Raw genomic sequence first — 144179 nt, forward strand, 5'->3', positions numbered from 1 at the left:
CACACAGATCTTTTGAAATGTCTTCAATTTGAGTTAAGTGGCAGTTTTTTGTATGTTCTGTGTCATACAAGTTGTTTTACTAAACAGTGGATGAAGATTCTGACAAATGTGGTTTGTTAGGGTGCTTTAGTTTCTAGAGACATGGGAAAATCAGAATAGATTATAAGAACATGTTTAGTGGATCAACTTAATCCATACAACCGAAACATTGAAGATGCGTGAAATGTTCCCGTTAAACACACATTCCAGTGTCTGCACAGAAAAGCCAGCTGGAGTGACAAAGTGGCTGCAGAGCACAATTTTAGGGGCGTTAGCAGAGGTGGGTGGGTAAATTTGCACAGTAGATCATCTTGTAGCTGGTTTTTGCTAGCTTCCAGTCTTCAGGAAAACAGTCTTTTCAAAGGTTTCAGAGTAACAGCCGTGTTAGTCTGTATTCGCAAAAAGAAAAGGAGTACTTGTGGCACCTTAGAGACTAACCAATTTATTTGAGCATAAGCTTTCGTGAGCTACAGCTCACTTCCTCAGATGCATATCGTGGAAACTGCAGCAGGCTTTATATATACACAGAGAATATGAAACAATACCTCCTCCCACCCCACTGTCCTGCTGGTTCAAAATAGTTTGGAGTCATAATTTATTTTCAGTAGATTGCAAATGAAACAGTAGAATATCAGTTTCTTCTTTTGTTTCCCATCATCTATTCTCAGAGTTAGACATTGGCCCAGATTAATGTTTAGCCCTTCATGAGTATTTGCTGCATACTCTATCCTCCTTGCCATGTTTGAGAATTTAAACTCTCCAAGAGCTACATGATCAGGCAGTGTGTTAAGTGGAACAGATAATAGAATCACAGAAGTGGATATGCCTTATGTAATGCCCAGCCTCCAGTAGCTAAGGCATTGGATTCCTGGTTCTTGAGATTACGTAGTAAACTGTGGTAAGTACTGTACTGACTAATAAGTCAGCTACGATAAACTATTTTGCATTCAATTTTTAACATTGTATGAGAATAAGATTATTGTGTCATTATGGTAAGGCTATTGTAAAAATGGGATTACTAAGCGTTTGTCTACACTAGAAAATTTTACTGGCAAAAGTTTTGTTGGCATACAGCTACCAGTATAGCTATTTTGGCAGTGTGTTGAATCTTGGCTGCCTTTGTTGGTGCATTGTGTCCTCATACAGTCTCAGGTTGTATAGGCAAAAGACATGCAGCACTGTGGGTAGTGTTGCCAGTGTCCCCTGCACTGCCATCCAGCACATTATCTTGTGGAAAAATGTGGAAGGATACTGTGGGACATCAGCACTCTTCTCAGGAATTGTGGAGTTTGGGATCAAATTTCCACACTTCCTTCTGTCCCATGCTATGATCTATCTCTTTTGGTGCTCCCCCATCCTCTTTTAATTCCGATAGTATCCTCTGGTCCATCCCATAATTTTACTTTTTTGTGCTGGTTTTCAATCTCTCTGCTAATTCAGCATCAGAAATATGGATGCTGAACAGATCGGCAGACTTCTGTTGCCTGTTTCAGAGACAGGGTAATTGATTGTTTCCTTTTTATGGAACCATAGCAATGCCACAGCAGCCAACCATGCATTAGGGAAACTGAATAGTGAGGAGTACGTAGACATAACGAATGAATGAATGACAGTGGAGATAACAGCTGCAAATCAAACAAATATTGTTGGCTGATGGGCAGTTTGGTGTGGGGGGAAATCTGTATTGAGGTGGCTATCCTCCAGGTGTGCCAGGGCATTCAGCATGTCCTGCTGCACAGGATTGTGACTCTGGCAACTTGAGGGAAATAGATGTATTCAATTAAATGGATGATCCTTCCCCTCCCCACCTTGTCTCCAATACGTAAAGAGAAAAGGGATATTTTCCCATAGTTATGCAAGCATTGGAGGATCACCCTGGATACCTTACTGACATTAACATTGGATGGTCAAGAAAGGTGTATGATGCTCACATCTTTAGGAATACAGACTTTTGGAAAAGCTGCAAGCAGGGACACATTTCCCAGAACAGCATATTCAGTTTGGTGGGGTTGATATTATCAGGGACCCAACCTACCCCTCCATGGCTCATGAAGCCATACATCAGGAACCTGGACTGCAACAATGAAAGATTTAACTATCTCCTGAAAAGGTGCAGGATGACCATGGAGTATGCCAGTGGTATACCAAAGGGCTGGTGGATACCAATCTCAGCAAGCCAAATATTCTTACTGTCATTGCTGCATGTTGCGTTTCGCATAACATTTGCAAGGCCAGAAGAGAAATGTCTCCACTAGGATGGAGGTGGACAGGCTGTTTTCTGATTTCATGCAGTATGACACAAAGCCAGTTACTAGAGCCCACCACGGTGCTGTGCAGTTGAGCAAAGCCTAAAAAGCACATTCTGAGAGTTTGCTATAGCCAGACAGTGTTAATTTATTGCACATGCAGTAGTTAGCTGGTTTATGAATTGTTCATGGATGAAGGGGGCTGCTGATTTGGGGGGCTAAATCTCTGTATTGTAAGACAAAGGAAATCATGGTTTTCACAAAATTGAACTTTATTATACAATAATAACTTCTCAGTAATAACTACTGATCTCTCTGGGCTGCATCACAGGTCAGTGTAGGTGTATTCAGAACAGTTTTCCTCATTGCTCACTGGGGTATAGTGGAAGGGATGCTGCTGCTGAGAATGCTGGTGCCCTAAAGAAGCTGATGGGGGAGCGGGTGTGTGTGTGTGTGCATGGCCCTGGAAGAAGCTACTCCTACTCCCTGGAAGAAGGAATAGTTGTCCATGCTGTGGAGTGGCTGCTGGCATGTAGTCCTTCTGATGTTCCGCTCCATAATGTTTTGGAGCATCTTTCTTGTGGGAGGAGGTGCATGATGTCTTGGTATACCTCTTGGTCCTTCTGTGTTTCCTCCAGCCTATGGTCGCTCCATTCTCAAGTGTCTCAGACTCCAGAATTGGAAGTCTTGAGCAGTTCTGCAAACATGTCTTCTGCTGTCCACTTTTTTTTCTTCCTTACCATGGTGAGTCTTGCAGGTGTAGAAGGGATGGCGCTCATGGATACCCCAGCTGAAGTCGCTGATAAATAATGATAAACTCATAAACATTGTTTTATATTTAAGGGATTAGCAGACATCAAAAGATAAATACAACTCTATGAAACTTTGCCCTTTATAGATTCCCCATAGCAATTGTGAGTCTGTCCATATTTTTTCTCACTTCATACCATATATGGGATGGTTTGGGAAGCCTGGGTAACTAGGGATCATGCAGTAGACTGCTAAATTTATTACAGGCAGTGATGAATCTTGGCAGATAAATTGCTCATGAAGGCACTGAAGGCTTAGAGAAGGCAGCTGTTGAAAGGACTCATTGTCACCCAGGGCCATATGCTGTCAGCCACTTCAAAGCAGTGCTCCCCCAAAGCTCTTTGCAGAGTGGAATGGGAAGGTGTCCTGACATGGAGAGAGAAACATGGCTGATCTGCTTAGAAATGTCCAGGCAAAGATCAAACACTGTTTCCTTGAAGAGTGCAGAGAAATGATCCCAGAAAGCTGTTCAGGCCAAGATAGACCAGCCCCTCCATAAGCAGTGGAAGGTTGTGATTGCCAGATAGTGTCATGAGCCTATCCAAGCCAAGCTCCCACTTAGTTAACGGTTTCTCTCTTCTGAATCTAACTGCAGCATGCAAGTAATGTGTTTTGGACTTGAAAACCAAAGTACTGTGTGTGTAGCTTGAAAACATGAAGCCAACATGTTTGCAATGCATTTTCTACAAAATTATGTAGTCTGAATGCCCAATCACTGGTTTGCTTGCATGTACTCTTTTCTGTTTTCAATGTCACTTTGTTAGGGAGACAGTGCCCACCTGCTATGTACTTTGAATGCTCAGAGAGACAAGGTGGGTGAGGTAATATCTTTGGACTGACTTCTGTTGGTGAGAGAAACAAGCTTTCAAGCTATGCAGAGCTTTGGTCTCAGTACCTTTCCCAGACTTGAAGAATGTTCCAGGTGAGCCTAGAGTAGGCCTGACTGTATAAAAAGCCAGTCAGCTGCGAACCAGCTGAGCAGCGAACAACGGAGCGGCTAACAGAGGGAGTTTGCCTGGGAGTTCGCCTGGGGAGAGCCACTCAGGCTTACATCTTGCCAGCTTCTCTGAGTACTTACTACAACTCCTGAGGAAGCTCGTAGAAGGAAGGTAATATGGATGGGGGGTGTTCATCTGTTGTGACCTGCACTGGATGTGCCATGTTTGTCTTTCTTCCACAGCACAGAAGCGACTTTGTCTGTACAAAGTGCAAGCTGGTCTCCATATTGGAAGAGAAGGTTCAAGGTCTGGAGCAACAGGTATCGACCCTGCGTTGCATAAGAGGAAACTGAAGATTTCCTGGACAAACGTTAGGATATGCTTCTACGGACACAACATTCTAAAGATTCAGAGCAGGCTGCGCAGCGGGGACAGGAGGATGCTGAAGAAATTTGGCATCATGTGACCTCCAGAAGAAGAAAGGGGAGTGTCCATATACCAGCAACACAGATACAGGTAAGTAACCGTTTTCATGTTCTCTCCACAGGTACTAATGCGAAGAGTGGACTAGATGATACATCTGAGGGAAAGGAACAGAAGGAGACTCCGCCGACTGGAAGGCATGAGATGCACTGTCCTAGAGTTGGGGGTTCCACGACCACCGCTCCCAAGAGAAGGGGGGGGTGGTGGTCAGGGACTCTCTCCTCAGGGGGACTGAGTCATCTATCTGCCACCCCGACTGGGAAAACCGAGAAGTCTGCTGCTCGCCAGGAGCTAGGATTCACGATGTGACAGAGAGACTGCTGAGACTCATCAAGCCCTCTGATCGCTACCCCTTCCTGCTTCTCCACGTGGGCACCCATGATACTGCCAAGAATGACCTTGAGCGGATCACTGCAGACTACGTGGCTCTGGGAAGAAGGATAAAGGAGTTTGAGGTGCAAGTGGTCTTCTCGTCCATCCTCCCTGTGCAAGGAAAAGACCTGGGTGGAGACCGTCGAATCATGGAAGTCAAAGAATGGCTACGCAGGTGGTGTCGGAGAGAAGGCTTTGGATTCTTTGACCATGGGATGATGCTCCAAGAAGGAGGAGTGCTAGGCAGAGACGGGCTCCACCTAACAAAGAGGGGGAAGAGCATCTTCGCAAGCAGGCTGGCTAACCTAGTGAGGAGGGCTTTAAACTAGGTTCACTGGGGGAAGGAGACCAAAGCCCTGAGGTAAGTGGGGAAGTGGGATACCGGGAGGATGCAGGAGTGCGCGAGAGGGCAGGGCTCCTGTCTCATAGAAAGAGGGGCGATCAGTGAGTTATCTCAAGTGCCTGTACACAAATGCAAGAAACCTGGGAAACAAGCAGGGAAAACTGGAAGTCCTGGCACAGTCAAGGAATTATGATGTGATTGGAATAACAGAGACTTGGTGGGATAACTCACATGACTGGAGTACTCTCATGGATGGGTATAAACTGTTCAGGAAGGACAGGCAGGGCAGAAAAGGTGGGGGAGTAGCACTGCATGTAAGGGAGCAGTATGATTGCTCAGAGCTCCAGTACGAAACTGCAGAAAAAACTGAGTGTCTCTGGATTAAGTTTAGAAGTGTGAGCAACAAAAGTGATGTCATGGTGGGAGTCTGCTATAGACCACCGGACCAGGGGGATGAGGTGGACAAGGCTTTTTTCCGGCAACTCACGGAAGTTACTAGATCGCGGGCTCTGGTTCTCATGGGAGATTTCCATCACCCTGATATCTGCTGGGAGAGCAATACAGCGGTGCACAGACAATCCAGGAACTTTCTGGAACGTGTAGGGGACAATTTCCTGGTGCAAGTGCTGGAGGAACCAACTAGGGGCAGAGCTCTTCTTGACCTGCTGCTCACAAACCGGGAAGAATTAGTAGGGGAAGCTAAAGTGGATGGAAACCTGGGAGGCCATGGATGGAAACCATGAGATGGTCAAGTTCAGGATCCTGACACAGGGAAGAAAGGAGAGCAGCAGAATACGGACCCTGGACTTCAGAAAAGCAGATTTTGACTCCCTCAGGGAACTGATGGGCAGGATCCCCTGGGAGAATAACATGAGGGGGAAAGGAGTCCAGGAGAGCTGGCTGTATTTTAAAGAATCCTTATTGAGGTTACAGGGACAAACCATCCCGATGTGTAGAAAGAATAGTAAATATGGCAGGCGACCAGCTTGGCTTCACAGTGAAATCCTTGCTGACCTTAAACATAAAAAAGAATCCTACAAGAAGTGGAAGATTGGACAAATGACCAGGGAGGAGTATAAAAATATTGCTCGGGCATGCGGGAGTGACATCAGGAAGGCCAAATCACACCTGGAGTTGCAGCTAGCAAGAGATGTTAAGAGTAACAAGAAGGGTTTCTTCAGGTATGTTAGCAACAAGAAGAAAGTCAAGGAAAGTGTGGGCCCCTTACTGAATGAGGCAGGCAACCTAGTGACGGAGGATGTGGAAAAAGCTAATGTACTCAATGCTTTTTTTGCCTCTGTCTTCACGAACAAGGTCAGCTCCAGACTACTGCCCTGGGCAGCACAGCATGGGGAGGAGGTGACCAGCCCTCTGTGGAGAAAGAAGTGGTTCGGGACTGTTTAGAAAAGCTGGATGTGCACAAGTCCATGGGGCTAGATGCGTTGCATCCGAGAGTGCTAAAGGAGTTGGCGGATATGATTGCAGAGCCATTGGCCATTATCTCTGAAAACTCATGGCGATCGGGGGAGTGGAAAAAGGCTAATGGAGTGCCCATCTTTAAAAAAGGGAAGAAAGAGGATCCTGGGAACTACAGGCCAGTCAGCCTCACCTCAGACCCTGGAAAAATCATGGAGCAGGTCCTCAAGGAATCAATTCTGAAGCACTTAGAGGAGCGGGAAGTGATCAGGAACAGTCAGCATGGATTCACCAAGGGCAAGTCATGGCTGACTAATCTAATTGCCTTCTATGAGGAGATAACTGGCTCTCTGGATGAGGGGAAAGCGGTGGATGTGTTCTTCCTTGACTTTAGCAAAGCTTTTGACACGGTCTCCCACAGTATTCTTGACAGCAAGTTAAAGAAGTGTGAGCTGGATGAATGGACTATAAGGTGGATAGAAAGTTGGCTAGATTGTCGGGCTCAATGGGTAGTGATCAATGGCTCCATGTCTAGTTGGCAGCCGGTATCAAGTGGAGTGCCCCAAGGGTCAGTCCTCAGGCCGGTTTTGTTCAATATCTTCATAAATGATCTGAAGGATGGTGTGGATTGCACCCTCAGCAAGTTTGCAGATGACACTAAACTGGGAGGAAAGGTAGATACGCTGGAGGGTAGGGATAGGATACAGAGGGCCCTAGTCAAATTTGAGGATTGGGCCAAAAGAAATCTGAAGAGGTTCAACAAGGACAAGTGCAGAGTTCTGCACTTAGGACAGAAGAATCCCATGCACCGCTACAGACTAAGGACCGAATGGCTAGGCAGCAGTTCTGCAGAAAAGGACCTAAGGGTTACAGTGGATGAGAAGCTGGATATGAGTCAACAGTGTGCCCTTGTCGCCAAGAAGGCTAGTGACATTTTGGGATGTATACGTAGGGGCATTGCCAGCAGATCGTTCTCCTCTATTCGACATTGGTGAGGCCTCATCTGGAGTACTGTGTTTAGTTTTGGGCCCCACACTACAAGAAGGATGTGGAAAAATTGGAAAGAGTGCAGCGGAGGGCAACAAAAATGATTAAGGGACTCGAACACATGACTTATGAGGAGAGGCTGAGGGAGCTGGTATTGTTTGGTCTGCGGAAGAGAAGAATGAGAGGGGATTTGATAGCTGCTTTCAACTACCTGAAAGGGGGTTCCAAAGAGGATGGATCTAGACTGTTCTCAGTGGTAGCTGATGACAGAACGAGGAGTAATGGTCTCAAGTTGCAGTGGGGGAGGTTTAGGTTGGATATTAGGAAAAACTTTTTCACTAGGAGGGTTGTGAAACACTGGAATGCATTACCTAGGGAGGTGGTGGAATCTCCTTCCTTGGATATTTTTAAGGTACGGCTTGACAAAGCCCTGGCTGGGATGATTTAGTTGGGGGATTGGTCCTGCTTTGAGCAGGGGGTTGGACTAGATGACCTCCTGAGGTCCCTTCCAATACTATGGTTGTATGAGCTCTGTGTAGCTCAAAAGCTTGTTTCTCACCAACAGAAGTCAGTCCAAAGATATGACCTCACCCACCTTGTCTCTCTAATATCCTGGGATCGACATGGCTACAGAAACACTGCATACACTGTTTGGTTTGTGTGTCGCTTACAATCACTGGAAGCATTTTTTCCCCCCTGTTTGTAATGCATTGGACTTTATTTGGTTACATTGCCTACAAAAGTATGTACTTTGGAGGCATCCCGACAAGTTACAAAAATAAGTATTTAGAAATGTTTTTTGGCTTTTGTATCCGTTTAGCCTACTAGTGCTAGTGGAGGCTCTATAAATAAACTGGCTACTTTAATTGTTTGCAGTGATGGTGTAAGTGTGTTGGTCCCAGGATATGAGAAACACAAGCTGGCTGGAGTAATATATTTTATTGGACCAACTTCTGTTGGTGAGAGAGACCAGCATTCCAGCTCTACAGAGCTCTTCTTCAGGTCTGGTAATCCGTGTGTCCTAGCTAAATGCAAGGTTGAACAGATTAAGTATGAGGAGTTAACATGTAAGAAACTATTCAAAATGAAGTGGGCAAAGGTCAGAGGAGAGTTGGGGGGGTTACATAAAACCAGTGCCTCTGGTGAGGCCATGATTTTTGGTGTCTTGCAGAGTTACAAATACACATTCCTAAGCTTGTCTTTTTATGGTGTTGTGCAGGTTTCATTTGAGAGTGAGGAGTGATCATTTTATGGTAAGTGTTGGCCTACAGGTGAAGAGGCTAAAGTGACATTTTTCAGCTTTGGCAGCAAGGAGATTTTATGACTGAGTTTAGTTAGCAGATACATATTTGCATATCCCTAACTGACCTTTCCACAGAAAACTTCTAGCTTTGTTAGATGGAAACTGTACTAGTACTGGACCCTGACCTTCAGCTTATTCTCCATCTTCAGGCTTTTTACAAAAGTATTTTTGAAGTAACAGAAGCAACCCTGAAGGGGAAAGACAACTATAGCTTTTTTCTCCTTGGATGACAACCTGCTAAAGGCCAGTTGGAGTATTTCCAGCAATGGTAAGGTAGCTGAAATTAGATGGATTAGTAATAAATTGAATGTTGGCTCATTGCAACCCAGGCTAGCTCTCACCTACTGGAGACCATAGCGAGCACAATGAGGAAAGCTATAGTCTTTGAGGTGTGACTTAAGGTATAGACCAGGGGTCTCAAACTCCCGGCCCGTGGGCCATCTGCGACCCAATAAGCTTCCCACTGCGGCCCGCGGAGGAGAGATGGGAGGAGAGTCACAGGCAGACACTGCTGGCAATGTCTGCTGTAGGCTCTGCCCCTGTAGCTCCCATTGGCTGGGGGAGAGGGACAGAGGTATCATCATTAGTTGCCGGGCAGAGTCAGCCAGGGAGGCAGCATCACTTTTTTCCACAATGAATATGAACAAGTCAAAATACCGAACACAACTATCCGACGCCCACCTTGCTGCAATCCTGAAGGTTTCAACTGCTCAGTCATGGAGGCCAAACAGCAACAAACTGACAGAACTGAAGCGTTGCCAGCTGTCTGGCAAACACTAAAAACCCCTGGTATATACAGACCGGTGACCCCTCAAGTTGTTTAGTTTATGCTGGCCTGTGTATACTTCTGCACCGTTTGGGAAAGGAATTGCAATCTCGTTTAGCTTACTGTTTTACCACACCATTATCACACTCCTGCTTCTGCCTCCCTTAAGGTTAGAAGTCAGTTTCCTTCTACCATGTGCCAAACAGTGATTTCCCTGCCTCCCCACTCCCAATTTAATATTCACGTATGGCCAGTTCCATTTACCTTAAATAAAGCAGTTGAATTGGCATAAATGGTTTATTGAGTAACCAGTTTCTAAACCATTTTAGTCTCTATAGGTTAAAACCAGTACCTTTAATTCCATCTGGTGCTAACAGCTAGTTAGTGCAGATCACAGAGAACAACAAGCAAACAACAAACATGCTCTGTTTGAGCCAGTTAGTGACAGTGGGGAGAAAAAAATCACTCTAGGTAAATTTTAAGTCTTTTGTTCTCTCCAATAATGCTGACTTTTTCCTTTCTTTATTCAACCAAACTTAGCTATGTGTACCCATTAAAAAGAGTATAATTTTGCTAATGTTGGGAATTAAATTACTAACGGAATCAGTTACATATATATCTGAAGAATATTTTCATTGTGCACGACTTCCTCTAACAGATCTCAATGCAAAAATAGACTCTATGGAAATGTTATGTTCTTGTGGAACTTACAACCTCCACAGGCGGGAGCATCTCTCTGCAGTGCTTATCAACATTGCAGAAACAAATGATGCATATCCAAATGAAGCCAGTAAACCCAGCAGAGCTTGAAAACTGTGCAAGCCCAATAGCTTTTGGTTCAAGGAGTGAACAAGCTCCAGTCTTGTAAGTTTGTCAGGCCAAATAGTTCTGGATTTTTCCTTATGGGAGCCAAACCTTTAAACTACAAACGTTACTTTACTGTAACTATGTTTTAAATTTAAATGCTTGAGATTTAATAGTGATAATTAATTAAAAATGTACAATAGTCAATAGACATGACTGCACTCATGGAGCAGATAATGCTAGTCACTCCTGTGTAATGGTTAACCACTTGGCCTATTTCTCCTGCTCTTACAGTTACAAGCTATGGTGTCTTATCCTCTCTTTTGAGAACTCTCCTGGGAGTCATTTGTCTTTGTAAATATCCAGTCTGCATCTAGTCCGGACAGTAAACATAGGCTGTCTCTACAAATGTCCATTGTTCTCATGTTGGTTGGTCAGCTCTGACTTCCTCTTGTCAGGTGATAAGTTTCACTCCAACAGATTTGGAACATAATATCCTACCTCCGATAAAGTGAGCTGTAGCTCATGAAAGCTTATGCTCAAATAAATGTTAGTCTCTAAGATGCCACAAGTCCTCCTTTTTCTTTTTGCTGATACAGACTAACACGGCTGCTACTCTGAAACCTGTCAATATCCTACATGTTGCATAACTCCAAATCAGCTGCTACTTAGCTATCGGCAGAGCGTATATGACGTCCTTCAGTAAAACATTGGAAAAGATGGTTGAACGTGGGATAATTACCTGTGTCTGGGCATGTCTGTGTTAGTCAGGACTTTCTTAGAACCTGGAACTGAAAACCCCGAAGATGTATTTTCCCACAGCATGGACTGACCAAAGCAATTTCCTGAGAAGTGCAAATGTGATTCACTTGGTCAACATCTTGATAACTGCAGTGGCTACAAATGACAAAAATAAAGAACACCCATTCATTCTGAACTTAAAACAATGAAAAAGTAATAATTGTTAGCAAATGAAATAGAACAATTAAAGACACAAGAACTGGGATCTCAAAAATCACTATGCCATTCTAGTTTGGAATGAGGGACTTCTATGTAATATATCAGTCATTTCATTTTATAGGAAAAAAGTAAATGTTTGAAAAATTATTTCTTCTGAGGAAGGATAGTGAAATAAGATTTTGTTTTAAAGCCTCTTTAAATATTTTATATTCCGATAATGAAGAAGCCATTGTATACCTTAGGAACAATGGTTACTGAGGTGCACCTGCATTTGCAGGGCCTGTGGTGGAAGGAGAGATGTTGTAAAGGTGTGCTGGTGCTGCTTAGGGGTTGAGTGAGTTTGCAACAACTCCCAGCTACCCCAGGGAAAACTTTGGTGGGTTTATTATTACAGAGGATAAAATAAAAATGATTCCACTGCCCCCAAGACACCCCTCAACGTTGTGGTAAAAATATTTCAGGGCAAAGGGTTGCCTCCCTGAACACTCTAGAATGGTACAGTGTCAACAGATTGTGATGGTGGCAGGAGTTTATTTCAAAGAATACTGATAAGATCCTGGTGCTCTGGGCTTTCCTACCTCCAGAGCTTACTGTACAGGCTTCTCGTTTTCCCTGATCCCTGGCTATAGGAAAAGACGGGGGGGGGGGGGGGACCGCAGGGCCCTGGTGCTTTGGTCTAAATTTTCTTTCTTGTTTTAGCCCAAGAGCAGTAAAATAAGCTTTCTGTCTACTGGGAGGCAGAGCCAGGTTGACCGTACCTGCAGCTAGTCCTGACTGGCCTTGTCATCCCCTACGACTGAGAACCACCCTCTCCATCAAGCTTGGAAACAGCAGACAAAAGTGTTGCTGGCACCCAGTGCCGAGAGGCAAAACAACAGCAGGGGTTCGCTACCCGGTGTGCGTCACCCAATAATCACAACGGGGTGGAGAAACAGAAAAGTTTATTTGCAGCTGCAAACAAGGTACAGGGAGAATAGAATCTCAAATCCTGCACACAGAGCAGGAAGTTACACAGGCTTTTATAAAACCTTTCTTCAGCATACTTATCCAATAGCAAGCTGCCCTAAGTATCCATATAGCCAGCCAATCCAGTTACTAGCTAGTTCCCTTGTTTTTTGTATCATTTATTAAACTATACATAAAGCTGATTTATTCAGCATTGTTTTTCCATATCTGCCCTGTTTGGCCTTGTTTAGCTTCAGGCAGTCTGACTCTGCAACATATTGTTGCAGATCCTCAGCATAACTGCCGCGAGTGCCTCCAGGTGGGGGCCAAGGACACTTGGGCCTAGTGCGAGGGAGCTTCATCGACACTCGTGGTCTTCCATCCCCTTGAGTTACCTAGTGGCCATGCCCCAGTGTCCCCAACAACTCCCTCCTTTGAGAACACTCAACAGCCTTGGCTCTGAGTTTTCTCACTTGGGCTACTTATTTCTTTACAATAGGACTTTGTATAAGCACTTTGTGATAGCCCTGAAGAGAATGACTTTTTAACTTTTGCAAAAGGGCTCTGATGCATGATACTGCACAGCATAATACCATTAATACAAGCAATACAGGAAAGAGAAGTTTCAATAACAGGCTAAATAAACCACCAAGCTGTCACCTTCAGCCCCCAACTAAAACCCCTCCAATGCATTATTAAGGATCTACAACCTATCCTGAAGGATGACCCAACACTCTCACAAATCTTGGGAGACAGGCCAGTCCTTGCCTACAGACAGCCCCCCAACCTGAAGCAAATACTCACCAGCAACCACATACCACACAACAGAACCACTAACCCAGAAACCTATCCTTGCAACAAAGCCCGTTGCCAACTGTGCCCACATATCTATTCAGGGGACACCATCACAGGGCCTAATAACATCAGCCACATTATCAGATGCTCGTTCACCTGCACATCCACCAATGTGATATATGCCATTGTGTGCCAGCAATGCCCCTCTGCCATGTACATTGGTCAAACTGGACAGTCTTTACGTAAAAGAATAAATGGACACAAATCAGATGTCAAGAATTATAACATTCATAAACCAGTCCGAGAACACTTCAATCTCTCTGGTCACGCGATTACAGACATGAAAGCTGCGATATTACAACAGAAAAACTTCAAAACTAGACTCCAGCGAGAAACTGTTGAATTGGAATTCATTTGCAAATTGGATACTATTAACTTAGGTTACCTTGTATAATGACTTAGCCACTCCCAGTCTCTATTCAAGCCTATTTCCCCTTGTTTTTTCCTACCCCCCTCCCCCAACGTTCTTGTTAAACCCTGGATTTGTGCTGGAGATGGCCCACCTTGATTATCATACACATTGTAAGGAGAGTGATCACTTTAGATAAGCTATTACCAGCAGGAGAGTGGGGTGGAGGGAGAGAAAACCTTTTGTAGTGGTAAACACCCATTTTTTCATGGTTTGTGTGTATACAAAGATCTTCTGTACTTTCCACAGTATGCATCCGATGAAGTGAGCTGTAGCTCACAAAAGCTTATGCTCAAATAAATTGGTTAGTCTCTAAGGTGCCACAAGTCCTCCTTTTCTTTTTGCGAATACAGACTAACATGGCTGTTACTCTGAAACCTTTTAAATCCTGCATTACTTCATAGGCCTTTGCCCAATTATTATGTCGGACAGCCGAGTGACGGAGTCCATGCAAAAGCAACTCCTTATAGGAGGTAAGGCAGGTCATATCCCCATGAACATTTGGATCCCACCTGGGGTCTGCTCGGGGGATTTGTGCGTCTGGGTCAGGGACATTAATACGATCCCGGTCGTACTGTTTCTGCACCTCCTCCCTTGCTTTGGACACAACCTGTTGTCTTTCAGCCTCAGACAATAGGGTTCGCAGGAGGACGTTACAATCATTCCAGTCCGGCTTGTGACTACTGAGGCACCCCTCAAAGATTGATATAAACCTGCTTGGGTTGGTAGAAAACTCTCCTGCCTGTGCTTTGAAAGCAGCCAAATCCACAGGATTAAAGGGCACATGAGTATAAACCTGCATAGTTGTGGCCGGACGCCTGTCCGATCCAGACCGGGCGACTTTAGTTTTGGTGATTTAAGGGGTATAGGCCAACCATTGGGGACTTACAAGGTGTGGGTGTAGGGGCCGAAGGGGACACCGGCTCTGCCATTACAGTGGGGGTGGGGGTCTGGGGACTAACATTAGCTGCTACCGAACCAGTCGGAGTCAGATTACAGCGCTGTAAAATATCTGGTCGAGTATCTAAAGTCAGAAACAAATGCGCATACATATGTTCATTCCATTTCCTTGTTCTCTGACAGAACAGGAGTAACTGAAGGATTGTGTTGTAATTAATTGACCCTCCTGGTGGCCACCACTCCTGGTCCTCTAGTTGATATTGAGGCCAGTCAACTGTACAGTATCGTTTTAATTGGCTCTTCGTCATCGGATCCGCACCAAATACCTTCCAGTTTGCTAGAATGCACTCTAGGGGCGTACACCGTGCCCTAATCCCCGAGCTCTGTCCCTGTCCCATACCTACAGGGTAACTCTGGGCATCCCCAGTTTCCAACAGAGCATACAATCCGGATTTCAAAAGGTTCCTACCTTATCCAAGGGACCGGTTCCTCACCGTCGCCCGCAGCTGCTCCTCCCCTGTGTCCAAGGGACCGGTTCCTCACCGTCGCCCACAGCTGCTTCTCCACTATATGAGTGCGTTGCACCTTTGTGCCCTCTGGGGTCGATCAAATCGCGTCTCCTCCGAGGCCCCCGATGAACTCACCGGTGCACGCTGGGCGTCGGTTCTCGCCGCAATCCTCGACCTCCAGGAGGGGTCCGGGCAAAGCTAAATAGCAGCCTCGTCGCCCACCCAGGGACGCCAAAAGCTGTTGCCGGCACCCAGTGCCGAGAGGCAAAACAACAGCAGGGGTTCGCTACCCGGTGTGCGTCACCCAATAATCACAACAGGGTGGAGAAACAGAAAAGTTTATTTGCAGCTGCAAACAAGGTACAGGGAGATTAGAATCTCAAATCCTGCACACAGAGCAGGAAGTTACACAGGCTTTTATACATCCTTTCTTCAGCATACTTATCCAATAGCAAGCTGCTCTAAGTATCCATATAGCCAGCCAATCCAGTTACCAGCTAGTTCCCTTGTTTTTTGTATCATTTATTAAACTATACATAAAGCTGATTTATTCAGCATTGTTTTTCCATATCTGCCCTGTTTGGCCTTGTTTAGCTTCAGGCAGTCTGACTCTGCAACATATTGTTGCAGATCCTCAGCATAACTGCTGCGAGTGCCTCCAGGCAGGGGGGCCAAGGACACTTGGGCCTAGTACGCATAGCTGCTGCGAGTGCCTCCAGGCCGGTGGGGGGGGGAGGAAGGAAGGACACTTGGGCCTAGTGCGAGGGGGCTTCATCGACTCTAGTGGTCTTCCATCCCCTCGAGTTACCTAGTGGCCATGCCCCAGTGTCCCCAACAACTGCAGATGCTGATCTGGAGAATTTCTTATCTAGAACCCAGAGGGAAGGTAGGCAGGGATCATGAGACCCCTTCAGACCTTCTGAAGTGGGTGTACTTTAGAAAGGAGAGGGAGAAAGAAAGGTAGGGAGAGTATGAGCTTTTTTGATGGGGCTGAGGGAGGAGATGGGGCAGGGGAAAGATTTGTCTTAAGACATATCTATATGTCCTCGTTGACCTAAGAGTCCACTTGGACCATCAACAGAGGTCTTGAATGCTGGCTCAAACTACCCACTCTACTGCCCTCAATGCACTATGTGTTACTGCCTTGTCTAACTGAAATCCTGCTGTAGTCCGATATTACAGTAGTTATACCGGGGGTAAATGTAGCTGTTGCTAGAGCGAATCAAAATGGATCTCACCCTACACCAGGAACAGTGAATATTGAGGGAGCTGGGGGAGAGGATTTTGTGGTTTAGAATGAGTGGACGTGCAGTGCCACCAGTTACTTCTGAAATTCTGGATACAAGCTTGGAGTTTGCCCATGTGAACACAGATATTACAATATCGCTCAACAGAGGCCCCTTTCCAAGTTCATCAGCCATTCCCAGCATGCCACGTTTATACATCAAGTTGTCACTAAATCCTGCTTATCTTTGTAAGGGTCACCTAGAGAAATTGTATCCACAGAACATGCCAGCTTGTAAGTACCCTGGTCTAAACAGCGACAATGGGAAATGTCAACAGCTTTGGGATATTCGAGATGTACTGATTTAACAACACTTCTAAGGTATTAAATCATAAAATGTACAGAAATTTTAGTGATTGCTAAGTCTGAGGCATACAGACATAATTGCTCTCTCATAAAGAGCTTGTTCTTCCTTTTGAGCTGAAATGTGTTTTGGTTTTAAAAGATTATGGTTCTGGAAATCCAAAACAATAGATCTGTAGACCAAAAAATTCCTTCCATTAGAATACACAGTAAATCAAGCGCTGTTCTTTATTGAAATAAAAATTCTCTTTAATCCATTCAAGTAAAAAGAGGATTTTAATACCACGTTTATTCCTTTTGATTACCTGAATTCTGGCCTAACACTACAGCATCCTTTAATAGGGTCAGATGACCTGCATTTATATTACCTAGGGCAGTGATCCTGTCAGATTTTATAAGCAAAGTCAGGTCAGTCTTGTTTCCATAGTTGGATGGGAACCTGTGGAACTCCTTGCCAGAGGATGTTGTGAAGGCCAAGACTATAACAAGGTTAAAAAAAGAACTAAATAAATACATGGAGGATAGGTCCATCAATGGCTATTAGCCAGGATGGGTATTCATGGTGTCTCTAGCCTCTGTTTGCCAGAAGCTGGGAATGGGTGACAAGGAATGGATGACTTGATGATTACCTGTTTTGTTCATTCCCTCTGGGGCACCTGGCATTGGCCACTGTCGGAAGACAGGATACTGGGCTAGATGGCCCTTTCGTCTGACCCAGTATGGTCGTTTTTATGGGAGACCTCCAAGAAATACTTGGGTGCTGCAAAAAGTAGCAATGCTGATGACTGTAGGTGCATTTATTCTCTCTGATCAATCCTGAATCCATGCCCCAGCTTTGTGTTAGCACTTTCAGCAGCACGGTCCCCTCTCTCTTTTGGATTCGATTTAACCAAAGTCCTGACTACTTGGGATCATTAAAGATCTTGTGATATCTTTTGCAAAAATAGGGGTATTATCTGGTGTGACAGGGTTAGGCCAGCTGGCTAAAAGAGCATGGTCGAAGGTAGATACATTAGTTCCAGGTTAAGCAGGTCCCTTTTCCCTGCGTAAGATAACAGGGACTATTTCAGAACACTCAGTAACTTTCTAGAACTAATTAAGGCAGGCAGGCTAATTAGGAACCTGTATCCAATTGGGAAGCTGCTAGAATTAATTAAGGCTAATCAAGACACCTGGTTTAAAAAGGCTGTCACTCCAGTTAGTGAGGTGTGCGCATAAGGAGCTGGGAGTGAGAGGATATGCTGCTGGAGGACTGAGGAGTACAAGCATTAACAGACATCAGAAGGAAGGTCCTGTGGTGAGGACAAAGATGGTGTTGGGAGGAGGCCATGGGGAAGTAGCCCAGGGAGTTGTAGCTGTTGCACAGCTGTTCCAGGAGGCACTCTAGACAGCTGCAGTCCACAGGGCCCTAGGCTGGAACCCGGGGTAGAGGTGGGCCTAGGTTCCCCCCAAACCTCCCAACTCCAGACCCAACACAGGAGGTTCCCCCACAGGGGAAGGTCTCTGAGCTGTTCCCTGACCCACATGATGGATCAGCAGAAACTGCGGGGATTGTTCTTACTCTTTTTTTCCCATGTTGGCCAGTGATGAGGTTATCTGAGTGAACAGCAGATTTGAGCCATGAAAGTGGCCAAAATGAGGGCTACTGTGAATCTCTGAGGTGAGCAAAATCCGCCAATAAGTGCAGGACCCACCAAGGTAGAGGAGGAACTTTATCACACTGGTCAAATTTCAACTCTGGTAATTACTGCCACACTGTCTGGAGTGGCTCACAACCATCAGTGCCTATCTCAGGGCAGACTGTCAAAAGCAGGGCAGACACCCTATACTGGTAGTATGATCTATAATTAGATTTCATCAAGCCAGTAACAAATGTGAATTCCTAAAGTACTGCAATAGTCTTATACTGGTGTCACAGACCGTCCCCTTTGCATGACAGTGTATCTTGCCACCCAGGCAACATAGACTATGTTATAAATGGTCACTTACCACCAAAAATCACAAATATTCCAGGTTACTCCCAGTCTCAGGAGACCAGTCACTCAACTCAGGCTGAACTGCATCCTCGATCGCACACCAAAGAAAATGCAGTGCTATAGTAAACTAAGTAAAGGTTTATTAGTGAAGAAAAAGAAATGAGTTATTGAGAAGCGGTAAAATATAGGTATAAACGAGTCAGAATCTAGAATTCCAAATGGTAGCAGAGTTGTAGGAATCTGCCAGTTTCCCAAAAGTTTCTCAGGGCTACCCAGAATAACTCTGGGGATCTCTGTCTTTTTGTTCAGTTATTCCACCATCTTAGAATCCAAACAGTGCAGAGATTAATGATTTTTCTTTCTAGCCATATTTATATTCATTCTCTTAGAACAATCTGACAGGGTCACCACTCACGTGGGCTCGCTCTTTGATTGGTGGAGAGAGGAATGCATTTAGAGTCTTTGATCTCTGATCATCACACACAGTGACCACTTGCCTTCAAATTTGCAAGAATTAGCACTTTCCTGCTAAAGTTCTTCATTTGCATTACACGAGGCTTCTTTAAAAAGTATAAGTTAAATCCTATTGAGGAAACTAGAAAGGAGCATAAACTCTGGCAAGTGAAGTGTAGAAGTATAGTTAGGAAGGCCAAAAGAGAATCTGAAGAACAGCTAGCCAAAGACTCAAAAAGTAACAGCAAAAAAAATGTGTAAGTACATCAGAAGCAGGAAGCCTGCTAAACAACCAGTGGGGCCATTGGACAATTGAGATGCTAAAGGAGCATAACAGGAATAAAAAGCCATTGCGGAGAAACTAAATGAATTCTTTGCAGCGGTCTTCACGGCTGAGGATGTGAGGGAGATTCCCAAACCTGAGATATTCTTTTTAGGTGACAAATCTGAGGAACTGTCCCAGATTGAAGTGTCATTAGAGGAGGTTTGGGAGCAAATTGATAAATTAAACAGTAATAAGCCACCAGGACCAGATGGTACTTTCACCCAAGAGTTCTGAAGGAACTCAAATGTGAAATTGCAGAACTACAAACTGTGGCATGTAACCTATCATTTAAATCAGTTTCTGTACCAGATGAGTGGAGGATAGCTAATGTGATGCCAATTTAAAAAAAAAAAAGGCTTCAGAGGCAATTACAGGCCAGTTAGCCTAACTTCAATACCAGGCAACTTGGTTGAAACTATAGTAAAGAACAGAACTATCAGACACATAGATGAACAGCATTTGTTGGGGAAGAGTACACATGGTTTTTGTAAAGGTAAATCATGCCTCACTAATCTACTAGAATTCTCTGATGGGGTGAACAAGCATGCGGACGCGGGTGATCCAGTGGATATAGTGCACTTAGATTTTCAGAAAGTCTTTGACAAGGTCCCTCACCAAAGGCTCTTAAACAAAGTAAGCAGTCATGGGGTAAGAGGGAAGGTCCTCTCATCGATTGGTAACTGGTTAAAAAATAGGAAACAAAGGGTAGGAATAAATGGTCATTTTTCAGAATGGAGAGAGGTTAATAGTGGTGCCTCCTAGGAGTCTGTACTGGGACCAGTCCTGTTCAACATATTCATAAATGATCTGGAAAAAGGGATAAACAGTGAGGTGGCAAAATTTGCAGATGATACAAAACTATTCAAGATAGTGAAGTTCAAAGTATTTCTTCTCTCAACGCACAGTCAATGTGTGGAACTCTTTGCCAGAGGATGTTTTGAAGGCCAAGATTATAACAGGGTTCAAAAAAGAACTAGATAAGTTCATGAGGAAGGTCCATCAATGGCTATTAGACAGGATGGGCAGGGATGCAAAACCATGCTCTGAAGTGTCCCTGGCCTCTGTTTGCCAGAAGCTGGGAATGGGCGAGAGGGAATGGATCGCTTGATGATTCCCTATTCTGTTCATTCCCTCTGAAGCACCTGGCCACTGTTGGAAGACAGGATACTGAGCTAGATGGACCATTGGTCTGACCTAATATGGCCGTTCTTATGTTCAATGTGGTGACATCATGAAACAGATAGAATTTAATATAAAAATCAGTAACACAGGAGCTGCTGGGCTGACTGTGTGATTTGTTTGCATTCAATAAAAACCTCTATTTTAAAAAAGAAATTAAATGAAGCTGCTGCCAATTTTCTGGCCTGCCACAATGGCATTACGCAGAATCGCAGGGGCCTTTGGCACAGAAGTTAAGTACAGACAAGTGGAGGATATGCAAGGTCTTTAACATTTAGAACAAACCCATCCCAACAAATGACCAAATAAGCAGCCATCTGGGCCATCAACTACAGACTAACTCACCCACTCTAAAAACTAACCGCTCCCCCCCTCTCAGTATTGCTCAGTCATCCTCCCCAGTGCTTGATAAATGAATCACAAAGTTGGGCTTTTTGGACCAGGAAGAGTAAGTTCCAGAGTAAATGGCCCTCACAAACAGCCTTGTCCTTGCCTTGTAAACCAAGGGGTTCCCCCTTCAGCACCTCTGCTCACCACAGCTGCAGTAATATCATAGGTGGGGAGAAGCAAGTTCTTGGGTTAGCTAGGTCTCAGACCACTAACTGCTTCATAGGTCAATGCCCACACCTTAAACTCTATCCTGAATTTAATCAACAGCCAGTGCGGGTTACAGCACACTGGTATGGTATATGCCCATCTAGATATTTCGGCTTCACAAGCGAGCACCAGTGTTGTGCCCTAGAAAGTTTGCTCACATAGCTATATGAGCAAATCCTCCTTGTGGAGACGCAGCTTAACTTTTACTGGCAAAAAAAAGTTCTTTTGTCAGCCTGGGGTATACCGGTTCGCCTAACAAAATAAGCTGTATCAGTAAAAGCACTTTTTAATGATATAAGCTGTTTGTCAGTAGGGCTTTTGCTGGCATAGTTCTGTCAGTTAGGGGTGTGGTTTCTTTCTTCCGCACTCTTCATGGATATAGCTATGTTGGCAAAATGTTCAAGTGTAGACCAGGCCTAAGTTACTGACTGGTTCTAAGGGGTAGCCTCAAGTAAAGCATGTTGCAGCAATCCAGTCTCTAATGACAAGGGTATGGACAATAGTAGAGAGGGCTGCATCTCAAAGAAAGAGCCTCACCTTGCCCAAACACTGCCAGAAAAAGCAGTTCTGGCCACTGGTGCTCTCTGAGCCTCCAAAAGCAGCTGAGGAGCTAACCAGGCCCCAAACTGAGGGCTTGTCTACATTACCCGCTGGATCGAAGGGCAGCGATCAATCCAGCAGGGGTCGATTTATCGCATCTAGTCTAGATGCGATAAATCGACTGCCGAACACTCTCCTGTCGACTCCGGTACTCCACCAGGGCTAGAGGCGCAGGCAGAGTCAAAAGAGAGTGTCCACCATCAACTTACTGCAGTGAAGACACCGCGGTAAGTAGATCTAAGTACGTCGACTTCAGCTACGTTATTCACGTAGCTGAAGTTGCGTAATTTAGATCGATTTCTCCCCCCCCCCCCCGGCGTGTAGACCAGGCCTGAGACACATGACAGACAAATGGCACAAATTCAATCCTCAGTGCTGTCTGGATTGCTCTCTGGCATGCATCACTTTGAGCTGATCGGACTCGTGTCTAGAGGCAGGCATGTGTGATGTCATCTGGCCAGCACTTCTAGTTTACTGGGCTTACGTCAAACAAAGCCATGGCCTTCGTGAGCTCATTGGCTCAGTGGCTCCTAGCATGAAATGCTAGGACTGACTGATTCAGGACATGTACCTTCATGTACTGATGAGAGAGAGAGAAAACATTTTGTGACATTGTTACTGACCTCTCCGGCTTGCTGAGCTTATTTCCAGGCATGGGCCTCTGAGCTCACATCAGTTAGGGCCTCTAGCTTACTGGTTTGAAACCAAAGGCACCAGTCTTTGAAGTTACTTGTCCAGGGTGTAGAACACGCTTACCCTCCTCCAGGGCTGACCTCCAGTTTGAGGTCCAGGCTCTGTATGTGCATTCATGCTACAGGGCCTTGGCCACTGAAGGCTGGTGTTAGCAGAAGTTAGGGAGGGCTGATAAGAACTTGTATGCTCCTGGTTCGTAGGTATGTACAGTAACTCCTCACTTACCATCGTCCCAGTTAACATTGTTTCATTGCTTCGTCGCTGATCTGTTAGAGAACATGCTCATTTAAAGTTGCAAAATGTTCCCTTCTAATGTTGTTTGGCAGCCGCCTGCTTTGTCCACCGTTTGCAGGAAGAGCAGCCTGTTGGAGCTAGCTGGTGGGGGATTGGAACCAGGGTGGGCCAGCAGCCCCCTATCAGCTCCCCTAAGTTCCCTGTGCAGCAGCCACCCAGCAGACTATCCGTTGCTGGGCAGTTCAGGTGTCTCTCCCCCTACTGCCATGTGCTGCTCTTGCCCTCTGCCTTGGAGCTGCTCCCAGGAGCCTCCTGCTTGCTGTGCAGGGGGTGGAGGGGAAGAGGGGGGCTGATGTCAGGGTGTCCCCCTCCCCCCGCTCCCTGTACCCCATCTCCACAGAGCAGGGGGATGGACAGACACGACAGGGCTCAGGACTGAGAGAGTTTTCTGGCAGCAGCTGTTGTTTCAACTTACTGATCTACTTTAAAAGACAGTGTACTTAGAGTGCCATCAGCACACTTAAAGGGGCAATGCGCAACACACACTCTCTCTCTCTCTCTCTCTCTGTGTCTTTGTGTCTGACACACACATGCACCCCCCAGTACTTTGGAAAGTGGAGGGAGTGGTGCGCTCCAGTAGGACAGTGTGGGTTCATCATCACGTTCAGTTTCCACAGGGAATGTTTGCAGCCACTGCTATGCATCTATTGTGTCTCCTCCCTCCATTCATGCTGCCTTAGTAAGAGCCTTTCCAGAAGAAGGGCAAGGGCTACAAACGTCATCAGAGCCAGCAGCCCTCTACCTCGGCACAGGCAGGCTCTTCCCGCTCCCAGCAGGGGTTGAAGCAGGCATTTTGAGGGTCCACCCAAGGGTGACATTCCAGCCACTGTCCTGGATCCTGCCCTCCTCTGGTTCTCTAACCGCCTTTCTTTATTCCTCCCAGCCTGGGCATCTATAACTTTGCTGACATCAGATGCCTCAGACCTTGGCTGGGGAGCACACCTTGGCACGATGCGGACGCAAGGTATGTATATAAATGTCAGAACTCAGGGCGGTTTGCCTAGCCTGCACGGTTTTCCTCCCATAGTTATCCAACCGAGTGGTTTGAGTGCTGAAGGACAACATGGCCTCGATGTTTTACATCAACCTGTTCTGTAACTGCTGTTCTTCGAGATTTGTTGCTCATGTCCATTCCAGCAAGAAGGAACTGACGGTGGAGGGAGCCAGTGGCACCCCTTATATCACGCCATGCGGGCGCCACACTAGAGGGCGCCAGAGCCAGTCCCCTACGGATACCACTGAGGGAAAAACTTCCAGCACCGGTACATGTGGCGAGCACACACTCCTAGCATGGAATGGACATGAGCAACATCCCGAAGAACACCAGTTAGGAAACAGATAACTGTCTTTCTTTTGTCTTTCATCATCTGCTAAGATGTAGGCTTTTTGGGACAGGAACTGTTTTTTTTTAAATTTTTCTAATTACATGAGGGTACAGCACCTACCACAATTAAGGGCTAATGCCTAATTGGAACTTCTAAGTGCAACTAAACTAAATAATAATAAACCAACTGGCCAAAAAAACCCAACACTTTTCTGAGGAAAATTTGAAAAAGCTCAAGAAAAGCAAATAGTTTCCATCAAAAATATTGTTTCGTGAAAACCCAATTTTCTGTCCAAAAAAATTTTTTGATGGAAATTTTTCTACTAGCCCAACATGTGCAGGTGTACAAGCCAACCAGTACAATGTTTGGAGGAAGGAAAAGGAGTCATCTTGCAGCAGCTGCAGCCCTTTGACCGCTCTGTGCAAGGTAGAATGGGGCTGGGTGGAAAAAACAAACCTGCAAATGTGACAGTACGGCTCAGCAAGAGGAGCCCAGCTGATCTGAAGCCTCCGCTTTACCCAGTGTTCCCTGCAGCTATCTGTCCTCCAAACTCTCAGCATCGGGCAGGACAAGAAACCAGAACCCCCCGTCATGCTCCTGTATTAGATACAGACAGACTACAGAGCTTACTTCTGAGCAAGATACACATCAGATTTGTACATCAAAAGATCCTTTCATGCACTGCCAAGGATGGATGAGGGTAGCTTAAATAAGTTATTTTACACCTAGTGCCATCTAGTGGATGAACGGTATAATACAGGTTTCAGAGAAACAGCCGTGTTAGTCTGTATTCGCAAAAAGAAAAGGATGCATCCGATGAAGTGAGCTGTAGCTCACGAAAGCTTATGCTCAAATAAATTGGTTAGTCTCTAAGGTGCCACAAGTACTCCTTTTCTTTTTGCGAGTATAATACAGGTTAACATTTTATTACACCCATCAAGTCACAAAAATTGGAACTAGCAGGAGGAGAGGAGAGCCAACCTGGACAGAGGAGAGGAGGAGCTCTCAGATGCCACTATCCAGGGGGAAAAGCTAGACTGTCTAGCTCACCCATTGGGTCTCCCAAGCACCAGAAGTCCAGGGTTTGAGTAACACAGGGCCTGCTCTGCTCCAGAAAGCACTCTTCCTGGCTTTTCAGGGAACATTGTACGGTGAGTTACTGTCCATGCTACACTTCATGTTGGGAAAGGGCTGAGGGGTGAGGCTAAGACCTGGTGGGTGGGTGTGAGCGTACATATCTGGGGTGAGGCTCACCTGGAGCTGGCGAGGTGGGTCAGCACCACCCCCTACTCAAACAATGGTCCAGTCTGCAACACTTAAACTATTCACTGTAAAGGTACCTCTCATCCACCAGTCCTGTGGGGCTCCAATTTGGGGGAAAGAGTATATATGCCTGACCACCAGATAATTTCCCTGATCCAGTTAAGTCCTGGATATAAGTTCAGCGTCACTGCATATATGGGCAGACTGTTTCCTGAAGCTGTGATTTATTTATCCTGGATAGGAAGGACTTCGAGGTTTTTCTTTCATGACCGTGCTTATGTCGTTTGGACTCATGGCTGGGTTTTGAACCCCTTGTTTCCAGATGCATGCATTATTAATGAATGGGCAGGAGATGCTACACTAGCTGACCCAGTGAGCTAAAGATATTCCTGCCTTGAAACCCTGGTGCATTTGGCCTCCAGTGGGTGTGGATCTTTCCTTTTTGGGAGAGCAACCACTGCAGGTCTTACTCTTCTCCTGGCTATGTGGTCCTCTCCCATCCTTGTTTTCAGCTCATTCTCTGGTGCCTGCAGGTTTATATCATTCATCTTCCACTTTCTCCCGGCTTTAAGTAGATAGACATCATTGATGAGCCTTTTTCCACCTACTGCAGATGGGGCTCTGCTGTGGAAGAGGATGGTGTAGAAAAGTGGGTAGCAACATTTGGTAAAATAGGACTCAGCAGGACATCTCCTTACAAACAGTAACTCCTGGGCCTTAGATCTACACTGGGGACATGCCTCAATTCCTGCCACTGGAGTGGATGCATCAGTGCAGACCCTTAATTTAGTCCGGGTAAACCATTAAACTGTGATTTGCACTAGTGCAGCTAATCTTAGTTCCAAGTAGCGGTTAGTTTCTTCACTGCCTTTACTTGTGTGCAATAAGGGTTTGCACTGGTGGCTGGACTCAGGACAAATGCCAAATCCCTAGTTCTCCTCACTCATTTCCTTACTTTCTAGCACTCCCTCTTAGATGAAGCCCATCTGTTTCCCAAAGAGCAGGACCCAGTCCTGAGACAGAGGCCGTATTTGATATTAAATTGAGCCAGCTCAGAAGGAGAAACTCTCTCTCCTTTCTAAATAAATGAGGTGGTCTGAACCAAAAACCCAGATCTGTCCAGGCCTGAAGTTTGGATCCAAATCTGAAATGTGCAGCTGGGACTAACAGCAAATGGACAAGGAGAAGTTAATGTAGCCATCTAAGTTTGCTGGACTTTACCTTTCAGGTACATTAGGTGGCGTTCCCCTTCCAAGAGAGAGACCACTTATTTCTCAGCCCTGCTGATGCTTCCTCAGTGACCCTTGAAAAGCTGGGGTCTGTTTTTTACAAGCAGTTTGTCCATTTATTGCTTTTTGCTCCGTACTGACCATAGAGTGTGTGAACGTTTTCTCCCCATGTATCAATCAGACTGGCAGGAAGCTAGAGGGAATGATTCCAACGAGCAGAATGACTTCCAGAGGAAAGAGGGGAATATTCTGACTCTTGACACAGGAGCACTTGTTGACTCAAATTCTACACCACCTACCACTTTGAAGGGATATTTTTCCCATCTGCATGTTCCAGTTCTGTCCACACCTGCCACTGAATTCTGCTGTTTCTATTAGTCAAATCATTTCCACCAACTGCACCCAGGGTTCCTTGGCTTTTATTACAAAGATTCTTGTCATAGAAGCTTCTTTAGTGTCAAACAGGATCCAATAGACAGAGGAGGAGAGGTGCAGGGAATGGAGGAAACGGGAAGAGGCAGAGAACTTCTCTGAATGGAACAAAGCCTACAAATAGAACAGGCCCTCACTTTCAAGCCTTGCTAATCAGTTAAAGAACAGCATGTTTAGACTAAAGGATCTGAGCAAGTCCATACCTGTACACTGCTTCTCCAGCACAGACTATGTGCAGGCCTTCATTGAATCACAAGATCAGACCAGAGACTATCTTTAGAATAATATTTGTTCTAGCAAATATTTGTTCTAGCAGTTATTGACAGAAGAGTAATGCTCTGCTCTTCCAAAAAAAGTGTAACAAAGGTACGTGGGATGTATTCATTCTAGAAACACATACTTCTGGGTAAGAAACATATTAGTCAGGACTGCTCCTTTGAGGGTAGGAATTACAGCAGCCAAGCTGGCATCTCTGCACCCTTTGGAGCTATGGTTAACAGTTAAAAGGTACTCAATAATAATCCCTAGCTCTCTTATCACTTTTCATCCAGAGCTTTCAAAACACCTTACAAAAGAGATCAAGTGTCAGGCAAGTGACAGAGTTAGGAATAGGATACAGGTCAATCAAATCCTAGTCATAATGTCTTCTCCTCTGGTCACAATAAAGTAATCAGTAGTAGTATTTTATTATTTGTATTGCCAGAGTACCTAAGAGCCCTAGGTATGGACCAGCGCCCATTGTGCTAGGCACTGTACAAACACAGGACAAAAAGATGGTCCCTGCCCTTAAAGAGCTTACCGTCTAAGTAGACTATCATTTCCACCGCACATCCTGGACTGGCATGAAGAACTTTCCAAGCCTGGGCTGCTGTTGGAATGGACATAGCTGGAGTGGCTTTCCCCTTGAGACTCCTTAGGGAGAAATTATAAATCAGTCGAAGATCCCCACTCCTATGGTACGTGTCTCCCTTCATTCTTTTTACTCGATGGCAAAACCCCAACCCAGTGCTTTTTAAAAGATTACTAGATGTTCAAAAAGCCAAATGTTTTTATAGAGGTAGCATGCAGCAGGGATGTGGTGACTGTGTAGCAGCCTCTTAACACTGGACTCTGTCCTGCTCGTCGCTTTTCACCTTGAAATCATAGGGCAAAACTCCTCCCCTGTTCTGTGCAGAATCAAGTCCTAAGCTAGAGCAGAAGGATGGTCTAGTGGTTACGACACTGGGGCAGGGAACACAGGAGATTTGCATTTAATTCCTTGTTCTGCCACAGAAACTCCCCGTGTGACCTTGGACAAGTCATTTGGGGCTGGATTTTCAAGAGTTCAGCTGTCATTTAGGCACCCAAATAAGTGGCCCAAGAGAACAGCACTGTTTCAGTCCTGAGCTGTTTTGAATATTTGGCTCTAAGTGTCAACATGGGATCTGCTTGATGTTGACCGCTTGAAAATCTGCCCTTAATTTCTGTGTTTCATCTGTAAAATGGGGACAACGCTTCCTGTCTCTCACGATTTGTCTCTTGTCTGTTTAGACTGTAAGCACTGGGAAGGGTGCCCTCTCCTTGTGCCATGTGCAATATGTTCTTATAATGAGGCCTAGGTCATGGCTGGGGCCAGTCAACTCTACTTGAATATTTATGTAAGCAGTGTCAGGATGAGCTCCACCCTGACATCTGGTGGTGAGGTGTGGCAAGTTGTGGAAAAGAACTTCAGGGGCCGATCTCATTTGCATAGGCACACCCATCACGCCTAGAATGAGACCATAGCTGCCCAAATGGTCACTTTGGCTGCTGTGGGATCCCCAGTGTCTCTGTTATTGGGGCAGGAAGAATAAATTGTTATTACTCTGATTATGGGAACTGTGCTTGGAACTGTACGTGGCCTTTTGTTATGATGGAGGGATTCACCATCAACTAAGTAGCACTCGCTAGGCAAGGGTCATGGGTTCCAAAACTGTGTGAATGGAGAGAGGCTGGAACAAGTATTAATACTTGGTGGTATGGGCCCCTTGGTGAGGGCCTTACATGCTAATTGCACTTCCTCCTCTCTCCACTGTGGAATATCAGAGCTAATTTTGATTTCATTAGAAGTCTAGTTATAGGCTGCTGAGCTCATTTTGGGCTGACAGTGCACCAGCACTGGGGCTCCCCCTACTACAAGCTGAATTCACCTAAGAGCTGAAATCACCGAGTGTTGTGTTAAGTAGTGGGGGAGCCTGAAGCTATATTGTGGAGCAGTTGGTGGGCCGGCTGGAGTGCCTTGCGGACCGGCTGGTGGAGCAGTTTGTGGATGGCAGGAGCTGCTTGTGGGCCGTGGAGCTGAGCGAAGGAGTTCGTGGGGCGGCTGGCGGAGCAGAGCGCAGCTGAGCGAAGGAGTTCGTGGGGCGGCTGGCGGAGCGGAGCGCTGCTATGGAGCTATGGGGCGGTCAGCTTCAGATCATGTAAGGTGCCTCTTACCCCCGTCCCATTTCCACCCAGGTTGGGAGGTAAAGCTCCGCAGATAAACTTTCGAACTCTGGGGCTGCCCTGACCAGGGACAGAGACTTTTGGGGTATTGGACTTTTGGGACTTTGGGTGATTTGAGGTTGCTGGACTCAAGAACCAAAGGGAAAAGGGCATGCCCCAATTTGCTTGGGGTGGGGTTTTTTTTTGCTCATGAGTTGTGTTATGAATCCTGTTGGTGGTGTTTCCCAAACATAATGCCACATTGTTTCTCTCTGTTATTAAAAGACTTTTGCTACACTCAGACTATGTGCTTGCGAGAGGGGAAGTATTGCCTCTTGGAGGCGCCCAGCGGGGGTGGTATATATTTGTCCCACATCACTGGGTGGGGGCTCGAGCCGGTTTGCATTGTGTTATTGGAATGGATCCCCTAGATATTGAACTCGGCCCTTGTTGCTGCCAACTCTGACGGGCAGAAGGGTTACATTTTTGGGGGCTCGTCCGGGATCGCCTGGGTCAGTACCCCTCGCAAGCACCTGTTGAGTGATCCACTACATTGGGAAACAATTTATATTTTTTTTGTTTGTGCTTATATTTTGAGGAAATTACTGTTTGTATAATGGCTAATATGTCAGGTTTGTTGGGCCCTGGCTCAGCAGCTTCTAGCTCAGAGGCTGCAGCCTCGGCTGATGATTGGACAAAAGCTCTGGGGCAAACACTGGAAAAGGTTGTGCTGCCCCATGCTGAGTCAGACTCTTGTCGTAAGTTAAGATTATTTGCTGGGGAGGAGGAGTTTGAACCCTGGTTAGAGCATACCACTGAAATGCTGCAAGAGTGGGCCGTACCAGATGCAGAAAAGCGAAGATGCCTTATAGAGAGCCTTGGCGGCCCAGCATTAGATGTGATTCGCACCCTGAAGCTCATTGACCCTGGGGTCAGTGTGAAGGACTGCCTAGAGGCCCTTGAACACAACTTTGGGAGCGTAGAGGGCCCTGAAGACAGCTACTGTAAGTTCCTTAATTCCCGACAACAAAAGGGCGAGAAGGCTTCAGCCTACATACAGAGACTGGAGAGACTGCTTCAGAGAGCTGTCATGAGGGGAGCAGTGACTGCTGAGCAGATGGATCAGACCAGACTGGCTCAAATTGTAAGAGGAACTCAGTATCAGAACCCGATTCTACTTCATCTCCAGCTAAGAGAACGATGGGAACATCCCCCAAGTTACTCCCAGCTGATAAAAGAGGTCAGAGAGGAGGAAGAAAGGCAGGCTGCCAGTGAGTTTTGGGAAGCCCAAACATCGGAGCCAGCCAGCACAACACCACTGCGAACGGCCAGTGTACTGATGGTGAGCACCAGAGAGGAACTTGCCCAACAAATGCAGGTCCTGACGGAACGGATAGCTGAGCTGAAAAGTACCGTTGACCGAGTTAAGACTTCCAGGAATAAGAAGCCTCAAACTGTGGTGATTGAGAAGCCCGCACTTAGAGCCACCATCCCCCCCAGGCGAAGGGGGAAAGGTCAATTCTTCTGCTACCGATGTGGTCAGGATGGACACAGTGCTGCCAAGTGCCGTAATGAAGAAAACCCCTCCTTAGTGTATGGAAAGCTGAGGATCAGTTGGGAGAGATCCGGTAGCTGCCAGAGGGTCTGGGGACGGGGACCCCCCAGGTCTGCAGGATTTGAAGATTCCCCCAGAAAAGACTGTCCAGCTGGGATCCCTGCAGGACTGATAGGGCCTCGAGCAGAGGTCACGGTGAGGATCGAAGGGGTGGAGTGTAAAGCAGTGCTTGACACTGGATCTCAAGTGACTATTATATTTCAGTCATTCTACCAACAGATGCTTAGGCACCTGCCTATACAGCCACTGACTGGCCTTGGCCTGTGTGGCCTCAGCATGGATGAATACCCCTACCAAGGGTATGTCATAGTGCACCTGGAATTCCCAGAGGAGGTTGCTGGGGTAAGAGAAGAGGTAGACACAGCTGCCTTAATATGCCCTGACCCTAAAGGGACTTCTGATGTGTCTGTGCTGATAGGGACCAACTCCAGTCTCTTCAAGGTACTCGCGGATTACTGCAGAAGGCGGGCTGGGGACCAATACCTGAATACCCTGATGATCCATACGCTTTGTGCTGAAGCCTATAGGAAAATTGAGAGCGCTAAAAGGGACACATCTGAGCTACCGCTTGGGGCACTGAAGTACGCGGGCACAACCCCCTTAGTAGTGCCTGCAAGGACGGAGCAAGAAGTGCTTGTCATGAGTACCTGTCTGAAAGGCAGTAAAGGGACGTTAGCAATGATAGAGCAGCCGATGGGAGGAGAGCTCCCTGAAGGAGTGCTGGTCCCCAGTGGAGTCATAACCCTACCTGCTGAAGCCCAGGAAAGGGTGACTATACTGATTGCTAATGAAACGAGTCGTGATGTTGTTGTGAAGCAAGGACAAAAGATAGCAGACCTCTTTGAGCCTGAGTCGATTGTAAAACCCCAGTGTGAAACTCAAGTTCCGACAATAGACCCAGCAAAGTTTGACTTTGGAGATTCACCAGTGTCCGAGGACTGGAAAGATCGCCTGAGGAAGAAACTTTGTGAAAGATCCAAGGTGTTCTCACTGCATGAATGGGATGTGCAAAAGGAGTAGAGCACAATATCAGACTACATGACTCTCGTCCTTTCAGGGAGAGATCTAGGAAGATTGCTCTCTCTGAGATGGAAGATGTGCGACATCATCTTCAGGAGCTGGCTGCGAATGGCATCATTACAGAGTCCCGCAGCCCATACGCCTCACCCATTGTGGTAGTCCGCAAAAAGAATGGGAAAATCCGGATGTGTATTGACTACCGCACCCTAAACAGCCGTACTGTGGTCGACCAGTACACTATGCCTCGAGTGCAAGATGCCTTAGACTGTTTGCTGGGAAGCCAGTGGTTCTCTGTGTTGGATCTTCGAAGTGGATACTACCAGATCCCTCTGGGAGAAGAAGATAAGGAGAAGACAGCCTTCATCTGCCCATTAGGGTTTTATCAGTTCGAACGCATGCCCCAAGGGATTTCTGGAGCACCTGCCACCTTTCAACGTTTCATGGAGAAAGTTGTGGGAGACATGAATTTACTGCAAGTGTTAGTTTATTTGGATGACCTGATTGTGTTTGGAAGAACCTTAGAGGAGCATGAAGAAAGACTTCTTAAAGTGCTTGATAGGTTGGAGGATTATGGTCTGAAGCTTTCAATTGACAAATGCCAGTTCTGCAGAACCTCAGTGAAGTATGTGGGTCACATTGTGTCCCAAGAAGGTGTGAGTACTGATCCTGATAAAATAGAAGCACTCACTACATGGCCACGTCCAAGTAACTACAGAGAACTCAAGACCTTTCTTGGATTTAGTGGCTACTACCGCAGATTTGTGAAAAACTATGCTACGATTGTAAAGCCTCTGAATGATCTTACCAGGGGACATCAGTCCAGCAAGAATAAATCTAAGTCCAAGAATAAGGGGAGGTCCCCAAAGCCTCCTGTGCAGGGACACAATGGCCCCTTTGCACCATTTGGGCCACGGTGGGATGAGAGATGTGAAAGGGCTTTTCGAGAAATCATTACTTGCCTAACTCATGCTCCAGTCCTAGTTTTTGCTGACCCAAGCAAACCATTTATCCTGCATACTGATGCCAGTTTGGAGGGTCTGGGAGCAGTCCTGTACCAGGAAGTGGAAGGCAAATGTAAACCTGTAGCCTTTGCCAGCCGAGGATTGTCTGATAGTGAAACTCGCTATCCCACTCACAAGCTGGAATTTTTGGCCTTGAAATGGGCCATCACTGAGAAATTTCGAGACTACTTGTATGGTGCTCAGTTCCAGGTGTGGACAGACAACAATCCACTGACTTATGTGTTAACAAGTGCTAAGCTGGATGCTACAGGGCAGAGATGGGTGGCTGCCTTGGCTAGCTATGAGTTCAGCATTCAGTACCGATCAGGGAGAAGCAATGTAGATGCAGATGCATTGTCCAGGCATCCGCAGGCTCCAGAAGTTGCTGTGATACCCACAGATGGAGTGAGAGCTATTTGCAGTGTGAGTCGCCGAGAGCCAGAGGCCCGTGAGGGCCTTCAGGGATGTGTTGCAGAAGCTTTGGGCCTGCCCCCTGAATGCATGCCTTCTGCTTCAGTGAACTATATTGCATTAGACCAATCTCCTTTGCCCATGCTCAATGCGGCTGACTGACCAGAAGCCCAGCGGCAAGATATTGACATTCGTGATACACTACTTGCCAAAAGGGAGGGGCGAAGCCCAGCTGCAGTTGTCCCACCTACCCCGGAGGGTAAACTACTATTGAGAGAATGGACCAAACTAAAACTGATTCAGGGAGTGCTACACCGAATGACCACTGACCCTTTACAAAAACAACGAGCACAACTAGTACTGCCAAAAAAAGTACAGAGCCCTTGCCATGAGGGCCCTGCATGATGACTTTGGGCATTTAGGGATGGAGAGGACCCTGGAACTTATTCGTAGTAGGTTCTATTGGCCCTGAATGGCTGAAGATGTTCGCAGGAAATGTGAGACTTGCGCTCGATGTGTTCAAAGGAAAACTCTGCCCACGAGGGCTGCATATCTCAAGAACATCACCAGCAACAAACCTTTGGAGTTGGTATGCATTGATTTCTTGTCTGTAGAGGTAGACAAGAGGAATGTTGGAAACATTCTAGTAGTGACTGACCATTTTACACGGTATGCACAAGCATATCCCACACGTGATCAGAGGGCCACCACCGTTGCTCGAGTATTGTGGGACAAATATTTCTCAGTCTATGGATTCCCTGCTCGGATACACTCTGATCAGGGGCGGGATTTTGAGAGTCACCTTCTGAAGGAGGTGCTGAAGATAGCAGGAATTAAAAAGTCTAGGACAACGCCTTATCACCCCCAAGGTGATCCTCAGCCAGAGAGGTTCAATCGAACCCTATTAGATATGTTGGGAACTTTGCGACCAGAGCAGAAGGCAACCTGGAGCCAGCATGTCGCATTTCTGGTGCATGCCTACAATGCCACAAAGAATGATGCTACGGGAGTCACCCCATATCTCTTGATGTTTGGGCGAGAACCAAGATTACCCATAGACTTGTGCTTTGGTGTATCAGAGGATGGAGATAGCTATGAAACTCATCAGCAATATGTATCCCGACTAAGAGAAAAGCTGCGGGATGCTTATCACTTAGCTACCGCTGCGGCTCGGAAGAACGCAGACCGCAACAAACATCGATATGATGCTAGAGTGCGTTCGCAGGAGCTCCAGCTGGGGGACAGAGTCCTGCTGCGAAATTTGGGTATTGCTGGCAAACACAAGATAGCTGACAGATGGAAGGCAATACCTTACCTAGTGATGGAAAAGCTGGGAGATCTGCTGGTCTACAAGATCAAACCTGAAGACGGTCCAGGGCAAATAAAGACGGTGCATAGAAACCTTTTGCTCCCTGTGGGGGAATTGGTAAGCACCCCTTATGAGATGGGCCACGGCAGGGCCGCCGGGCAGAACAGAGGTGCTAGACCAAAGCCACCATCCAACACAGACAGTGGGCCCCCTGCAGCTAACTTACCCCTATTCTGCACATCTGAGAGTGAGTCTGAGGAGGAAGACACAACCCTGGTGTATCCTGGGATAGAGACAAGATTTCAGTCTCGATCAGCTGAACCAAACGAGAGTTTTCCCTCTTCCGCCCTAAACCCAATGGCGGAACTATTTAGGCCCCTTTCTGATACCCCGGTGCTGCTGATGAGACCCCCCTGTGATGACACACACAGGTTATTGGACAATGGGGACAGACAGGTAGAGGATGTCCTGGGCACCTTGGACCCTCCAGCGTTAGAACTAGGAGTGCAGGGGCCTACGCCAGTAGCCGAGGGACCCTCCAGGGAAGCCTCTCCATCCGTCACTTAAGAGGATGTTCCCCCTACCTCGGCAACAGAGATTCTCAATAGACGAGACAGGGTGATAAGACCAGTGAAACGGTTAACTTATGATGCACCTGGGGTGACTAGTGAGGAGCCAATACATTTAGCACACAGGCTTGTGGAAGCTAAAGTGGGCTTCCTGAGGCCCTTTGGAGGAAACCAATGAGTTGGTATAAAGGGAGTGTGATTTGTCGGGACGACAAAGTCTCGGCTGGGGGGAGGATGTAAGCAGTGTCAGGATGAGCTCCACCCTGACATCTGGTGGTGAGGTGTGGCAAGTTGTGGAAAAGAACTTCAGGGGCCGATCTCATTTGCATAGGCACACCCATCACGCCTAGAATGAGACCATAGCTGCCCAAATTGTCACTTTGGCTGCTGTGGGATCCCCAGTGTCTCTGTTATTGGGGCAGGAAGAATAAATTGTTATTACCCTGATTATGGGAACTGTGCTTGGAACTGTACGTGGCCTTTTGTTATGATGGAGGGATTCACCATCAACTAAGTAGCACTCGCTAGGCAAGGGTCATGGGTTCCAAAACTGTGTGAATGGAGAGAGGCTGGGGACAAGTATTAATACTTGGTGGTATGGGCCCCTTGGTGAGGGCCTTACATGCTAATTGCACTTCCTCCTCTCTCCACTGTGGAATATCAGAGCTAATTTTGATTTCATTAGAAGTCTAGTTATAGGCTGCTGAGCTCATTTTGGGCTGACAGTGCACTAGCACTGGGGCTCCCCCTACTACAAGCTGAATTCACCTAAGAACTGAAATCACTGAGTGTTGTGTTAAGTAGTGGGGGAGCCTGAAGCTATATTGTGGAGCGGTTGGCGGGCCGGCTGGAGTGCCTTGTGGACCGGCTGGTGGAGCAGTTTGTGGATGGCAGGAGCTGCTTGTGGGCCGTGGAGCTGAGCGAAGGAGTTCGTGGGGCGGCTGGCGGAGCGGAGCGCAGCTGGGCGGAGCGGAGCGCAGCTGAGCGAAGTAGTTCGTGGGGCGGCTGGCGGAGCGGAGCGCAGCTGAGCGAAGGAGTTCGTGGGGTGGCTGGCGGAGCACTGCTATGGAGCTATGGGGCGGTCAGCTTCAGATCATGTAAGGTGCCTCTTACCCCCATCCCATTTCCACCCAGGTTGGGAGGTAAAGCTCCGCAGATAAACTTTCGAACTCTGGGGCTGCCCTGACCAGGGACAGAGACTTTTGGGGTATTGGACTTTTGGGACTTTGGGTGATTTGAGGTTGCTGGACTCAAGAACCAAAGGGAAAAGGGCATGCCCCAATTTGCTTGGGGTGGGGTTTTTTTTTGCTCATGGGTTGTGTTATGAATCCTGTTGGTGGTGTTTCCCAAACATAATGCCACATTGTTTCTCTCTGTTATTAAAAGGCTTTTGCTACACTCAGACTATGTGCTTGCGAGAGGGGAAGTATTGCCTCTTGGAGGCGCCCAGCGGGGGTGGTATATATTTGTCCAAGGTCACTGGGTGGGGGCTCAAGCCGGTTTGCATTGTGTTATTGGAATGGATCCCCTAGATATTGAACCCGGCCCTTGTTGCTGGCAACTCTGACGGGCAGAAGGGTTACATTTATAATAAGCTAGCTAGAAGAAAACCCCTTTCTCTTCTTAGCCACTGGACAGAAGTGATCTTCTCCCATTGTTAATCATCTTTGGAATCTCTTCTTTAGAATCCTAGAATATCAGGGTTGGAAGGGACCTCAGGAGGTCATCTAGTCCAACCCCCTACTCAAAGCAGGACCAATCCCCAACTAAATCATCCCAGCCAGGGCTTTGTCAAGCCTGACCTTGAAAACCTCTAAGGAAGGAGATTCCACCACCTCCCTATGTAACCCATTCCAGTGCTTCACCACCCTCCTAGTGAAAAAGTTTTTCCTAATATCCAACCTAAACCTCCCCCACTGTAACTTGAGACCATTACTCTTTGTTCTGTCATCTGGTACCACTGAGAACAGTCTAGATCCATCCTCTTCAGAACCCCCTTATTGATTATAATTCTCCTTAGTGGTTAGTCACTATATAAACTAGCTTTGCAGAGCAAGTTAAAACTTTAACTTTTTCCATTTTTCTACAGAGTAGAAGTCCATGAAATGCCCCTCAGCTGATCTTGGCTCTGGAAATCTATTGTGTCTCTAGATGAGCATATGTGACTGCACTCTCGCACTGCTTTATAAAATCTAGAGAGGAGATGTGAGGGCTTGCAGGGGAGAAGAAATTCAAAGTGCAGAAATGCGCTCAGTTAATGGATGGCGGTGGAACTCACTTCACTGAGTGCATTTCACACTGCCTAGCTATTGCAGCAGGGTTCTGCCAGCCATTGGTGAGTTAGTTCACTGCCACTCTGAGATGCAAGAGGGCAAGTCAAGGAAGGAGTTGCAGCTTTGAAAAGGGACTGTAAAATAGGCAACATGGGTTTCCATGTCTATTGAGTCTCCGTGATTTCCATTTGCTCAATTTACAAAGTGTGTATTCTAACTGCCACCCTGGGTTCTTTTCCACCATGCACATTGCCACCAGTATTAAAGGTTCTGCAAGATTAGTTAGGCCCTTGTGACACTTGCGCAATCAAAGAGGAATGACTGTCTCATGGTTAAAGAACTGGCCTGGCACTTCTTAATATTCAAGGTCAGTTCCTGGCTCTGTCACAGCTTTCTGCGTGGCTTTGCACAATTCTGTGTCTCTCAATTCCCCCCTTTGTAAAATGCAGACGATTTCTTTCTCTTACCCTGTGTCTAGCTTGTCTATTTCCAGGGACAGTCTCACTGCATGTGTACAGGACCGAGCACAACGGGGCCTTGATATCAAATGGGTGCTATTTCTGAGTGCTGCTGTAATACAAATAATCACTAAAAACACTCACAGTGAATTGTCCCCCTTCCATCGTTTGTGCTCCCTTGCTGTTTGTTGCATTTCTCAGCGGACCTGGGCGGCTGATACTCGTTTCATTTAATAGATGTCTTTTTAAATAAATTTGTCATAGATTTTTTTTTAATAGAGTTAGCAACCATGAGGGGAAAATTGTAGGTGAAATGTTAATCTTCTCCGCCTTGAGAGTGTTTAAGATCCTATTTCATACCTCTAGATGACTGATTTGAATCCAGGCAGATGGCTGTGACCAAAAATCTGGACGTTCAGTGACGTGTGTCAGATGAGGTAAGGGCCTGTCCCCCATTCCTGCTGGACAACAGTCCACACCCCAGAAGCCACTGTCATAAGTGACACTAATGCCTGAGCCCTGGCTAGGCTCCTGAACCTACGCTCGGGGTACAGGGCTGAGACAGGCAGGTGGGACAGTGTACAGATGCCTTGCACCGCTGCTGCCTGACCTGGCAGTGAAGCGGGAGAGGCTGTCACGCTACAGTGCTGTGTCAGTGCAGCAACTTTCACCAGCAGCCTGGCTTGCTTAAGCCAAACCAAAACCCCCAAACCAAACCAAACCAAACCAAACCCCACTGTGGTTGTGGTTTTACCAACGTTCCCCACCAGAGGGAGCAGTTATAAGTTTAATGCCTGTACGTGAACTGGTGAGTGAATGAGCTTGGAGCAAACCCAGCAAACTACATCCGCCCCCTCATTTGTCACTCCTCAGTAGCTCTCTAGCCATTCATGTCTCTGTTAACTCTGTGAGAGCTGAGCTGAGACTCCTCTCCTGCTGCCCCACAATCCAAAACTCAGCTTCTCTCCCATCCAACCTCCCCAAGGCCAGTTTACTTCTGTTTCCTGCCGCTGCTGCCCACTTCAGTTCTGCTGCTGTTCTGCATTCAACCCACTTCCTTCCCAGCCCCTTCGACCCTGTGTTCCTGGCAGATTCACTGCCCCCGCTGGTTTCTACTGTGACACGTCAGACCACTGTAATGCAGAGGCAGGTGGTATATGATGCTCAGGATCCGTGAGTGTTTCTGGGGGTGGAAAGGTGACATCTGATTAAAATATGACTGTATAGATCATTGTTGCAACCACTGTTATACATTTGCAACAAATCTTGTACAAAACATGGCATGTAAGATGTTGATTTGAAGGTTATGATTTGCTGGTTATGATTATGCTATCTGTATGCATGTATCATTGAAGTTATGAATATTGGCTCTATATCTGGATTTCAAATGTTTGCTCCTGGGGGTTATGCCCACAAGGCAGCTAGCCAGCACATCTTGGAGGGACTATTCAAATTGAGTGGCCCGTCGAAAGAACATTTAGCTGACAATGGACCATGGGAGATGCCCATCTACACTTAATGGAACTTCCTGCTGTGCCTAGGAAAAATGCATGGACATGTGACTTGCCCATGTGACTCCAAACTCCATCTTATTGCTGTAACTTTCCACAGTAGGGACAATGGGATTCCGTCCACATGGCAGATGCTAAAAAGGGCCCTGGAATCTCCTCCATTTTGCCCGTCTCCTGCTCCAGCCTCTGGACTATGAACTTATACTAATGGGAGCATTCTAACCAAGGGACTGAGGTCCTTCCAATGATTTGGAAGCAACCAGAGACTTGACTTAAGCCAGCAGTTTATTCCATTAGTGCTACAAGACTGAACCAAGAATTTTGTAATTACTGTATGTATATGATTCCTTTAACCAATTTTAACTCTCACCTTTCTTTCTTTCTATGAATAAACGTTTAGATTTTAGATACTAAAGGATTGGCATCAGTGTGATTTTTTTGGGGAAGATTTAAGTTATATATTGACCTGGGTGTGTAGCTGGTCCTTTGGGATCAGCAGAACCTTTTATTTACTTGAATGGTTTTAAAGAACCATTCACCTTTAAATCCAGTGTTTTCGGTGGTAATACAAGGACTGGGATACCTAAGGGAATTGCTTTTATGACTTCTTGTTAGCCAGTGTGGTGAAACAGAAGTTTACTTTTGTTGCTGGTTTGGTATGTCCTATGCGGGGATTAGCCACCAGTCTTGGGGTGTATCTGCCCTATTTCTCAGCAGTTCGTCCTGAATTTGGCATCCTCAGTTGTCACCAACTGAGGCATGGTTACAGGGAAATTCAATCAAAGCAAGAGTTTTGACCTAGTCCATTAGGACACTGTTGAAACCTTCCTTGGCCTCCCATACTTGGCCTCCCACAAAGCCTCCCCAGTCCCGAAGTGGTCTTATCCACCTGGGAACTAGCCAGTTTCCTCGGAGATAATATATTTCCAATAATGCAAACACTAGTGCTTAGAACCTACAGGGAGTTACCTGTTTTGGAGCTCATCAAACCAAAATCCCTGCTGCCAAAGCTCCTGCCTTCACAGTGTTTGCTATTGGATTGAAAGGAGCACATAGGAAACAGCGGCCTGGCTTCCTGCATGGGAAAGCCCTTGTACTGAGGATTCACGCTGCTCTCTGAAATAACCAGCACAGGAATATAACCAGGCCAAAGATGATGTGCTTCATTTTCATGCTGTCATGTGACTAAAATATTGGTTACTTGTAACTGAGTAGTTCCTTGAAGTCTCACCTGACATCTAGACCCCGCTGTACAGACCCATAGTAATGGACAGTCCCTGCCTCAGAGAGTTTACACACCACATAGACAAGATACAGGATGGGAGGGGGAACTGAAGCACACAGAGGGGAAGTGACTTGCCCAAGGACACAGCGAGTCAGTGGCAGAGACAGGGACAGAATCTAGGTCTCCTGAGTTAGCCCCATGTCCTAGCCACTGGGCCACACTGCCTCCTCTCCAGAAATGACAGTCCTGGAGTCACTTGATTTTTTAAAGAGGGAAAAGCATAATGCACAACAATTGAAAGCAGATGTCTTGCGGGATGCCCTGCACCTTGTTCAGTTCATGTCTGAAAACCCTTGGAAAATGAGAAGTGCTAGATCAGAGCTCAGTATTACTGTGGATGGGTCTTGTGGATTTGGAGAGCCCTTGTGGGATAATTTCTAAGGGCTTTCTGCATACAGCCTTTCTACCAGGTGTAGGGAGTTGGTGCGTGACCCCACCTTACCCTGTGAGGCCTGGGGTGGGGCCCAAACGGAGCTCTAGGCTGCCAAACTCTGGAGTTCTGATACCACTGCATTTATAATGTGCTGTGCATGGCAAAGGAGAGGAGTTAATATTTCTGTTTTACTGATGTAGCATGCAAGGAAAAGAGTGCACTACCTTCTGGTAAGCTGGTGCTCCGGGAATGAGCCTGGCTGTAGGTTAGGTGCATGGCTGGTTATATACAGTAGTTTCCCTAAGGCTTTCAGTTGCTTTGAACATGTAGCATTGGAAACAACCATCTTCCTCAGCCCAGCACAGAACAAACCTTTGGGTCCTGCAAAGATTTCAGGCCCAGATTCCTGATGTTCTTGGTCCCACTGAGGCTAACCTTGGTCCTTTTCAGTGGAAAAGATGGATTTTTCTAGCTCTTTCCACTGCACATTTAAGGATCGGTTCAAATCTCTGAAATAGAATCTTCCCATTGATTTCAGTGGGAGTTGGCTCAAACTTTTGTCCTTCAAAAATTTAAATGGATTGCTAGAGGCTGAGAGGAAAAAATCACCCTGATACACGAATGCTCGCAGATTATTCACAGCCTCACACTGGGCAAGAGGTGTCCTAGCTTTGTTATATAAGGGACCAAAGAATAATTTAGCTGGCTTTCCTCTGACTCCTAAGTCTGGCTGTGGCCCCAGCACCGTGAAAGTGGGCGTGGTGGGAAATGCTGGACTCCATGTATACAGTGTGGCTTTGTTTTTTAAGGTGAACTGCTAAGGGTTTTTCAAGTGCCTTTTATGCTATTTTTCAGTGGCCTCAAAAAAGCTTCCCCTCCTGCTCCCTGGTGGAGAATATTTTTTCTGAATGTTTTTTACCTTAGGAATATCAAACCCAAACTTGAGTCCTGTCCACACAGAAGAACCCTTAACTCAAGTGCAGTAGTGCTTTTCACTTGAGTTGGCTGGCTGAACCGGGGGGAATGGGCTAAAGCTTAAGTTAGGACAATTTGTCGTCTACTAACACAACTATTCTGCTGTGTGGAGGCAGGCTAGCTCCACTTGAGTGCTGCTAGTCCTTCAGTGCCTTCCCACAGTTTCCCCCCAACCCTGTGCCCAGAAAGAACAGATACGCTCTCTCCCAATTCACTGGGAAAGACTTCCCAAAGCAACTCCGCTTACTGCAGCGCTGACGGGATGTCTACATTACAAGCACGACAGTGGCACTGCTGGAACTGCACTGTAGTGTAGACACTTGCGACAGTGACAAAGGGCTTTTTTCTGTTGCTGTAGTGAATCAACCCTTTCAAGAGGCAGCAGCGAGGTCAGCGAAAAGAAATTGGTCGATCTAGCTGCGTCTATAGCGGGGGTTAGGTCGACCTAACTGTGTCACACAAGGCCCGATACTGTTCACAGCCCTGAACAACATAGCTGGGTCCACCTAAGTTTTAGGTGTAGACCAGGCCTAAGAACCATGGGACACACCCTTAGAAGTCTTAGCACCACATGAGAGAGTACAGCACCTCAGTGTAAGGCTCTGTTTACACTTAAAAACACTACAGTGGCACAGCGACAATGCTGCAGAGCGTACTACAGCGACAGGAAGGGCTCTCCCATCGCCTGAGAGGCAGGAGCTAGGTTGCCGAAAAAATCCGTTGACCTAGAGCTGCCTACACCAGCGGTTCGGTCAACTTAACTAAGGGCATGGCTACACTGGAAACTTCAAAGCGCTCCCACGGCAGCACTTTGAAGTGTGAGTGTGATCGCGCGTGAGTGCTGGGCGAGAGCTCTCCCAGAGCTCCTGGTAATCCACCTCCACGAGGGGATTAGCTCAGAGCCCGTTTACACGCACGCTTTAAAGCGCTCTGACTTGCTGCGCTCAGGGGGGTGATTTTTCACCCCCCTGAGCCAGCAAGTTAGAGCACTATAAAATGTAAGTGTAGCCAAGCCCGAAGTCTCTCAGGGGTGTGCAGTGATGTAGCTATGCCAATGTAACTTTTCCTTGTAGACCAGCCCTGAATGACAACAGCTCAAGTGTTATTTCTCAGTGTGGCTGCTCTCAGGCAAGCTAGGTTAACTTGAGAGGAGTAACTTGGGCATAGATAACACAAGTTAACTGCAGTGAAGACGTACCCAGGCCTTCTATGCGTTGTTTGCTTTTAGGTTCAGTAACGTAACTGTGCTTTGGAACTCCTTGTGTTTTCCAAGGGGCTGATTATTTAGCCCCAAATCAACAAAACATTTTAAATCCCATTGAAGTTAGTGCGATTTAGGCACACATGTTTAAGTGCTTTGCTGAATCGGGGCCTCAACCCTTTTTCTGTCTGTGAGCAAAGGGGCATTTCGGTAGCTCAACTGCTCAAGTATTTTCCTTGGGTGAGGAAATGTATCACCCCTAGAAAACATCAGACACCACCAGTATGGGGTAGGTATCTTCAGTGTGACATTTATTTTAGCTATAGGGTCATTCAGTTTAAACAGGCAAGTCGTTGATTTTGGAGATTAGATAATACTTCCTGATTGGCCAGAGTAAACATTTCATGCTGCAGCCAAAGTTCATGGTAGCAGCTCTGAGTTGTCTCTGTTTCCAGTTTGCAGTGACAAAAAAACCCAAAGGGGAAATGGGAGAGGGAGCAGAGCCCATACTGTTGATGTGTCTGTCCAAAGGGCAACGCAGAGTCAGCTGAGTATGTATAAATTCCCTTTTTATGAGAGGCGGACCTTACACTCTGACCCACCACAGGAATGTTGTAGAAATCACCCAGGGGCTGCTGAACTATGTGTCCTTTGAAACAAGTGCGAATTGAACTTTGTGATGAGTTCTCACTATGACACACAAACCCCTGTTCAAACAGCCTCAGCTGCAGCTTTGTAACTGCCTTGAGATAACTACTTGCTACTTCAGCTCAGTAGAATGTGGCCTATTTTCTCACAGGGAACCTGCTGGCAGCTGCCACCCTAAGCCCCAGTGCTTGAGCTTAGCCATCTACTTTTAATGCTTTCTGCTCACCAGAACGTCTGAGCTAATATAGGGAACCACCCACAATCTATGTTAGAGAGGATGGGGGATCTGTCACACTGGACATTTGTCAAGTTTCTCCCATTAGTGATGAATGGCCCTTAGCAGAAAGGGTTGGAGGGAGCATGGCCTTGTGGGTATGGGTCAGTATTTAGGGGCTGGGATTATCAAAGTGCCTAAGGAATTAGGCACCCAACTCCAACTCCCTTAGGCACCTTTGACAATCCCTGCTCTGCCAGACTTCCTGTGTCAATGTAGGAAGGTCACTTATGCCTCTGTTTTCAAAAAGCCTCTAATTTTTAGGACACCCAAATGAGTGGTGATTTCTGAGAAGCTGGGCTGCAACTCTGTGCCTCTGTTTCCTTATCAGTGAAAGTGTTTCAGGTTCCTTTCAGATCATTTTCCCAGCCCTGCTGTCTGATTGAGACTCTAGCTCAAAGATGAGAGTTCCAGTATTTTGTTTGGATGTGGCATTCGTGTATCTCAAGCCTGGCCTTTCTCCCAGCATTTCAACACTTCTGTTTTGATTTAAATCTGGAAGAGACCAAGGCCACATAAATAAATAAAAGCCAGGTTCAGTTCAAACAGGTTCAGTTCTCCGCAAGAGATCAGGATCAGTTCAAGCTTTTGGCTGAGGAGTTTGGTTTTGTTGCTAAAACTGATGGTTCCATGCCTCCCTGCTCAGAGAAAAAAGGAAACTCGGACGTTATGCTTATTGTTCCATCTGGGGCACATGCGCTACTCCACTGTGGAAGATGCCTGGGGTTTCACCCTATAACTAGCAAATCTGAGTGTCTGCAGGAAGAAATTGACATCTCTGTAAGTGCCTCTGCTCTGCTGGCTGGTCCCACTGCAGTTCCTTCCACAAAATAACTGCTGAAGGTGCCCCACTTCCAGAACATATCCCACCCAAGCAGAGGAACCCAGCTGTGCATTCAAAATGTTAGGAACCCACATTGTTTGGCTTAGGTCTATGGTGTATTGAAAACTGTGCTTAAAATCAGAAGTTTCATTTTAAATGTCAGGGGTTTTCCTGATCCTGCTTGCAGACAGAAGGCTCTATAGGGAAGTGTGTGATCTGGGCCGAGCAGCAGTCAATCTGCAGTTGGCTCCCTAGAGTAAGGTGAGGTGAGCTGTGCGTCTCTGCATAGGGAGCAGCCTGCTCTCTCTCTCTCTCTGTGGTTTTTGGGTTCTTGTGTGTTATCCCTCTGAATTATATGAATTGATGTAGTATTACGTTGCAATCTTCCAGCAAGAGAGTTTATATGTTTACTAACTTTGTGGTGTGTATGCAGTGAACACAACCATAGTAGGTGACCTAACTTGCAAAATTCAGCAAGAAGTGGAGCTAAATATGCAGGGAGAACAGCATTAAAAGCAAGAGCACCATAAATGAGTGAAAAGAAAAGGAGTACTTGTGGCATCTTAGAGACTAACAAATTTATTTGAGCATAAGCTTTCGTGAGCTACAGCTCACTTCAGCATCCAAATAATAAATCAAATCAAATAAATTTGTTAGTCTCTAAGGTGCCACAAGTACTCCCTTTTCTTTTTGCGGATACAGACTAACACGGCTGTTACTATTAAACCTGTCATAAATGATTGAGAGTCTCACATTCAGCTCAGTCTTTCCAGAATGGCTCCCCTCCTCACCATGGCCACCTCTACCCCACCTGCAGAAAAGGGGACTGCAAAATACATGCTAACCCTGTTGCATGAGACTGAGGGCTGGGAATGGGGTTGCCAACCCTCCAGGATTGTCCTGGAGTCTCCAGGAATGAAAGCTTGATCTGCAATTAAAGAGTGTCCTGTGACGAAACCTCCAGGAACACACCCAACCAAAATTGGCAACGCTGGCTGGGAAGCATGGATGTTTTCTGGCATCCTTAGCAAGGTAAAATCTCTGGAGCCCCCTGGACTGCCTGCTTTTATTCTTGGTAGCTTAGCACCAGGTGCCATGCTTCTGTCCTCTGCCACCACCTCCCACTGCACCCTCTTCCACCCAAGATTCCAGTGTTAGCCTATTGTCTTCAGGATGCACCAATCCTTTTGCAGTGAGCCTCTCCCTGGCCCTGTGCCACAGCTGGACTCTCCTCTCCTGCAGCGTATGGACAATGGGTTTAAGTCCCTGGGGCAACGTACATTGGTGGCTTTGCTCCTTCACAAGAGACTTAGGGCACATCTACGTGACTTGCACTGTAGTGGCGCAGCTGCAACGCTGCAGCGCGTTTGGTGATGATGTTCTCTGCCAACGGGAGAGAGCTCCCCTGCCAACATGGCGCTGTGCACACGAGCACTTATGTTGGTGTAACTTATGTGGCTCAAAGGGGTGGTTTATTCATACCCCTGATCAATAGAAGTTATGCCAATATAGCCTGTCATGTAGACATAGCCTAAGTTTTAGCTTTTTCTCCCTGTGGCTATACAGCTTGTGAATGCTCATTTGTGCTAGAACCAGGTCTGAGAAGGGAAAGAAACAGGAAAACTATACCAGGGACATAGGAGAGGCTAAGTGGCACCTGCAGCAGAGAGACCAGGGGGACAGGACAAAGAGTGGGATGGCAACAAAGACAAGGGTGAGAGGCTGATGGGCACTGGAGCCCAAGGAAGGGAGTGAAATGAAGCCCTGGCAGCAGAGAGGGGAGACCTTGGAAAGAATAACAAAGACTAAACAGCACTGAGGATGAGGACCCCTCCCCCCACTCCGCTGAAAGAGCGAGACAGCTGTGCAGGCATTGTCTCTCACTGGAAGGGGATAAATACCCACTTTGATGAATAAAAAGCAATAAATTATGGATTTTTTGCCTTCCCTGATTTGTGAAACGTTTGCACTTTTGCTAGAGTCTCCAGTGTTTCTTTTTATAGCTGTTCAGTGCAATTGCTCATTCTTCCTAAATAATCACCAGGGTTGCAGTATTGATAATTAAACAGCAACTTAGCACATTTTGTTCGGGGAGACAGAGTGCAACAAGAGACACTTTGAGCTTTCCCAGCTGGCAGAGCAATCCCAAGCTACAGGAAATGCTTCTCTACACAAGGCAGGACATATTGGTCCTATTTACCATTGCCTGCACCTTGCATAATTTGCACTGGTGTAAAATGCATTCTGATTAGCTGGCATATGACACCCACTTTGCACTAGTATAAATGGCTACAAAAGGTGCTGGTCAGGCCCACTGTATGAGGAATTTCTTAAACTAAAAATCTTGCCCCCCCCTTCTGTCCTATTTGGGCTCCTTGGGCTCTATACCACCCCTTCTTCCCCCATAGAGGGGGAGTTCTAGGCCTCCAAAGGCTTCAAGGGAAGGAGCAGGGCTTTACTGTACCAACAAGTTAGAATAACCTTGAGGCTGCTCTAAGTTACACAAGCAGCTGAATTAGCCCTGCCTCAAGCTCTGCAAGTAGCATGTAAAAAAGTCAGGCAGCCATCTATGCTTTATCTTCCTCTTAAGATCACTTTGTGTATTTCTACTGCAGTTGAGAGTCTGGCTCCTATATTTATTATTAATCTTTCATTATTGTAATTTTGTTCACTGGGGAGCTAGGGCCAGATTCTCTTGCCTTTAGAAGCACAAAGGGAACTAAAATCAGCAGGATCTCATGCTGGAAATTGTTCTGGGTGGGGGCATATTCAGCTCTTATTTTACTCCCTCTTCAGCATCGAACATAACAGGTGTGTTGAGGCACTGTGGAGGTGTGGCCAGAACATGTTGAGCTTTGACAATCCCTGGCTGGTGATAGGCCCTGGGGGACATTTCCAGGGAGTGTAAATCAGAGCTGCCCCCAGGTGGCTCTAATCTACACCAGGGCTGGCACAGAACTGACCTAGGATCAGGGAACTGCAACTTTTTCAGATGCCTTCTGCTGGGTGCAGCGCAGAATGTAGGTCCCAGCATTTGATTGGATGAGAGCAATTCCAGTCCACTTGCACTTTAAGCTGTGGCTTGATAACATCTAAGATTTGGAACAGATAGTTCAGCTGGCCTAATGACTTAAATAGATGCTTCTGCTCACAACTCTTCGTATTCTGTGTCAATTCTAGCACTATGCTCTCTATCCCAGTTAGAGTTCTAGCTATGGCAATTATAGGAAGATTTTGAAATAAGGTATATTCAAGCCAAGTTGTTTGTTTTGGCAGTGGCTGTTCTCCCCAACCAACTTGTTGCACATTTCCCCCAGCGTGCCAGACTTTTCTGATTTGCTGAAGTAATGGTTTGACATCAGACTCATTCAGCTTTTTCAGGTGATTTGAATTCTGAACTGCCGAACAGAATGTCTTTTCACATTCTGAACTTTTCTGGAGGGATGATTTCCAAGTCTAGCAAACTTCAAGCCTGTATTTCAGAATTAGCATCACTTATTTTAAAGCCAGATCATAGAGTCATAGAATATCAGGGTTGGAAGGGACCTCAGGAGGTCATCTAGTCCAACCCCCTGCTCAAAGCAGGACCAATCCCCAACTAAATCATCCCAGCCAGGGCTTTCTCAAGCCTGACCTTAAAAACTTCTAAGGAAGGAGATTCCACCACCTCCCTAGGTAAACCATTCCAGTGCTTCAGCACCCTCCTAATGAAAAAGTTTTTCCTAATATCCAACCTAAACCTCCCACACTGCAACCTGAGACCATTACTCCTCGTTCCATCATCTGCTACCACTGAGAATAGTCTAGATCCATCCTCTTTGGAACCCCCTTTCAGGTAGTTGAAAGCAGCTATCAAATCCCCCCTCATTCTTCTCTTCCACAGACTAAACAATCACAGTTCCCTCAGCCTCTCCTTATAAGTTATGTGTTCCAGTCCCCTAATCATTTTTGTTTCCCTCTGCTGGACACTTTCCAGTTTTTTCACATCCTTCTTTTAGTGTGGGGCCCAAAACTGGTCACAGTACTCCAGAGGAAGCCTCACCAATGTCGAATAGAGGGGAATCACGTCCCTCGATCTGCTAGTAATGCCCCTACCTATACAGCCCAAAATGCCATTGGCCTTCTTGGCAACAAGGGCACACTGTTGACTCATATCCAGCTTCTCATCCACTGTAACCCCTAGGTCCTTTTCTGCAGAATAGCTGCCAAGCCGTTCGGTCCCTAGTCTGTAGCGGTGCATGGGATTTTTCCATCCTAAGTGCAGGACTCTGCACTTGTCCTTGTTGAACCTCATCAGATTTCTTTTGGGCCAATCCTCTAATTTGTCTAGGGCCCTCTCTATCCTATCCCTACCCTCCAGCGTATCTACTTCTCCTCCCAGTTTAGTGTCATCTGCAAACTTGCTGAGGGTGCAATCCACGCCATCCTCCAGATCATTAATGAAGATATTGAACAAAACTGGCCCGAGGACCGACCCTTGGGGCACTCCGCTTGATACCGGCTGCCAACTAGACATGGAGCCATTGATCACCACCCGCTGAGCCCGATGATCTAGCCAACTTTCTATCCACCTTGTAGTCCATTCATCCAGCCCATACTTCTTTAATTTGCTGGCAAGAATACTGTGGGATACTGTGTCAAAAGCTTTGCTAAGGTCAAGGAATAACACGTCCACTGCTTTCCACTCATCCACAGAGCCAGTTATGTCATCATAGAAGGCAATTAGATTAGTCAGGCATGACCTGCCCTTGGTGAATCCATGCTGACTATTCCTGATTACTTTCCTCTCCTCTAAGTGCTTCAGAATTGATAGCGTGAGGACCTGCTCCATGATTTTTCCAGGGACTGAGGTGAGGCTGACTGGCCTGTAGTTCCCAGGATCCTCCTTCTTCCCTTTTTTAAAGATGGGCTCTACATTAGCCTTTTTCCAATCATCCGGGACCTCCCCCGATCGCCATGAGTTTTCAGAGCCAATGGCTCTGCAATCACACCCGCCAACTCCTTTAGCACTCTTGGATGCAGTGCATCCAGCCCCATGGACTTGTGCTCATCCAGCTTTTCTAAATAGTCCCGAACCACTTCTTTCTCCACAGAGGGCTGGTCACCTCCTCCCCATGCTGTGCTGCCCAGTGCAGTAGTCTGGGAGCTGACCTTGTTCGTGAAGACAGAGGCAAAAAAAGCATTGAGTACATTAGCTTTTTCCACATCCTCTGTCACTAAGTTGCCTCCCTCATTCAATAAGGGGCCCACACTTACCTTGACTTTTTTCTTGTTTCTCTTAACATCTCTTGCTAGTTGCAACTCCAAGTGTGATTTGGCCTTCCTGATTTCACTCCTGCATGCCTGAGCAATATTTTTATACTCCTCCCTGGTCATTTGTCCAATCTTCCACTTCTTGTAAGCTTCTTTTTTTGTGTTTAAGATCAGCAAGGATTTCACTGTTAAGCCAAGCTGGTTGCCTGCCACATTTACTATTCTTTCTACACTTCGGGATGGTTTGTCCCTGTAACCTCAATAAAGATTCTTTAAAATACAGCCAGTTCTCCTGGACTCCCTTCCCCCTCATGTTATTCTTCCAGGGGATCCTGCCCATCAGTTCCCTGAGGGAGTCAAAGTCTGCTTTTCTGAAGTCCAGGGTCCGTATTCTGCTGCTCTCCTTTCTTCCCTGTGTCAGGATCCTGAACTCGACCATCTCATGGTCACTGCCTCCCAGGTTCCCATCCACTTTTGCTTCCCCTACTAATTCTTTCCGGTTTGTGAGCAGCTGGTCAAGAAGAGCACTGCCTAGTGATGAGCTGCCAAAATCTTAACAACCGATTCCCTATAAAAAGTTCTGATTTAAGGGATGTGCCCCAGTATGTATTTTTTGTACCAACAGAGTTATCATACGTCCGTATTTTCCCGGGATGAATTTTTAAAATTTAAAAATTCCTCCCAGACGGCGATTTAAGAACCAAAGAGCCTGACCCGTCCAGTAAAATACGGGTGTATGTTAACCCTGCCTAAAGTTCATTTTTAAAAAGATGGGCCTGAACTAGAAATCAGCTCCATTTGACATGTGTGGGTCCCCACCACTCCCTGGGGGTGTGCTAGGGTGACCAGATGTCCCGATTTTATAGGGACAGTCCCGGTTTTGGGGTCTTTTTCTAATACAGGCTCCTATTACCCCCCACCCCCTGTCCTGATTTTTCACACTTGCTGTCTGGTCACCCTAGGGTGTGCACATGTGTGGGTCCCAGCTGCTCCCTGCCCCCCTCATTGAAGCAGGTGTGCAGGGTTACTGCCCTGGGAACTGCAGGGCACCAGTGGATGTGGGGCCAGCTGCAGACAGGGGCGTGGGGCAGGGCTAGCTGGAGGCAGGGGGTGCAGGGCTGGCTGCGGGCGCGGCAGGGGGTGCGGAGCTCGCTGGAGACAGGGGCTGGCTGCAGGCAGGGCAGGGGGTACGGAGGTGGCTGGAGACAGGGGCTGGCTGCGGGCAGGGCAGGGGATGCGGCAGGGGCTGGTGTGGGCAGGGCAGAGGGTGCAGGGGTGGCTGGAGACAGGGGCTGGCTGCGGGCAGGGCAGGGGGTGCGTGCGGCAGCGGTTGGCTGGATACAGGGCAGGGGGTGTGGCAGGAGCTGAAACGGAGCCCTTGGAGAAAGAGATTCAGTTGCCCATCTGTCTGGCATCCTGTTTGAGAAGAATAGAGACAGTGTAATGCTGTTCCATCTACTCCACCTATATCATGTAGACAGAGCAGGAGCATCTTCAACTGTCTAAAACTGGTCAAGTAGTTAAACTTAACAGGCTGTCCTACCTTGTATTTAATTTGGACATTCTAGTTTCCTTCTCCAGAGCTGAAGAAGAGCACTGTGAAGCTTGAAAGCTTGTCTCTTCCACCAACAGAAGTTGGTCTAATAAAAGAGATTACCTCACCCACCTTGACTCTCTTGCTATTTGGAGGCATTTCTCTCAGATTAGAGCTATTTCTCTCAACACTCTTTCCTGTCAGATGAAATCATGTGTCCTACAAACAATCCTGTCTTTAATTAGACAGTCTTTTATGTCTCCGAAGTTACATGTGGATGCCGGAGTTCTCAGCTCAGTAATATAAGTATCTATTCCTCCTCCTGCTTCTTGGTTTTGGGTTTTAAAACGTCAGTGCTCTACAGACTCATTCTGTCTGGGATCCAGTGCTCGAATGCTTTTGCTGTTTGTATCTTGGGCATTATTACTGGCAACTGTGTCTCACTCACTTCTTGTCACCCATTCCCCCACCCCCCAGTAAGACAGTAAAAAAGCTTTACCTACATGTTCTTATCTTTATCCCCCATGATCAACTCTGTTTAGACTCAATTCTTGCTTCCATGCTTGTGCAAGACTTTTTGTCTGGAAATCCAATAGTCTGAGTCACTCCATGCTGCCTATTTGTTCTGTTTCTAGGAGCTGCTGTGGGTGTCACTAGCTTGTCCGCTGCCACCGTGTACTGCAAGCTAGGTAATAACATGAGGACTTCATGTTTCTAAAACTAAATTCTCTTACACATATGCTGCAACTCCAGCTATCTGTCAAGTCGTGTGCACACTGTCAGATTTCCTGGTGCTTCTTCCAATTCTTTCCTCCGTCAACTTGCACTTCCCCCTCCAAGTTCCATGCAGGTTGCTACTCCACCCCCAGCTCTCATTTTCCACATCTTTAGCTCTCTAGCTAGCCCTACCTGTATTAATCCACTGACCGCTGAAGACTTGGGTGCTGCAATCCCCGAAGCAATTTAGGTGCCCAAATTCCAGAGTCAGGTGCTTAAGTCCCCATGTGCGGCACCAGTACAATTCATGAAACTGTCACGGGGCTACCACCTAACCATACAGGTGCCTAAACTAGCTTGATACCTTTCTGCTGTGAACGTTCCCTAGGTGCCCAAGTTTTAAACCTTCGGGTATGCACACTGCTTCCTCCTTCTAGACATCTGGCCACCTATGTCCCACCTAAGCCCCAGACTAATTCATGCACTGGAGGAAAGAGTGTTCAGCTGCCTAAGTCATGTGCAGGGCCCAATCTAGTAGGTGGCCTCTGAGCATACCTCCTGGATTGCATTCCATTCAAAATCCAGGAGGAGGAGGTGCTTGCTTTATAACTTAACCCAGTGGTGAAGACACTTACCTGGGAGGTGGGAGTTCAATTCCTCCCCCCTCTGCCCGAGGGGGAGAAAGGATTTGAAGAGGGGGTCTCCCACCTCTCAGGAGGGTGCTTTAACCACTGAGCTATGGGATATTCTCAGTCTCTCCTGCTGAAGTTGTTCCACTGTGGATAAATAATGAAAGAGTGATTGGAGCAGGGGCGCTGGACCCAGAGTCTCCCACCTCCCAGGTAGGTGCCCTAACCACCAGGCTTCAGAGTCATTCTGTCTCTCTGTCCCAATGATTCTTTAAGTATTTGTCTACAGTGGAACTAGGCAAATTCTGAGCCGTTAATATATTTCCACTGAGGCAAACAGATGCTTAGAAACCTCTGGAAATAAAGTATTTTGGAACTCATCAAACCAAAACCATTGCTGGCAATACTCCTGGTGTCACATCTGCCACCGTACTGCAAGCACATATCAAGAAACATGCAAAAGACTTGGGGCTGAGGTTTCACACTGCTCTCTGCAGAAACCAGGACAAGGCTATAACAGGGCCAATGATGTGACACTTCAGGCTCATGAGGTCAATATTCGTGCTGTGACTGACATTGTAACTGTGATGACAGCAGAAGATGGTTCTAGTTCACTGCAGGGCACAGCCCTGTAAAAATCTTTGTGTGGTTGATGGAGGGATTCGGAGTGGGTTGTGCCACCTTCATTCTCCCCCAAGCGTCAGAGCCAGGGCTCCCAGGAGTTCAATGCACAGTGCTAGAACTTCCGGAGCTCCTGCTGGGCAGCTCCCAGAAGCTTTTGTATCCTCTGAGTGCTATAATTAAAACCTGAGCCACCTATCTTCAGAGGAGCAGAGATGCACACGGAGAAACACCATCAGCGCAACAAGCTTGTAAATCATTGACTATACCATAGTGCTTAAGGCTACATAGTAAATACTAGGCATTGAGGGATTTCCCCAGCCCAACATCCGACTCTGTCCAAAGCTGCACAAATAGAAATCCAAGACCTTGAGTAAGAATTACTAAAACAAAGAGTGTGTGAAGTGGTGTGTTAGGGGACTGGCCTTCGCAAGGCCAGGGAGTGGGTGTGGAACAACCTTACACAAAGTGGCGCTGAGTAAATAAAAAGGCCATGGGGCACAAAAACACACGGGCCAGAGCATTGTGAATTGACATATTTTCATGAATTACTTTGGAGGGGGTGGGGGAGAGAAATATACACAATTAGTGTGTAGTCCATGCTAGATTTAGGAGCCCTCTTCTATACCTAGGGATGTAGGTCTCTTGCTGTGCCTGCTGCAATGCCATAGAGTTAGAAAGAGTTCTGTAGGCACAGCAGGAAGACCGTGTGCGTGATTAGTGGTCCAAACTAGAGCTGGGGGTGAGGGGGACTGTTTCCATCATGTGAATATTTTCAGGAGTTCTGAAATTTCCCATTCTGCACTGGAACAAAAGCGAGACCTTTCAACGCTTTTCATCAATAAAGGATAGCAGGCACACATGCCCCAGGGTAGCCAACAGCTTACTGGTTTGGGTACTCATGCAGGTTTGTAGTCCCATGGTGCCTGATCTGGAATAGGGACTTGAACCCTTCCCTTCTACAACCCAGGTGAATATCCTGGCTATTGTGGGGGGGAAGGGGCAATTTCTCTCACTCTCTCTCATGCTACTTTGTATAAATTTAAATAATCATGGAGCCAGAAGCAGCGAGGAAGAGACTGACTCCACAGCCCATGGGTTAAGGCACTCACCTGTGTTGTGTGTGTCAGGGGCACCGGAACCTCTGTAGAAGTGGGGGGGCCACCAGTGCCAGAACCGAGGGGACCAAGGGGCCATGGCCCTCCACTTTTTAACATGGGCACAGTTTGGGGGGCCAGGGCCAGCATTGCCCCCCAAACTGCAAGCCTCGGGCAGGTATAGTGCTGGGGGGGCCTTGCAGGGGCTATTGCCATCCCAAAATTTTCCTTAGCACCCCCACATAGCTGCTGCCACTTTCCAGCCTCTGCTCTCTTACCACTGCCTAGCTGCTGCTCTCTGGCCGACCTGGGCCGTGCCCCTGGCCAGGCTGGAAGCAGGAGCCAGGCAGTGGTAAGAGCCGCCCAGAGAGCCCAGGCCACATTTGGACCCTCCACCTGCCCTGGGTGGGAGCGGGGTGCCTGAGAGCAGCCCCTGGCCCATGCCACCCAGAGCAGGTGGAGGTTCCAGGGCTCTCCACAGTGACCTGGGCTTCCTAGGTAACTCTTATCACTGCCCAGCTCCAGCTTCTGGCCTGGACAGGGGCTGGGCCTCAGAGGGAAGAGGCTCATCTGCTGCGAAGTGCAGCCTCTGCCGACACCACTCCGTGCCAGCTCGTGGGGCAATGCCACCCCCTTGCCCTCCAAACTGTGCCCATGTTAAAAAGGGGGGGCATGGCTCTCCTATTTTTAAAAATGGGAGGGCAGGACCCCCCTGCACACACACACAGACACACACACCGGTTCCAGTGCCCCTGGCATTAGTCAGGTTGGAGTCCCTGCTCCAGTGAATATTTAGCATATACAAAGTGGAACAGTTCCAACAGGAGAGATTGGGAGAAAACCCTAAGCTGTAGAATAACTACTAGACTGGTAGTCAACTGGGATGTGGAAGAACTGGGTTCAAGTCACTGATCAACTACATTTTTGTGAAATCCAGTACGTTCCCACTTTTGACAAACTGATATTTCCCAGAGATGAACCATTTTGTCAAAAAATTCATAGATTTCAAGGCCAGAAGGTACCACTGTGATCATCTGGTCTGGCCTTCTGAAGAACACAGGCCACCATACTCATTTTGCATGGATCAAATATATGTTTACAACATTTTGGTCCCTATTGACCCGGACCACGTTCTAATTTGTGACTTAGGGTATGTCTATACTACCCGCTGGATCGGCGGGCAGCGATTGATCCAGCGGGGGTCAATTTATTGTGTCTAGTCTAGACGCGATAAATCAACCCCCAAGCACTCTCCCGTCAACTCCTATACTCCACCAGAGCGAGAGGTGCAGGCAGAGTCGATGCGGGAGCATCAGCAGTCGACTCACTGCAGTGAAGACACCGCGGTGAGTAGATCTAAGTACGTCGACTTCAGCTATATTATTCATGTAGCTGAAGTTGCGTAACTTAGATCAATCCAACCCCCCATCCCCCAGCTCTGTGTCCGTTTACACCAGTCCACAGCCAGGACTTGTTCATATAGCTGTATCATGACCTACCAGATGGCTCTGGTTTTGCGATAGCCATCCCTCAAAATCTGGAAGTAAGATGGGTGTTAGTATTCTCTCTCCTAGAAGATAAAATTAGAAGATAAAGTTAGAAGGGAACTCCTGAGTCTTCTAGTCTGGGGTTCCCAAAACCAGATACATGTACCACTGGTGGTACGTGAATTTGGTGTTCCATCAATTCACTTCACAACCATTTTTTGCAAGGTGGTAGGTGAACCGATAGTTTGGGAATCTGTCTAGTGCTTTATTCTCTCCCTGCATGACGGCAGGATTGTCCTCCACACTAATCTCCCAAGTGCAGTAATAATAGCAGTAAAGTTTTATTGTACTAGTTATCAGCCACCAGCATCAACTGAACCAAAGTAGAAAACATTAACCTTGTTGCTGCTGCATTCTGCTGCAGCTTGTGTGCTGGGTCACAATGCTGAAGCTGGGAAATCCCTAAACCTCAGGTATTGAGAAGTAACAAAGGTCAAATGTTTTTGCTTCAGAACATAGCTGGGACATTTTAAGACAGGCAACCAGCAAGCCATGGGCCTCTTGCCCTCCCCTTCTTCCAAGCAGGAGGATTTTACTGCCCTCTCATTGCAGATAAGCAGCTCTTTCTCTTCCCCCCATTGCTAGAAGTGAGCTGCCCCTACCCTCTTGTCCTTGCTAAAAAGGCACCTCTAATATCACAGTAGCCAATTGATTTCCAGCACACATCTCATCCCTACCAGCCAGCTATTCATAGGGAGATAATGCAGGTCTCTTTCCCTCCTCACCCCCACTGGCCAATACTTTACAGAATTTTCCACATCTCCAAGGGATGTTTTTCAGTCCTTGTGCCACTGCCAGTCATGCACAAGTCACTACTCTGAAATTTGATACAAAAGGGGGAAACTGAGTTTACACGCACACACTATTATAAAATGAAAAACAAATAATAGTAACAGCTTCACTTAAGGGCATTTCCTGGGGGTTCATGACAACATGGAATTAATGGCTTGTTGTGGGCAATCAGCACTGCCAAGGTGTCTAGTTAGCCAGAGGAAACACCGTGCGCTTTGATGGTGGTTACTTATTTCCAAGTTCTTATGATATATCTGGCATCTGGATTTCAGGTGTCACAATGCCACCAATTTTGGTTCCAACTATTCCTTCAATTAAGAATATTGCTAAGGAAAGGACTTTGTTTTGAGACCCAAGACAGTGCTTGGGTTAGGTTTCTGTATCATATTAAAAACAGGAAGAGAGGCCAATCTGTTCTGGGAGATAAAGATACGTGTATCTCACCGGAATTGTAAGACCATACATTGTGGACTGATTGTGTTGCTAGTCTATCTTCATTATTTGAAAACTAGTCCTTGGAAATAGTTTGTTTCTTCATGTTTACCAAAAATAGCAATTGTAGAGTCACTACCAAAAGTGAGTTTTAACAAGAGATGGAAATTTAGGGTAGACACTTGTGATTAATAAATGTCACACATAGGACTGGTTGGCAAGGGGATTTGCTGCCTCTTTCCACTGGGTCACGGGTTTAGATCTTTCCCAGTTCCAAAGTGACCAGTAGTTGTTAACTCTGTTGTTTCTTTGGAGGCATACGTGAAATGTGATGATAATTCCAATCCAGCTCCCAGAAGAGTAAAAATCCCACCACAATTATATCCCAAAAGCAGCTGCATGTAGCTGGAAATCAGACTATTTTCACCCACCCCTTCAATGGTGCCTCCTGGTCAGTGTTAAGGTGTCTTTGCACAGCAGTTTGGAGAAGCCTATACTGCCACTGCTTTTGTTGAACCTCTTCTGTGGATAAATAAATGCAGAACCTCAGTCTGCAGGTGAGTGCAATATCTTTCATTAGCACTAAAGGCACATTTTAAAAAGAGATTAAGCACCCCAACTACATTGGGAAGCTAGTCCTTGCTTATGATCAGCAAAAATAAAATGTATCCAGAAGGATTTGTATTGCTCCCACTCAGCAGAGCAATTGGAATTCAAGGCTAAGCAAAGGAGATATCTGTATTGCAACAAATAGCAGATTACTAGTGTGGATGTAGCAGACAATTCCTCGAATCATTCTATAAACAAACCGAATAGGGGCACTCCCTTCTCCAAGCTCCTTGAAATCAATGACAGACCCATCCAGTTTACCAAAACTGGGGGAGGTATCATTATATCTTACAGTCAAATTCCATATGCATGCACCTGACTTATTTGGAGCCTGTTACTACAGCATCTGGGCATTGTATAACAAACTATGCTATGCACTGTCCTCAGTGTCCAGTGTAGAACAATTTATCCTACACCATCCCTTCCCTCTACTGCCAGAAAACCTGCCTGACTGCAGGATCAATAATCAGGCAAGTTATGGCCTAGTAAGTTGTATGTGGTATGGAGCCATGAAAAGCATCAAACCTAGGCTCTGATGGAGAAGAAGCCAGTTCCAAAAATGAAGGCCAGCTGCTGGGAATGCCGAGTCCCCAAGAGTTCAGATCGACATAGTAGATCTCAGTTGAGAACAGAGGGAGAGATTATTGCTAAGGTAACTCAGTCTGAGACTATAGCCTCTTAAACTGCAGTCATATCTATCTCTTGTTTGAACCAATATTTACTTAAGCCTAAATAATGATTTTTATATGGAGTCTTGATGTTGAAACAACTTCTACCTTACTCAGTTGGATTCCCCATGTCTGGTTAATATATAACAAGCCATATTTGTAAATTCATTTGTTTCAAAATAGAGTAGAACTGAGAACTCCTTGATACTTTATTTAATGTCATTAGTCTATAAGTATGTATTAAATATCTTTAAAGGAAAAAGGCTGGTGCTTAGTGGGAGCACACTTATTTTGAGAGCAGGTTTTTTGTTGGAGTAAAGCTACGTCAGATTTATTTCCTAGTGATGTGTCTTCTAGTAGTAATATTAATAATTGTATTACTCCTGCACTCAAGGTAAAATGCAAAGATAACAGAATTAAACCATTACATTGCAAAGTACAACAAACAAATGCCAGATAAAAAGAGAGGCCAATCCTAGAGTTAATCCATCAGTCCCACAGCCTACAAACTGGATGTGTCCCAAAATAACTTGCGGGGCTTTTGAAATATCATCACAGATGGACATTGCCAGTGATATTTGACACTGATATAATGCCTTTTGTCCTGAAGGATCCCTGAGTACTTCACAAGGTATGGGCCCAAGTCTCCACTCCTTCGCACAGGTTTTATGTCAGCATAACTCCACAGAAGTTCATGAAAAGTCAAGCCTCAGATATGTCCAATCATAATATCCAGCCACTTCTGAAGTGGGGGAAAGGGAGAAAATGTTGGCTAAGGATACCAGAGCAAGCAACTCTTACAAATGGCTTGGGATATTTAGGATGATATATTAAAAGCTGCTTAAGGGATTTAGAGACAACTCTTTGACATCAGTCGGGGAGTTGTGTGTCCCAGATTCTCTAGGAAGAGTTAAAAACCTCAGCATTAGTGCCTATGCAGACCTGACTAGACCTTAGTTTTTAAGGTCTCAGCCAAGACCAGTTGGAACTTAATGTATGTGTCTCAGCAGGATGAAAAGCAGAGCTATCCCTTCTCAGTCTGTGACAATCTCTTGGATTTGGTGATCTTCTGGCCTTTATCTAGTCTGCTCTAGAACATCTCTAAGTGATGTTTTTAACCCAGTGACTTCCTCCTTGACAAGTTGTTCTCTAAATGATCTCCCTGTTAGAAAGGGTTTCTAAATGTGTAACTTTAATGGGCCCTCTAGCTACAGGTTGTTGGTTGTTAGTTAGTTGTTAGTTTATCATTAAAGATGATAAACCTCGTCCGGGTAACATATGAACTGCCTAAGCTTTTGTCCAGAATGAAAGCTGTACCCACCTCACCCTTCACTCAATATGACATTCTGGGGTGCAATCCAGACCAGTAAGGGGGTATGTCCAGGGCCAGTGCAAAGATGTTTCGCACCCTAGGCAAAACTTCCACCTTGCACCCGCCCCCCTCCCCCGGTGGCAGCTTCCCGCACCCACTCCACCCTGAGGCGCCCCCCCTGTGGCAGCTCCCCGCCCCCCCCCCCCACTCCCCTTGGCCTGGGGAGCCATGCAGCAGCTCCCCCCCCTCGGCCCGGGGAGTCGTGCAGCAGCTCCCTGCCCCCCCCCATTGGCCTGGGCAGCCGTGCGGCAGCCCCCCCCCCTCCCCCGGCCCAGGGAGCCGTGCGGCAGCTCCCCACCTCAGCTCACCTCTGCTCCGCCTCCTCCCCGAGCACACTGCTGCTGTTCTGCTTCTTCTGCCTCCCAGGCTTGCGGCGCCAATCAGCACCCCCCGCCCCCATTACTTGCTGCAGGCGGCCCTTCCCGCGCCCCCCTACCCCAGCTCACCTCCACTCCACCGCCTCCCTGGAGCACGCTTTTGGCCACCTACAACCACTTGGCACCCTAGGCGGCCGCCTAGTTTGCCTAGTGGTTGTACCGGCCCTGCATGTGTCACCATCTGTCCTGCAACCTGGGGTGCCTTGCAATGCTTTGCTGCTGTGGCTCTCAACCTGGGCTCCTCACAAACAGCATGTAGGCCACACCCTGAGGGTCTGTATACAGCCACAGCCCTGGTCCAGCAATTCTGACCCTAGCAGCCTGTTAGCAAACACCAGCCACACTCTGGCTTCCAGCAGCCTTGGCTATTACATGCAGGGTGACCCAAACACTCCCAATCCTGAATTTTCCCCAAAAAACATGTGTTCTGCACTGTCTAGCCCTCTCAGACAGTCCGGATATATTATGTCCATTGCCCCTTTAAGGGGTTCAAGATACAACAGTTTGCCACCCTATATGGAGTTACCCGGACAGTTCACAACACTGGATTAGTTTTGTTTAAAGAATAAAACGAGTTTATTTTACTCCAAAGAGAGAGGTTTTAGGTGAGTACAAGTATTAAGGCTTTAAAGTCAGAAGTGATTTCAAGAAAAATGAAGATAAAATGCTTCGTAGTACTAAACTTAACAAATTAGATGAGGTTCAAGGTGAAATTCTTACCACAAGTTTTCATTAGCATTGCTGAACAATTTTCAGGTACAGATCTGCTCCCAAGGTCCAACAGCTGTTTCTTTTGTAATATTAGTTGAAAACAGAGAAATGGATAGGAAGAGATAACTTGGGGTGTTTTTGACCCTCACTTTTATAGTTCAGTCAAGCTTTGAAATGCATTTTCCTGAGTGTGACACCTAAATAAAGTCCTTTCCAGCCAACGGCAAGGAGACATGGAGTCTGGTGGAGGAAGTTCCACATTGTTTCTTTTTACCTGTGTATGCTCAAAAGCAGATTTGCCTCGTTACACAAATAGAAACAGCTAAGCTAAAACTGTAGCAGCTAGACTCCACTCTCTAAACACATTCTAAACAGACGAAAGAGTTGCATCACTCATGACTAACCATGCTCTCGAGTCACAAGTGCTATTACAAATGTTATTTCAGACTCAATTATTAAAACCTATTAGCCTAACATACATAGCTAGCATAGTAAACTACTGCACAATAAGCAAAAGTGGTCACCTTATCTCAAAAAAGATATATTGGAATTGGAAAAGGTTCAGAAAAGGGCAATAAAAATTATTAGGGATATGGAACAGCTTCCATATGAGGAGAGATGAATAGGACTGGGGTTTTTCAGCTTGGAAAAGAAATGACCAAGGGGAGATATGATAGAGGTCTATGAAATCATGACTGGTATGAAGAAAGTAAATAAGGAAGTAAAAAGAAAAGGAGTACTTGTGGCACCTTAGAGACTAACCAATTTATTTGAGCATAAGCTTTCATGAGCTACAGCTCACTTCATCAGATGCATAAAAGTGGAAAATACAGTGAGGATGTTTTTATACACACAGACCATGAAAAAATGGGTGTTTATCACTTCAAAAGGTTTTCTCTCCCCACCCCACTAAAGAAGTGTTATTTACTCTTCCTCATAAAACAAGAACTAGGGGTCACCAAATGAAATTAATAGGCAGCAAACCAAACAAACAAAAGTAAGTATTTCTTCATACAACGCACAGTCAACCTGTGGAACTCCTTGCCAGAGGATGTTGAGAAGGCCAAGACTATAAGAGGGTTCAAAAAAGCACTAGATAAATTAATAGAGGATAGGTCCATCAATGGCTGTTAGCCAGGATGGGCCGGGATGTCCCTAGCCTCTGTTTGCCAGAAGCTGAGAATGGGCGACAGGGGATGGATCACTTGATGATGACCTGTTCTGTTCATTCCCTCTGGGGCACCTGACTTTGGCCACTGTCGGAAGACAGGATACTGGGCTAGATGGACCTTTGATCTGACCCAGTATGGCCATTCTTATGTTCTTATAGGGAGAAGAAAATGGATTATATGGTAAACCAAGTCATTCTAGGATTAGTCTATGAGCTACTTCATCATATAGTTTGAATGTGCACAGGACAGCAGACTTTGAAGCAAGTGTTACAGAAATAGTTCTGGCAATTTTGGGGGGCAGTGGGGTCTTTTTACCTAATAGACATGGCTACCAGAAATTGGAAGGGGAAGGGGAACTATTAATGTTTTTCTTTCAGTTGCCCACTGAATTAATTAGGTACGTACTAGTTTGTCCAAGTGCAGAGCTTTCTCTCTTCCCCAGCAATCTGTTTGTTTAGTAAATATTAAAATTAAACCCTATGTTATGTGCAGGATTTACTACCCTGTTAACAAGAAATGCCTGAACATAGGAAGGAGAGTTTTAACTGGTTTGGCTGTTGTATTTTCCAAGCATCTGCACACAGAAGTATCTTAATGTTATCAAGTTCTTAGCCAATGTACACATCCTCAATTTCATATGTTTTACTTTAAAATCAGCATCAGCTGTCTCTGAAATATTATTGACAGAAGTGAGTAAGTCTTGGGAGAGTTGTAACATACAACTCTAACAAGTGACAGATGTCTCATCTGGGCCTTTCCCACCACCACCACCTCTGTAAGCATACTTCCTCCCCGCAGCACACACATTGCCAATGGGAACATGCTCCTTACCACGCACAACTGAATGAAACCAGGGCTGGCTTTGGACGCTCTTTCTTACTGTGGGTTTGTGAGATTGTTAGCAGAAGCTTTTCACCACAGGGTACATATACCACTGGCAGCCATTAGCCCCGTGTATGGCTACAGTAGAAAAAGCAAAGAGGGACTGGATACAAACAAAATGAAATAATATTCTTCCTGTTCAAGGCACAGTTTAGGCTCCCATGAGCACTTATCACTGATTGTTTTCTGGTATAAAGAATGGGTATAAATGAACTAGAAAACTAGTATTTAATGCATGTCCTTAGCTAAAAAATACTCCCCTCCCACAACTGGTTGAGTGTGTGTTGGTTGTCCAGAGGTTATTGCCTTCCACCTCACCCACGGCTTCATTCCAGTGATAAAGTAATTCCTGTATGTATTTTGGACCAAATTCTTAAGTTTTTACTCAGACAACTCTGTTGAAGCAAATGCAAGTTCTGCCTGAGTAAGCATCCCTAAGTTCTACTTGCACCTCTGCCACTGACTTGTCTTGTGATGTTAGGAAAATGATTGACCTCAGTTTCCTGTAATACTTACAAACACCAGCTAATGAATCCTCATAATACACCTGTAGATAGCACACTCAGAGCTCCTCAGATAAATGGTGGTATACAGACAGAGGTGCTGGGGGTGCTGCCGCACTCCCTGCTTGAAGTGGTTTCCATTATATACAGGGTTTGCAGTTTGGTTCAATGGGTCTCCGCACCCCCACTATAAAAATTGTTCCAGCACCCCTGGATAGAGAGACATATAAACAAAGGGTAGCTACCTCTCCTCATTCTCCTCCCACCCCCCAATGTTTTAACGCAGGAAGTTCCTTTGGGGTAAGTCCCCCAACTGGATTGTTAATAACTAGATTACTTTCAGGTTGTGTTTTTTCCTAGACCCAGTCTTCAATTTGACAGACCAGAGCATGCTCTCCTGATGCCATCATGAACAAGACAGAACCAGGGAGCTGACAGATCATTTTGTAGCAGAGGATAGGCTGAGACATTGCCACAAGAAAGAGATATTTCCCCCTTTGCTTGCTCCTCGGAAAAGCCAACCTGGTTTTCTACTAATAGCAGAATAGCATGAGGATTGATGGGGGCAGGTTGAAACCTGCTGAAGTGGGAAATGCACAAATGAGTTTAAGAAAGTGTGGAGGGTCCATTAACAGATTGGATAATTGTTCCTTTATATTTCGCACTGAAATTTGGGGGCAGGAGTTAGGATAGAGACTTAGTCCCCAGAGCAGTCCAGCTAGAGAGTGTCAGAGAGAAATATCGACTGCCACATAAAGAATGGCTCCCTACCACAACAACCTTGATTCAAGATGACTGCCTGTAGGGATCCATATTGTAGGTGAAGTGCATGAGCTCATAACTTCTGAATACTCATGTCCTTTGAAGAGGGCAGTGAGAATGGATCGTGCTGGTAATCGCCTCATGGTTGCTATGGTAAGTAATTACTTTCTTCTTTGAGCATAACCTGCAATGATTCCCATTGCAGGTCCAACTGGCAAGGAGCTTGTCTGAAGAATCTGAGTTGATTAAAAGACTGCACGACCGAACCCCATTGGAGGTTGGGAAGAAATAAGCAGAAATTTGAGGGGACATACACAGAAGCATTTAACTCCAGTGCTTAAGAGTAAAACATCTGTTAGAAACCCTGAACTCCCTGGTGCTATTACTAAGGTGGAACTGAAATAAGAGTGGGACTTATATCTAAATCTCATTCCTGTATTTTAACCACTTGATCATTTGTGTTCTAGGAATTAATTTTATAATTCTATTTTGGGATTTTGGTAATGAGCTTCATTCCAATGTATTATGATGTTACCAGAAAGCCTTTGCAAAATTAAAGCCTTATTACGTGCATTGTCTAATTCCCAGCAATAACATAGACTCCTTTTGGGGAATAGAGTAAAGTGCTGACAAACACAGTTGCAAGCAGTTAAAATATGGTCACAGATTTTTCCTTTTAATTTTAATGTGAATTTAGCATTTGTAAAAAGTACCAGCTTGCCAGGTCTAGAGTGAAGTTCTCGTTTCACCCACAGAATAGGTACAGCAGAGGCATGTCAGTACAAACTTTTCATACATGGATCCACCAGTGTGCCTCATGCCCAACCTGGAGGGGACCACCTCTAGACCCCAAAGAGTATTCTCTATATGTCTAATCTAATATCCATTGAAATCAATGGGAGTCTTTCCACTGACTTCACTCGGCACTGGATTGAGCTCTGAGCGCATTCATCCTTGGCCTGTCTGCACCAACTGCCAACAAAGTTGCTGCTAGTGCCAATGCTATCCGTTATGTGATCACCTGCCCACTCAAAACCGGTCTGACAAGAACAAACTCATGTCATAAAGGCCACAGAACGGCCTTGAGATGGTAACAACTTCTAGTCTACACTGACCTGGAATTTTCAACTTAGAGATGAAAGGCTCTCTCGCCAGTAACCAAGACCCTGACCCAAATCCTCCTCCTGGGGATTTTTTTCAGATGAGAAAGTAGCTCAATATAACTTTTTAAAAAATAATTAAATTTGTTCTAAAAAAAAATTTTAAAGGAATAAACTAAAACATTAGAAAGAGAAAAAATGAAGCTGTTGATAATCAGATCCTGTATGTAGCTTTATATGAGCTAAGCAGCTTGAAGCTCATATGAACGATCATCTTCATTTGTCAGCAGTCCTTCTAGCTCTCTGCTCTTGAATTGACTGCACTGTATCCATTCAAGACTCCAGTGTGTGAGCCCCTCAAGGGATGGATTATGCTAAGCTGGGTGCATAACACTATGAGCTATTGTAAAGTTTTTATGTTTCTTATGTTTCTATAAAAATTACTAAAATTCCAATAATAATTAATAAACGGAATACCGAACAGAACAAACAGCTATAGGAAATAGCTGTATGCTCAATAGGTTTCCACATAGGTGCATGGAGTCTGTCTGTGTGGCTCTCAGTGTTGGACAGGGGCCTTAGTTATTGAGAAGAATGATGTTAAGGAACAAAGAAGGTGAATGTCCTGTAATGAGAAGGCTTTAAAACAAGGTGATTTTTCTGCCTCCGTTTAAGTTCTTTGAGCTGTTGAAACATATTCTTCTCAGAGTTTGAGACAGAAGGGTCAGGTAGAGCAAACGTCAGTGAGACCATCCATCAGTACCAACAGTTTGGAGTCTTATGAGGAGATGAGACAGACTCTTTGGACAAGTGGATTGAATCATCTCTCCACAGGAGAAGCAAATAATGGCTTTCTTCTTTGACTTCTCTGCTTTTTCCACTCTGATAGCAATTGTAGAGAAAGCTAGTCAGAAAATTCTAGTCAGAGAAAAAAATTGATGGAGCTAGTTCCTGTTTCCTACCATGTGATAAAGCAGAGTGAGACCAGGGCATTCAGGAAACACAAGGTCAGTCCTAAAGTCCAAGACACCAAAACTTCCCAGTGTTTTCTTTGGTTCTCCTGCCTGCATGTTTCAATGACAGCTTGAGTTACAAGATGAACTTTGCAATTATAGAACTCTTCTTACTACTTTGAAACCTAGCATCAAAGGCTTTTCTGCTTCTCCAGATAGATCCCTGGAAAGAAGTATTTCTCATCAACCATAAGAAGCCAACTGTCATTCCCAACTGCCACAAAACCTCTTGACCCCCAACATTCCATCCCTTCTTCTGTTACCAGGGCCCTGACTGCCGTTCTCAAAAGCCATGAAATATTCTGATTAAAGGGACACCACCTATAAAACATTCGGGGACAGACCCTCACCTGATCAGCCTAGTTTCACTGAAGTCAAATTGAACTATGCTGAATTACACAAGCTGAGGAGCTAGCCATTTTTTGGTTTTTTGTGTGAATAGCAGAGAGGAAACCACTGTCCCTTCATGCAGAAATTTCTTCTGCTTCTGTGGCCCCAGGACAGATATGCACCTTAGGTAGTGGCCTGACACCTCTATCTCAAATGCAGCAAAAAACACCAGCAAACAGCTTCAAGTCCATCTGACCATGGTAAATTGGATTCTTGTTCTGAGCTGTACTCCTCAAAGAGCACTGTCCACACCAAAGGAGGTGCTTCTGTCCACAGAATAGGTATAACAATGGGCCCCACCAAGGCCTCAGTTTGGCAAAGCACTTAAGATTTACTGAATCTATCTAGCATGAGTCATAGAATTTAAGACCAGAACGGACTACCAGATCATTTAGTCTGACCTCCATAGACAACCAACTCCAACCACCACCGGCACACTGAACCTAACAACTGAAATTAGATCAAAACAAAACAGAAGTACTCATATGGCCCCCATTACCATAGTACCTGAGCACCTCACAATACCCCTGTGAGGTAGGGAAGTAGTATTATCTCCATTTTACAGATGGGAAACTGAGGCATGAGACTAAGTCACTTGTGCAGGATGTCTAGGATTGATCCAGGAATTGAATCCACATCTCCTGAGTCCTAGTCTAGCACCCTCGCCATTGGACCACCCTTCCTCTCAATTATTAGGGACTACTATGCCTCAGCCATGAGTCTGATTTTCAGTTGTGCTGTGGCTTCTTTATCAGCAAAAAGCAGCTCTAAAACCAACCCACAAAACTCTCCTGACTCCTCTCTCAAAACTCCTATGCTAGTGGGGGATTCTCCAATGGTGAAGAGGCAGGGCAGGATGCATGGGCCAGAAAGGGGCATGCCACTGTAAAGAATTAGCTAAGAAAAAAAGTGTAGATGAATCTTCCATGCACCCCAATGATCGCCAGCTACTATACTAGTCCCTTGAAGCCACTGGCAGCTGGTATTACAGGAGCCCTCCAGCTGCTCTGATATATGCACAGTCAACCTGTGGAACTTGTGCCAGGGGATGTTGTGAAGGCCAAAATTATAACAAGGTTCCAAAAAGAACAAGATAAATTCATGGAGGATAGATCCATCTATGGCTACTAGCCAAGATGTTCAGGGATGCAATCCCATGCTCTGGGTGTCCCTACCTTCTGATTACCAGAAGCTGAGAATGGGCGACAGGGGATGGATCACTTGATGATGACCTGTTCTGTTCATTCCCTCTGGGGCACCTGCCTTTGGCCACTGTCGGAAGACAGGATACTGGGCTAGATGGACCTTTGGTCTGACCCAGTATGGCCATTCTTATGTTCTTATGTATGTTGGGGGACCTGGCTGAGGGAGAGGTAGCTCAGGATCATAGCAGTGCAAAGGTGGCATGTTTCTTTATTGCTCTTTTATGATAAAAGAGCATATTAAGTCTTAGGCAATTTTAACATTCCCTCCCACTCCACCTGAGGGCTAGGAAAGCTGACACTGATTTCAGCTGATTATGATGTCACCATTCCAATACGGCAAATATTGCCAGTCTTTCAAGAAAAAGAAGTCAGAGCATGATATTTCTTATATTTCCAATGTAAAAAACAAATGGATTTTTAAAAAACAAAACAAAACTTTAAAGCTATGTACACAGAAACAAATTTTCCTCTGGAGTTCACCTTTCAGTACAGGTCAAATGTGTGCAGTTTGTCATCCCTGTGTGAATCAACTCCAACTGAATAAGACTGTTAATTAGCCTGCCTCTTTCCATAAGAGCTTGGGCTAAAGGAACTCCTGGTTACCATGAGCCAATCTGTCCTGTTTCAGAGTAACAGCCATGTTAGTCTGTATTCGCAAAAAGAAAAGGAGTACTTGTGGCACCTTAGAGACTAACCAATTTATCTGAGCATAAGCTTTCGTGAGCTACAGCTCACTTCATCAGATGCATACTGTGGAAAGTGTAGAAGATCTTTTATACACACAAAGCACGAAAAAATACCTCCCCCCACCCCACTCTCTTGCTGGCAATAGCTTATCTAAAGTGATCACTCTCCTTACAATGTGTATGATAATCAAGTTGGGCCATTTCCAGCACATATCCAGGTTTTCTCACACACACACCCCCCCCCCCCATCCACAAACCCAATCTCCTGCTTGTAATAGCTTATCTAAAGTGACCACTCTCCTTACAATGTGTATGATAATCAAGGTGGGCCATTTCCAGCACAAATCCAGGGTTTAACAAGAACGTCTGGGGGGGGGAGGGGTAGGAAAAAACAAGGGGAAATAGGTTACCTTGCATAATGACTTAGCCACTCCCAGTCTCTATTCAAGCCTAAATTAATTGTATCCAATTTGCAAATGAATTCCAATTCAACAGTTTCTCGCTGGAGTCTGGATTTCAAGTTTTTTTGTTGAAGAATTGCAGCTTTCATGTCTGTAATCGCGTTACCAGAGAGACTGAAGTGTTCTCCGACTGGTTTATGAATGTTATAATTCTTGACATCTGATTTGTGTCCATTTATTCTTTTACGTAGAGACTGTCCAGTTTGACCAATGTACATGGCAGAGGGGCATTGCTGGGACATGATGGCATATATCACATTGGTGGATGTGCAGGTGAACGAGCCTCTGATAGTGTGGCTGATGTTATTAGGCCCTGTGATGGTGTTCCCTGAATAGATACGTGGGCACAGTTGGCAACGGGCTTTGTTGCAAGGATAGGTTTCTGGGTTAGTGGTTCTGTTGTGTGGTGTGTGGTTGCTGGTGAGTATTTGCTCATCTGTCCTGCGCAGCAGCAGCTCCCACCATGCTCACTGCAGTGGACAGATGGCACTGCCACGCCAAGCCTAACACCCCAGGACATAGTCAATTAAACACTAGCAACCGAATGATGTAATAATGCTATATTGAATTCCCAGATGTTAAAACAAACCTAAAATAAGGTGACCTCAGCTTGGCCCCAGTGCCCCTCTTCTGCTTGTTCAGCTGTACTCACAGCTCAAGTACCCCTCTAGCTGTGCCCCACCTTTTGCCTTCCTCTCCAGTGACTGCCCAGCTCTGCTAAGGCTTAATGTCCTCCCCCTCTCACCCACCCACAGAGAATCTTGCGGTTGGGAGGGGGATGCTGAGCACACCAGGAGAGAGCATCCTTGTGCTAGGCGGGCAGAGCTGGAGGGGGGAGACGGAGCCACACGGGGAGGGGTGGTGGGCACAGGGGGGAGATGGAGGCAGTGGGGGCTGAGCTCAGGAGGAGGGGGGCGTGAAGCCTGAGCACACAGTGTGGGGGAGCTAAGCTCAGAGAAGGGGCTGAGGGGCGGAGCTCAGAGGGAAGGGGGATGGCGGCTGAGCACGGGGTGGGGGGAGGTGGGGCTGACCTTCGTGGATGAATCACCTTGCTCTCTCTCCACATCATTGTGATGCGCGCGAGCCGCACCGATCGCCGGGGCAACCGGGAGCAGCCAATCGGCTGCTTGTGTGCCCCTCACAAAAGCCTGCGTTGCGGCAGCTGGAGCCGCTGCTTCTTTTCTGCGCCAATCAGGAGGCGTCTGGTGCCGGAGCCCGCCGGACTGGTGCGGGTCGAGAGCCAATCAGAAAGGGCGGCGAGGGGTGAGGGGGAGGGAGGCGAAGGGGGTGTGAGTGGGATGAGCGGATCCGCGTGCCGAGCGGGTATAAGAACGGGAAGCAGGCGCGCGCCTCTCGCATTCCGTCTGCGGGCACCGACTCTAGCGCGCGCACCTCCCCCACCGATTTACCTCACCCGCCCGCGCTATGAAGACCAAGTTCTGTAACGGCGAAACCGAGCCCTCCCCGCTGGGGCTGCTGCTCGGCTGTAGCCCCGGCCCCGGGGTGGTCCTGCCCGCCGCGGGGCAGCCGCCGTCGCCGCCCACTCACCCTGAGGCCGACGGCAAGGAGCTGGCGGGGGTGCGGGCGCCGCCGCCGCCGCACCAGCCGCCGGCCACGCTGCCGCCACCTGAGGAGGAGCCCGACTCCCGCACCCGCCGCAAGGCGTATCTGTGGTGCAAGGAGTTCCTGCCCGGGGCCTGGCGGGGGCTGCGGGAGGAGCAGCTGCGCATAAGCCCCATCAGGTCAGTGCTTCCTGGGGGGCGGGGCAGGGACCCCGGGGCTACATCAGGGGTGCTATGGGGGGGCGGGGCAGCGAGTGAGGACCGGGGAGGGGGGCACTGTGGAGATGGGGCGGGTGGCGGGCGCTCTGGGCCTGAGGGGGTGGGGAGCCAGTTGGTTCCTCCTTCTCCCCCCCCCCCCCCGGGCCGGGTGACGGGCGCTATGGGGCTGAGTGGGCGGGGACCTTCTCCCACCTGCGTTCTCCTTCTGGCCTGGGGCACTGTAGGATGCAAGGGGTAGCCCCCCCCCCCCCACCCTCCGCATTTGTTGTGGGGCGGGGGGAAAGCAGGCAGGCTGAGCTCCTCAGGCTGGATTCTTCCTCCTCTCCCCCTCGCCAGGAAGACCAGCTGCAAGGTCAGCGCGGCCAACCAACCTAGAGTCCCGCGGGGACGGGGCAGGGAGGACCTACCTTCCGCTGTATCCTCCAAAGCCCAGGCGGCATAGGGGGCTGGGCAGCAGACATCAGTTGAAGTTCAGCGTTGTTAAGTCACGGCATCGAATCCAGAACCACAGTAAAGGGGGAGGGTCCGGCACCGTTACGTCTGTGGCTCTCCTCTGAGCCAAGAGGAGGTGCTCTGGGTGGTTACCAAAATATGTTTGATTCGTGGCTCAACAGGGGGTTTGTGGGAGCTCCTGCACTGCTTGTACAAATGCCTAGAAATGCTTGCACTCTATTTAGAACAATTTGAGTGTTTCAAACTTGTTCCTTGGTTTTTTGGTGTCAGTGGCTTTTTTCAGTGTTCAAAATTTCATATTTTCTTTTCATCCTGTAAATTGCAAATGGTAGTGCAAATCCCAGCATTGTGAGTCATCTTTAGGTTTCTGTAGTGCTGTGATTCAGCATGTCAGTTGGTTACCATAGAGTAACCAGGTTTGTATGGCTTGGATATGAAAATGGGGGCGTTATGAAGTGTGGATTCTTTGGTCAGCAACGGTATAATGTATTTTGAAACTGCTCTGAGTGAAAGAGCAGTATCTGTTTTTTACATCAGTCTTAAATAATTCCAAATGCCCAGTAGTTCTGACCATTATTGTGGTTTAAGGGTTTGCATTTTCAAAATCCACTATGTGAAAGGGATTTGTGACTTCAAAATTATTTGCCCAACCAGTTTAAAATATTGTAGGATCTTAATTAACTTTAAACAGTACTAGATTTCATTCTCTAACTGACCTTCAGGAGCTACGCTTGTACCTGAGCCCCCCTGGCATTGTTTGTGGCTCTAGAACATGTTCCATTTTTAAATGTTTCTCCCATCCTTGTTATGTGAAACCCATACAGAGCACTGATTATTCAGGTTAAATGGTGGAAATGACTAGACAGACTTGTTGGAGTATACAAGTATAAAATGAAGACTCTTCTTGAATTTGTTACGCTAAACTAAGATGGTGTCTGTTTTTTAACTCTTTATACAGATATGATCTGAGTCGGCTGTTTTCTATAATTAGTTATTTAAACATTAAAGGATCACAATCATTGTGGTTTTCTAATATTCTAACTTTACCTGTCCAAATAGCTGCGAATAGTCACCAGAATGACATTATCCAAAAGTCCTTTTGTTGCCAGTTAATAGACTAATCTTCCTGCTGTGTTGGATACTTATTTTACTCTGATCTACCCACTCCTGTTCTCCTCTTTCAGTCTGTTTCACCAACTGAGGCTAAACATTTCCATTTTGCCTCAGACTGTGGTGCGCTCTCCTGCATTTCTTGGAAGGTTTCCCTTTTGCCTTTGAGACAAATTATCCAGGTCATTTGCACTGGCAGCTGCTCTCAGGAAGGGGGCTGTGACAAAAAAACTTAAATTGTTGCATTTTGCTGGCCGGAAGTTGCACTCTACTGCCATAGAACCTCTTGGACTCAGTTTCCCTTTTAAGGAGAACATAGCCCTGGAATAACAAAATTGGGTACTCTGTTACTGGCTGTTGATAGAGAACTGCTGTAATGACACAGTGCATTCAAGATGCTCTGAGCACCATCATTGCCGGGAGGTGCTGGAGCTGGATTGGTCGTGTGCTTCGGATGAAAACTGATTCAATCACCAGAGTAGCAATAAGATGGACACCTGAAGACAAGCAAAAATGAGGCTGCCTGAAAACAACATGGCGAAGAGCTGTGGAAGCCAAACTGAAAAACCTGGAGCACAGCTGGGAAACTTGAAAGATTTGACACAGTAGTGGAGGAGCTTTGACACTGCCCTCAACGCCAGCTGCATAGTAGCCAATGTGGCCTGTGGGGCTCTAGCAGTTTTGGGGTCTCTCCCTTGGCCCCACCTGCCACCCCCAGGTGCTTCCACTAGGCAATTTAAAATGGCCTGGGGCCCTGGCAGCATAGCAGAGCTGAGTGGTGTCTACCTGCTTGCTCTGTCTGCCAGCCCCTCCCTGTGGCCCTGGGGTGGGGCAGGGTTGTGCCTCCATGCACTACTCCTGCCCCAGGTGCCCCTGTGGCCAATAGGAAGCTGTGGAGGCGGTGTCTGGGGGCAGCAGCGCATGGAGGCCCACTGGCCCGCCCCGCCTTACAGTCCCAGTTAAGCGCCACACCTCTTGACTCTCTCCCAGAGCCTGCACCCTCTCTGACCCTCAAACTCTCTCCCAGAGCCTTAGGCAGGTGGGGGCGGGGTGGAGTTTGGGGCAGCATGAGTGACATTATTGGCCCACTGGGAGGATTTGAGGACTGGCACTGGCCCTAAGGTAAATTGAGTTTGAAATCCCTGCGTAATAGGATGGTGATGGAAAACGGCTACCAGTTTAGATATAGAATATATTGATCCTGATGTCAGGGAGGGTCAAAATATTGTGAATTGATAGCAGAGTGAACCACATTGCTCTGGTTAATTGCACAGCTTTTATAAAGCTGCAATTCCTATAAAATTTTTATATCAATTGCTTTTATGTAACAGAACGAAGTAATATGTGACAATGACAATCATGCCGTTTTTGCTCTGCTTTGGAAAACTGAGCAGAGACATTGGAGATGTTGCCTCTTGCAAAGGTGTTACTTTTTTCCCTATCTGTGGCCATTAATCAGAAGCACAAGGATGGTGTATGCCAACCTTTACTGAGTAGAGTAGCACCTCTCTACAGGCTGACAGAGGAGTCCGTTTGAAGTGCCAAATCGTACGGTGCCACAGAAGTCAATTAATTGAATCTTGTTGCCTTTTCACATACCTTTTTTTCATAGTCCTATTGGAATTGTATTCAATAGCTGTAAATACAGCTTTAAGTGACTTGTGTCACAAGGAACGCCTTTATTGGTCTCCTGTATGATGTGCCTTGATTAAATCCTTCAGAGATGAAGTGCATGAAACTATTGCCCTTGCAAAACAGTCGAGTCAAGTTCAACCTAAACAAGTTAAATGGGGTAGCACAAGGATTCCTGAGCCTTGAAATAGTGTCACCAGTAGAGCACCAGACTAATACACTTCAAAATCAGTCATTCATGTAGGAATTGTCCTTCACCCTGGTTTTGTATTCTAGAAGTAACTTGAAAGGACCGTTTATCCTAAGCTCTGGTCAACACTACAAGTTTAGGTTGAATTTAGCAGCAATAGGTGTATTTAACCCTGCACCCGTCCACACGACGAAGCCATTTTGGTTGACTTAAAGGACTCTTAAAATCAATTTTTGTACTTCTCCCCAACAAGGGGATTAGCACTAAAACTAACAACGCTGGGTCGAATTTGGGGTAGTGTGGATACAATTCAACAGTATTGGCCTCCGGGAGCTATCCCAGAGTGCTCCATTGTGACTGCTCTAGACAGCACTTTCAACTCGGATGCACTAGTCAAGTACACAGGAAAAGCTCTGGGAACTTCTGAATTTTGTTTCCTGTTTGGCCAGCGTGACGAGCTCATCAGCACAGGGGACCATGAAGTCCCAGAATAGCAAAAGAGCTCCAGCATGGACCGAACAGGAGGAACTGGATCTGATCGCTCTATGGGGAGATGAATCCGTGCTGTCAGAACTCCGTTCCAAAGGATGTAATGCTAATATATATGCGAAAATCTCCAAGGGCAAATGCAAGGTGTTTACAATGCTCACAACTACAGCGGTGATCGGAGCAGGCTCCCGCTTGCAGTGCTATGGCATATGCATGGGCAATCCAGGAAAAAGGGCAAGAAATGATTATCTGCCATTCCTTTCACGGAGGGAGGCACAGAGGGGTCACTGACTACATGTACCCAAAACCACCAGTGGCTTCCTTGTCAGTTATCTCAATTTTTTTAATTAATAAAGAAAATGCATGGTTTCAAAACAATAGTTACTTTATTTCGAAGGGGGGAGGGCGGTTTGCTTATGGCGAATTAAAATCAACAAAGGTGGTGGGTTTGCATCAAGGAGAAACACGCACAACTGTCACTCTATAGCGTGGCCAGTCATGAAACTGGTTTTCAAAGTCTCTGATGCACAGCGTGCCTTGCTGTGCTCTTCTAATAGCCCTGGTGTCTGGCTGGTCAAAATTGGATGCCAGGCAATTTGCCTCAACCTCCCACCCCACCATAAACATGTTCCCCCTTACTCTCACAGATATTATGGAGCACACAGCAATCGGTAATAACAATGGAAATGTTGGTTGCGCTGAGGTCTGACCAACAGCGCCAGCGAGCTTTTAAATGTCCAAAGGCACATTCTTCCACCATTCACACCTGCTCAGCCTATAGTTGAACTGCTCCTTACCACTGTCCCAGGCTTCATGAGCCATGGGAGTAAGGGGTAGGCTGGGGTAGGTATGACCACGTGGTACTGCCAGCTGGGAGAGCAGCCTGAGGCAGAAGCTTCCAGTTCGCAGGATAGCAGAGTTGCAGCGGAAGCGGTGGAGTGAGCAAAACACCATTGAGGATGGCTAGCAGTGCTATGGAGTCTGCGTGGTTAACCCAGGAAAAAAGCTGCAAAACAATTTTCTGCCGTTGCTTTCATGGGGGGGGGGGGCGGCAACTGACTACATGTACCCATACCACCCATGACAATGTTTTTGACCCATCAGTCATTGGGAGCTTAACCCAGACACTAGCCATGGTACTGCGGACACATTCTGCTGACTTAATGGACTTTGTGGGGACACACACAATCGACTGTATAAAATCGCTTCTGAAAAATCGACTTCTATAAAATTGACCTCATTTCATAGGGTAGACATACCCTAAGACCAGTAAACAGACTATACCATTCTCAAGGGCTTTACAAGGGAAGTAAACATTAACAGTTTGTTTTATGTTAAATGCTATTTGGAGATGTAGGTAGACCTAGTGTTGTAGTCATGACTCTACATGATCTATTTTTGCTCTTCATTTGATCTCCGTTATCTTTATTACTTTCTTCTCCCTGCTTACCTGTATGGTTATAAGTTGCCTAGTCTTCCCCCCGCTACATACTTCCCTGGATACTTGCCAGACCACCTGGTCCTTTTTTCCTTAAACATAGGATCTGGTTGCTTTGTACCATGTTTCCTTGGATATTTGTTTCCCACTGAAGATTCTGGTTCCAAAGGATTGCTGCTGTTTTCTCTATGTAATTAGCAGCCCCTGTAGAAGCACACAGGCTAGCTGCTTCTCAGTGGTGGCTTTTTTAATTTAATTTTTTATTTTTTTAGTCCTTCATCACAAAGGGCATAGATATCTGTAAAAGCAGCTGAAAATAAGTAGCTAGTGCTATGTGAGTAGCTAGCTCTCTGCAGATAAGTTTAGGAAGTGCTGATCTACACAGCTTTTTTTTGTGGGCCTCTGACATTCAGACTCCTAGGATCCCATTGAAGGAAAACTTGAGCAATACAATATGACCAGGTCTACCATGCTGTGCTTTTCCCAGACCTCTGAGCTTTTGGGCATCTGAAAGAGCTGTACCTTTTTAGATAGTTGTGAGATCATGGCATGACATACACAAAGTATTGATTTAACTTAATTGGTGTAATACAGCGCAAATTTTAAGGGACATAATGAAGTATAAAATGTAGTTTTTAGCCTACTACTTTATCCTGGTCACCTTTTTTGAAAGATGAACCCATATTACCACTGTCAACAATTATACTCCCATCAGTATTATACTATTTTTTCTTTGCTGTGAAGGGAAATTCCTGATAATGCTGATAGGAGAGGCAATAATGAAGACCTGTTGCAGAAAAGCAATATTATAGAGACAATGTGGGGTGAGTGAATAAGCTTTTTTCCCCCAAAAAGCAAAGTGGAACTGGGAACCTTTAAGTATTACTAAGTAATGTTCTGAAATCTGTGGGAGCCAAAATAAAGGCTATAGTAATATGTATTGCATGCTAACCTTTTCTAAAAGATTAATTATCTGTCATCTTCTGCCAAAATTTGATACTGGTGCACTTTACTAAGTAGTTCCAGGATACTGGCACAACCACTTAAAGGACTGCAGGATTTCCTAAACACCTTATCCAGCTAAAATATCAACCATGATTTAGCAGTTTTTTCCAAATGCCTGTATAAGTTCCTGTTCCTAACAAGTGCCTCAGCCATTATTTGTTTAAAGCTCAGTTGTGGTCTGAAAATGAATACTAAATAATGGCAGCATAAGCTACTCTGTTTGTCTCAATTATTTCCTATCTGGTGAACTCAGTTAAAGTAAAAAAGATGGATTTCTAATTGCTGTCCCAGCAAACTCAACCTGGGATCCTGAAGTCAAACTTAAGCTCTTTCTCCATGTTACCAGTAGAAAAAGGTTCCACAGGCCAGATTTTGCCCTCCATAAGTGTTGCACAGGTATCTTCAGTGGGTTTGCACAAGTGTAACTGGTCCTGCAACTGTAACTTGGTAATCAATTCTTAGTCATGCTCAAGAATGATTTGAAATCACCTCACTAGACTACTAGATCTACAGTGCTCACAAGTCAAAAGTAACAATGCATTAATCAGCCTGTTATGACTCTATTATATGCAGGGAGCATACCTGTTGAGTAAGAATGAACTATATTTAGTCACGTTTCAGGGTAAAACTGCATTTTAAATAAGACTCGTTAATTAAAGCTAAACTGAGAGAATAACTTATGTTGCATACTGGAACTTAAATGGTTGAACCAATTTATTTCAGTTTTTAAAAACAAGGTTCTCCTGGGCCCTTCTAAGCCATTTCAGCACACTGGAAATATTAAAAGATAAGACTAATAGCAAGTGGAGTATGTGGCGGTAGCTGGCTTCTTTGTAAAACACCACTGTCATAAAGACCTTTCTTTGAAATGCAGTACTTCAGACATTATGAAATTTTGTAATGAACATAGCTTTATGCATTACAGGTAAGAGATGATGCCCATCTGTAATCACAACTGCAGGATTTTCATAGATTTCAGTTATCCTATGATTCTATTTATAAGTGACATCAGTTAGTGTTCTCTTCTTTCCCTCTCAATCTGCTTGCTGCTGCCTTATGAATAATTTACTGGGTGGGAGTATGACATCAGAATTAGAGGGAGGAAACAGATATGTATGGCTGTCTTCAAGGTAATCAGATCACTGATTTACATATTAGAAACAAGTAGGCAATGTAGTGGTAAATTCTTCTGTAGTACTTTTTCACTTGAAATAAGTGAGCATAAATGGGGTATGATATGAGCAAAAGTGTTCAATCTTTTTTATCTTGAAATGATTTAAAGGAGGAGGTTCAATTTACTATATAAAGGTACTGGATATCCAGGATGTTGCCAAGATAATTAAATGCTTGAAGGCTTTCAAAAGATGAACTTGTAATTGGGGTACACAAAGCAGTATTAACTCCAGGATAGCAAAGCAATGGGATCTTGCTGACATGGGAGAGAACCAGAAGTATACTGACATTTTCCCCTTGACAGATACCTGTCTAGCTATAACTAATTGAGGTACCATATTTAAATTTGACTAGATATTTAGCTTAAAAGTATGCTAACTTCCTGGGGTGCCTAACTCAACTTTCATTTGTTCACCCAACATCTCAGTTCTTTGTGGCTCTTGTGATTTATCACTGCAAACTGACCACCATCTTCCTTTCTGAGCTTTTGCATGTTTCCCTGATGTCTTCGATCATATATTAGTATACTACCTAGTAGGGATGAGTAGCTATGATAATATAAACACTTTAAAAAATGCCAGGCTTGCTCATAGAGATGAATCCGTTTGCAGGTACAAGTGCCAAACTACAGCCCTCTGAGCCATCTGACAGATGGCAACTATTATCTTCCTTTTGGAACTATTACAATTGACAAACTTATCACTCTGTCCCAACCACAAGGAACAAAAATAGCCCTAGACACATCTATCATTTTTAGCTGTCCCATTCACGAAGCTGTGAACGAATTCTAACATTTTCAGTTTTCATCCTTTGACCTGCCTAGCTTAATCAACCTTCTTATTCCATTTTTCTTTGCCTATAAAAGGGGCTTCAAACAAATATTCTGCTTGCTATTGGACCACCAACAGAGGAAAATATCACTCCAGATGTATTTCATTTCCCCTCTATAAAACTATCGTCATAGTTGTAGGCAGTATTGTCTCCTCTGACGCTGTTGGTTACTCTTTAAATACAAAAATAACATTTAAAGATGCTATATGAAGATATTTTATTACTGGACTTCATAAGACCTAACACCACTGCAACCATAGGTACAGACCATGTAAGTCTAGTCTGTTTGCACAATGAGCTGACATGCAATAACACTAAATTGTTGTCCGTGGATAGTTAAATAGGTATTTTGACTGATCAACCTGTGCTGGAAGCTTTTGTTCAAGTAAAATTTTAAACTATTCTAGTAAAAGGGGTACAAACTGAAAACCTGGTTCTTTAAAACACCCAAAAAGGAACCTCTAAGATTAATCATATCATATGGAGAGCATATAGTAGAGATGTTTCTTTCACAATCTCTTGTAACAGGTGCTAGTCCCACTACAGTAGGGCTCCCCAGATGAATATTCAGCTAGCTAAACTGAGAGCTAGTGCAAATCAAATTTCAGTACGTTTTAGATCTACAGGTTTCTGCATATGAAACTACCATGTGACGCTTACTTTTTTACTATGGGTAATCAGGGCCAAAATCATGCAATTTCTTTGGAGTTCTAATTAAACCATTAATTGATGGTATCCTTCAATACCTGATGTTACAAGTAAACAAAGGGAGAGAGCATAGTACACAATCAAGTTCGCAGAAGCAAATGAAAACTCCTGCAAAACTTCTGTGTTCATAACTGCATGTCTCTTGTGATAAACTGACTGAACTTTTTTCGGTGCCTGTTAAATCTAATCTCTTCATAAGCACTAAATCTCCAGAAAGAATAGTACAGCTTAGAACAGCATCATTTTAGCTACTGTGGGAGAAGCTCATTAAAATGTCAGTCCTGACTTGCACCATATCTACTATTCTGCTCATGAGCCTTTCCACAAATAGATCCTGTTGCTGTTCACTTAAATAATAAAATGGCCTTTGAAAATGTGGAAAAGTCTTCATTCCTCAGGCTAGATTCCAATGATTTTCTTCGGCAGAAACACTATCCCACAGTAATAAGTCAAACACCTATTTTTTTCTTCCCCCTCAAATAAAAAGGTAGATTTCTGTCCTATACCGCTTCTAATGGCAAGCTATTATCAGCAGTCTTAAAAAAATTTTCTTATTGATTTGTGATTTAGTGATGTGCTGAAGAGTTTGAATTTAGTCTGCATTTAGATCAGGTCACTTATTCCAGATCTGACAGTCCAAAGCCTTGAAATATGTAATAAAGCAGGAATCTGCTCTTCACGGATATGAGACATGAGAAGAATGATCAGTTTTCTGATTGCCTTTCTTTTGTTAGAGGTGGCCTTAGCAACATGCTGTTCCAGTGCTCGTTACCTGACACCATGGAGACGGTTGCAGATGAGCCACGAAAAGTTCTCCTCCGCTTATATGGCGCAATCCTACAGATGGTGAGTACATAGAACATTTTGGGCGTGGGAGGGTTTCTATAGTTTATATCTGGATAATTATTTCAAGAGACTTAAATGATCAGTGTCAAGGCAAGTGTGTTCCACTCTTATTGTTGGGGAATGTTTTTTGGTGGTGGTGGGAATAGATTTCTAGTTTCAGTTTCTGTTTTAATTTGTCGTTGCCTAGAACTTGTACTCCTTTCTATACAGAAATCCTGGCTTGTGTCTATCAGCTGAAGGCTCATTTGCTGTTGGTTTGGTCCATAATGTTTATTTCTGGTATTAAGAGTTTGGAGTGTGATATTCCAAAACAAGGTATAAAATCTGCTGCTGTGTAATCTATAGGAATTTCTTTGGCATCATTAAGATTTCAAAGGACTAAACAATTTGTAAATCCTTTAAATCTTAGCCTCACTTTCACAAACCCTTCTGAGGTTTAAGTTGAAGCTTTGTCAAACATACTTTGAATAGTCTTCAAGCATTTTGTAGAGACCTGTGCTGAGTAGGTGTCTATTATGGTTACTGTAAAACCTATTGATGTACAGTATTTAATAGCATTAAAACTTCGGACACAAACATCCAGTACCCTGCAGCTGTCACATTCTGAAATACAAGTTTTGGAATGAATGCTAGGTGTGACAACTGCTATAGCAGCTTACTAACATGGAGCTCTTTATCAAACATTCTTTCAGTATTGCTCTCATTGCCAATTGGTCAGTACCAAGATTAAAACCCCTTTTAAAGATTGACAGAATTATGTGGCAATATTTATAGAAAATTAACAGGTGAACTTCCAAATGGCATATACAAAACACTTTGTAAAGGTGACCTATTATAAAATTCTTAACAGCTATAACTGCATAACTATGGAACAAATTTTAACCTTATCTACCTTGCTTGACACGTCACACAATAATGTTCAGTTTTTCCCATGTGATTGAAATTTGTCTCTTACTGATCATTAGTTGGTGGCAATTTCCTTCAATTCCCAATCATTTCCTTGGAATAATCTTCTGAATGTTTTATTACATCAGTTAATTATTGAAAATGTAATCCATGCTTCCTTCTGTGAATTGACCAGAAAGTGATAATAGCATCCAATTAAACCTGAAGGTGTCACTTAACTAATCACAAAATGCATCTTATATACACAACCTAAAAATGAGATTCAGGTCCTGACTTTGATTGCTGAAAGCCTGGACCATCGTTCATTTTAAAGGGTTTATTCTTTTGGCCCACTGTAGCAAAGTATTGCGGCAACAGCCATAAGATTATCCACTGGTCTGAAACCACCCAGGCACAGCTGGATGTAAATTAAGAATTCAGTCTGCATTTGGCTTAACTGAATACTGTCTTTTTAATAACTTTTTTGTTTTAGTTAAACCTTCTGAAAGAGAACCGGTTATTTTTAAAAAACTTAATCCATAGTCAATTTACAAAATAGGCTATAGAGATTGATACTAGTATAATTCAGTAAATGATTTTCACAATAGAATAACTTTATTTAATGGCTTTAATTTTAGTCGATCTTAAAATGTTTTTAGTACGAAAATGGACTGCAAAACATCTGTATTTGAGTAATGGAAGGGCAGAACATCTTTTTTTAATAACAAGAGGCTTTGAATGTAATTATGCATTGAAAAAGTTTGGAAAAACAAACTACAAATACTAGAGCTTAGTCACCTGCCTCCTTCCCTCGGGGTTTTTTCTTGACTTACCTCTTTTCTGCCCTGTTCATAAAGGAATCAAAACAAGATTTTGGGCTTTAAAATCTAAGAACTAATTTGTGTAAATTGGTTAAATCATTTGAAACTGTGCATTCAGAACTTTTCTAACCTTTTTCATCTTGGTGTTGAAGGATCTTTTGAGATGTCTAACTTCCTTTATTTCCATAGTGGCAGTGAAATGACTGCTCTTGTTGGTGCAGTTCACTAAGGGTTAAGTAAGCAGAGAAAGTCCCAAGGTAAAACTTTCAGATTGCATTGAGGTTCACAGTTTCTGTCGACCAACATTTGTCTCTTCCAGCACCTACATCTTAAACTCAAATTAAAAGAAGCAAACTGCTTTTTTTTTAATTGGGGTATTTTGGAACCCTCATTTAGGATTGTAGTTAATTTCTGGTGGCATAAACTAAAATGATTAAGCATGGTTAAAGAAGTGAACAAAATTCTTCCCTTTTTTAGTGATTAAAAAGTAGCACTTGCTCAATTTTAAATAAATAGAAATAGTTAAGAAGTTCCTCAGTTTTGGGTCCTAACACTAAAATTATTTCTCTAAAGACCCAGTGATAGTTTTAGAAAAATAAGTCACCACTTGTAAGTTTTAACTCGTTTTGCCGCCTTTGGAATAGCAGTTTTGAACACTTGTCAGTTTCAATTTCTGTTGAAATTGGTGGTGCACAAAGCAAGCTATGCTAGGTTCCCTCATTCAGTGAAGACTGTATTCATAATAAATAAAAAAGGAGTGAAACACAGAAAAGTAGATGACACTGACTTTTTAAATGAAGGATACTGGCACCTTTGGGAGAACCATTTGTTGCTAATAGAAAATGATCCCAGTTTGCTTATTATGAATTTTGGAAGACACAAATGTCAGTACATATAACTCATCAAATATAAACCATGCCAGTTGGTTAAAGCTGCCACACAAGGATAGCTTTGTCCTTCCTCTGTCATAATAGTTTATATGTTTAAGAAATTTTCTGTGTGCATGAATGTGGGGTGGAGGGCGGAGCTGAATTGGCTTGGCCATTATGAATGGTCTCACTGGCATGGATGTTTATACACATCAAGGACTTCTCTTGAGTATATCCTTGAGCAGATCTTTATTTTATTTCTTAAACAGGACAAGTATTTGTGCTTGTGAAAGGTAAAAATACTAACCACATTAAAATTGAAGTGTTTGAGGCACAATGCAGATATGTCACATACATTCAAAGTAAACTAATGCCTTTTGCTGCTTTTTTTCTCATTTCTACCCAAAAGAGCTAAATTGTTACGGGAGCATTTAACTTTAAAACCTCTCAATGCAACCAAGTGACTATTGAAGTGTTGTCTATCTTGGTGTGTAAACTATTGAACTGAAAGATTTGCTAAAGTGCACTTAACATTTTGGACTTTGAGACTAGATTTCATATGCAGAACATTCTAATATTATGTGCTGTTTTCCTATTTAAATTCAGAACTAAATCTCCCTCAAAAGCTCCCACATTATTACAACAGTTGGTACTATAACTTTCAACTTAATTTTTTTATTTATGTACGTTTACCTACCAAAAGATGACTGGAGATTGATTCACATTCCCACTTTTTCTGTCAAAATAAAAGCATTAACTCAGCATTACTGGGGCTTTACATTGTTTAACAGCCAAAACAAATTCCTACATATAAATGAAGACAAGACCTGGGAACTCTAATGTTCTATCTGGTCTCTAACCTTTCATTCAAGCAAACAATTGAACAAGTTAAAATGCTTGCCACATTTCTGTAGAAAATTGTTCCATACCTGCCTTGCTGCCTTTTATTTTTTTGTAACTAAATAAAATGCAGACTGCTGTGTAACTGTAATTATCAATGTTTTCTGTGATTGTTGCTGTTTTTAATGTCTGTTTGTAGCATGGAATAACTACAAATCCCTGGCACTGGCAGATAGCTTGAATGAAGCCAAGCACCTCTTACAGGGGATATATTTGTGTTGGGTGGAGTTAAGGGTGTTCTGAGGGTAATGTACCACTTTAGTTGTATATGCATGTGTTCTCTGCTGCAGGCTTGCCCATGCGATCGTGCCTAGAGCACTCTGGTTTCCAGGTGACAGACACGATTCACGGTATAGTATGAGATCTCTGAAGTTGGAGCATTCTCTACAGCTTTCATTTTTTTTAGTTCCAGGTTTTGATATGTTTAGAAAATAGTAAAACTTAAGTAGAACAGCTAGTTTATGCTGTCTAAATATGTAAAGAGTAACTACAAATACCAAAATATTGCACAAAATATTCCCCATTCCTTTCTTCTGCTCCCTCATTAGAGAATGGTAACTTTGTCTGAAGTCAAGAGGATTAGAGATGTCTTGATATAAGGCAGAGTTCCTATTGCAGGTCCTAAAAAATAACTAACCAATTCCCAGTTGCTAAGATTTAGATGAAGTTACTCTGGTCTCATTTCATTCAGATTTGCCTAGGTACAAGGACACACACATAACACAAGCTATAATCCTTTTCAGGTGGAACTCAATGTCTGAATCAATATATTACATTCTGCTTAATAGAGAGCTCTGGGCATCCCTTTTACCAGGTAACTTACACATCAATTTTCACCATCTGACTTTAGAGTCCAAGGAGGACTTCAGGTTTCTACTGGTACTTGGTAATGAGTTGTACTGACCAGATTTCAGGGTTTAAAAATGTTTCCATTCTGTGACTCAGTATGCATTTAACTCTTTTGGTCACTTGAAACAGTCACCAGCAATGGAGTAAATCCACAAAGTTGCAGGTTCCAGTGCTAGAAATGAGCTTGCAAACTAGGAGCTGGGGACCATTGCTTAAAGCATAGCAAATTTCACTACCCTCAGGCTTGTGCTGACCAGCTCACTTCCTCCAAAGACTCAGGGTTGTGTTAATTCATCTTCCAATAGAAGCCAGCTTGTCCAGTAAATCCTGGGGTGTCAGGATGAAAATGCAGAACTTAAATTCTCCTTGTCAAACTGGCATATGTGATCAGTGTAGATAGATGTAAACCAGTCATGTTCTTAACACTTAATTAACAGTGAAACAATCTTTGCCATCGAACAGCAAGAAACCTTCACATAGGTCAATAGATTCTGTATAGGGTTGGAGTGGGAAAAATTTAAAGATTAGTTACTCAAGATCAAGGGTCTGTTGGGAGGGAGGGGAATCACCTTTGGCTACCAGCTCTAAAGACTTGCAGCAACTTTTCTACCCCCACTTCCCCTCCTACCTGCATCTTAGTATTAAATAGTTGTCCTCACTGGCACCTATTAACCTTGAATTTATTAGGTTTACTTTTAATCTGTTTTGTAAGCAAACTCCTTTCTGCAATAACAAGAACACTAGTATACAGTCCTACTTCAAGGAATGGCCCACCACCTTAAAATGGATTTCAGAACATGTATATGTGCTTTCCAGTTAACAAAATATTTCCCTACAGAAATCTTGGGAGCCAGTCCTGGTTCTCTACTTCAAATAGTTCATCACTTCTAAAAAAATCTCTTCATTGCTCTTAAAGCAAACATAAGATCAATAGCATTGACTCTTATAAAAACTAGAGTTGAGCTTCTGATAGCTTGTGAAGTGAGCTCTATTATGGGAAAAATGCATTCTTGATGGCTGTTTGGTCAAGAGTAGGAGAACTACATGCACTGTCTGTTCGCTAACTGGTGGTGCAAGAAAATAATTGTCTCTCAAACATTATTCTTACAGGTGACTTCCTGATCTCCATTAAAATGAGTTTTTCTTAACCTCTAATATCTAAGCCTTAAAGAAACTTTTCTCACAAAAAGCTCAGTCCAAAAGTATTCACTAGTTACAGATCCTCCTTGTCAGACTATAACAGGAGCTTTATCTAATTTTGCACCATGACTAGATGGACAGCCATCTGTGTACTACTCCACTCTAACCCTCTATTCATAATTGCAAACGATTAATTTCAGAACTTTCCACATTCCATCTTCTGCCTTGCTTGAACACTTCTAACATTTTGTGCTGAGGTAACAGAAAAGAAGGAATGCTGCAGAAGTCTCGTTTTCTGATGAATCTGCAGTACACATCCATCATTACTTTCTCCTAAAGATATAGTACAGTAGATGCCCTTAAGATTCTCAGGCACCAATCTGAAGAATAGTAATACAAGAGTACTGACCAATCTCTTGATACTGGTATGAACCAAATAAATTGAAAGTGATACCTATTCAGGTCTTGGAAAAAGCCATCTAATCCACTTAACTTCTGATAAACTGAACCATTCTAGGAGCATCATGAAGCAGGAAAGACTCCTGGATGGTGAGTAACCCTTGGCTGTTCCAAGAATATTGACATAAGATGCAATAGTGATATTGACATAAGACACACTTTTCAGAGGAGTCCTTTTGTACAAGGCTTAACATTATTGCTTAATTACACATTAGGCTCAGTGGGTGTTTAAGACTAATTAATTTCATTGGAAGGAATATATGCTAATTTAGTAGCCTTCATATTGTCTGCTAGGAGCTTAGTACCTTGGTGGAATAGGAAGTACTTTCTGACAGATTCTTGATTATATCAACTACATCCTTGCTGTAACTTTTGAAATAAATACTGTAGCTGTATTGTTTGTGTAAATCATTAGTTTGCTGTGTGGTACTTAGGGCAGATGGTGATTAACTTGTATTTTGTTCAGTCCACACTTCCACCCTTGGTACAGATATGATGTTAGAGCTTTGGAACAGAAAGGTATACTCATGGTTCCATTAATCAAATGTTTCTGTTCACATCATGAGATGGAGGCTTCCTTTATGGGCCTTCACAGTTAATGTGGTTTGAATACACAAACAGCAATGTTGCAGCAGAATTGCAACATCAGTAGCAGCCACACACAAAATGCTGAATAGAACTAAGCAAATATTTGCTTGTTTCCTTACCTTCAAACCCTTTAAGAGACTATGGTTTTTATTCCCATTTGCATTTTAAATGTGCAACTTTATTAAAAGCATGTGCCACTGAGGGTTCAGCTGCTGAGGGCATGACTTGTTAATGTTTTGAAATTGCTTTATGATAGCATTAACAAACATAGCACAATGCATTACGCATGGAACTGAGTGTTCGCTTGTATTCAATTTAATTGAGGCATCTTATGCTTGTTCTCCATATATACACACCATTTGTTTGAAAATTTAAGTCCTAGATTTACAAGAACCTACAGTACATGTAACAAATAGGATACACATATAGTAGAGCTTAGTGATTAAACTAGATAAACTTTAGTATTTGTGAAAGCTAAAAGGTGATCTGATTATCTAGATATAGCAAAGCAGGTACTCTGCAAGCTTTCTATTGTAACTCTGCCACTACTTCTCTCTTCATTCAGACTTGTATGTAATCTGACTATGATGTATCTAATGATAGGTCTATATTTTAAAAGCTGCCGCAGCACAACTAGAGCTGTGCCGCTGTATCACTTTAGTGAAGATGCTACTGTGCTGACAGAGCTTCTTCCATTGGCATAGTTAATCTCCCTCTGCAAGAGACAGTCACGTTGATGTGAGAAGCACTCTGCTCAACATAGCACTGTCTATAGCAGGGTTTAGGTCAGTATAACTGCGTCACTCAGGTGTGGATTTTTCACAGCCCTGAGTGATGTAGTCATACCAGTGTAAGTTTGTAGTGTAGACCTGGCCTAATGTCTTCACTGTTAACTTTACTTACAGGAGGGATGTTTTCCAAAGTAAAATGTACATAAATATTTTTAACATTAAAAAGATTCTTCTAAATATTCAATAACAAATCAAAATTCTGTCTGAAATACTGGAAAATATTTGGCTTCCAGTATATTATGGGAGTGGCATGATCTCAATGGCACATCCTTTTGAAAGCTTTGGAGTGAACTACTGTATGCAGTGAGATAAGAGTGGTGTGGTCAGATGTTGGAAACTAGTGTTGTAGATATTACTGATTAAGTCAGTGGAGAGTTAAATAGTTAACTGTAGCTGGTTTTATTTACTCCCTCTATTCTGGTGGTTGCTGATTATGTTGGCTTTCATCTTCTCACTATCTAATTTTTCTCATTTATAGAGGTCCTGTAATAAAGGAGGATCAGGACAGGCTCAGAAGGAAAATGACTTGCAGGTAAGTGTAATAACTCTGGTTAATTTTGCATTTCATAGAGATGAAGATAGGAGCACATTTGTCTCCTGTGTGCTCATAATTTCAGACAGTCTAATAGCCTGTCTCAACATGGGTATGTATGACCACTGTTGCTCTTGGAATTGTCTCCCTTTCTCTGAGCCACTGATCTACGAAAATGGAGGTAGTTCAGCTATTTGCTGTCTTTCCCAATCTTCTTTCCTGTATCATTCCAGTGCTTTTAGTTAAAATGCCAGAACTTGGACTCCATTTTCTGTCTGCATGCCAGAGATTTGTGACTTGAATAACACAAGTCCTATGCATTGTCTCAGAGTTGTCAAAATGTTTCTTGCATGTAGAAAAATCCTCCATGATGTTTTTTCAAAATGGAATTCTCTTATATAAAAGATATCATTTGTGCAGGATTCTCATTCCTAGTTCTTAACTCCTTGGTACCAGACTGATAGAACTCCCCTCGCAGTCCTTTGTCCTGAGTAAGGAGCAGTAGAACATGAACCAGGTGCTCTGCAGGCTATTGTGCAACACCATTCTGCTATCCTCAGTCATTTTTCTTCTTGACCATGGTTGGAGAGGAAAGGAAACACATAAACACTGCTCTAATGCAAAAATACTACCACCTTTTCCCATACCCGCTACCTGCTAATCATTCCATTTGAAACTTGTAAATTCTTAAGTATTTTGCCTCCAGCACTTGGCATGTTTTCTGGTGGTTTGGTGGTTGGTTATCTTTTTGCATTTAGCATCTGCTTTGGTGGTTCCACATAAAAGACCAAGGCAGAAGATGTGTCAACAGCTCTCTGATGCACTCCATGCAGCACTGTATAGAGGACTCCAGAATTTCTCCCCTCTGCATTTGTACACTCTGACAAAGCGTCTATGCAGGTATTTGATAGGATTGTGGATTTAATCTTCTGCCATAAAGACCACAGAATTGGCTTCAAGACATTCCTCTTGGGGCACCTGGCACTGGCCACTGTCAGAAGACCAGATACTAACAAAGGTTAGATGGACCTTTGGCCTGACCCAGTAGGGTCATTCTTATGTTCTTGCCTTGCTTCAGCGAGTTCATGAATTCCTGTCAGGGTGGATTTGGTAGGTTAAGGAAGCACACTTGGCTGGCTCCAGGTAAAATTTCAGAGAAAGTTGAGGCTATTTCAAGGAGAGTAACAGCCTGCAAGTTAGAAAGATCAACACTAGTAGAAATATTCAGGGTTGTCATGTAATTATCTATCAATTAATAAAACACTAGTTCTTGATAGGTCAGGATTTCCTCCTTCAATCCTATAAGAATATATACTTATAAAAATGTTAATATCTGAATATTAGCTTTGATCCAGAATAGGTTTTAACTGGTTTACCACAATATATATAAATTTACATGGTTATTTGGTAGCTTCTGACAGATGAGAAAACATTCACTTGATCCTTGCTCTTGCTAGTGGAGACTGAATTGCTGATTGGGAAAGATTTACAGCTGACATTTGGCTGCAGGTATTATTGTATAATTTCTCAGTGAACATACTTTCATTTTGCAAGTGATACAACTTCAGAACAACTGAAGCTTTGGCTCTGCATGGATAACAGGTATCTGATTATGCCTGCAATTTGTTGCTTAGTTCTGTAACCTTGAAACATCAATTTTAATTAGACCATTTGCAGGCTAAAAATTAACAGGTCATTTTATACTGCGTAAAACAATACAGAATCTTTTTTTCAAAGGCATTTGGGTAAATCATTAACCTAGTAATATGGCAGTTTCTAAAGGGCCACTTAATCAGATTTGAGATGATAAACTTGCCTCTAGGTTTAAACTGAAACATTAGACCTTGAAAAATTTCAGTATAGATAAACAGTAAGGCTTTGTAAATATCAGTCTGTATGGTAATGTGACCAGATTTTCAGATGTGCCTTTTATTTAATATTTCCAAACAATACATGTGGATTAAGCATATGAAAGAGAGAATCAGGGAAGATTAATCAGCCACCCTTCTTCTGAAGGTTCATAGAAGAACCACACTGACCTAGCTTGAGTTACCATCTCTAATGCAATATTCCAGAACTTGTCCTTAGAATTTGTTCTAAACCAGGCAGTCCCTGGTTCTTAATGTGAATTTTATTTTAAAACCATGTGCATATTGTGGTGTAACACGTGGGGTTTCACTAATGATGGTGAGACTTACTTTGCTTACATTCAAAGTAATATGAATGCTTTGGATTACAGTCTTGGGGCCTTTTAGATTCTTGCCACACCATTGGTCTTACAACACACTTTTTAGTAAAGGGAGGGCAGATTCCTTCCATAGGAATACATAAGTTCCTAGTTTTCTTTCTAGTACTATTAGAACAATTTAGTAAATTTGATATGTAGTTGTGGACAACCTTATTCCTGTCTTCAACAGTTTGGCAGCTGTTGCAGCTTAATGCTGGCAAGGGCAAATGGGGAAGCCATCACTTAGGTGTGGTCTGTAGAGTACATGAAATTCCACTCCCTCATGACTGACTTGCTTCTCATGCATCAGAAGTCCCAAGCCTTCTTGATAACCTGGAATGAGCAAGTGGTCTATGCAAAAGCATGATCCATTATGCTGCCCCACCAACAAAGCATGACTCCATCACCTTTTAGTCTCCAAGTATAGCCATTCAGTCTGTGGTATCTTCAGAAAAGGTATAACTATAATTCTACTTTTCTGAGTATACTCTTTGAATTGATTCCCACATTTCCCTCCCAGCTTTCCTTAGGATGAAACAGTCAAAATATTATCTAATGCCTAAGGAATATTTGACAGAGCTAAATCATCTGGAATAAACATTTTGTCCTTTAGTCTGAGGAGACAGGGTAGATTAGTAGAAATCCAGTCAAATATCTTCAGAGGTGTAGAATTAGATGAGCAGTCTCTTCAGCTTTGTCTAAACCAAATATGTCTTTATCTAATTAGGTACTTGCCTGGCCCCATCACCATATTATCCAAGTACCTTCAGAGGAGTGTGCCGCTTCACCTTCTAGAAATGTGAAAGTATGACTATCCAGATGACCTTCATTTTGGATCTGAAGCATCAGTTTACTTGAAGCTTTAAATCTTAGATGATCCAGAGTGCGTAGTCATAAATAGGCTATTTGTTAAAAATCTGGTGCCTCTGCTAAACTTACCTTGTTGATTGTCTATTCTAACTTGAATTTTGGTGCTTGGCAAAGCCTCAGCAAGAGCATGTGAAACTATCGGGAGTGTTTTGTTAGAGGTATTAATTCTGCCTCAGGAAACTAAGATGGAGAAACACTGCATGAAGGAAGGGGACACAACCATTATGTGCTGCACGTGTCATACCCCTCAGATTTGCCACTAGCAGTATTTTGAAATCCTTAAGCTTTGCCTTGTATTTTTAACTCAGTATGTTAAATACTTGTGGATATACCTGTCTTTCTATCCTTCCCATCTTACACTGTAGAATATTAGAGATTTGCAAGAAGGATTCCACCAGAACACCTTAAAACTAGTACAAAGACTTCCCTGACCAGAATACCTTCATTCTAAAGGTTACTTGCTAGGGTATCTGATTCCAATATACACACATTTCAAAGTAAGAGTTGCTCAAAAGACCTCCCAAACCTAGATTTAAATTGCTTACTAAGGAATCCAGTGTTGATGGTATATTTCCAAGGGCACATTGATGGGGCCATTCTACCATTCAGGTCAGGAGTAATTTTGCAGAGGAAGATCTCAGTTTCCACCCTTTCTGCAAACACTTGATGTGTTGGGAAAGGGGCTTCAAGCACAAAGGATTTGGCAGCAGGGGAAATCAGGGGAGCATCTGTCTCTTTGGACCTCCTGAAGGCTGCAGGAGGGGAGAGCCTTAAGAGGTTTAAGATGCCCAAGCACCTCCTACAAGCCTTAGACATATTGGAGGTTATCCTGACCCCTAGATGTTTGACTGTCAGTGTACTTGGGAAGACACCAGAGTATATATTCCTACTTGGTTCATGTTCTCATGGTTTTCTTTCAGCTGTGAGGGGTAGAGACTGAGTCAATACAGCTGTAGCACACACTATAGTACAAATATAGTGAGGCCAGGGAAGGCATTGTGAAGTCAAAGCTATGAGAAAACTAAAGAACTATGGAGAATAAGACCTAAGCCAGGAGCCCAACAAAGCCAAAAGAGCTGCTGGAAGCAGGAGCAAGGGAAGAAGCAGACTCCAGAGTGTATTTGCCCCTGGTAACTCTTGCAGGAAAAATGCATTCTGCACCCCACTATCTGAAACCACTTTTTTTCAACCTGTCTAATGCCAAAAAAGTTATGAAGAGCACAGTGTGAAAATTGTCCTCATTCCCTACATTGTATAAGCTCTTCTGGGCAGAGGCTGTCTTCCTGTGTTTGTACAACTTCCATCAGTATCCTGATCAGCACTTTAGGATTTACTGTAGTACAAATAACTTCCTCTTAGCATAACAGGCAGATCCAATGTGGTCTCTTCTATATTATGGTTTTTACATCTTTACAGAGCTAATCTTGCACATGGTGACAGCTACACTTCTGTGATGTTGACCTTGAGTGAGCAATGTACAAAAAGGTCTAGACTGATCATGGCTAATTTCTAATTCCCTTCCATTCATATAAAAATACTGGAGTTGATGGTGTTCATGTGATGCTGCTGCTGGGATGTTTCCAAGGAGAGGCAGCTTTTGTAGAAGAAAATGTTTAATATTCTTCAAATGTAGTACTTGCATATCTACTGTATAGATTTGATAGTTTTGGTTTATTGTATCCTAGAGATGGAGCCAGAGTCTTAATAAAAATCTATTTGCATTAGGGTTTTATAAGACATTGGGTTTTTTCTTCCCACCTTTGTTTTGCAAAGGTTTATTACATTATTCCTAAAAATAACTAGGTCTGTTGCTGCTAAAGAATGACTAAATTTGCATAGGTGCAGGGAAAATGGATCTAAAGTGTTCCAATTAAGGATACACTGAATATTCTACTTTGGGTCACTAAATTTAGTTTCTCAAACTAAAATTTTCACCTTAATCCAAACAGCCATAGACAAAGTCCACTTTTATTTTAAATGCTGAGCCCCATACTTAAGTGTAGATAGTATTGACTTTTTTGTATTGCATGAGATTAATTTAGAGTGTTAGGATACCTTAATGTTATTCACTAGTATTTATAGCACCAGTCCAAGTTACCATTTTCCTGTTCATACATGGTCTGCAATGTTGTAACAAGTAGAATAATTGTAGATGGAGGTGGTGCTGGAAAACCAAAACTGATAAGGTTTAATGTACATCAGTTTTGTGTAACCTAGCCTTGGCAATGATTTGCTTACCACATATACTTGATGGTTCTCAGGGTACCCAGGAATGTGAGTCATCTTGTTACCCCTACCTTCAATTAAAGGGAGTCTTACCTGTGGTAGGCAGGTGCTATTCGGGACCTAACAACTAGCTATCACCTAACTAGCTATCACCATCTTTCTCCTGAAGGTTAACAAGAGGCACACCCAGTCCCCAAGTGCCCTTCAAGCATTCCCCTGTGATATCCAACCCCTGATGCTGGCTACTTACAGAAATCCCAGATCGGTTCCCAAAGGAAAAGCATACCCCAGTTTGCTAGTGACCTTATATCATGGCTTCCTGTATGATGTACAGCACTTGTGAGCACTTAAATAAACCCTTTTATCTTTTCTTAAAATAAAGGTTTCCCTAGAAACAATAAAGTATGATGGAAACAAGTCCATTACAATACAAAACAAAATGCAAATTAGGTCCTTAGTTACCTTTCCTATCGAATAAAGAAGGTTTTCTCCCCCAAAGTTTAGTCTGTTGCAGAGCTAGTAGACTTCACAGGAGCCAGGATCCAATCTTTGATGAAACACCCACACTCAACAAGATGGCTCTACAGTGAATGGGTACTGAATACCTTTCCTTACACTATTATAGTGAAAACTTTATTCAGAGCCAGGGGGATCTGCTGCCTGCTATAAATGTTTCTTTTCAACTCCAACTGGTTTCAGTTGTTTGCAGTTGTCTTTGATGGTTTTCCATTGTCTATATGGGGATGAGGCAAGGGTAGACAATTGAACTTTGCATTACATTATTGACTGACCAGGGAAAAGATGACCTCTACCTCACTTGAATGGGCCATCTCAGATCTGATTCCTTGTTGACTTGGTTTTACTACAAGACCATAAGGCCTAGTCCTTCAAGCAGTTGCACGTGCCCAGCACACTAAAGCCAGAGAACTTTGCCTAGCAGTAGCTGTAACGGTGATGTTCATGTCCTTTCCTCATAGCTTCTACCATGACTATATAAAGATGGTGCTGCTCCAATCCCCCTCTGTTCCTTCTCATTACCCATGGCCAGAGTTGGAGTGTTCAATGTGGCATTCTCTTGATGTTGATTTTAGGTCTTCTGCGGCTTTCTTGTAAATAGTTTATAAGCTTGAGCATAGTGATTGTATCTTGGTTAAGTATAGTTAATTAGGTTAGCGGTGTTATTAGTAGAATGCCTTCACCAGGATTCAAACAGTCTATCATGTGGGGTTGCTATTCTTAACTCTGATCCACACACACGTTGTTTACTGTGCTTGAGAGTGGCACATTAAAGAAAGGTGCTCCATCTTCAAATCTTTCAAAAAGAGAAGGCAGATGGCAAGGGACTTGAGACATAAGGGACTTGATGGAGCTGGCCATATAAAGCCTGTCGGCACTGGGAACCTCCACCGTACCAGCTCCTTAGACAATGTTAGAGTCTGAGAAGAGATTGTTCCTTGGCCAGGCACTGAGGCCTCCCCCAGGAAGAAAAGGGATGGTTTTCCTTCCTCTCACTTTCTGAGGAAAAGAATTCCTAAAACACAGTGGCCGTTCCAGGTGCTGGGATAGTCGTCGTCCTCATCAAGGAGTGCAGACTGGCACCGTGACTCTTCAGTGTGGGTGATGGAGTCAGGCCTTTCACCCACTCTCCAGTACTGAGACATCAATTTGAGACTCTCTCATTGACTTCAGCACCATCTGCAGGATGTTTAGTCCAATACTGATGGAATCCGCATCAATTGTTTGCCTGGTATGTCAGTGGCAAGGAATGTCAGACCTGCTTTGCCTTTTAGTCCATTTCCCAATTGTCCAGGGACAGATACCTGCAGGGTCTCTTATAATAATGAAGGCAAAGGCTGAGCTGATTAGAGGTTTTCCAAGCATCAACAATGCCTTGCAATCAGAGTGCAGTCAAAGCTGTCCTCTGTACTGATCCTAAGTTCTTCCCTGGCACAACTGCTCTCCTCAGTACAAGTATTGTCTGCAGTACAGACTTTGCCCTCAGGGTCATTACCAGCCTCCACATCAATTCCTCCCTTCCCACTGATATCAAGTGGGAGAACCATACAGTTTCCCGTCTTCAGAGCAGATTTCTTTATTGGCTTTTGTACCAGTAGAACCGGCTCACTGGATCTCAGACAAGGCTGGCTGTTTCTTTGCTCTCCACTGTGGCGCATCCTTTTCCTCTGGATGCTGATAGCAGTTAGAGATCAACTCAGGTCCTCATCACCCTCTCCATCTTCCACATGCCAGTCAAGGAGGTAGAGGCCTCCATCTGATTCTGATTGGTGTACCAGTGCTGGCACCATTCCCGCAGCAAAGACGGGCTCTTGGCCTGGTACCTTCTGGCTGCTGATGCCTATCTCTGCCCCAGAGAGAGGCCTTGGAATCCATGGAAGGTTCCCTTGTTCCTTAAGATCAGGATCTTGAAACCCACTATAGGGCAAGATCACCAAACCAACCAGTGGTATCCCTTCAGCCACCTATGTTAAAGACTTAGGCAGAGGACATTTGTCTTAGAGCAGGCTCAAGCAGACTCTTGTGGCTCCTCTTACACATAGACTTAAGGCCAAAAGCGACCATCATGATCATCTAGTCTGACCTGCACATTGCAGGTCACAGAACCTCACCCTTTCTCTCCTGCAATAGACCCCTAAAGTGAGTTACTGAAGTCCTCAAATCATGATTTAAAGGCAAGTTACAGAGAATCCACTATTTACACTACTTTAAACCTGCAAGTGACTCATGCCCCATCTTGTAGAGGAAGACAAACAGGGTCTTGCCAATCTAACCTGGGGGAAATTCCTTCCTGGCCCCATGTACAGCAATCAGTTAGACCCTGAGCATGTGGGCAAGACTCCAACAGCCAGACACCTCTGAAAGAATTCTGTGTAGTAACTCAGAGCCCTCCCCATCTAGTGTCCCATTACCAGCCATTGGAGAGGTTTGCTGCTAGTAGTCACAGGTAGCTACATGCCATTGTAGGCAGCTGCCTCACACTATCCCCTCCATGAACTTACCAAGTTCAGTCTTGAAGCTAGTTAGTTTCCCCCACTGCACCCCTTGGAAGTCTGTTCCAGAATGTCTACTCCAATAGTTAGAAACCTTTGTCTAATTTCAAGCCTAAATTTTGTTGATGGCCAGTTTATATCCATTTGTTCTTGTGTTCACATTGACACTTAAATACCAGGGAGGGAAAGGAGTTTGTATCTCTGATCTATTTATAGAGAGCAATCATATCTCCCCTCAGCCTTCTTTGGCTTAGACTAAACAAGCCAAGCTCCCTGAGTCTCATCTCACAAGGAAAGTTTTCCATTCCTCAGATCATTCTAGTAGCCCTTCTCTGCACCTGTTCCATGTTTAAGAAAGATGAATTCAAACCGGGAGATCACAACTGCATACAGTATTCCAGATTACACTACAGTACTGGATGCTCCCTCCCTGGTGCCCAAAGACTTCAAGGCACAACAAAATCTCCTGAGATGAATGGCTTCACCTTGGGAGTACAGATTGGGTTTGTGCAGGAGAATATCCACAAGCTAGTGCACTTTCTTCAGTCCTCAACCCCAGGGAGAAAGCGCTCCATGTTGAAGCACTATGGAAGCCTGCCAAGGCTTTGTGGACACTCCAGCTTCTTTGAGGCTGACAGCAAATATGGACAAGTGGTATGTCCCTTTGCAGAGGGTTGTTATGAACATTCTGCCCCTACCTTGCTAGCTGTGACGGCCAATGAGAGATTGTCAGGGGAGGTTCAGGTCTACCCCCAAGGACAAAGAAGCTAAGAGGTTGGATATCAGGGGATGGAAAATCTATTTGACCTCCTTTGTAAATGTACATTGTGAATTAGCAGGTATGCCTCTCTAAATATAACTTTGTGAATGGGACTGTAGAACCAATTTTGAACAAGTCACTTGAATCCTCTAGGGAGGAGTTCAAAGCTTTTATTGAGGAGGGCTGTCTCATAGTCAAGGAATCATTAGTCTGTGCTCAACATATTGTGTCAGCAGTCACAATGAGAAGGACATCATGGCTGTAAAATTCAGAAATAGCACCAGATATCCAGTGTGTGTGGAAGACCTGCTTTTTGATTGAGTTTCCATCTTGGACAAAACAGATGAGACATTACACTTGTTTAAGGACAAGGGTGCAACTCTGCTCTTTGGGAATTCATACCCAAGCCTCCAAAAACCACCATTTTTCTAGATCAACAGCAGTACAATCCCCAGCAGTATTTTAGTGACCATACCAACCAAGATTTCTCTTGAACAGGAAATCAGGCATCTCAGGAGAAGATCTTCTGGGTCTAGTTTTACCCAGCCAGCCTCTCCCCCCTCCATTTTCAGGCAGGCAGCCTATTTGATGTATACATTGAGAAGATCGTATGACTGGCAAAGGTTTCAACCCAATCTTCTTAGTTTGGAAAAGGCTATCTTGCTTCTACAGTGCTTGGGAAGCAATAATGGTAGACAGATGGCTCCTAAGCACTTTGGGATTGGGTTACACAATTTGGTTCTCTCCCTCCCATTTCCCCAACCCCCCAGTCCCTTCTCAGGGACCTCTTCTCCTGAATCAATGCTGCTACAGCAGGTCCAAACCCTATCTACTTTGTGGGCTATAGAGAAGATTCCTCATTGGAAAAGGATTTTATTCCTGGTACTTCTTGATCTCCACCCTTAGACTTGAGGGGAGGGGAGGAATGGCACATCCTCAATCTCCAGAGTCTCAACCAATATGTAAAGTATATCAAATTCCACATGGTTACATTGGCTACTATTTTTCCTGCTCTGAATCATGACTAGTTTGCTGATCTTTCTCCAGGATGCTTATTTCTTCAAGGCAAGTTCTCCCAAGCCACAGAAAGTTCTTGAGATTCCTCATCACTGGCTAACATTACCAGTGCACAGTTCTCCCTTTTGGCCTGTTATCTGCCTCAGGTGCCTTTGCCAGAATGCATGACTCTCTTGGGGCCTAAGAAGGGAAATTTGTCTTTCCATACTTGAAGATTGTCCACAGTCACATCCACTTGATGCTGGCCCTTTTTGATTTGTCTGGGACTGATCCTCAACAAAGAAGACTTTGAACCCAACTCAAAAAATCAAATTGGGGCTCCACTAGAGTGTAGGAATTCAAGGGTCTTTCTCCCATGCCAATTCCAGATAAATCACTTCTGCCTGGACCTCCCATTTGCATCTTTCTACCAGAGTCTTCATACGCTTGAGGTTACTAGGCCACATGCACTTACAAAGTGCAACAATGTGAGGTTGTGTCTTTGCCTTCAGCTGTTGCTTCAGTTTGTCACCCCAGTTGCCAGTGACTGGGCAGCCTTGTAGAGGTCCCTCCAGAGATTAGACTCCCTTCCATGGTGGATGGAGCAGGACAGTGTCAGTCTCTCCATCCTCCACCAGCAAGAACGTTAGTCATTGTCTCCAATAGATTAGGGAGCATATCTTGGTGTAGTTAAAGGTTCAGAGTTTGATCAGAACAGAGACTATTATGTCAATGTGTTGAAACTTTGAGCAATATTCAACACATGCCAGGGGGCTTGAGACCAGATCAAGGAAACAGCAGCTAACAATTCAGACAATATTACCACAATGTATTATGTGAACAAGCAGGGAGGAGACAGCTCCGATCAGCTCTGCCAGGAAACAAAATTCTGGTACGTCTGTATCAAGGAAGATACCACGCCCACACCAACTCACTTGTCACCAACCACCTTGGCAGCATTTTCTCAGACAACCACAAATGGTCCCTAAAGTGTGCTGAGGCTCACTTTCTGAATATGGGATATTCCCATCGACTGACCCATACACAACAAAGGACAACAGGAAATGTCAGTTCAGTTCCCAAGCAGGACTCAGTCCAGGGGCCCTAACTGATTTCTTCCATCTGCATTGGGGACTGAACTTGATATGCCTTTTCCACATCCCTCTAATCTTCTGTTTATCAAAAAGCTCAAAATGAACAACACCAAACTAATTCTGATTGCACCAGCATGGCCAAGGCAATGTTAAAGTGAAGTTGGAAAACCATCAACTTGACTTTGCAAATTTCTCCCTCTTCTTCCAGTCTTGCTGTCTGAACTTCACGGCCAAGTTATTCATCTGGTATTGGATAGTCTGCACCTGACTGTGTGGGTGTTGCATGGCTAGATGAGGAGAGTGCTCACAAGGGGTTGGTTTTCTACTACTAAGCAGAATTTCCCTAAGTGGAAACCATTTTCTATTTGGGCAGTGTGAAAACAAATTCAGCCCATTTGCTATATTTGAAATCTTCAGGCCTACCTCTTGGCTCCCTGAAGGTTTGCTTAACTGATCTTAGCTTTCCATTCTCCCATCTGAAGAAAGTTTGATATTCTTGAGCCCTATGATAGGTTTCTGAATGGTATTGTCCATCTTTTTCCACCAATCAAAGAAATGGTGCTGTTGTGGGACCTTAGTATGGTGCTGGCAGCACTGAGCCTGCCATTTGAGCAGATAGCAACACAATCATAGGCTCCCCTCTCCCAGAAGATTGCCTTCCTGGTAGCTGTAACATCTGCAAGAATTGCTTGTTGTGATGGCAGATCCTCCATGTGATCAGTTCTTCAAGGACGTAGTGGCTTTAGGGCACCCTAAGTTGCTCCTCCTCCTTCCCCCCCCAGTGATGTTTCACCTCAAGTTATTTACTTAACCAAACCATATTCAAGGACAGAGGAGCAAAGTGTCCATACCTTAGGTGATGGGAGGTGGTGCTTAGCATTCTGAGAGGACTAAATTTTTTTCTCACCTTGGCTCTTAATATTGTCTGGAGACTGGTCAGCCTTTCATCTGTTCAGCAGTCAGGCTTTCCGAGTAGATAACTGCTTGTTACCATAGGCTGTGGAATGGCTCAGATGATACTCCCATAGTCACTGTGGGCTCATTGGATAAGCGCTCAGGCAACATCCCTTGTGTTTCTTAAGTGTGTCTACAATGAAAATTTGCAGGACTGCAACACGGTCTTCCATGCATACCTTTGTTAGACATTATGCTATCGCCACAGCATCAAGGCCTGATGAAAACCTTGGGAAGGCAATTTTACAATCTCTATTTAAATAAATTCCAAGCCCCATCTCCTATGAGTACTGCGTGTGACTCACCTGAGTGGAATACACGTCTGCAACCACTCAAAAGACTGTTATCTGTATTGTAACTGTTCTTTGAGAGAGTGCAGATACGTATTCCATGACCTGCCCTCCTTGTCCTCCGTATTGAAGTCTCCAGCCTTGCATTTTTGTGCAAAGAAACCTGAGGGAGCTCGGGGTGTTGCTGTCCTTATATAGCCATAGGAGGAGCTTTGACAAAAGGGCATGATCACTGCTCCCTACAAGTACTGCTAGACAAAGTTCTCTGACTTCGCTTCAGTGCACTGGGTGTGCTCATACATGAGTGGAATACACATCTGCACCCACATCGTGAAGAAACAGAAATGAGCCTTTTTCAATATAATTACATTGTTCCTTTAATATTAACCATGTACACATCTTGCAATGATTGTCAATTGACAAGTTATAAGTTTCAGTGGAGACCTCATATACTACCCTTCATGGATAAATATCCATGAAAGTGGTATTCAAGGTGTGGTGAGGTCAAGTGTGACAGGAGTTGCTTGTAAAGAACAGTGAACACTTTACCAGTAGGCACCAATGGGCCTGTCATAACTTCATTCACTAAAGTTTCCTCCTGAAGCTGTAATGCTGCATGGCTTCCATATTAAAACTTCTTGTATTGAGCAACCTTTTTTCTTTGTTGTCCTAAAAAAAGCCTACATCAGTTAGTCTCAGAATTTATTTAAAAACTAATCCTAAACAAACTTTCACTTTGCGAGCTTTGCTCTTTAGTATACTAAACTTAACTCTTTTTTTGTGTAAACCTTAATTTTATGCAGGGTGCAGAAGCCATGGTACTGGAGAGTGTTATGTTTGCCATTCTTGCAGAGCGAAATCTTGGCCCGAAGCTGTATGGAATCTTTCCACAAGGCCGATTAGAGGAATTCATTCCAGTGAGTCACATTCATGATTAGTCAACAGGCTAGTAGCTGTAAGTTGTTGTAATTGAACATGACCAGGGCGTCTTTGGACTGTATACAAAAGCAGAGGTGTGGGAATGAAATATTTGGCACTTGTAATTGTTAGCCTTAATTTGATGCTATAACTAGACTTCCTGACTCTATAATATCTTTGGGGCAGGAGGGAAGAGGTCTGTAAAAATTTCTTCTCCAGTTGTAGTTTTAAGTTGGATCATAATAAATATGGACTGAAACAAGCTTGAGAGCAGCTGTTCTGTTAACAATTAAAAGAATAGCACAAAGATTTGTTTTTATTCTCTTCAATGACCCACTTAATGTATCCCCTGGACTCTTGTCCAAGGGTATAAGACTTTGGGTGGGACTTAACCCTCTGACCTTATAGGACAGAAGATCAGAGGCTACCAAATGAATACTTAATAGATATTCCAGCTAACTTCTTCCCAAATATAATTGTGCTGAACTTTGATGAAACAATTTAAACTTTTGATTGTTACTTCAAAGCTATTGAGTGATATTCATGTTTCTCTGACCTTATCAGCTTTTCTAAGTGTGCTTTATTTTGTTACAGAGCAGGAAATTAGATACAGAAGAACTAGGCTTACCTGATATATCTGCAGAAATAGCTGAGAAAATGGCCAGGTTTCATGGTATGAAAATGCCATTTAATAAAGAACCTAAATGGCTTTTTGGGACCATGGAAAAGTAAGTCTTCTCACTTTTATTGTAAAGTTTATGAAACGTGGGGGGGGGTCAGAAGACAGCAGCCAATGACATTCTTAATAGGTAGAAGTCTTGCTGTTCTAGAGGGTCTCTTCTGTAAACTGGCAGGTATTTTGTAAGGATGAAGGCTTGCTGTCTATAAGCAGCTTCATCTGGGGGAGTCCAGAAGACTTGACTCTTTCCAGAAGTTTCGATTTGATGCATCTTGAGTTTGAAATCTTACTTTTTTTTAAGACAAAACTAAAGAAAAAACTAAAAGGTCTCAACTGTAGTATAATTAGCATTCAAACTTGGTACACTGTTTTTACAACTTTATTTTTGGGTAGGTATCTAAACCAAGTATTGAGGATTAAATTTACCAGAGAATCCCGGATTAGAAAATTTAACAAAATCCTCAGTTACAATCTTCCCCAGGAAATGAAAAGCCTAAGGTAAGATTTTAGCTTTTGCTACCATTTTATATTAATTTATTAATTAGAGGAGTGTGTATATGTAATGATGTATTTATTGAATTCTGAGAACTGTATTAACTTACATTTTCAGGTCAAACTGATATGGTTCCCATAGCCTGCACAACTGTCCCTTGTTTGTACATGCTTGCAAACAGATACAATAGTGCATTCAGTAATAACGTACTGAGTTGGTTGTAGTGTAGAGCCCTACCTCTGAGTGTCCTGATTGCTGTGCACTTAAATTCTCAGCCTACATGCAGCATTAAAATGTAGGTTTTGTCAGGAATGCTTTGAAACCTGGACTTCATGCAATAAACAAGTTTTACATTTAGCTGGGTCTAAACTTTGTCTTAATTAGCTCTTTGTTGGCCCCTTGCTCTTGGTTTTTCAGATCTATGCTTGAAGCTACTTCATCGCCAGTTGTCTTTTGCCACAATGACTGCCAAGAAGGTAGGATGACACTACTTTGGCAACTAGGTTAATACTGCAGTGCTAAGAGCAGCCTTATTTCTTATTTCTTGCTTGATTTCTACTAATGCTGTTTTGGGCTATATATCTATTCAATCCTGTGAACTCTGACACCTTATATTATGATGGGTTGAGTTGGGGGACAGGTAGGGGTTTGACAAGCTTGTTACAACTTAAATATAGGTATCCCGATGGCTTCACATGTTTTCCTGTTTTTGTCAAAAGGAATGCCAGGATTCTCGAGTGCCGTGTTTGTTTGTTTTTTAACTTTTTATATTAGAAGTATTGTCTGAATTTTTATCAAAATAATTCCAGTGATTCTGCTCACTACATATTTGTTTTCTCAAAACTCTTCAGGTAATGTCTTGCTCTTGGAAGGCAGAGAGGATTCTGAAAAACAAAAGCTAATGCTTATTGACTTTGAATACAGCAGCTATAATTACAGGTAAACTGTTCCAAACATAAGATTTTCCTGTTTGGCACGTCTTTAAATAAACTACAGTAAAAGGAAATAAAACTCTTTTCTAAATCTAATCTCTTCCAATGAGTTGTATTTCTCTGCATTACGTTCTATGTCCTGCCTTTGATTCACCAAAACCGTGAATGCCAAAAGCTCGGCGCACAAGCCAAATTGGCAGTCTCACAGGTGACTAAATCAGTGTATCTGAAATCTAATTCATCTGCAGAAGTCTGAAGACTGCTGCAGTTCAGTTCACATAGTATTTGTCTTGTGATAGCATGCCTCCTAGACATGACTTTTTCCCCATAAATGGCAGAAAAGCGAACATCTCTTTAGAAAATGCAAGAAATCTCTCTATTAATCAGAAAGATGTGATCATTAGTGTAACAGCTAAGTAATGTGTCTGAAATCTGTACTGCAAATCTTAAATTCTCCTTTTATCTTAATTACTTCCACTGTCCTGGCTTTTATTACCAAAACCTTTTCCTAGCACTGTAGTTTGCTGCTTTTCTTCTGAAATCAGTTCTTGCAGCAACCTTGTTTTAGCACAGGAAGATCTGCTTTGTTACTCTGTTCTGAGGCAACTTCAAAGAACTTTCTCACCTATGGCCACCTACTGTAATTAAGAAAAATGCATGAGTTACTGGTGTTCTGAATGTATCCAAGTGCAGCATAAGCTTCCACTTCCTGTACATGAACATCTGTGAATTAACTCATTTAGCAATTTTTGTAAACATAAAGACTCTTGCTACTTTGCTTTCCTTTCTCATGACCCTTTTGTCGAATTCCTTTTCTCCTGCCATGTGTGCAAGGATTCTTAGGATGATACAGGACTACTCAAAAATGCCTTCATTCATCACCTTTCTGATTTAGTCTTAGTAATATCATATATCAGTCTTTGCCAAGTTGAAAAGTATGCTCTGAATGTACTACTCCATTAAATCTTATCACAACAGAAACTTAATTGAACTCAAAATGCCAGTGGAGTATTAGCCATTTATATAGAGGTGGGTTTTTACAGTATTAATAATTGACTTGTGATCTAAATTACCTCTTACATTCCATAAAAAATGCTGGCAAATAGTTCTCAATTCTTTGATATATTGGACCCTTTGTGTTTTGAGTCAAGGTCACAGTTTCTAGTATTGCTGATGTACTCCACGCAAACAGCAGTAGCAAGTGCTCCTGCATGGACAATAAGGACATTGGTTTTACCGCTAGCTTTTTTAAAGAAAAAAGGCTTGTTGATGCATCTTGCACTATTTGCTTTTTGTGTGTTCATCAATAAGCTTTTACTGCCAATTCTGATCTCTATTTGTAGAACTTAAAGTACTTCATGCCAACGTTCTCCTCATGCTTTATAATATTAAATCAATACAGTCTTGAAATTTTAAACAAGAGCTAATATTTCAATATTCTGGAAACTTGAACTCTGCCCTAACCTAACTATTGAACGGTTAATTTTCAGAGGATTTGACATTGCAAATCACTTCTGTGAATGGATGTATGACTATACTTATGAAAAATACCCATTCTTCAAAGCCAATTTTTTGAAGTATCCCACAAGGATGCAACAGGTAGGTGCATGAAAGTAGTTACTCAAATGTCAGGGTCCACAAGCTTCAAATCTGATCTGTCTTTTCTGATTACCAGTTTGATTGTTACTATACATCCTGTCCACCAAAATTCCTCACTGTCACTGGATGTAGTAGTCATTTGTTCATAAACTTTTAGTGTACAATGCTTTAAAAAATACAAAAGCCCTGATAAACTTCTACCTGAAAAGCTATTGGCAGCAATGGAACACTTAAGCCTGGTCTACACTGCGGGGGATTGATCTAAGATACGCAGCTTCAGTTATGAGAATAGCGTAGCTGAAGTCGACATATCTTAGATCGACTTAGAATCACTTACTTCGCATCCTCGCGGCGTAGGATCGACAGCCACCGCTCTCCCGTTGACTCCGCTTCCGCCTTTCGCCGTGGTGGAGTTCCGGAGTCAATGGCAGAGCAATCTGATCAATTTATCGCATCTACACTAAACGAAATAAATCTATCCCCGATAGATCAATCACTACCCACCAATGCAGCGGGTAGTGTAGGTGTGGCCTTATTGTGCTCCCACATGTATATACAAAGGTGGTCCTGATGTTCCACTGGTTTCAATAGCTTTGGGTTGAGACCAAAAGCAAAAGAGTTAGATAGAACTAATGGGATACTGTCTTTATATACTGAATTCCTAATCTGTTACTCAGTGGCATTCTTCTTTGGTGCTCAGGTTTTGAAATGATCCAGAACAGTTAATACTCAAATTTTCAATCTTGGAAAAAACTAAACTTCTTGGTCTTTATAAAAATTTAGCATGCTGATATTAACCATTCTTGAGTCTAAGAATTGTCTGATGTGTTCTCATGATCACTATTGTCTTTAGCTTCATTTTATCTCCAGTTACCTGACTGCATTCCAAAATGGATTTGAAAATCTAAGTAATGAAGACAAGTCCAAAACAGAAGAAGATATGTTAATGGAAGTTAATAGGTAACTATTTATATTTGCTGTAGTGATAGTGCAGTGTTGGTATTCTGCATATGGTCCACCTGTTAACACTTGCATTTTGGTGTCACATTCTTGCATCACTGAGAAATTTCTAGTTAGGATTTGCCTTAAATAGCATTTCCAGGGTAAATGAGGAGAGAGCCCATAATGGTTGTAAATGAGTCCTTGTTCTATGTTAAAACTGTTACGGCACAATGTGAATAGTAGGCTATAGAAGTTACTAATGGCATTATACAAATAATTAGCTGTGCTATGAAAACTATCTTAAGATAAAGGTACATTTTCCAAGCTTGGGGATTAGTCAGTGGGATACTGATGTCATGTCATATGGCTGCTTGGAGCAAGAAGGAACTCTGTTCTGGGATGCTCATTATAATATATATGAGCTCATCTAAAAGATAGCATTTTATAATAATAAAATTGGCACTGTTGATTTAGACTAAGTGGGCTAGATAATGCAGTTAAAGTGAGATGCTAGAAGAGTCTTTCAGCAAGCCTTTTGTTTTGTAATTTGCAGGTTTGCCCTGGCATCACACTTCTTCTGGGGCCTGTGGTCCATTATACAAGCAAAGATTTCATCCATTGAGTTTGGATACATGGTATGTTTTTTGTTTTTTCGTTTTTTTTGAAAGAGTAAAATCTTAACCTTTCATTTAATTAAAAGTAAACCTTAATGCATGTTAAGAGCAATTTAGTAATTTTAGTCAGTGTTGCTTTTCTTAAGAAATTTATCTGCGCCGCGCGCACACACATTTAGTTTTCTTCCAAGTACAATTGTCCGTCGTCCTATGCAGTTACCATGCCTAAGTCAAAAGATTCTACAGGTGGTACTATAACTTCTGCTAATCCTCTGTCCAGTAGTGAACAGAAGTGGACTTTTTTTTCGCCTCCCAGTGAGCTGATTCTTTCACACTCCCAGACATATTCTCCTGTAGTTGAAAGGGTTGTAGCATGTGCCCTCCACAGTACCTGACTAACACATGAACAGTGGATTTTAGTTTTTTAATACTAGTTTTTGTTTTGGAGGAAAAAACAAATCTTTCCATAGTTTCTTCTCTGGGACTAAGAATGGTAAAGATATTACAGTTTCGTTAATTTACAGGGAGAAATTGCTGATCAAGGTTTAGTACACTTGAATAGTGTTATAGCATTGGCTATAAGCCCTGCTTTGTTGCTAGACAAACTTAACTGACATGAAACTAATAGCCAAGGGTTAGATAGGATGCAGAAATGCTACTAAACCTGAAATTAGACTTTAACATGACACTTTAACTTGTTTAAAAGGTCTCTTCCTTTTGCCCCCCAAATACTCTTGGAAGGTAATGCCAGGAGGATAATATAGAAATATTTCTATCTATATTCATAATATATAGCCTCCCAAACTGCAGACAAGAATGCATGTACATCATGGCAGCACACAACTGACACTGTTTCTCAGGAAATTGATTTACCTCATTTTATTTAGGACTATGCACTGTCAAGATTTGATGCATACTTTGACCAGAAGAGGAAACTTAAAGTGTGAATGTTGGAAGAATGGACAATCTGTTACTGTACAAAGAAAGCAGCTGGACAGAACTTCCACTGTGCTTAGGCTACTGTATCTGTAATGAAGGTTTCAGTGGATTCCAGTTTTTTTTGGAATGCAGATATACAATTTGTGAAGACTGTACAAAAATCACTTGGTTTATTTGTTTACAGTTTCATAAGAAATCTTTGGAATGAGATTGGGAGGCAAAAGTATAATACAGCAGTGCAATATCTTGAAATCCTTTTAATCTAAAGGGTATTTTATATTATGGGGAAGCTTACAGTTAAGTGTGGAATACCACATGCATCCAGAGCAAACAGTGTTACTGTTGGTACTTTTTTGTTTTTAGGGGGTTTATTGACATTCTGGTGAACATTGTGACAAGAACACTTGTAAATGGTAATGCATTGTAGACACTACTGGTCAATGGGAAGATCAGTTGTGTCTGAGGATAACTGTTATACTGTGAAGCTGGCTGAAAGGCCTTATTGTGAGTTAATTGTATTAGCCTCATTGTGTCCCCTGAACATTGTCTCAAGAAAGCTGCTGCTATGTACAGCAAAATGGTTAAAGGACACATTAAAGCAATTTGCTGTCAAGTCTATCTAAATACAGATGAATGTAGTTGTCGTCATGTACATGTCTTTGTAGAATGAAATACAGATGAATCTTAAACTGGAAATTCTGAAAAGATTTGGGATGACTAACCTATTCATTTCACATCCTTCATCAAGAGCATGCTTTATTGTTCAGCCTGGCTATCTAGCAGTATTGCAATGTGCTGTATATGAAGCTCTCCAGGCTGGGAGCACTGGGATGAGTGCCTTGAATTACTGTAGCAACCCCCGATCATTGGATTGGCATTAACAATACTCCCAACTGAAGGCAGCCCTTCTCCTTGACCTGAGGGGCGTTACCACATTACAGGTCTGTAAGGAAGGTGTGTTGGGAATGAGGGAAATAAGAGAATTTCCTTTCCCTCAGAGCATGAGGAGAGGGAGACGCTTTTTACCAACTGAGGCATATTGTTGGCTTCTAGGGGTGCTTTTTTCCTTGTTAAACCTCTGACTTCAATCTTGTTCCAGCAAGCAATCCAATAAAGTTGAGTGTTGTGGGAAACAGTAACATGATGTTGAAACATGTATATATCTGTGCAATCTACAGCATATGTGTAAATGTTCTCTGGAGAAATGTTTAGATTTTGGGAACTTGTTTTACTTTAGCCATTGTTTTATTTCTTTGCTTTCTGCTAAGACATTGTATTATATTACAATAAATTTTTTTAAGTATTCCTGTATAGGCTTGTGTGGAAGATAGTGTAGTGTATAAAACATTTGAGGGAATGTGTAGTGTTTACTAATAGCATGACTTGTTCAAACTGCCATTTCTGATTCTTTAGAGGGTCAGTTTGCAAATATTTTGAATTTGTAACACCTTTAATCCAGTGGTCGTGGTTTTTGAAGCTGACATTACTCATACCTTATCATAGTCATAACTTTAGCAATGTTACATGGTGGGAAAACTAACATTTCTGCAGAAATATGTGAAACAAATTGAGGCATAAGCATTAAATTCTAAATGTAGGAGAATGATCAAGTAGTAGCAAATCTTGACTATGCTGAAGGGAAAAGCAAAGGTCCCTTTGGGAGAATGAAATTGTAATTTTCAACTGCAGATACTTACAGTACATGGTCCAAAGAATCAAACTCATTGAGAAATATATTAAGGGCTCACTTTGACAGCACTACTGGGTTTGTAAGCTCTTGACCAGTAACATTTGCAGCTTGGGACTCAATTAAAATATGGGATTGAAGCAGTTTGCCAGTCAGTGGAAGATTGTTCTAATTAACGTGCAATGCATGTTGCACTAAGTCCCTGCCATACTTCATAGATGCCAACTGACTTTCAGAGATGCAGCCATGCTATATGTACGCTGCACCTGAAATGTGCTGTTGCACAGGTACATCAGTGGCATCTATTAGTTAGGATTGCTTCGCACATCCATCTAAATGCAGAGTGAGACCTAATTGCTAACTTTCCAGAGAGATTGCTCATGAGGGACAGTTAACTCCAGCATGTTAGTTCACTGAATGCTACAGAATTCTCTGCCAAAAAAAGCAGCTTCTAGAAGGGGAAATTCACCTCTTATGCAAGGGCCATACCCCTTTCTAATGAGTTTATAGTGGAGGCACTACTGTAGGATTTTTTTCAGAAATGTTTACTGTTGGCTTTACTGTTCTGTTTGAAGTCCATGAATTTCTGAAAATCCCCCTAGCTATTCAAATAATCCAGAAAGGATAAACTCACTTTTTTTTCTTTTGAACAGCTCTGGTTCACAGCAGTTAAGAGAACAGTCACTGACTGATTTAGAGAATCATAGGTCTTGTTTCTTAGTAATTTCTAAGAAATATTACACTAGCATTAGTGGAAACTCTAGTGCAGACTTGCTGCTGGCATTCTTGACCTCTAATCATCTAGACTTGCTGTGATCAGGCTAAACTAAAACAAAGACCCTGGCAGCTGCTCAGCTAATGCTTTCCATGGTGGAGTTCACCAGAAATGTGGGCGACTTCCTGAAAAGTGCCAGTGCAGAAGCAGTTGTAACTTCAGTAACATGCTTTTTTCATAAAAACAGTTTTAGGGGGTTGAGTGGTGCTTTTGTCACCTGAACTCTTGAGCTTTCTGTGAGTTTGAGTTTTGCATGAAAAATGTTGTTGTCTCCACTTCCCCTACAATATGATGTACTTAGCTAACATGCTTACGATCACTTTACAGGTACAGGACTAAATATACCTAAACCAGCTGTTTGTCTAATCTGTTCTTGAAAACCACCAATGATGGGGATTTTGCAGCCAGCCTTGGAAGCCTATTGTAGTACTTAACTGTCCTGTCAACCAAGCTCACGTATCTGAAAATCATTGCAGGGCAATAAATGTGGAAATACCATTTTACAATCATTCTTGTGAGATGAATCTGGGCTGGGTTAATGAAGCTGTATCCATTTATACCAGTTGAAGGCGTGTAGAACAGGAGTCATCACTTCTACCCCCTCCTTTATTTTATCTGGGCTGTCAGGTGCCCTCCAAAGACATCAATCTCCAAAAAGTCATAGGAATTTTTCTGGAATAATAGAATCATAGGACCAGCAGCTAAATATAGATGTAACTGTCTGTCTTTCCCTCTCCGATCAGCCAGGACCTCAGTTGCTGTTTCTCCAGCACAAAAGAGCTATTTATAAAGAGATGAAAATAAAGCTGGCCCCAGCGTTTGACAGGAACAGTCAGTCAATACAGCAAGGCTGACTGTAGTGTCTTTCTGCAGCATAGCAGGAAGGTGGGGGGAACTACTTCCTGTACCTTACAGAGAAAATAGGGCTTTCAGGGATTCAACTCCTCCTGAAAGATCAGTGAGGTAGCATTGACTGCTTCCATAGTGTACAGGATGCAGTTGGGATCATCTATCATGCCAGACTGAATCCATGTGAAGCAGTAAATGAAGTAGTTCACTAGAGATGGATAAATAGCAGTAATGGTTCTAGACTGAAATAAAATAAAGAAGTGCACTTAGAGGGCCCTGACATAGAGTAGGAAGGAGCTGCTGTACTAACTATCCAGGCAACAAAGCTGCTCTGTAGCCAACTGCCTACTTCTTTCTCCAGAAATGAAACTGGCTTATAGCTCTAATTCTGAGAGTGCCCATATATCCCACTGATTAAGTATTAAGTGTGATTCTATTATCATAAACAGAGAAAGAAACTCTCCTGTCTATGTATTATCCACCAATCTCAATCAAAATGGATCAGCCAATCCACCTTGATACATTTATGTGCCTATTCAGATTTTTAAAGTGAGTTGCAAAGCTCAAGTGCAAATCAGTTTAAAATCATGATTGGCTCAATGCCTGTGACACTTCGCATTACCTCCCTAGCAAAGCACCTCTCCCCCAGGGAGAGTTTGAGCAATAGGCCTTGCAGCATGGCCAGGCATTCAGTAAATTTGGTCTCTGTCAGCCCAATGAGTGTAGTAAATTCCAGAACTGAAAACCATTCACTTAAAATGCCTGGCCACCAGCACCCTCCTGTTTGCATGTGGGCACTTTTACTAGATTGTTAGAGCAGCTTCTAGAGGCCTCAACTGTGAGCTGGGCCCTAGTGCACTAGATGCTGCACAAACATAGAGGAAGAGACAGCCCCTCCCCAGAGTTCACAGTCTAACTAGACAAAGGGTGGGTGGGAGAAAGGGAGTATTATAAATCCCCATTTCACAGTTGAGGAGCAGGGAGAATAAGTGGCTTGCCCACAGTTACACAGGAAGTCCATGGCAGAGCACGTAACTGAAGGCAGATCTCCTTTGTCCTGCTCTAGTGCTTTAGAGTCAAATCCACAAAGGGACTTAGGCATTGCAATGCTGAGCATCATGGCACCTAACTTTTAGGTACTTACAAAATGACAGGATTAACACTGTCATCCACAAAACCAATGTAGGCACCTAGATTCATTATCCAATTGTGATGGGTTTGGGACTGTCACCTGACATGCTGGAATTACCACTGAGCCTGTTTTCCCTGCTAGCTTGGGGCTCCAGAACCCTGCCTTGTTGAGTCAGACACACTAGCCTGCTGCAACACAGACCCAGGATCTGGTCCACACCCCCTAAGCTGCAGGCTTTAACCAAAAACTGCTCAGCAGGTTTCCTATGTCAGCACCCAGACACCCAGCTCCCAATGGAGTCCAAACCCCAAATAAATCTGTTTTACTCTGTATAAAGCTTATACAGAGTAAACTCATGAAGTCCGCCCTCTACAACATTGATAAAGAGATATGCACAGCTGTTTGCTCTCCCATGTATTAATCACTTACTCTGGGTTTACTAATAAACAAAAGTGATTTTATTAAGAATAAAAAGTAGGATTTAAGTAGTTTCAAGTAATAACAGACAGAACAAAGTAAGTCACCAAACAAAATAAAGCAAAAACACGCAAGTCTAAGCCTAATACATGAAGAAACTGTTTACAGGTAAAATCTCACCCTCAGAGGTGTTCCAATAAGCTTCTTTCACAGACTAGACTCCTCCTTAGTCTGGATCCAATCCTTTCCCCGGTACAGTCCTTGTTAGTTCCAGCTCAGGTGGTAACTAGGGGTTTTCTCATGACTGGCAGCCCCCCTTGTTCTGCTCCACCCTCTTTTATAGCTTTGGCCCAAGGCGGGAATCTTTTGTCTCTCTGAGTCCCCATCCCTCCTTCTAAATGGAAAAGTACCAGATTTAAGATGGATTTCAGCATCATGTGACATGGTCACATGTCCTGTGAGACCTCATTCTGCATTCTTCCAGGGGTGGCCCACACGTACCCAGGGAGGTTTGCAAGTAAACAGAGCCATTTACAACCAATTGTCCTAGTCAATGGGAGCCATCAAGCTTCCAAACCACCATTAATCACCTACACTTTTTATAATTACAATAGGAATTCAGAGTTATACTTCATATATCTAGCTTCAGATACGAGAATGATGCATACATACAAATAGGATGAACACACTCTGTAGATTTTAAGCTTTGTAATGATACCTTACCAGAGACCTTTTGCATAAAGCATATTCCAGTCACATCATATGTACACTCATAAGCATATTTCCATAAAACATATGGAGTGCAACATCACACCAATGAATGGGGAAAGAGAGGTGCCTTAGATGACCAAATTCACTGATGAATCCTGGTCACATGCCACCTGAGGCACATTGCGCATATGCTAAGAAGAAGGTGCCTTACAGTGCAATCTGCATAACTAGCACCCTAAGTAGGGAGCCACCAAAGTGCTAAGCCCCACCCCTCTCTCAGGGATAGGTGCCTTAATCCAGACTTCGGGGAGGTGCCTAGCACTGCTAGTGATCCATGATGAGGAACCCTTCTCCTGACTTTGGCACCTCCCTTGCGCTACACAAAATGACCAGAGGAGGATGTAGTGGTGGTGGCGGTAATACCCATCTTTTTCCTTTTTTCCCGGTGGTTAGAGCACTCACCTGAGATATGGGAGGCCCAAGTTCAATTCCCCCCTCCCTGTTGCAGGGGGGAAGAGGATTTGAACCAGGAGCACCTACCTCTAACCATTGGGATATTCTGATGTGGTGTCTCCCTCAGTGTCTCCTGTTAAAGCCCTTGCTCTCTGGGTAAATAAAGAGTGACTGGGCCAGAGAGAGACAGTGGAGGTGATTCTGTAGTCCAGTGGTAAGGGCACCCAGCTGCAGGGCAGGAGATCCTAAGTCAAGTTCCCCTGCTCCAGACTGAATCTGGCTCCTCCTCCAGCTGAGTTGGGGCTCCAGTCCAGTAGATATGCTCAGAGGGCCCCTACTGGATTGGGCCTCTAGTTCAAGTTAGGTGCCTAAATCTGAGGTTAGGTGTCTAAATAGCTTTGTGGATTCCATCCCTAACCACAAACAAAACCATCCTCTGTGAGCGTTAGCAGCTCATCTTTCCTTATCTATCAGAGGAGAACATAGGCAGTCTCCAAGGTATGCAGAAAGAACCCAAATCTTAAAGGGGTTTATAGATCAAAGCCAAGACCTTCAATTGCACTGCGAAACAAATTTGAAGCCAGTGCAGTCTCTGGAGCACGAGTATAATCTGCCTCCTGTATAAAGCATGGGACTGCTGCATATGACACTAGCTAAAATATCCAAGTGATCTTAATCGCTTCAGCACAAGGCAGCAATCCAGTCTGGAAGTGACAAATGCACAGATCACAGCAGCGAGGCCTGCACCAGAAGGAGAAAATCTCTGGGCCAACTTCCAATTTAAGACCCGCATCAACAAAGTACCTAATTCTAAGTATGTGAGGAATCCCATTTGAATAAGGACAGGAGAGGCAACAGCAAGGGAAAGTGACTTGCCCCAGATCACACACCAGGTCGGTGACAGAGTCAGAAACAGCAACCAACATTCCTGAGTTCCAGTCCAGTGACCTCTCCATTGGACTACACCACTTCTCAAAGAGCTCTGCTGAATGCTATCTCTACATCTAGTGCAAAAAGAGGATCACTTCTATCCGTTCCCTTCATCTGATGGATGATGTTTAATAGTCACTGGATTTTATGATTAATGATTTCCCTGGGATAAAATCAAGCTGGTCAGTGTGAATCAGTAGCGAGAGGGCTAGAGAGAGCATTTTGCTAAGATTTTTTTGGGCAGCATTTTATTGTCTAAATTAGTTAATGATATAAACTGGTAGGTATGAAGATCAGTCTTCTGGATCTGCATCTTTTCTCAGGAGTATCGGTATGTTGGCTTCCAAGCAGGAACTGGGCAATTTTCCCTGTTCAAGAGGGTGATGGAACATTTGAACTAGTCAAGGCTATAGAAACTCTTGAAAAGAGTTACAGAGCTGGCTGCTAATGCCAGCTGACCCTGGAGATTCGCCAGTTGGAAAGGCCCATATGACATTTTGAACTTTGATGATATCTGCTTCCAACTGCACTTTTTGTCCTTTTTCCTTTGAACTGTTATGGTCTCAAAAACAGTCTAATTTTTGTTACCAGGGGAACTCCTGAAGGTGAATACACATTTTCGTAGAACTTCAAAAATTCATGTCTGTGATGCTGATTATTTTTAATTAGCTGTTCTTTTATTTGTTTTCCATTATGATTGTGGGTCAGACATTACCAGGATGACGTATTTTTGAAAGCACACGGCCAGCTTTATTTCCATATTCAAAATACTTGTGTTGTGTGTTTGAGAGAGCTGTTTGTGGCGCAGATGTGAAAATGCAGCTGAGTTTTTGCAGTTTGAGCTGTGATTTCCTGGGAAGCACCAAAGATCTATTGTGGAAGAGATTTTAGTTTCATTTCTAAGATCAATTGTGCGGCTGAAAGGGTTGTGCTCTGTATGTATGTATTGCTCGTTGTCTAAACAGCACTGCCGGGGAAGCTAGGACCCAGGGGAATTCCTCCCCTAGCACAGAGTTGGTAGAGGCCACCTGAACCCTTTGAACCTGAATCATGGAAGATTACTGTGCTGCATACATTCCTAATAGAGAGGCTGATAATGAGAGGGCACTGGATTCAGGAAAAGAGTTGCTAGAGGGCCTCTCCATTTTGCTCAGAGGGCTTGGGCAGATCGGAGTCTAGCCCTCTCTGTATGTGGTTTTGTTTATGTATATTCTGCTTTTCTTATAGAAGTAACCAACCCAGGAATGCTGGGCAGGGCATGGGAGTCTGGCTTCCTTTGTTTAGTCATATCTAGTGCTTATGGGACATGGCTTCCTTTGTTCAGTGATATCTAGTGTTAATGAATACGGTCTCTTGGAGAAGTTGGCTTCCTTTTATGGAAGAGGATTGGAACTGTGGGACAGCCATGCCCTTCTTTAGAGTTCATGCTGATTTATGCAAGGTCGCTGGCGGTGAGTCCTCTGGTGGCTGTGATTTCATGACTCTGTAAATGATGCCTCTGGCCTTGCATGAATTGCCAAGATCGGGCTGGATGTCCTTGCAGGGCTCTGCTAGCCTAGACGTCTCTCTGTTCAGCTGGCCTTATAGGAAGGTCAAGGAGGTAGCGGACTGTGAACGTTATATCTGATCATAAATGTAGGAGGTCTCCCACTCTGAGACTGGGTTTGTTTGAGTGTCCTGTGTGTGAGTCCCAGAATGGAAATAGCAATGCTGGACAGTCCACTGTGCTATATCTCCCCTTCCCTGGCTACAGATCTGGTTCTTGTCTGATCTGGTTTTTGAGTCACCAGACCTAAACAACTTCAGAGTGCCCACAGAAGGGGGTTCTAGGCTAACCTGGTATTTTATGCTGGTAGGACAACAGGTGTATACAAGGTGGCTTCTCTCTATGTGTAAATAGGACTAAACTCTTGTCTGTCTTTTTTGTCGGGATTTGAGATTGGGCAGCCGGAGATAAGGATTATATCCTTAGCACGGTTGACTTGGCCTAGTCCCTTTTCTGTTGCTGGGACAGGATCCACCTCTGTTCCTGTCAATGTGGAGGATGTATTTATCATTCTGCCCTCAGAGGTGGTCAAATGAGGGTGGGAAAACACTCAGAATGTCACGCTTCTTTGCAGTGGCTTAATCCTCAAGGGGCTTCAGGGTAAAATATTATGTGCCTGAAATGGAGTCACCCCGGGGGATGCAGGAGGGAGAGACAGCCAGTGGGGTTGTCCTGAATGGCTGTATGCTACAATGCCCCCACTAGTCTCATGCTGTGTGGAGGACACCATTTTGAGAGCAAAATGGCATGCTCCACGCAGCAAAGTGCTGGAATGCCATTCTAGCTCCACTATACACCTCTGGGGACAGCAATCTCCTCATGCACAGGAGCCTTTGCGATGGTGCAGGCAGGAGAGGAAAAGGTGTCTATCGGAAGCTCTGTGAAAAGCACCTGGACAACTCGACTAGTGGCACTGACTCCTTGATGACTCAGGAGACCTCCATCCTGCTTTACCTGCCACACTTACAGCTACTGTTTCTTGATGCTGTAAACTTGTGCTATTGTTGTGCTAGCATCTTTCTGAACTTCTGCCAATGTGCCTGTATATGAGTTTTCTCCCTCCTGGCCCACTTTACCTGTTTTTGTCTTGGCCACTTCTGTAGGGATGAGGAAAAGGAAGTCATTGTGTTAAATACAGTTCTGTAACAATTAGCATACATAGCAAGGCAAAGAGCAGCATAATAGATTTACCTTCTTCAGGAAGAGACTAAAGGGGATTTATGTTTAAAGTCTGATAGGTCTGGTAATTCACCCTGGTGTGAGAGTCCCAATACCTCTATCCTGGTAAAATAAAATAGTTGTTTTACTATTTACTCCTCCAAGGAGCACTCACTGGTGGAGCTGGTTAAAAATGCTAATTTTTTTCTTGGAGGAAAAAAAATGTGTCTGAATTTCCTGTAGGATTTTTGGTTTGGGATGAAAAACCATATCTCAAAATTTTGGGGTTTTTCTTTGTTTTGTTTTGTTTTTAAAAGATTTTGGTAAAAATTCATGTGTCTGTATGGAGGGTGGGGGTGTCTTTTGAAAATCCCCCAAATTCAACCAAACTGAAAATATTCCATGAAAGTTTGTTTTGGTTGAAAAACCTTTTGTTGTTGTTATTGTTGGGGTTTTTTTGGTCAAAGTTTTGATGAGAATTCTTGACCAGTCACCATTACTCATACTTTCTATAGACTAGGCCCATGATTCTGGCTTCTTATCCTTATTTCCATCTGCTACATTTATTTAAAAGAAACCAAAAGTGCTTTTCTTCATAAGCAATTGTTCTAAATGCCCCAGGCTGCATGCTGTATTGTTTATATATTTTTAAAAAAATGTTTAAGACTCTCTGAAGCAGAGAATAACCCGGATGAGAAACTCTGCTAAGAAATTGCCTTGATCAGTGATGCAACACACTTGTGTTCTTTCTTTCTCCAAGTGACAGTCATCTGAAGACCCAAAAAGAGGAACATAAGAAAAAATAGAGAATGAAACTAAAGTTGCTCTAAGAAGAACTTCTGAATGAGTTTCAGTTTCATGAGTCACCAGTTTTCATGAAAACCACTTCCAGTAATTTATTCATAACTCTTTTATTTTGAATAAAGCACCATAGACTTACATGACACTTCTTAGACAAAAGGCACACACACTGCCCTGAGGAGTACAGTTTAGGTAAGAAAAGACTAAATATCACACAGGCTCTGTTTCTGCTGACTCTGTGGGATTTTGCATGAGAACCAGTGTAGCTTCATCCATGCTAGCAATAGTGGCAGTGTTAACTGTAGAAAAATGAACCCATTTGATGTAAAAGTCATTGTGGTGCTTTAACATGGAAACTCCCATGTCACTCCTTAGCCACTCTTCAGAAGTGAATTGGCAGCAAGGATTGAAATGCACGTGAGAAAGGTATATTACTAGCCTTGACTTATGTAAGCCAGCACTTGAATTAAGAAGGGCTGGGGCCAGAAACTGGTGTAGGAAGGGGAACCAGATCTCCCCACTCCTTATGTGGCACTCTCTTACTTGGCCTTTCCCCATAACCCCTAGCTAAGCTTTGGCTAGCTTCACCTTAACCTTTACTTCCCTTAGAAGAATGCATACTGATCCCTGTTAAGTGCATCCCTGTTACATGCCATAAGCCTCATTAGTCTCCAGTGGTGTAACGATTTGCTTTGTTGTTGCTTGTTGTTTTCTTCTTCCTCCTCATTTATATCTTCAGTTGTGAATTCACTTTATTCCAGTCCTTGTCAAGCCTGAATCCTTCTAAACGACAAAGGTTCCAAATACCAGAGTCCCCTACAGGTCAGAGGCACATATGTCACCATACAGCCCTCTCTTTGTGCCATGAACTCAAATTAGCTAATGGTGTAGTGGAGTAATAAACAGAGATGGCCAAGATTTTCAAAACATGTGCTCAGAACAGGAGCAACAAACTATCTTGTATCATGACCCTGACTAGTTGTAGGGTTGTTCCTGAGCACTGGGCTACACATGCTGGTTTATTGCTCTAGGATTTTGGTAAGGGCTGCTCATGCTGATTTGCCTTCAGAAGGGTGTTATGCTGGCAGTGGAATGATTGCTTATTTTTAGAAGAAAGCTATTGAAGGGATGCTTTGAAACACACATAGGAAGAACTATGTGAGCTCTGCAAACATACAACAGGGTGAAAGGGCTGGTCGTATTTTTAGCCCCGAAGCCTTGACAGTCTCTGTTCCACTATTTGCTGAGTAAAAACTGCTGACTCTGCTTCAGATCAGCTCCTTCCTTCGTGCCTGGTCTGTCATTTGGTGCCATTACTTTATTTTTAAGTCCTGCCCTCCACTCTCCTGACACACACTTCCTGGATGACCTAGGTCCTGCCTGTTGTATTCATTGACTGTTTTTGGCTTCACCCCAGTGGGTCTAAAGGCAAACATCGTGTGGATCAACAGAATTCATGTTACAAGAGTGACTGAAGGATTGCTTGTGTGCAGAAATGCTGGGCTGAAATATGGGAGGGGATCAGCCCCTCAGCACAGTGCAATGCTTGGCATATCAAAGGCATAACTGCAGTGTTATCAGCTCGTGCAGTTTTATCCGGCCTTTCAATAGCTTAAGAAAAGCAAAGCCCCAGCTCCTGAAGTCATGTGACTACATGAGAATCTCAGTTTCTGGTCATTTTAAAACAGTAAGTTTTTAGCCCTGCTGGGTGCAGAGAAAAGCTTGAAAATATGAAGGCTCAAAAAGCACAAGGCAAATAAAAGCCCGCAAAACTAATGTATTTTTAAAATCTCATGGATTTTTGTGGGCCCAAGTCATGACTTCAAATGCTTGGGGTTGGCCACACTTTAGCTGAACAAGTTTCCACCTGCTGGTGGGAGATGCAAGAACATTGTGTGTGAGGGGGGTGGAAATCTGGAAAACGTGGACCTGAGAACTGCTCAGCCGTTCTATAAAGGAAGAGGTTCATCCCTCGAGGAACTGGTGTGACAATTGGATGGTAACATGAGTCTGGATTGAGAAGCCTCATTCTATGATGTAACAGGACTGACCCATCTCTGTAAAGAATCAGTATGGCCAGAATTTTCTCTCTGGTCCAGTTCTCTTGTCCTGGGCCTGCAGAAGATGGGAGTGCAGCTGGTCAAGGAACAGCATTGATGGGCTCTGAAGGGAGGTCTGCTCACCTGCTGCCAGCTGGAAGTATAGTGGCTCTGGGGGAGAGTACTAGCAAGAGAACAACCTCGGCTCCATGATGCAGACATACCTCTTGTACCGTATAATGTTCTGACATTGCTGGATTGAGCCTGACAATAAAAATGGGCATTTGTTTTTGCGTCCACCTAAAGAAAAGTCCTGTGGTGGTGTTGGTGCACACCTAAAACACAAGGCCCTTTTGTATAAACTCAGGGAACCTATTCACAGTCAGAAACCTGGCAAATAGTGCCCATAGAGACTAGCAGCTTCTCTGATGGCATAGGTTGATTCTTGCCTCCTGTGTAGCTACAGTAGCTTCATTGTTTCAAGGTTCATCCCAGAATCCATAGTGAATCCATTGGTTTCCCAGTACCCTTTGTCTGCTCTCACCTCTCTGCTCTCTCTGGCTCTCTCCAGGGGTTTACATGGGTATACAGATAGTTGTAATGCTTTCTGTGTTATGCTTATAAAAAGCACATGGGTTTTTTTTCAGGGGAAAAGGCAATACGCCACATTTATTGAAGATGCAACAATTAGCATATGTATTTAATTACACCACACACACACATACTGTCCCGCCAGTCGATACTATAGTTACCAGTCCAGAGTCTGGATCAATCTAGTGGCCAGCTAGGTTGATCACGGGTAGGGAGGAGCCAGGTTCTGTCGGTCACGACACGATGCTCTGGGGAAGTCTTGGCAGGACAAACCCAAAGTTTCATGGCAAAGCACCCTGTTTATATAGTGATTTTTTTTTATTGGGACCAATGAGTTTTGCACCATCATGCTGTAATCAATTGTTGTTTGACGAGTGCTTGTTTTTTTAAGTTGTTTTCTTTTGTTTGTTTGTTTTTTTATTAATTTTTTTAGGGAGTTATTCTGTGCTGTGTTTGATTACAGCTATATTGTCCACATTGATAGGTGCTTGTTTTATTTTTAGAGTCTTTAATTTGCCCTTCTTTGACATTTCAATAGGGGCATGTTGCAGCCTCCTGGCACCCTTGCGTTTGTCTCTGGTTCCTCCCTAGACCATCTGGTTCAGCGATGGCCTTTACACTTTTTTTTTTAACACACACATTTTTTATTTACACACAAAACAGCATTAATTTACACTGAACATTTTGAACAGGAACATCAAGTTGCAATGCAAAAGAAAACAATCAAGGCATTCTTTTACCAATTTTAAAATGCTAAATCTACAACAAAATGGCAACCCTCAAAGGTTTGTTGCTGCCTTGAAATTAGTCCAGACACAAAGAAATTTTGGCTAATGCATTTCTACCAATGGCATATTATGCCTTTTTTTTTTTTTTTTTTTTTTGCTATTTAAAAGGGGTGGCTGGCAGGATATGGTGAAATTATACATCAATACATTTAATACATGCTACATTGTTATTTTATTATTTTTTATTTTAAATTACACAAAATTCAAACATTAAATCCTACTGCTACATCTAGACAGCAGGAAACTGCATCTTCTGTGGTTAATCATTCAGATCTTGCTGTAGGGAGTCCTGAGGGCATTGAGGGCACAGGCTTATTCATTAACACATGTTTATAAGCATGTCAAGGGCATCAGAGCTTTGGAAAGGCTCTTTCTTAGACTAAAATCCTAAATATTCCCCTGCACCCCATGGACGCCCTCCCTCAAAAGAGAAAAATTGATGGGCTTCAAGTTCTCAAGTGAGTGAATGTAATGAGTATGCAGACTGCTAGATGGACTTAGTCTCAAACTCCCATCATCTTCGTGGGCCTTCAAAAGGAAAATGGAGGCATTAATTTGACACTCCCACATCAAGAACAAGATTATGCAATGCAATGCCCCTGCATGGGTCACCATTAGTGAGGATTGTACCTTGACTTCCCGAATCTAAAAGTCTGGGCTTCTATTGGCTGAGCCACAGAACCAGGTGCCCCAGCTCGCAAGCTGAAACTTTTGTGTGGACTCTCCACTAGAGGGAGACAGAGTTACACTGTTAATATGGCTTACAAATTGTGGAGATGCACAAATATCGGGCTGGATTCTCCACAGGAAGAGGAATTGTGGCCAGAGTATGATGTGCTCTTGGCTATTCTTGGTGACTTGTGGCTCAGAGGCTGTTCTAACATCCACCTAAGGGCTCAGCAGGTTTCTGGCCAGGCTCCAAATGCTAGGAGACACAAAAGGGGCTTGAAGCCACTTTTTCTTGCCCCCAATTCTTGTGTCTAGTACCAGAATACAGGTATTGAGAACCACAGCATCCATGTGTATCTCACCCTTTGGAAAATATTCTCTAGTTCAAGCCATGCAGCAGTCCTCTTTAACCGATCTGGCAGCTCATACACAAAAGAGCCTAATCTTGGGAAGTAAACAGACAGTAAAAATATCTAATCTCCCTGAAAACAAATAAATCTGTAGAGGGAAGTTCCTCCCACCTCCCCCGCATCCTCCCAGCACTGAAAATCTTTTTCATAAACAGTAGTGTCTGTCACTCTGTCTGGAGTGGCTCATGACTGTGAGGGCCAGCCTCAGAGCAGACTGTCAAGAACCAGGGCAGGGACCCCAAACTGGCTGTATGTTCTATCATTAGATTTCACCAACTCCGTAACAAGTGTGAACTCCTAAAGCACTTTAACAGTCTTATCATGGAGTCACAGACATGGCATCCTATCTTGCCACCCAGGCAAGCTGGACTTGGGGTGCTATACACCAAATATCACAAAATATTCAGGTTACTCCCAGTCCAAAAGACCAGTAATTTACGCCAGGTCAATTTGTACTTTAGATCTCTCACCAAAGATGACGCCTGTAGCCAGTCCTGTAATAAACTCACTAAAGATTTATTAACTAGAAAAAAGAAATTAGAGAGTTATTACGAGGTTAAAACAGCCAAGCATATATACACAAATAAGTTACAGTCTGTGCTTTTAAAAGGTGACAGAATTGTAGTAATCTGTCAGCTCTGAATGTCTTTTAGGACTAACCCAGGTTGATGGTGGGGATCTCTGCTTCAGTTTTCTAGCTCCAGCTCTGTGAGAGTCCAAACAGCAAAAAGAGAGAGGAAAATTTTTCTTGTCACCTATTTGTATTGCCTTCGTCCAGAATTCAAGCTGATGGGACGACTCCTTTTGCTCTTCATGGATGTGAAGAGGCAATTAACAAAGTCTTTGTATTATGATCTCCCATGATAGCCCATTTAGTTTTCATAGGCCTTCAATCCCTCCTGATTGGGTTCACAGTTTCAGAGCAAACATTTTTTACAAGTCACAAAGCAAAAACTTAAATATGATGTGATAAAAAAATTATAAGTGAGATTAAGGCATGCAGCAATTTACATAAAGCATTACATAAAGTCTAAAGACACTGTCATAAGTCCAATACCCATCTTAACCATATTAGCACACATGTGAAACGGACTGGTTTCCAGCAATGAACTTGTCAGTGCTCAGCTAAGGCCTAAAGCCTTAGCAAGAGCTGGCACCTGGTCTGCCAGTGTCACAGTGGCCATGTTGAGTGAGCTGTATTTGTAGCAGGAATTTTAACTGGAGAAAGACTCCATCCAAAATCCCAGATCCCCAAATGCCCCAAACATCACTGTGAGAGTTTGCAAGCTGCATCTGAATGTTACAAATGGCCTCTGTCTTTACAGTGGGTTAAACCAAAATCGAAGAGCTGAACCTTGGGCTGTTTTAAAATGTTCACCTTGAGCCCATCTTGAATTTTAATCTCTTGAGCAGACAGTTTCAGTTGTGCTACTGTATCCACAGTGCTAGTCTGGGCACAGTCCCTAGCAGGTAAGGGAAAGTGTTATAAAATAAAATGTTTAGGGTAGACTGTTAAGTTGTTTACACATGACTTTGACATCTGATACATTTTTTTATAAGTGCCCAAATGACTAAGGAGCCTAGGTCATTAGGGTTCTTTTGAAAATTCCCCTAAGGCCTTCAAGGGTCAAAGAAACCATGTCAGAACCCTGCTGTAATGATGTCTACTTGCAGTATGTTCAGCCACTAGGAGTTTGTCTAGGGAGGACTGGATGATGGTCAGAGGGGGGCACTACAGAGCAACCTGCCCTTACTGCTGTGCAGTAACAGGAGATATGATGTGATTTTTTTTAAGAGGTGCTGAGCATTTGCAGCTCTCCCTGATTTCATGTGTGTTGCAGGTGTCAGGACCAATAGTCTGTCACTTCTTAGTCATCTGTAGTTTGGAGTGCAGCCCAGATCAATAGTGAACAAAGCTTGTCATCTGACGGTCCTTCAAGGGCTGATATGAAATTAGTTCATGTTCTTGGCCCTATTCCCAGAGTGGAGCTCATTGAAAAGGGGCCTTTCTGAATGTGCCAAGTATACAATGGGGTTGGACACCAAGCTCCCCAGTTCCCAAAGGGAATGTCACTCGCTCCAGGCCTGGGGGAGTTACATTGGCAAGACAGCATGGGGAAGCTTGCTGCTCTGTTCCTGTGACAGAGAGAGGATGTCTGTCTTTAGAGCTGCCCATCTGTCCACCATTCTCACACCCTCAAACAAAGTCCTACAGTACTGATTGCCAAAGTAGTGCAGCACATACCACTAATGCTGCAGAAGGCAGCTATCATGGAACACTAACTCTTTACAAATGTGAGGCCCTCTAGATCCTCCCTCTCCCCAGGACACGAACCTGCCCCTTCCACAGCTCTCCCCAGATTATGAGTAGTAATTTTTTGTAATTTCCAAACAAGGACTCATTCTCTTCTCTGTCAAGTGTGTGGTGTTTTTAAAGCCAACACCCTATGAAACTTTCTCCTGGCTGCTCGGTGCCTGAGTGACACAGACGTCCATTGTTCTGATATTCTGCCCTCCCGTGCTAGAGAGGTTCTTGTTCCAAGACACTACCTGCTGGGGATTCTATGATGGGAATTTGCCCCACTTCCAGTAACCCAGGGCCAGCCAGTGATGTAGCTGCACTAGTGCAAATCCCAAGTGTGCACAAGGAAAGCTGCTTTTTGCAGTGATCAGATTAACCCTGGGTTCAAGGAGGGTCCTCTTTATCAGTCCATTTTAATGCTCATTTAAATGTATTTTTCCTGCTACTCAATCACACTTTTCCTTTAATTAAAAAAAAAAGATTAATTGTTTGAATGCTAATCAGAGCTGGTTTGGGAAAAATTCTCATGGAATAATTTGTAACTTTTTTTGGTTGAAAATGTTTTGAAATTTAGGATTTTTCATCCAGCTCTAGAGCTAATGAACAAAACCATCCTATGACATCCCTGCTGCACGTAAATCCTGTGCTCATCCATATACAGCATGGGCAATGGCAGCACAAGCTTCCCTGCGGAGCCCTGCTACTAACCTGCATGGATGGCACAAGGGGTGAGAGGATCATTTGGTTCATTCAATCCTTCAGTAAATTCAGTGGTTCTTCCCTGCCTGCGCTTTGTCTATGCTGTTGCTATAGTGCGGATAACTTTGCTATTTTTAATTCTATGAGCTGTAACTGTATGACTACTGAAGCATTTTTATGTATGAACTTGGCCCTACGCCTCTGCCATGGTTTACATAGAACCCTACGCTTTCCCAGGATATTTACCCCCCGGGATACAGGTGAGGCACCAATCTTACAGTCCCTCTCTGTTGGCCTTCCTGTTAGAACAATGTGACTTATGACTTGACAAGGAGGGCTTTCTAGGGCATCTAAGTCCATTGTCTCTGGGCCAAACCTTTAAAAGTGAAAATATTGAGTTTCAGCATCCCAATATAGCCCTTCAGACTGATTTTCAAAGGGTGGGTGCTCAGCACGCTCTGAAAATCAGGCCCCTTTAAGATGTGCCAGGCTGGATACCCAAAAATCACTCAGCACATCTGAAAATCTTGGACTCTGGTTTTAATTCCTCTGTGGTTGGATCGTCTCAATGATGCTCTCAGTGGACAGACTGGTGAAATTAACTTAGTGCTAGGGCAATAGAAGGATGAACTTCCACAGGTGCAGGGTTAAGATTGGGCGACGGGTTGGATCACTTGTGTATGTGATCAAAACGGGTTTATTTGCCTGTCTCTGTGGTGCAGGAAACCACTCAACCATATGGTTGTGTGCTGTCCTAACAGGGACAGAATGCATGGCTGCTGACCTCAAATTTAAAACACACAAGTACGGTCTCTCCTATCCCACTTCCACTCCTCCCCACCATGTCATTCCTTCCCTTTCAACTGACTCACTTCCCCGCCTACCCCATGTTCATAGTCAAAGTTACTGCTCTAACCAGAGTTGGCCATAACTGAGTGTTTCATTAACTGCAGGAATTCCACCCCCTGTGCTGTAAATCCCGATGCCCCTGTTTGCCCTCACAAGAGCATAAGAATGGCCATACTGGATCAGACCAATGGTATCCTGTCTTCTAACAGTGGCTGGTGCCAGATGCTTCAGAGGGAGTGAATAGAATAGGACAATTATGGAGTGATCCATCCCCTGTTGTCCAGTCCCAGTTTCTAGCAGTGTGACGGGGTGTTCACCCCACACTGGAAAGGAAGGGGCTAAAAGCAGCCTAGAGAGGCTGCACAGGGAGCAGCCAATCGGAGAGGGGTTGCACGGAGCAGCCAATCAGGGCCCAGCGGGTTCACATAAAAGGGAGCTGCAGGGCAGAACAGGGTCTGTTGCTGCAGGGAGTGCAAGGAGAGAGGACTGGGTTTCTAGTGGGCTACAGGAAGGTAGCACGTTGGATGGAGAAGTTGCTGGCAGGGACCAGGGGAGCAAGAGGGAGCCCCTGGCTGGCTTCTGGGACGTGCTGGCTGGAGGCCCTGAAAAGAGGGTGAAGAAGGTGCTGTGACCGAAGGGAAGTGGTCCAGGAGATTGAAGCATCTCTGATGGAGAAGTTAAGGAGAGGCAGCAAAAGGCTTCTATCTACAAGGTCCCTGGGCCGGAACCCAGAGCAGTGGCTGGGCTCGGGTTCTTCCCCCACCCCTGCCACTCATCACTGTGGAAGTGGCTAAACTATAGAACTGGGAGAGACTTCCCTCCCTGCAGGGGAAACACAGATGGTGACATGGCTGGAGGGCTAAGTCACGAAAAGGACGCTGTGGTTCCTGGGCTGAGACAGGTCTGCAGGTGGAGAAGGTGGCGGGAGAAGCACCACCATGGGAGGGGAAGTGGTGTGCTGGCTGAGAGAGCTACTCCCCCAGGAGGCCAGCAGGAGGTGCTGCTCTGGTGAGTGAACTCTGTCAGCTCCTTCCGCCCTGGGATTGCCGGCCAGCAGTATTGAGACACTGCACACCCCGGCCTGCTGTCTCAGTGCTCCCCAATCTCGCTAATGTATGTGGCCAGGGGTGGGAGAAGGTAATAGACTCACTTGCCCCAACTGACGGTCAGTACACATGTGCGCTGCATGCTGAGGAAATCAGACACACACACTGTAAGCATTCAGTCTCAACACACTCACACACAACACCCCGTTGAACATTCGGGAGTAGGGACAATGCTGTTTTAATGCTTGTCCTTGCTGAACTCTCAGGGGGGAAAAAAAGAGGGTCCTCCCCAATTTTTCTCAGACCGTGGCTCATTACTAGTAACATTCCTTATACTGGTTTCTCATGGAGCTCACAAAACAACAGGACTCGCTATTTATGTCGAAAGAAGCATTAAGGCCATATGCCTGAGCAAGTTCCATAGCACTGTCCTCATCCCATCTTAGCTCCATTTCCTGTCCTACGTCAGGCAGGCCACCAGGCAGCAGAGTTCTAGACTTACTCACAGGGCTGCAACTATTGCAAAAAGGCATTTTTTTTTTCAGTTTACAAACTGCTTTTCATTTTCCCTGGTACAGAGAAAGAGGGCTTCAGAGAAAATGCAAATGGGTCTTTTAACCATGGAAGATTCAACATGTCACCGGAATCAGGGAACTGACCAGGAATTGTGCATTTGTTTAAGGTATGGAAATTCCTTGCAAAGTGTAGTGATTGACAGTGTTTTACATAGGGAGCAAATTACAAAACAGATGATAATCTGTACAGTGCTACTGCTGCATCCATTAGACAGCAGAGAGATAAGAATGTAAGAGCGGCCATACTGGGTCAGACCAATGGTCTATCTAGCCCAATGTCCTGTCTCTGACAGTGGCCAGTGCAGATGCTTCTGTCCTAGGTTTAGGGACACACAGAGCATGGGGTTGCATCCCTGACCATCTTATCTAATAGCCATTGATGGACCGGTCCTCCATGAACTTGTCTAATTCTTTTTTGAACCCATTTATATTTTTGGCTTTCACAACATCCTGTGGCCGTTGACTGCGTTGTGTGAAGAAGTACTTCCTTATGTTAGTTTTAAATCTGCTGCCTATTAATTTCATCAAGTGACCCCTAGTTCTTGTGCTATGTGAAAGAGTAAATAACACTTCCTTATTCACTTTCTCCCCACCAGTCATGACGTTATAGACCTCTATCCTATTTCCCCTGAGTCATCTCTTTTCTAAGATGAACAGTTCCAGTTTTTTTAATCTCTCCTTAAGCTGTTCCATCCCCCGAATCATTGTTGTTGCCCTTCTCTGTACCCTTTCCAATTCTAATAGATCTTTTTTGAGATGGGGTGAGAGGAGGAGCTAGGAGGAGACCCACATTATTGTATTAAGCTTTCCAGAAGCCTCCTGTGGTTTCACACAGACAGCAGCCTGCCTAATAAGGTCCTGCACTTGCTTCTGCCATTGGAAGAAGAACACGCACAAACACCCCTCTGGACAGGCAAACCTCTGAGGGGTCAGGTTAATTTCCAATAAGCACCCGCATTCCAGATGCTTAAAACGTGCATTTCTAACAAACACCTCAATGTAGTGGCCTATGTCTGCCCATCCTGCCCCTGGTCACTGTATTCAAATTGGGTTCATCAAGGTGGTATCTTAGCAACATCTCAGATGCCTGTACCCAACACACCAAGGGCAGAGAGGTTGGGCCAGGTCCTCAGCTGATGTGAGTCAGTGTTGCTCTGCTGAACTAGGACAATTTTCGGAACCAGTGACCGTGGTGCTGTAGCTTCTGCAAAAGGATTGGAGGGCAGCATGAAGCCATGTGGCTACTTCCCACCACTTCCATAAGAAGCCTGTCACTAATGGTGCCCTGGCAAAACTCTCCCAGCCCCTGGAACTGCCATGAAACTCTTTCGCAGGCTCGCTTGCCACCCAGGACTAATTCCCATGGGCAGGTGCACACGTGGCATTATCACAGCTGGGATCAGAATGTTCCCCTGGAAGAAGCCTGGAACAGTGAGCATGTAACAGCTGCTCAGATGTGGGGAGGCCCAAGTGGGAAGGGCCTTACCTGGTGCCACTCAGGTTTCACATGCTGATGTTAAATGCAGCCATTAGGGCAGTTCCATTGGCTTTTCGTGCTCTGCTTGCAGCATAAGGGAGGAGATCCTGCAAAATGTAGGGTGGGCAGCAGTGCTGCCTGCAGGTGATGAGAGAGAACCTGCCCACCATGGGGCTGGCAATGATACTCGCCAGGGTGTCTTGCAGGTGGGGGTATGTGACTGGAGAAAGGCATGTGTCTGCGAGGGGAATTGGATGGAATATTTGGCACTTTCCATCCAGTGGTCTTCAAGACTCAGTCAGGAATGGAACCCAAGGATCTGATTTTTCTGGGACATTCAGGCCCTGCTCTGGCATCATGAAGGGGCTGGACAAGGCCCACTGAGAATGCCCCCTCCCTGGCTTTTGCAGAGCTGGCATAAAGGCCTTATGCCAGCCCTGCTCCCAAAAATTGGCATAGAGGGCAGGTGGGACCAGCATGGGATATAAGTGCAATTGTGCTGTGGTTATTCTCTGTCTCCCAGGGGCCATGGGATGCACAATACAAATTAGAGGCTGCTGCCGGGGGGTTAAGCAAGCACACAATTTGTTGTCTGTGGAATACAGGGAGCGCATAGCTGTTTTAAAGTCCCATTTGCCTAATCCCTCCCCAGCCATTTCTGTCCCAGATGTGGAGATGGTGAAACTGAGATTCAGAGCCCAGCTCCAGTGCTCCCAAGTATTTGTGTACACTTGGACTTAATGAGTGCGCGAGCAAAGATTATAAAAGGTTTAGAAAACTTGACCTATGAGGAAAGGTTAAAAAAAAAGAGGACTGAGCAGGGAAGGAGGAACCTGCCAACAGACGTGAAATAGGTTAAGGGCTGTTATAAAGAGGACGGTGATCAATGGTTCCCCATGTCCACTGAAGGTAGGACAAGAAGCAATGGGCTTAATCTGCAGCAAGGGAGACTTAGGTTAGATATTAGGAAAAACTTTCTAACGACAAGGGTAGTTAAGCTCTGGAATAGATTTCCAAGGGAGGTCGGGGAGTCCCCATCATGGGAAGCTTTTAAAAACAAGTTGGACAAACACCTGTCAGGGATGGTCTAGGTTAACTTGGCCCGGTCACAGCTCAGGGGGGTTAGACTTGATGACGTCTCAAGGTCCCTTCTAGCCCTATATCTCAATAATTCTGATATGCTTTTGTTCTTTAGGTAGCTGTCCATATATTGACCAGACAATTGCAGGAATACAGGAGTTGAAAGTACTTGTGCTTATACTTCAACTTACAAACACAAGTACTGTTTCCACAGCACACTTGTACTTATAAGTAATTCTGCAATGGTGCACTGGGCACTTATACTGAAGTCTTGTTTTATCAGTACTTCCAACAACACTGCCTAACTCCTGGGTCTGATCTCTGAGCATGAGACAATGCAGGGTGTGTGGACACTGGACAGGGGTGGTGCTGTGTGTACTCTGAAGGGGCGTGGGGGGCCTGTGGCTGTGTGTATGAGGGGAGGAGTGATCTTGACTCCTTTCTGAGAGAGAGGCTCCATGCCTGTCTCTAAGGCAGCTCTCCGGAGGGACTCTGTGCTGTGCACAGGCTCAGCGGAGGTACTGCGTGCCCCTGCAGTTCACCAGCCCTGCTGTTCACAATGGCAACCTGCTCTCCCTTTTGCTGCCAAAGCCCATCAGTAATGGGAGCAGCGCAGGGAGCGTGGGAATGCAGGGGAGGGGGCTGAATCTCGATGTGCAACACATACACGGTGCAGCTCCCTTTTGTCTCCTGCTTCCAGTTGGGGAGCCCTGTCTGGGGAGCTGGACTTGCTCAGCATAGCTGATCGCCTGCCTGTGTGTGGAAGGGGGGCCAGCAGGTGCTCTGAGGGGAGGTTTGCCTGGGCTCTGAAGCAGTTGGCCATTCTTGTTTGCTGGGCAGATTAATGAGATCCGGTAATGGGTGAGTCAGTCCTACAAATACATGCAGGTCTGGCTGCCAGTATCTCTCACTTGACTTCTCCCTGGCTGCGTTCTCCCTACTCTAGCTCGTGTCTAAGGAGTGGGGCTGCCATTGAGAGGGGATAGGTAGGTTCCTGGCCACCTGGATTTTTTTTTTCACAACCATCATCTGCATGCTGCATTGCACCAGATCATCTTTGTTAGGACTACGAAGTCTGAGCCCCAGACACCCCACGGGCCAGGGCTCCATTGCTCTGCCATAATCATCCCTTTGTGGCACAGCAGACCCAGAGCCCGCCTCACCAGGCAGGCTGCAGGCCGGACAGAAACTTAAAATTGCTATCACTCGTGTTGTACTGGCTTGGGGCTCTCCTCTGAGGCCAGCACTGGTAACCAGAGACGGATCTGCTCAGGCTGGGTGGAGGTGCTAAGCTGACCCATTGTAATGATGCGGGCTGTGGCAGGGTTTGAGTCTGACCACAGATTTCCTCCTAGCCTGGGGATGTCTGAATGGGGGGAGCTGGCTTGTGTCTCTCTAGCTGGCATTATGCCAGTCCTGTTTAAGCCTTGCTGATTAAAGGAGCCGCCATTTTGCTTTGTAACGGAAAGCAGGGCACATGAAAATCCGACAGCAGCAACCAAAGCAGGCGCTGGTGAGGATCATATCTCAGACTCCTGTCTGTATCTCCCCGGCCCTCTCGTCCCTGACTACAGAGTTAACAAGCTCAAGATCTGTGCAAGCAGCCGCCTGTCTGTGATAGCCAGTCTCCGTCTTTGCAATCAATGTATGTAGAGGCCCCCTGCAGCCTGTCATGCTGCTCTTAGCTCCCTAATGAGCTCCTGTTGATAAATCCCTGTCACCTGCTGTTGTGCTGTTTATTTCCTCCTGTGTTGATGTTTGCAGCATTGTTCATACCTCCAGAGCTCCTGAAGCCCATACCTACCCACCTGTGCTGGCTCTAATGCATCCTCCAAAGCTTTGCTCCTCTCACTCCCGAGTCCTCTCTGGAGATGCACTCGGACGCCTTTGTGCTGGGAAGACAAACAGGAGAAATTGGCTTGGAGGGGGGAAGGAAAGGAGAGACATTGGGGTTGAGATGTGGGTGGGAGGGGCCAGTGGCAATGCCAAGCAAAGCCAGGCAGGTCCTATGGCAGTGTGAGGGGCAGGGAGTTACTTATCCCAGCTCCTGGCTCAATCTCTGGGGTTGGTTGCCAGTGGTTTTGGTTCTCAGTGTCTGTTGTTCCAGGGCTGCTGGGGAGGGGGCGCCGAGTGCTGCTGAGGGAATGTTCCCTCCAATTTTAGATCAACTCTGTCTCTTTCTCTTGTTCTGGGCTGGGCCTAGAGCAGGAAACAGAACGCTTGGGCCAGATCCTCATCTGGTATAAACTGGCAGTGGTCCTGTGATGAATCTGTATTTATTCACTTTTACTTAAGCCTAAACAGCACTGCTTCTGGGCTCTAGGCACCTTGACAAAGCACTCAAGCCAGCCAATGCAAAAAGACAAAAGCAGCAGCAGCAGCCAACCTCAAACATCCCTCACTCACAGACACCCAGTGGCGTGCCGTGACAGTTTTAGTCAGGCGTGCAGTACTAAACTTGCATCCAAAATGGTGTCCTCCACGCGGCATGATGTCACACGTAGGGTGCATGTGAGATCACGCTGTGTGGAGGACGCCATTTTGTTTTACAAAATGGCGTCCTCAAAAACAAAATGGCGTCCTCCATGTGTATTTGGGAACTGGGCGAAATAGTCCCACAGGCACAGCCTGTCCTGGAGCATGCAACACACACATTGCATACACAGGTGGCATGCCACTACAGCCACCCCAAAACCTACGTGCTACAGCTCAGCCTCTCCAAAGTACCTACCCACACAGAGGGGTTGGCATATACCCTGAAGGCCAATAGATCTGAGCCTTTATCAGGCAAATTCCAAAGCCAAGGGGCTGGTCTGGCTTGAGCATCATCCTTGACTGCCTTTGTGGCAGCATGAAATGGGCCAAGAGATGCTTCAGGCAGGAATAGACCCGCTCCCCCGCGCAAATGGTGACATTCTCTGTTTAACTGCCTGGTGACAGAGGCAATTGGGGCTGTTGCAGCATCACAGCGCTGTCTGTTCCCATAGTGACATGAGTATTCTTTGCAACCCTGGAGATGAATCCCTCCTCCCCACGGGTGGGGCTTTACCTCAGCATCTGCATCAGCAGCTCTTACCCTGGGAGGGAAGAGGAGGTGAGGCTGAGCCCGCAGTAGGGAGATAGCAGGGGCTAGAGGCAATGTTGCTGTTTTGAATAAAGCCCCTCCTACGGATTTACCCTGAACCTCTGGCTTGGTTCAGCAAAGCAGACTCTGATGCCATTGCTGACCCATTTGTCAGCACCTCAACTGGGCCTACGTCATCCCCACATGCCCTCATTAGCAGCCCTGGCTGAGGAGGCGCATATTGGCTCTCAGTGGGATGTGATGCAGTACAGTCCAGGACACGCAGTTCAAATATCTGCAGCTCGCCATGTTCCACCTCCAAGGCAGCATGTGCCAAGTGTGTGTCAGAAATAAACATGGGCTCCCAGCCACGAGACTACTGCCTGCATCAGGGCGTGTGCTGTACAAGGGCTTGGGAAAGCAATTGTACTGCCTGCATTCACCAGATGCCAATCTTATCAGCTTCAGCCAAAGAGCTGTATGTAATACCGCACTGCACTGACTGAATTTAATGCGGCCTAGGCCCCACTGGATTAGGTGTTGCTTTAAACAAAGTTCCTGTCCTTTTCTTAAACCAAAATAGAAGCATGTAGGGCTGTCTAGCTGTGACTCTCACAGCAAGGAGATGTCACTGAAGTACGAATGATGTTTTTAAAAAAAAAGTGTCCATATCCATCAGCACTAGGAAGAGACTAAAAGTGCCTTGAAATCAACCCAAAAAAGGCAGGAGAGAGATGAGAACGCCTTGCTTCTGTACCTGTGTTTATGTTCTTCAGGCAGGTGGCTCTTTCTTACTGTTCACCCAGTGTTCTGGCCTCTGTCCCCGATCTCTAATCTGGCACAAACACTCCCACTCACTTTCTAGACGTAGTTTGCTCTATACTGTTGCTTTCCCAGATTGGTCACTTGTGCCCTCTTCCAGAGGTGTTGTATGTATAGTCACTCTTCAACAAAAATCAGTTAGTGGAGCTTTTTCAAAAAACAAAACAAAATCCAGATCCCCTCTAAACAGTGGTGATCACTTCAGGGCCAGAGCAAATTACTTGCCAGGGAAAGCACAAAACACAGACACACATAGAGAGCAGGTCCAAGCAGTGAAATCCTTTGATTAAGTCAAGTTTAAAAGCTAGCATGAAATCTGCAGCAGCCTTGTTGAACTAATATAATAGCCCACTGTAGCACATCTGGACCCAGCACTGCAAGCCAAGGTGACCCAGACTCTCCAAGTAAGACACCAGGACACCTATGGCATATATTTGTAGGTGGCTGGTCAGGTCTCAGTGATGGTTTCCGAAACACCTGGAAGACAGTTTGGGATAGCCCTTGCCTATGTGTCCAGCCAGTCTGTCATCCATAGATCCTCTAAGTCATGTAGTCCAGCCCCTGTCCTGAGGCAAGACCACGTAAACCTAGATCATCTCTGACAGGTGCTTGTCTAACCTCTTCTTAAAAACTTCCAATGATGGGGATTCCACAACCTTCCCTGGAAGCCAATTATAGGACTTAACTACCCTTATAATTTAGATATTAAGAAAAACTTTCTAAATTTCCCTTGCTATATCTTAAGCCCATTACTACTTGTTCTGCCTTCAGTGGACATGGAAAACAATTGATCACAGCCCTTAACATATTTGAAGATTATCAGATTCCTCTCCCCTCTCCCCCCCACCCCCCGTCAATTTATTTTCTCAGGACTGAACATGTCCAGTTATTTTAGTCTTTTCTCATAGGCCAGGTTTCCTAAACAGTTTATAATTTTTGTCGTTCTTCTATGGACACTTCAGTTTAGCCACATCTTTTCGAAAATGTGGCACCCAAACTGGACACAGTGCTCCAGCTGACGCCTCACATGTGCTGAATAGACCAGGACAATTACCTCCTCGGTTTTCATACGACACTCCTGTTTTTATACCCCAGAATGATATTAGTTGTTTTTGCAACTGAATCACACTGTTGGCTCATATTCTATTTGTGATCCACTATAAGCCCTCAAATATTTTTCAGCAGTACACTGCCTAGCCAGTTATTCCCCATTTTGTAGTTGTGCATTTGATTTTTTTTTCATTCCTAAGTGTAGTATTTTGCACTTGTCTTTATCGAATTTCATCAATTTTGATTCATAGATTCATAGATATTAAGGTCAGAAGGGACCATTATGATCATCTAGTCTGACCTCCTGCACAATGCAGGCCACCAAATCTCACCCACCCACTCCTGCAATAAACCTCTCACCTATGTCTGAGCTATTGAAGTCCTCAAATCATGGTTTAAAGACTTCAAGATGCAGCGAATCCTCCAGCAATTGACCCATGCCCCATGCTACAGAGGAAGGCGAAAAACCCCCAGGGCCTCTTCCAATCTGCCCTGGAGGAAAACTCTTTCCTAACCCCAAATATGGCGATCAGGTGAACCCTGAGCATATGGGCAAGACTCACCAGCCAGATACCTAGGAAAGAATTCTTTGTAGTAACTCAGATCCAACCCCATGTAACATCCCATCACAGGCCAATGGGGCCTATTTACCGTGAATAGTTAAAGATCAATTAATTACCAAAATCATGTTATCTCATCATACCATCTCCTCCATAAATTTATCGAGTTTAATCTTGAAGCCAGATAGGTCTTTTGCCCCCACTGCTTCCCTTGGAAGGCTATTCCAGAACTTCACTCCTCTGATGGTTAGAAACCTTCATCTAATTTCAAGTCTAAACTTCTCGATGGCCACTTTATATCCATTTGTTCTTGTGTCCACACTGGTACTGAGCTTAAATAATTCCTCTCCCTCTCCGGTATTTATCCCTCTGATATATTTATAGAGAGCAATCATATCTCCCCTCAACCTTCTTTTGGTTAGGCTAAACAAGCCAAACTCCTTGAGTCTCCTTTCATAAGACAAATTTTCCATTCCTCAGATCATCCTGGTACCCCTTCTCTGTACCTGTTCCAGTTTGAATTCATCCTTCTTAAACAGACCAATTTTCTAATTTGTCAAGGTCATTTTGAATTCTAATCCTGGGCACCAAAGTGCTTGCAAACTCTCCCAGGTTGGTGTCATCTGCAGATTTTATAAGCATACTCTCCACTATCCAAGTCATTAATGAAAATACTGAATAGTAGTGGATCTAGGGCAGACCCCTGTGGGAACCCACTAGATATATCCTCAGTTTCACTGACTTTGTTGCCTAGTTGCTCCTTTGGGGGTTTACTTCTGGGAAAAACACATTGACAGGGCTAGGCTCTGAAAAGGATTGTTCCTGGCTCAGAGGCATATGTTCACCCCAGTAAAGGGACTGTGTATTTGTGCAGTACTTTCATATTTATCATGCCACCCTGTGGCTGCTCGCGGTAACTACAAGTCTTTGTGCCCATAGTGCATGCGGCCATATCAAAATCTTACCCAAAAAATTTTTATTCATGAGGGAGTTCTGCTTTAGAATCAAAGTTACAATATACATTGTTACAGGCTAAGAACAGATTTTGTTAAAGGATTCAAGCACATAGTTTACTCTCTAATACTGCTTTTTCCCCAAGGATATGCACCAATTCATTCAAACTCCATACCCAAAACAAGCAAATGTTCTCAGATGAAGCTCCAAGTGATTTTAATTAGGGCTGTAGATTAATCGCAGTTAACTCATGCGATTAACTCAAAAAAATTAATCACAATTTAAAAAATTAATTAATCAGAGTTTTAATCGGACTATTAAACAATAGAATACCAAGTGAAATTTATTTAATGTTTTGGATGTTTTTCTACATTTTCATGTATATTGTATTCTGTGTTGCAATTGAAATCAAAGTGTATATTATTTTTATTACAAATATTTACACTGTAAAAATGATAAACAAAAGAAATAGTATTTTTCAATTCACCTCATACAAGTACTGTAGTGCAATCTCTTTGTCGTGAAAGTGCAATTTACAAATGTAGATTTTTTTTGTTGAATAACTGCATTCAAAAACAAAACAATGTAAAACTTTAGCACTTACAAGTCCACTCAGTCCTACTTCTTGTTCAGCCAGTCACTAAGACAAACAAATTTGTTTACATTTGTTGCCCTTTTCTTATTTACAATGTCACCATAAAATGAACAGGCATTTGCATAACACTTTTGTAGCTGGTATTAAAAGGTATTTACGTGCCAAATATGCTAAACATTTGTATGCCCCTTCATGCTTTGGCCACCATTCCAGAGGACATGCTTCCATGCTAATGGCGCTTGTTAAAAAAAATGCATTAATTAAATTTGTGACTGAACTCCTTGCGGGAGAATTGCATGTCCCCTGCCCTGTTGTACCCACATTCTGCCATATATTTCATGTTATAGCAGTCTCGGATGATGACCCACCACATGTAGTTCATTTTAAGAACACTTTCACTGCAGATTTGACAAAATGCAAAGAAGGTACCAATGTGAGATTTCTAAAGATAGCTACAGCACTCGACCCGAGCTTTAAGAATCTGAAGTGCCTTCCAAAATCTGAGAGGGACAAGATGTGGAGCATGTTTTCAGAAGTCTTAAGAAAGCAACACTTCGATGTGGAAACTACAGAACCTGAACCACCAAAAAAGAAAATCAATCTTCTGCTGGTGGCATGTGACTCAGATAATGAAAATGAACATGCATCGGTCCACACTGCTTTGGATTGTTATTGAGCAGAACCCGTCATCAGCATGGATGCATGTCCTCTGGAATGGTGGTTGAAGCATGAAGGGACATATGAATCTTTAGCACATCTGGCACATAAATATATTGCGATGCCGGCTACAACAGTGCCATGTGAATGCCTGTTCTCACTTTCAGGTGACATTGTAAACAAGAAGCGGGTAGCATTATCTCCTGCAAATGTAAACAAACTTGTTTGTCTGAGTGATTGGCTGAACAAGTAGTAGGACTGAGTGGACTTGTAGGCTCTAAAGTTTTATACTGTTTTATTTTTGAATGCAGTTATTTTTTGTACATAATTCTACATTTGTAAGTTCAACTTTCATGATAAAGAAAGCACTACAGTACTTGTATTAGGTGAATTGAAAAATACTATTTCTTTTATATCATTACAGTGCAAATACTTGTAATCAAAATAAATATAAAGTGAGCATTGTATACTTTGTATTCTGTATTGTAATTGAAATCAATATATTTGAAAATGTAGAAAACATCCAAAAATATGTAACTAAATAGTATTCTATTATTGTTTAACACGATTAATCACGATTAATTTTTGAAATCACTTTACAGCCTTAATTTTAATAGCCCCAAACCTAAGCCCTCCAGAGGATAATTGTAGAAGCCTCAGGAGGCTATAGAGTAAAACTATCATAATAGTTAATAACTCTAAACTTATGAATTTATTACACTGCCAACAGAGCTAATGATGTCCTAAATAGCATGGTCACCCTATGGACCAAAGCAGACATTCCTGACCCTACATTTACTGTAAAATGAAAGGGAATCTTATATGAATGGTGGAATGACGGAGTTGGCCCTACTGTCCGATAATACCTTAATTCGTTGGTGTTTCTTTCTGCTAGGGCTCTCAAAGCTCTTTACCCATGTCCAAATGTGCATCTGCTCTGGAACGTAACTACATAAAAATGGCACCTTCTTACTCATTGGATCCCAGTTCCCTGTGTGGATTCAGTCAGATCTAGTGGCTTCAGTGACAAAATCAAGTTGCTGGTTTTTTCTCTAGTATTTTACTCCTTAGTCCTGTAGAAACATCACAGCTAAGACTGAATGAGCTGCAGAGTCTGGTTGTTAGGGTTTTTTGTTTGTTGCATAGCTCTTTTCACCTGTAGATCTCTAAGCATTAGGGTTGCCATTAGTTCACAAAGGTCAGTATCATTATTCCCATTTTTACAGATGGAGAAACTGAAGCACAGGTAGGTGAAGCAACTTGCCTGTCAAACCTAATAATGATAAACCTGGGACTAAAATCCAGGTCTACTGAATCCTACTCTAGTGCATTATCCACTAGGCAATGCTGCCTCCCAGCTAGTACAACACAAAGACTTTTTACTAAGTTCCCATCAGTTACACCCACTGAAGACAATGGTGATGGACAGGAGCCTCTTTTGGGCAACAAAAGTGTGTGGATTTTTTTATTGGAGGTGATTTTTGAGAATCAAGCTAGGTTCTTTCCATCTCAAGGTCAACTCAATTTCTGCTGCAAATCCCACTGGGGTAACACCTGCTGTGACATGACCCTCAGAGCCTAGGGGGCGTGTGTAGGACTGGGAGTTGGGAGGTTCCCCCTCCTCTCCCATATCTCTTTTCCACATGTAAACTGAGCACTTGGGATCCATAGCAGGACTAAATTCTACTCAGCTGTGTTCTCCTGTGATGGCCTTCAGAAATTTTTAATTACTTGATTTGGATCTAAAACCCGGTGAGTCGTTTCTTTCATTGAGACTCCGCCCTTCCCTCTTAATAACATCTATACCTCACTCAGTCACGTGACCTTTGGAGTCCAGGCCTTCGATTATTATTATTGGCCAAGGTCACAGCCACCTTGTGTAAATCTAACTTCAGCATGAGCAGTGGGAGGGATTAGCTGCCCCAAATACAGTCCCATCAAAGTTGCTAGGCATGTACTCTGGTGGCTTGCCCGTCCCAGCACTCTATTTTTAGTGCAGCAGCTTGATCAGAGCTAGCGCAGGAATGTCACCTCGAGCTGCAGTCTGAAGTGAAACATGCTACGGCTGAGGCTCATTCTTTCATCCTTCACTGCCAGTGACTGTTAAGCTGGGAAGTGTCCCCTACTCAAGTATTGTGCTCCACAGCAGGGACTATGGCTGTGCTGGGTGTTCTACTACTCCAGCTCCTGGCAGGGTGGAGAAACACCAGATGGGAACGCTGCAGGAGCAATCCTACCCGCCTATGCCATCTGATGCCATTGTGCTGCCTGAACTGCAGACTCCGGAAGGTACAATTAAACAAACATTGTGGGTTAGGTGACAGCTGCCAGCTGTAGCAAATCCATGAGTCAGAGCTGCTAATGGATTTTACCTTTTTCCCCCCCGTCCCAGAGCAGCCCAGCATTTCCATTTGAAAGGAGCCCAGAACATTGAGAGCTTTCCCTGTAACTGACTGTTCTCCCCCTGGGATAGTACTGAGTAGCTGACCCACTGTGACAGTACCACGGGCTGCGCTGAGGTCTTTGGTGCCAGGGGTTCCCAGGCTAGAACTTCTCCTGGGGGGCAGTTGTGGGCATAAGGTTTTTCTAGGTTGTGGCTATACGGTGCCAGGTGGTGGTTAGTTTAATGTAGTCACTCTTGTTTTCCCGATGCTCAAATAACTAGGTTCAGCACTGGAGCTGATGTCCATGGACAAGTCCTGATTAAGCTGGAGCTTCAGGCATCTTGTAGCAGGGCTTGGAGGGTGCTGAAGTGCTCCTGAAATAGCTTCCCGGCTGATGGGCCTGTGTCACCATCCCATCAGGGTGAGTGGCCTGGAGGTTACAGTACTTGTCGGAACCGGGTAGTGTCTATGGAGCAAGCTCAGTCAGTGACATGCTGATATGTTTGCTCCATATGCCAATCTACTCACCCTTCCCTTGCCTTTTGGGAGAGAGTCCCTAGCAGATCAGTGCCCATATCCACCAGCATCGCAGCTGGCATCTGAGCGGAGAGCAAGCAGTGAGTGGGCTGGGAGCTGATGGCAGAATACTGCCCCCTAGATTAGATGGTAGAGGACAGAGGACTGAGCCGTTCTGCTGGCTCTTATCTCCACGGGAGGCATGGTATACATGTGGTAACTTTCAAAAGGCCTTTGACAAGATCCTGTGCAAGAGGCTACTAACGAAGTTAAGAAGTCATGGGGGTGAGAAGCAAACTGTATTGCCATGAATCAAAAACTGGCTAGGAGATGGAAAGCAAAGAGTAGGATTAAATGATCAATGTTCATCATTTCAAAAGTGGGGGCTATAAATTTCCATACTAGGTCCTGTGTTTAGTGCATTTAATGATCTGGAAAGGCAGGGGTAGGCAGGCAAGTAGTGGGGTAGCAACATTTGCTAGTCAGGACCAGAGAGGATTGAGAGGAACTTCAGAGGGACCTAACCAAGCTAAGAGAATGAGCAGCATGAGAGCAAATGAAATTCAGTGTTGATCAATGCAAAGTAATGCACCTTGGAGGGGAAAGTTTCAACTGCTTGTGGACCTTGCAGGATTCTAAATTAACTGTGTCAGCTCGAAAAGGGACCTTGGTGTCCATATAGAGAACTCAATGAAAACCTCTGCTCAATGTGAAGCCGCAGTCCCAAAAGCTAACACAATGTTAAGCTGTATAAGGAATGGGATGGTGAATAATACAGAGAATATTCTAATGCTCTCATATAAAGCAATGGTGTGACCTTATCTGGATACTGTGTGGAGTACTGGTCACACCATCGCAAAAAGGATGGCGCAGAACTAGGTTCAATGAAGAGCCTGGAGAGACTGTCCTATGGAGAGAGATTGAAGAGTGGGATTGTTCACTTTAGGAAGGAGATGAGTAAGAGGGGACATGATAAAAGTATATAAAATAATTAATGAGACAGAGAAGACAGATTTGGAGCTTCTGTTCTCCGTCTCATCATACAAGAACCAGAGGACATGCAATGACATTGAAAGGTGGGAAATTCAAAACCAATAAAAGGAAATACTTTTTTATACCTGTGGAACTCACTGCCACGGAACATCACTGAGGCCAAGAACATACCAAGATTCAAAATGGGATAAGACACGTTCAACAATATCACGATCAAGAATATCCAGAATTCTTATAATTAATGACGACAAATTTTGGAAAGGCTATGGAGCCTCATGCATCAGGGCTTAAACCATTCTCTAACTGATAGAGATCCAGGTGAGACCTAATGTGGGGGTCAGATTCTCCCACATCTGTTCACTGCAGGGTTCTTACAGCTTCCACTGAAATAGCTGGTGCTGGCCACTGTCAGAGACCAGATACAGGATAAATGGATGGATGTTGGGTCTGATCCATTTCAAAAGCCATACAAGGTGAGGTTGTGCTGCCATGTCTCCACCATGGGGTGCTGTTTGCTGGGAGACTAAACAAAGCAGAAGCCTGAAGTCCCAGAGCACTGGCTACTGTCCACTGTCCACCACCACATGCGGTGCAGGGAATTGGTGATATCCTGAGAAGGAAACAGTTTACAAGCATTAATGAGCTTTAGATGCAACACCATGCCTCCTAGCCACTTCAGGAGAGCCCTGAACACACACACATTTGCTGGAGATGGACCACAACCATTCATCCAAATTTAGCAGCTGTGGTGGTGGCCCCAGGGACCAGACCTTTCCTGAAATGGCAGCAAGGACAAAGTGTGCAGGTTG

The 144179-nt window shown here is 44.3% G+C and overlaps 1 protein-coding gene and 1 long non-coding RNA gene across 4 annotated transcripts; one reads left to right on the forward strand and one right to left on the reverse strand.

Moving 5' to 3' along the window:
- Positions 1-2539: 2539 nt before the first annotated feature.
- LOC140912544 (uncharacterized) lies at positions 2540-72086 on the reverse strand. 3 transcript variants are annotated; one of them, XR_012159311.1, is made up of 4 exons: positions 71949-72086; positions 27839-27951; positions 11250-11404; positions 2540-3084 (listed from the first exon to the last, which is right to left on the reverse strand). It is a non-coding gene; the product is annotated as an uncharacterized LOC140912544 (long non-coding RNA). The 3 variants fall into 3 exon arrangements; XR_012159310.1 differs by lacking the exon at positions 27839-27951; XR_012159309.2 differs by lacking the exons at positions 27839-27951; positions 71949-72086 and adding an exon at positions 15046-16836.
- Positions 71086-111762, forward strand: CHKA (choline kinase alpha). The gene is made up of 12 exons (XM_073347090.2): positions 71086-71502; positions 81305-81416; positions 89197-89250; positions 102479-102592; positions 103188-103321; positions 103666-103770; positions 104183-104241; positions 104617-104704; positions 106188-106296; positions 107150-107256; positions 107792-107873; positions 108740-111762. Exons 1-12 carry the CDS (start codon positions 71186-71188, stop codon positions 108797-108799), a joined length of 1341 nt encoding a protein of 446 aa, XP_073203191.1. The 5' UTR covers positions 71086-71185; the 3' UTR covers positions 108800-111762.
- Positions 111763-144179: the final 32417 nt, after the last annotated feature.

The sequence above is a fragment of the Lepidochelys kempii genome, chromosome 6, assembly GCF_965140285.1.
Source record: "Lepidochelys kempii isolate rLepKem1 chromosome 6, rLepKem1.hap1, whole genome shotgun sequence".
Lineage (NCBI taxonomy): Eukaryota > Metazoa > Chordata > Testudines > Cheloniidae > Lepidochelys > Lepidochelys kempii.

What these genes read in the sequence shown, in the direction of transcription:
- CHKA (XM_073347090.2), top strand. Translation starts at nt 71,186, where the DNA reads ATGAAGACCAAGTTCTGTAACGGCGAAACCGAGCCCTCCCCGCTGGGG. An exon ending in GATTAGAGGAATTCATTCCA is followed by an intron (nt 102,593 to 103,187) that starts GTGAGTCACATT and finishes ATTTTGTTACAG; the next exon opens with AGCAGGAAATTAGATACAGA. An exon ending in CAGGAAATGAAAAGCCTAAG is followed by an intron (nt 103,771 to 104,182) that starts GTAAGATTTTAG and finishes TTGGTTTTTCAG; the next exon opens with ATCTATGCTTGAAGCTACTT.